This window comes from Rhinolophus hipposideros (assembly GCF_964194185.1).
Source record: "Rhinolophus hipposideros genome assembly, chromosome: 21".
Classification (NCBI taxonomy): domain Eukaryota; kingdom Metazoa; phylum Chordata; class Mammalia; order Chiroptera; family Rhinolophidae; genus Rhinolophus; species Rhinolophus hipposideros.
Genome location: NC_138067.1, coordinates 32,833,253 through 32,977,431, shown reverse-complemented (window position 1 = coordinate 32,977,431; position 144,179 = coordinate 32,833,253).

Here is a 144,179-nt window from a genome sequence, read left to right as displayed (position 1 = left end):
TTAAGATGCACTTCAGCATAAATGACAGTAAATATGGAAGTCCACGGAACCTGAGAGCTCTCTAGGAACGGGTAACCTGGTCCATCCGAGCTAATTATTTGTGCACTGGCCGCTGCTTTCTAGAAAGTGGCTCCAGGGAACTCACATGAGGAACAGAATGAACGTCAGCAGAACTCACCAATTAGTCCATGAACTCAGGAAGCCTGGCACAGGCAGGCTTGGCCTCAGTTCCCCACTGTGCTCTACCAGCTGTGTGTCCTTGGGCAAGTCAGCAAGTCTCTGAGTTCCTCTGGGAGGTGGCAGTAGGGATGTCCACTACTCAGGGAGGATCTGAGAGGCTGAAGGGCAGAGCTCGCCCCTGAGGCATGGCTGGGCAGTCCCAGCTCCTCCTGAGAGTGGCTGGGACCTCTGGGGGCCTTGGAGCTGTGGGACATACAGACACAAGGATCAGTGGCCTCACAGACACAAGGGACCTTGATGCCCAGGGCCTGCCCCTGCAGCAGACCCTCTCTGTCCCTAATACTCTCCTGTGCCCCTCCGGCACTCAGGCCAGGGCCGAGGGCACCAGAAAAAGAAAAACAAAAACTGAAACAAAAATGACAGGCTCTGGAGTACAGAAAGTACAAAATGGAACCGAATAACTCTTCATCTACAAGGCATGGCATTAGCTTTACTGTTCAGCTGCCACTCAGCTCCTCAGTGGTTCTGGGTAACACCTGTGGGTACATTTACAGTGTCCGCTGTGATGGCGGTGGGGCTCACCCAGGAAAGGGAGACAAATGGGGAGAGGGGAGAAAGGAGTGAGGAGAGTCAGGAGGGAAAAAGAAAGAGAGGAGGGCATCTTGGAGAAGAGGCAGGAGGGAGGGGGAAGCCTGAGAGTGGCCCAGCCGCTGGGGCTGGAACCTGGGCGCCTCTTTCGAAGGAGACATTCCAGACTGGTGGTGGCACATGACTCAGCTGCCCTAAGTGAAGTTGTCTCTGCCCCTGTCTTCCTGTCTTCTGAACAGCCCCATTTGTGAGCAAATGTCCCAAAGAGGCACTCACACAAAGACTCAGGCACGCCCTCCTACCACATGCCATGATTTCACATGGTGAGCCAGGCTTGGCTACAGGACCCATAGCCTGGCTGAAGGTCTGGGTGTGCAGAACTTCCAGAGGCAGACCTTTCCCAGGACTAATAGCCCACCTCCTCTCATCCTCCCAGCATCAGCTCCTCCACCTCCAGGAAGCCCTCCCTGCCTGCACAGTGGCTCAGGTCTCCCGTGTTTCCTGAGTGCCTCCCAGCACAGCCAGCGGGCAGCTGGTGGCCCAGGTCCAAACCCCAACAGCCATGTGTCCTGAGCCTCAGTTTCCCCATCTGCCGTGGTAAATCAGACTCCTTCATGAGTGGCTGGAGCCCATGAGTGGCTGTTCTCCTGCTCATACTCTCAGAAGAGCATCCCGGACTCAGCCCCTCACAGGCCTTCAATATGGGAATCCTTCTAATGAAAAGAAAACAGAGGCGGCGGAGACTGGCCTGGCCATGGTAACCCAAGCCAGTGGCCTGCTGCATGAATGGGCCCTTTCATGGGACAGCCGCAGAATGAGGGCCTGGGGTGGAGATATCTGTGCTGGGCCCAAGGAATGGCAGTGCCCAGGGCAGGGAGGAGAGGGAACTTGGCCTTCAGCTCCAGCCTCCAGCATCAGGGCCTCCGAGTCCAGCCTCCTCTTCCTCTGTGACCCGGACACCCCCTTCTACCAAGCCTGGCTGCAGGAAAGGAGCCAGCCATCCCCTCTCCAAATGCCACTGTCCTTGTTTTTTTCCTATAATTATGTCTCTGAGGGATAACTACAAATTTACATTTTGCTCAGCTTGGTCATTTATTCGGAGCCTGCGCGGAAGGCCAGGCTGTAAAAGGCGCATTGATGTGTGTTTTCGCGTTGCTGGGGTGACCGGCTGAGGCGCGTGGACACAACCGGCCCTTTTAGCCAGGGCGGCTCTGCGAACAGCGGCGCCCTCACCACCTGGGCCTGTGCAAACGCCTCCGCTCCACTCGCCATGAATGACTTCAGTGTACAGAGGTTTTCTTTTTCCATACCTGGCCACCAAAACTTCCAACATTCTTCTAGAAAAAAATGTGGCAAGCTTCCCTGGGATCATTTTCTCTCTGAATGGCTTATCCATCCCGGTCCCACCCAAACATAAGGCAGCCCTTCTTCCATGTAGCGACATTAAAGAAAAATTGTGCTTCCGTTTCTGCCACCTGCTGCTGTGGCCCTAACAATAGTTCCCTTCTGACTTCCTGGGGGACAAAGGCTAGCGGTCAGACATTTCTCTGAGTCTTTGAAGAGACGTTGACAGATTGACTATGTGGCTCTGTGTTTAGCCTGCCCTGGGTGTGTCCTGCTGACAGAGGCGATGAGGGCCCAGGCTGGGTGCAGAGCTGGCGGGTCTGGGTCTAGAGCCAGCCCAGGGAGCCCAGTCCCACTCTGGACATCGGCAGATATTCACGTGGCCCCTAGCCTGGGCACAGGCTTTCCTTGATGTCCCCACCCATCCCTGCCAGGTACTGTCAGGATGCCACGTCTTCTGCTCAGCCGGTGCCCGTCAGAAGGACACCTCCTCCAAGGAGAATGCCAGGGTCAGGAGGAAGGGACAATGATGGGCAGGTGGGTAGGAGGCCCGACCTTCACTCTGTGTGCATGTGTGTATGTGTGTGGGAGCGTGTGCATGTATGTGAGTGCATTTGCGTATGAGTTGGAGGATGTGTAGGTGTGCATGAGTGATTACATGTATGTGAGAGACTATGTACAAGTGTGAATGTGCATTTGAGTGTGTACGTACATGTATTCAGGAAGATGTGTGTACACATACGTGTGAGTGCATGTGTCTGTGTGTGTTTGTGAGTGAATGTGCATATATGCATGTGTGAGAAAGCATACGTGTGAATGCGAGTGTGGGTACATGTGAAGGAAGGGGTGTGCATGCTTGAATGTGTGGATGTGCACATATGTATGTGTGTGTGTGTTCACACCTATTTCTTCTGGAATGCAGGACCCTTGAGCCAGAGGGCAGGAACTGTCTCGCTCATGCTGTACGCTCAGTGCCTGCAACAGGGCCTGGCATACAGAAAAGCTCCTATTTGCTGAATACGAAGAACAAAGAGCTTACAGACATCCGGAAGGGAACCTGTGCAAGATGGTTAGGATGATACATACAGGTGTGTCACTGATGACACCTTGTATGGTTAAAGTAGCCGCAGGACCAGCAGTCCCCATGGGGTGTGCCCTTTGAGGACTTCACCCAGTTAATTTATTTAGTTCTCAGAACTCACCCAAGCTGGGAAGGGGTCCAGAGCTTGTCTGAGCAGCAGCGTGGCAGCGTTCCGGGTTCACATCCCAGCTCTGCCTCTTACAGCAGGCCTTGGCAAGTGGCCTACTGCTCTGGGCCTCGGTTTCCCCATCCCAAGAGGGTTGTTGGGTTATTGACAGCCAGCACCAAGCACTTAGAAGCTAATGGATGTGAACTCTTAGTATTATTATCAGTGCCTTTCTCCGTTGACTTATGTTCCCCTTTACACGTCCCCAAATGTCCCCAGTAGTCATGACTTACAGTTCATAATCCTAACAGCCCAACTGTGATCACCACTGTTCCTCATCTCGTGTTTGCTGCCTGCGTCTGGGCCTGTCTTTCCCGGAACTTGTACTGATTGAGTGTTCTGGCTGGGACTCTGCCTTGGGCATCTCTGTTCCCCCCACAGGTGGTCAGTGCGGGGTGACGTGCGGACCCCCGGGCCCCGACCCCACAGACACCTGTCACAAGAGTCAGGGAAGATCAATTCATCTCCTGCCTCACCCGCAGCCCTTTCCGTTTGTCCACGCCTCAGTCACCCAGCGTCCGTGGAGGGACACGCTCCTATGAGGGCTGGGAACTCTTCTGGCTGTCTACCTGACCACAGTGGCCTGGATGGTGGACTTTGTGGCCTGATGCTGGCCCGGGCACCTTGGGCTGGCGAAGAGGTCTTCTCAGAGCTCTCCCATAAACTCTGGAGACCACAGGCCCCGTCCTGATGTCTGGGCTGGACTTCGGGTGGGAGCAAGGAGGAGGCAGTTGGTTTATGGCCCAGTGATTATGCCCTGACCTTCCAGAGGCCTCTTGTCCTGGCTCCTTGCTACTCCCAGGCCCTCCCAAGTCCTGGGCCTCACACACTAGCATGACCGCACCTCCTGGTTCTTGCACTCATTTCTCTGCTATAGCCTGCCCACTGGTCTCCTGCCTCACCTGCATGCCCTGCTTTTCTCCCAGCAGCCCCAAGCCTGCCCCCGCCTCCACATCGGGATGCTGATTCCCTGCTTGTCATTCCACCCTCTCCCTGGGCTAGCCTGCGAAGGGAGAGGACTTCACCCAGTGCCATCTGTACCCTCTTCCCCAGGCTAGCTCCTTCCTCACGGAAGCCGGTGGAGGCTCTAGCAATAAGAGCAAACCATGTGAACAGGGGCCTTGCTCTGGCCTCCTCTGTTGCCAGGGGAGTCCCTGGCCCAACCCCTCCTCTCAAGCTGTGCTGCGCAATACTGCGGCCAGTAGCCACAGGCAGCTGTTTACATTCAAACTAAATAAAAGTAAAAATTCAGGGCCTGCTTGTACTCGTCACATTTCAAGTGCTCAGTGGCCACATGTGGTTCGTGGTTCAGTGCTGGACGGCGCAGATAGAACACGTTCCCATCGTCACAGCAAGTGCTATTGAACCCGCTGTCCGGAAAGGGCACCAGGTGCTGCAGTTGTAACCGGTACTAGAACATTTTGAGTATCAAACCCAACTCAATAGGGCCATTTCCTGTTCCCAGTTTATTTTGCATTGTTAGCAAAAACTACAACCCCCCCCCCCAAAAAAAAACCCCTAAAACACTAGACATGCGCTTACAAAACCTCTATACTTCACCAAAGGAACATGCCCTTGTCCATTTAGGCTCCATCCCTTCCATCTGATGCAGCATCACTTGGAAAGGCGAATGAGCGTCACCCCAGCACCCAGGGCAGATATCACCAATCGGCCGGGTGCTCGCCCTTCGTATCTCCCAGTCCTTCTCAGCCGTGCCTCCCAGACAGCCCTTCCATGGACAGGAGTGAGTACCTGATACCTGTTCACACCTGTCAGAGCTGAGCCTGCCACCTGATCAAGGACTTCAGAAGAACTGCAAAGACCCTCAGGCTTTAGTCGGGAACGCAGAGCACTTGGCAGTTGCCTGGGCACACGGGGCCTGGCCCTTTTGCACATGCAAGGTTTGTGTGAATGCCGCCAGTTCTTGTGCTTTTGGGGCCCTGTGCTGTCTCGGCATTTCACTGCCAGGTGTTTACTTAGAGCAAACAAAATGTTTATGTATCATGTACGCTCTGGAACACACAGGGCACCCTGCCACTGCTAGGCCTGAAGCACAGCCAGCACACTTCCAGGGCACCAATGCAGCCTCTCAGAACTCAGTAGCACTCCAAATCCCAGCACAATCACATACATACTTGTGTGTTAATGAAATTCTAGTTGTGTAGCGATGGCAAAAGGAGGTTAGAACAACGTCCTACCCATTGCAAAAATATCCACGAGCACCTGGCGGTGACTTTTCTCAAACACACACTTTGTCATGTCCTGCCCCTGCTCACAAGCCTCTCATGGCTGCCCTAGTCCCTTAGGACAACATGTACACTCAGTTGAAGACTCAAACCCTTTCCCCACCAGGCCCCAGGATATGTTCTCAATCTCAGTGCCTGTCCCTCTTCTTCCTGATGATGAAGATGATAGTGATGATGGTGATGGTGATGTGATGGTGAAGACGGTGCAGTGATGTGATGGTGATGGTGACGGTGATGATGGTGATGATGGTGGTGATGATGATGATGGTGATGATGGTGGTGATGATGGTGATGGTGGTGATGATGATGATGGTGATGATGATGATGGTGATGACGATGGTGATGATGGTGATGGCGATGGAGATGGTAATGATGATGGTGATGGTGACAGTGATGATGGTGATGGTCATGGTGATGATGATGATGGTGATGATGGTGATGGTGGTGATGGTGATGGTGGTGGTGATGGTGACAGTGATGATGGTGATGGTGATGGTGATGATGATGATGATGATGATGGTGATGATGGTGATGGTGGTGATGGTGATGGTGGTGATGGTGGTGGTGATGATGGTGGTGATGGTGGTGATGGTGGTGATGGTGATGGTGGTGATGGTGAGGATGATGGTGGTGATGGTGGTGATGGTGGTGGTGGTGATGGTGGTGATGGTGGTGATGGTGATGGTGGTGATGGTGATGGTGGTGGTGATGGTGACAGTGATGATGGTGATGGTGATGGTGATGATGATGATGATGATGGTGATGATGGTGATGGTGGTGATGGTGATGGTGGTGATGGTGGTGGTGATGGTGACAGTGATGATGGTGATGGTGACGGTGATGATGGTGATGATGGTGGTGATGATGATGATGGTGATGATGGTGGTGATGATGGTGATGGTGGTGATGATGATGATGGTGATGATGGTGGTGATGGTGGTGATGATGGTGATGGTGATGATGATGATGGTGATGATGGTGATGGTGATGTGATGGTGAAGACGGTGCAGTGATGTGATGGTGATGATGGTGATGGTGACGGTGATGATGGTGATGATGGTGGTGATGATGGTGATGGTGGTGATGATGATGGTGATGATGGTGATGGTGGTGATGGTGATGATGGTGATGATGATGATGGTGATGACGATGGTGATGATGGTGATGGCGATGGAGATGGTAATGATGATGGTGATGGTGGTGGTGGTGATGGTGATGGTGATGGTGACAGTGATGATGGTGATGGTCATGGTGATGATGATGATGATGGTGATGGTGGTGGTGGTGATGGTGATGGTGGTGGTGACAGTGATGATGATGATGGTGATGGTGATGGTGGTGATGGTGATGGTGGTGGTGACAGTGATGATGGTGATGGTGATGGTGATGATGATGATGGTGATGGTGATGATGATGGTGATGATGGTGATGGTGGTGATGGTGATGGTGGTGATGGTGATGGTAATGATGGTGATGATGGTGATGGCGATGGAGATGGTAATGCTGATGGTGATGGTGACAGTGATGATGATGATGATGATGATGATGGTGATGATGGTCATGGTGATGGTGATGATGATGATGGTGATGGTGATGGTGATGATGGTGATGGTGATGGTGATGGCGATGGAGATGGTAATGATAATGGTGATGGTGACAGTGATGATGGTGATGATGATGATGGTGATGATGGTGATGATGATGGTGATGGTGATGATAGTGATGGTGATGATAGTGATGATGATGGTGATGATGATGATGATGGTGATGGTGATGATGATGGTGATGATGGTGATGGTGGTGATGGTGATGGTGATGATGATGATGGTGATGACGGTGATGGTGATGATGTTTCCATTACTACCAAATTCCCCCCTTCAAAGAATGCTCCTGTTTCCTGCCTTTCTTGCTTGTGACATAGAACTTCACAGGGGTGCTGAGTTCTGTGTGAGTGGCAGATACGGGAGTGTGTGTGAGAGGAGAGATCTGAACAGCAGAAACAGACTGGGCATCTGTGTTCTGAGTGACATCGGCTCCCTTGCCTCCCTTCTCTGGGCTCTGGTTTCCCCATCTGTGAAACAATAGGGTTGAACTGGGTGACACCAAAAGGGTCCTTCTGGGTTTAAGGTTTCCTGACTATTTTTGTATTACATAAGTGGTTTTGCAGCAACCCTCCTTATTCCTTGAGATATCTGTATTTCCCCGGGCACGGCACTCCCTCTCTAGGGATAGGAACAAGCAGGGTACAAGAGGACTGGGGTGGCGTGTCCTGTGGAGCCTACCGCTCTAACTTTGGGTGACCTTGGGCATGAACTGAACTCTGCACATCTAGTCTCCTCTTCGGAGTGACTACACCTCTCAAGGAGGGCTGAAGACACATGGGATGAGGCAGGGAAGGTGTGGGCTCGGAGCCTGTGGCTCTGGACACTTGGGGACACCCATCCTCTGCCCAGCACTGTACCAGGGGCTGGGGGGCAGATACCATCCCTGTCCTCATGGGCTGTACTCCCCAGTGTTCATTCCCTTCTCTCCTGGAGGAAGGTGGAGCCCGGGTAGGGGTGGTCCCTGAGGTCCTTAGCTAGTCACCTGAGAGCTAGTCTCTGAGTCCCTTTTAGACTGGACAGAGCTCGGCATGGAGAGCACCTCAGGAGATCTCTGTCATTTCTGTGTGGAGACGTCTATCCACCACGAGACAAGCATAGTGTAGCGGGTTGAGTTGTGTCCTCCTAAAAGATGTGTTCAAGTCCTAGCCTCCAGCACTTGTGAATGTGGCTTTATTGGGAAATAGGATCTTTATAGATGTCATCAAGTTGAGGTCATGCTGAACTAGGCTGGCCCCTGATCCAATGACTGGGGTCCTTATGAGAACAGGGGAATTTGGATACGGCCTCAAGGGGAATGGCCATCTGTATGCTCATGGAGGCAAAGAATGGAGCTGAGGTATGGCTGGAGTCCCCAGGAGCTGGAAGAGGTAGGAAAGATCCCCTCTAGAGCCTTTGAAGGGAATGTGGCCCTGCTGACACCTCGATTTTGGACTGCTGGTCTCTAGATTGTGAGAGGATAAATTTCTGTTGTTTTAACTCACCCATTTTGTGGTAATTTGCACCAGAAGCCCCAGGACAGTAAGGCACCCAGGAACTGAGGAATGGGCCCATGACACAAACAGGTGACATAAGCAAGAAACATCAGTGGCCAGTGCACATAAATGCCCAGTCCCAGAAAGTGACATGATATGGCATTGTTTTCTTTAGCAAATTGTCAAAGGTTTGAAACACATAGATTTCCCAAGGCTGGACAATGGGAACTCCTACACTGCTATTCTGGAATATTCCTCCATTTTGTGAAGTCATCCTGAGTAAAAATCCGAGTCAAGGTGAGGTGGTGTCCCCATTACACTTGCTGATGTCAAAAGTGGGCAGTCTGCATAAACGCCCACAATGGAAGACACGCTGAGACCAGGAAGCACCAGAAAGTCACACTTTTACTGACCCTGGAAATTGCTCCTGATCTGCAAAATGCCAGATTGATAGAAGAGATAGCTGTGCTAATTTTGTAAAAAAGTCACCCAAAGAAACTCTCAATTCCAGGGCAGGGAGCCTGTGGGAGCGTCTACAGTGGGTATCTCTGGAATCAAGGGTCATTTTGAAATTTCCCTGTTTGGGTTTTGCTGTAGTTTCCAAACTTTGTGTAAAGAAGAGGTATTATTTTTGAAACAGGAAAACAATGCAGTTAAAAGAAGTGGCCTCAGCCCAAGTGCTTGAAGCCACCACTTCTCCGGGCCAGCTGGCATATGGAGAGGTGGGTCTCCGGGTGGGACAGAGCAGACAGCTGCGGTTTCTGAGGGCTCTTCTGGTGAGAGCAGGTTGTTGGGACAGTGCAGTCATCCCTGGGAACTGAGGCCGAGGGTCAGGTGCTTCTGTGACTGAGCTTCACTTGGCTTCTCCTCATCTGGTCTCTGCCCAGCCCTCTGACAGCTTGTTCTGTCACCTGAGAGATGGGTGGTGGGACAGAATCACCCCACAGGATTTCTGTGAGAATGTCCACATGCTTGAGGAGTGCTATGTGAACATAAGTGGTGAGCAGTGACATGAGCATCCCAGTGCAAGATGAGGGGCTCAGCTCAGAAAGGCCAAGCAACTTGCCTAAGGTCACACAGCAATGGGCTGTGGACTGACATTAAACTTTGTTGTGTCCAACTTCAGTTCTTCTGTTCTTCTCACATGGCTTATTGCCTCTTACATGGAGAAGCTGGGGTCCCCCACTGGGCCTCTTGGGTTGGCCATGTGTTGATTTGGAGCACCAGAAGGAACACACTTGGCTCAGCCTACATGCCCAGGAGAGCCAAGGAGTGTGGAGGCACCCAGGAAAGAAACAATGGGCCTCAATCCAAAGGGGTGGATTTGCATGTCCCTTGCATGCCAGGCTGGGATGTGGTTCCCTGATGTGTGGGTACAGGCATGGCCTGAGAGATGGGCTCTGGTGCGATGCGTCTAGGGAGGGATCTTTGAGGTCACTCATGGGCGGCCAGAGCCATGGGTGGGATGCATGTCACAGGCTCAGTATTTGCCCTTGGAGCCTCGCCACAAGCTGGGGGATAGCAAGGACTAGGTCCTCTTGGAAGTGCCACCAAGACTCAGAGGGCTGGGTGACCTGTCAGAGGGCTCCAGCACAGTCGCCTGTACTAGACCTCTGGTTTACCTGGGGGAGGACTTCCTCCCAGCTAGAGGGAGTGGGCCCCTGGACAGAGATTTCCCTGGAGGTCAGCAGTTCACTCCCCACTCTCCCCAGAGGAGGAGAATGGTGGGGACATGCTGCTTGGATCTGAGGAGAGGACAACAGCAAGCTGACAGCCACTGCAGAGGCCACACTTCCCTGGGTCACGTTCTCCCCAGGCCACACTGTCCGGGCCATGCTCTCCCTGGGCGGCTCCCAGCCAATGACTGTGCTCCATCCCTGAGAAGGAGAGCCCAGAGGCATCAGAAAGCTGCAAGGAGGAAGGACAGAGCTCCCACCTCACAGAGCCCTATGGGGAGCTCTGTCTTCTGTCTGCTGCTGGGCCAGGGCCACGTCCGTCCCCATGAGAACCCTCTATAAACTCCCCTTCTCCCTCCCCTCTCCTCGGTTCCATCCAGGCTGTGACCCAGAGGCTCAGCCATCTGTCCAGAAAGGCCAGGCCCTGATGCCAAATCCCCTTCCTGGGGCAGAGGCAGGGTGAGCGAGCAGGCTTGTTTGTGTTTGATATAAGTGCTGGATTGTTCTCTCTGCCCTCGTCGGCTATTATGCGGAGGCAAGTCCTAAAATAATATTGCACTTCCTCTTTCATAATTTGGAGGGAGGATACTCATCCGGAATCGAGCTGGATGGGGACGCTTTCATGTGCGGGCACCGGGGACTGTGCATTGCCTCCCAGCGTGGTGGATAAGAATGCTGGGCTCTGTGCTGGCCACGTTCTCCACGTCTGCCAGTGTGGGGGGCTGCCCTGGGAGAGGGCTGCTTTTGTTTTTTAATGAATATGTCTCTTGGAAAGTTGGTCCCCTCATCGGATTGTTCAGCATTCCGGACGGGGCCGTGAGCCCTGGACCCCAGAGACCGGAGCCAGTGACTGGCTGGCGACCAACTGTGAGTCTGGCTCACGAAGGCACCCCTGGGAGATGGTGGTGCCTGGCGCATAGTGGGTGGTCAGCACGTACTCGAGTTGACTCCAGCACAAAGAGCACTCACACAGCAGACTTCTCTCTGCAGCCATGGATTGCTTTGCTTTGATTTCTAAATGCTGCTTTAGTTTATGACAGTGGCTGGGATGCACGTTTCCTTCCAAAGTCCTCAAAGCCCTTCTGTATTTGTTATCGAGGCAAGTATTCTGGTGCCCTAAGAATTCAGGGAAGAGGGCAGTTGTTCTTTATGGGCTTCCTGGTGGAAGTGAAGCATAGACTTCTGTGCCGTGTCGGCCCGTGTTCAAATCCCAGCTCCACCCCTAGTGCTGGGACCTTGAGCTTCACTTCTCCTGTGCCTTGATTTCCTCACCTGTAAAATGGGCTGAAAAATACTGACCTGAAAGCATTGCTGTGAGGACTGATGTAAGAAAACATAGGGCCCAAATCGAAGTCAACACATGATGCTACTATTATTAAAATAAAGAACATGGCATGTAGTTGGAGCTTAATAGCCAATTTCTTTCATTTACTCAACAGACATTTGTTGAGCACCCACCAGAAGTCAGACCCTATGGTAGGCTCCAAGGGCACACAGATGGAGATGATATGGATCTTGTCCTCAAGATGATGATGGTAATGACGATAAAGGTGAGGACGGTGATGTTAACAGTGATGATAATGATGGTGATGATGGTGATGGTGAGGATGATGGTGGTGATGGTGATAGTGGTGATGGTGGTGATGGTGATGGTGGTGATGGTGGTGGTGATGATGGTGGTGATGGTGGTGATGGTGGTGATGGTGATGGTGGTGATGGTGAGGATGATGGTGGTGATGGTGGTGATGGTGGTGGTGGTGATGGTGGTGATGGTGGTGATGGTGATGGTGGTGATGGTGGTGATGGTGAGGATGATGGTTGTGATGGTGATGGTGGTGATGGTGGTGATGGTGGTGATGGTGATGGTGGTGATGGTGATGGTGGTGATGGTGGTGATGATGGTGAATTGTGTCCCCTTTGCCCCTCCCCCTGCCAAGATACATCCACCTGGAAACTGTGGATGTAACTTTATTTGGAAATAGGATCTTTGCAGATATAATCAAGTAAAGGATCTCCAGCTGAGATAACCCTGGGTTATCTGGGTAGGCCCTAAACCCCATGACTAGTAAAGACAGGCAGAGAGATTTGAGACTCACACACAGGGGAGGAGGCCACGTGAAGACTGAAGTGATGCGGTCACAAGCCGAGGGATGTCTGGAGCCACCAGAAGCTGGAAGAGGCAGGAAGACTCTTTCCCTGGAGCCTTTGGATGGAGTGAGGTCCTGTGACACCTTGATTTCAGACTCTGGCCTCCAGAACTGGGAGACATTACATTTCTGTTGTTTTAAGCCAGTTTGTGATAATTTGTTACAGTAGTCGCAGGAAACTAAGAGGCTTGGAAAAATCCAGATTTCCAGGCTGCCCCAGACCAGTTAAAACCAGAGTCTCTGAGGGTGGGGATGGGCATTAGTGTTTCCTAACACTTGCTGGGGCACAGAACTCAGTCCTTGAGGCTTGGCTCAGGGCTAAGGGGGACCTGGCGGAGGGCAGTCACTGGGAGTCACGAGTCCCGGGTTCTCACTTACACCTGCTGCCAACCTGCTGGGTAACTTTGGGAAAATTGCCCCTTGCCTGGGCCTCTGCTTCTCCCTCGCATTCTGGTTTTCTGAGGCATTCTGCCAGCATCAGAGGCATTCAGAGGGTCCCCTCTTTTAGAGCCTATAGACCACAGGTCATGCTGAGTCAGCCCTTGACCCCTTTCCTGGGCTAATCAACAGGGACTTGCATGGAAAAGGGACAGTTAGGAAAACTCCTGCCAGCCAAGAACAAAGGGAGTTCGACCAGCCCCATGGCTCCCACCCAAGGCCCTTCCCCACTTGTTTATAATAACAAGTATATTCACGATCCTAGAATAAAAGTAAAGATCCTTTAACGCATACAAGTTCAAAGGCATTATCCAGTGCAATCAACAGGACCCATGATGGAGACCCAGCTGTTTGCTCTGGTAGAATTACAGGGAACGGGGCAAATGTGCCTGCAGGATGAACGGGGCTTTAGTGTCTGGGATGGTATTGCCAATGAGATGCCCCAAGAGAACAAAAAACTCCTGCTAAACCTCTAAAAAGCCAAAGTACCACCTTCTTTAGATATAATCAGCAGTTGCCATCCTAGAAAAGTCAGTGTGTGTTAAAATCGTGCATAACCATGATGGGACAAAAACAGGAGCCCAACAAAGGTTATTGTAAAGAGACTTGACCTGCTTGGATGTCCTGCAGAATGCCCCGACGGCAGGTGAGTGGTGTGATACTTCCTTACTGTGCAGGCTGGTTTGTGCATGGCGGGGTATTGAAAAGCTGCTGCCACAGGCCAGCAGCACCCTCCAGGCTTTGGCCTCCTGAGCAGGCTGCTGCCCGTCCCAGTGGGTGTTCAAGACACACCTCCACTTGCCAACCTCTTGCCAGTGTCTGAAACCCCTCCATTAGGACACTGTTCCTTCAGCTGATGCTAAACTAGAGTCTGTTCCCAATGGGAAACAAGCACATCCCCATAGCTGAGATTGTGGTCAGGCCGCTGGAGGCCATGGGGACCTCTGCAAGGATGATTAGCAAAGATGAAGGTCCCCCAAATGCCTTTCCTGGAATGTGAAAAGGCTGCTGGGAGAAATGGGCGAGGATACCAGGCTTTGGGAAACTCCCAAACCCAACTGAAACACAGAAACGTGAGGGTTGGTTTTGGTGGATTGTGGTCTACGGAGAAGACACATTTCTGTTTTGAAAAATGACAGCAGCTCCCATAATTTGGCGGACCCCCAAGTGGTGTGTCCAGAGCCACCTCCTCACAAATGTCCCTTGAGAACTGAACACTGTCACTGAGGAGTGGGCCGTCCTGTGTGTCTTTTCAAATTGTAACAAAGTGGTGCCTCTGGGGTGTCAGGGCCCCAGGCACAGACACAATGGGGCATGTTCCCTTGGCGGAGACAGTCCTGACAAGGTCTGCAGGGACTGTTTAGCTTCCTGCCCCCACGAAAAGAGAGTATGTTTTCACTTTGAGCAGCATAGAGAAGCTGCTCTGATAGTTCCAGTTCAAGTGCGAAAAGGCCAGACAAGTCTGGGACAATTTAAGCAACAAAATTAATAATGATAGTAATGGGTGATAACCAATAGAATAAAATAAATGGCTCCAAGTCCACAATGGTGTACATAATTGCTTTCGCCAGTACATAAATGGGGGACACAGACAACTCCTTTACAGCACACGCCAAGCATAACTGTAGATGGAATGATGCACAACAGGGAATCGTTATTCGTCCAACGTCGCGGTAACTGTTGTTGGTGGCAAGAACCATTAGCATGTTAAAATTAGCTAGCCAAAATACAATGAAAATTAGAACACTGACATGGTTGCGAAGTATCTCCCCACAAGATACTTCTTAATTACAGAGAAGAAGAGTCGTTTATAGCCCAGAAACGTGGCACCACTTAACCAAATGATCAAAGTTGCCACAGCCTGGAAAGGAACCCACAGGGACATCCTGTGCTCCTGGCTCCTGCCCTGAGAAGGACGCCCATCACTTCTGTGGGATTCCTGCCACAATGTACAACCAGTTTTATTGGGAAAAACGTCAAACGAGCACAAATGGAGGGACATTCTCAAATTAACTGGCCAATCCTCACTTCTTACAAGTGTCAAGTTCATGAAAGACTGAGGAACGGGTTCGGATTGGAAGAGACTAAGGGACATGACTAGCAAAAGCATGTGGGACCCTGCCTGGGGTCTTCAACCAGAGAAAGGACATTGATGGGTCCACCCGTGAAGTTCTACTAAGGGCTGGAGGATAGTGAATTGTAGCGTATTGACATTAATTATCCCATGGTTATGTCCCATGTGAATACGGGGGGATGCTGTATCACAACTCTCTGTGTTATTTGTGCAATTCAAATTATGTCTAGAGCCGGCCCAGTGGCTCAGGTGGTTGGAGCGCTGTGCTCCTAATGCCGAGGTCGCCGGTTCGATTCCCACATGGGCCTGTGAGCTGCACCCTCTGCAGCTAAGATTGTGAACAATGGCTCTCCCTGGAGCTGGGCTGCTGTGAGCAGTCGGACGTCAGTGTGGGCTGCTGTGCTGCCGTGGGCTACCGTGTGCTGCCAGGAGTGGCTGGCGGCCAGCATAAGTGTCCGCAGCGTGAGTGGCTGGCAGCCGGTGAGAGCTGCTGTGAGCTGCTGTGAGCAGCCGACTGACGACCAGTGACCGACTGCCTCAGCCAGGAGGGAGGGGGTCGGAGCGCAAGGCTCATAACACCAGCAAGGGCCAGGGAGCTGTGTCCTACACAACTAGACTGAGAAACAACGGCTTGAATCGGAGTGGGGGGGAGGCGGAAGAAGGGGGGAAGAATTTATGTGTAAAGAAAGAAATAAATAAGAAGTCCAGGGTCAAACACCTCACTATTGCTAGTTGGAACCTTCCAGAGGTTTTAGGCCTTGGCACTTGGAGCGCCTTCTCCTTTTCCTAAGGCAGAGTGTGGACGCCTCTACTATCCTGGTTATGCTCCTCTAAATGGGCACTAGTTGGCCAAGATCTTCTTCAAGACAGTGTAGGCACGGTGGGGACTGAGGCCAGGGGTGGAGAGCTGACAGGGTCCTCCCTCCATCTCTCTGGGGTTCCATCACCTGAGCAGCTCACGGCGCACTCACAGCTCTGGTAAAGACTTGTAAATCAGATGAGTCCCATCCTTAGCCTTAGCCCCCAGGACCAACCCCTCTCTGCTTTAGGGCCCCTTTGGGGATATAATGTTGGTTACAAAAAAAAAAAAAAAAGAAAAAGCCAGACACAAAAGAGTACATTCTGAATGATGTCATGTATACAAAATTCAAAACCGTGGGCCTGACCTCTGGTGATGGATGGTGGCTGCTGGCTACTAGTGGGCATCTTCGGGGAAGGTGCTGGCTGGGAGGGTTCCAGGGTACTGGAGTGTCTGGATCTTGGTAATCGTTACATGGGTGGGTGGGTTAACTTTGTAAACATGCGAGTTATGCGGTTTTCTGTATATAAACGATTCTGCAGTATTCCTACAGGACACACACCCTCACTTCATGGCACTCTGCCCGGAGGCAGCCCGGGGGGCCGGGTGGGAAGGCCAGTCCTACCCCGGTGCAGGAACCTTCCAGCTGTTGAGGTCTTGGGGGTCAGAGGTCCGAGTCCCTGGGCACTGGGGAATCCAGGCTGCGTCTGTTTACTTAGCTGGGCCTCCTCACAATGTCCCTTCTGTTCTTCCTGGGCTGACATCATGCACTACAGGCTGGGGAGGGCTACAGTTGTGGGAGGAGGTGGCCCCTCCAGCAGCCCATTGGGAATGGGACCCACCTTGCAAGGAGCCAGGAGGAGGCAGACCTCAGCCAGCCCTAACGCCCCATGTGTACACACAAGCCCTCCTTCCTTCCCTATCTTTGTGCTTCAGTCTCCTCCTGGGCCAAATGAACGTTTGGGGCAAAATTTGCAACCCTGAGCAGGCCCAAGGGGGTGATGAAGGAGACTTGGAGGATGAGTGGCTTCTTGTTTCCGCCCATCTGCTCTGGCCCTCTCTGGATCCTCACCACTCGCTTCCTCCTGCTTCCCTTGTCTACACCTCCTGGCCTGAGTCACTCCCTTAATAACTAACACAGTTTGGGAAACATTTAAAGCATGCTGCACATTTTTTTCATTGCACGAGCAACAAAAGCATTAATTGAATCATGATCTCCCATAAATGTGGATGGGAAATAACTCTGCACAGCCTTGAAATAGACTTGGCTGCTTTTAAGCTGAGCTGTAGCTAACTCAAACCAAATACACCCGTTTCTTTACCGTGTCGGCTACTGCCCCGAGCCCAGCTCCACCCTGAGCTCCAAGTGGAGCCAGCTGCCCGCAAACACAGGGGCTAAGAGAGGCTTAAGGGTCCATCTCGACCTCCCCGTAATGCCACTGAGGCCCTGGGACAGGAAGGAGCTCCAGGCTCAGGACTGGGCTGAGACTAGAACCTAAATCTCCTAGTGTCCTTTGTGAGGGCATTTTCCAGGGCTCAAAGACTGGGTGTCCACCTGCAGGTGAGTGAGGTGCAGAGGTTGGCATTCAGGCAGCAGGTCCTGCCTCTGGTGGCTCTGAAACTCCTTATGCTTCTTGGTCTTCACAACCTTTGAGGTGGAGTTGTTATGCCCATCTTACAGGTGAGAAAACTAGGCCTGCAGAGTCTGCCTGAGGGGATAGCAAGTGGGAAGGGAGGGAGGTACAAACCCAGGTCTCTGCTGTCCCATGGCCCTGGGCTGCATTCTTTGTCCCAGGAGCATAGAGCTGTCCCCTGGTGCCCTCATCCCGCCCCAGGGACACACCACAACCTCCCCACCCACCATCTGCCAGGAGAGGGCAGCCTGGGCAGCTTCTGTCCACCAGGAGCAGCCCAGCCTGAGGCTTCTCAAGGCTCTGCAGAGGACACTGGCTGGGTGCTCACAACTCCTCCCCAAGCGGAACCTGGGTCCCCACCACATGCTGGGGGTGTGCTGCTGAGAACAACTACAACTCCATGCCCATTTTACAGCAGAGTAACCTGAGCTTCCAGGAGGTTCCCTGTGCTTGCCCAAGCTTGCAGAGCAGTTAGCAAGAGAAAGGGATTCAGTACAAATTCACTGAGCCTGGCCTCGTGCATCTCACCCCATCTCCACCAAGCTGGACGTGGCTCCTGCCCTGAGGAGCTCTGAGGCCGACAGTGGAAATGGGAGGTCTGCCTGGCTGCCCAGGACCGGCCGCTGCACATGGGGCTGGGGCAAGGCCAAATTCTTTCCCTAAGCTCCCGCTGTGCCAGCCTTTGTGTGGGACTCAGGAGGCACAGGCTGAGGGTGCCTGCCCCAGAGTCCGGCCCGCCAAGAAGCGGTGGGTGAGCGCATGCCTGTAGTCCAAAGCCGCCTTCTTGCCCTCCCTGGGGAATTCCACATGCCCTGTGGTCTGGCCCTGGTACCTCCTCTGGCATCCTTCCTGGGAGTCCCTACAGCACCTGGTCATGGCTCTGTTGAGAGATGACCCCACAGCAGTGAGCGGGTGGCCTTGGAGGCTTCTCTTCTCCACATGACTCCAGGCCCTTTGAGTGCAGGCCTGTCTGGGTCCTCCTCAGGTCTCCCATGGGTTCTGGAAAGCCCTGCCCACTCCTACCTGGGATGACCGAAGGGCCACTTCTGTGACTGGGGCCTGGCCTTGGGTCCCCCATCTGTGAAGTGGGTTTCCTGGTACACCCCCTCAGTGGCTGGGCGCAGGCCAGGCAGGCTACATGTGAAGGATCAGCGGCAGCTATCATTGAGGGGGTGGCAGCCAAAGTCACTGTTTCCTCATGTTCCTCAGCGCAGTCCCTCAGGCCAGGTAGAGAACCAATGAGAAAATGAACAAGAGGCTGCTTAGTCCATGAGAATGGCTGGACACAGGGAGGGACCCATGCTGCAGAGGTCAGAGGTGGAGACTACAGTAAGGAACCCGTATTTCAGTTTCAGTGTTGTGCAGCAGAGGAAACCAAGGCCCCTGAAGGTTAGGGGGTTACTCAGGGTCACATTGCTGGAACCAGAATGAGAACCCAGGTTGCCCAGCTCTCAAGAGCTATGGGCCGTGGTTATTCAGCGGTTTGCACCATGGATTCCTTGAAGGAGGTGTGATGGCCCTATTTTAGAGCCGAGAAACTGAGGCTTGGTGGGGCTGAGAGGTCAGCAGCTCCCCAGATGGGCCCAAGTAGACCCAGCATCTAGTTCTGTCCAGCATGCTGTGCCCCCAACTGCCCTCTGCTCACCTGAGATCTGTGGGAACAGAGCTGCGGGTCCACATTCCCCACATATCAGCGGGAGGAGATATGAGCGCAGACCTGATAAGCAGGCCTGGAACTGAAGACGGGAAAGTCTTTCCAGCTCGGGTGCCTTCCACTCGGGACCACCTGAACTTGACTCATCTCCAGCTCTTCCCTGGCAACATCCCACTTTGATCTCAGCTGCTCATCAAATCCTGGAACATTAGAACTAAGAGGCCCCCTTTGAAGCCGACAGAGGTGGTTCTAGGACACATAAAAGGAAGCACTGTTTAATGGGCTGTGAGGAAGCTTGGGGAACCTGGTCCCCTTGGGAGGCCGTTTAGGCTGAAAATAGAAATTAAATTCAAGGAGGGTTGAGATAAATTAGTGCATGATAATAAACAGCTGCTATTTCATTTGTGCCAATGAGCCAGGCACGGCGCAAAGCCCTTTCACATACATCCTCTTACTTAATCCTCAAAATATTGCTCTCAAGGGTTCATTGACCCTACGCGACGAGGCAAACTGAGGTGTAGATGGCTTGTGTGGCTTCCCTGAGGTCACACAGCTGGTAAGTAGCAAAAGAAGGATTTGATCTCAGCTCCTTCCTATGCCAGAGATGGAGCTTGTAACCACTGTGCAGACTGCTAGTGCCCCCCAAGTCTGTGTTCACACCAACCTCTCCACTTCAGACTGCATCCTGAGCTCCAGAGGACATCTAGAGAGCTGCTGGGAAGTCAGAACATAGCGCTTGCCCCCAGTACATGAAGCGTCTCTCCTCATTTGTCCCTTGCCCCCTAGGAGAGCTGTGTCCTCGTGCTGAGCTCCAGGTTTCCACTGCCCCTCCCCAAGGGCTGACTTTCTTCCCATAGAAGAGAACTCTTTGGGTCAAGGTGAGACATGACAGGGAGCTGCCTTGGTTTTGATTCATTCACTCAGTTCATTCATTCAACAATTGAATCCACAAATATTTACTGAGTGCCTCCAATGTGCTACGTACTGTTCTAGAAGTGCTCAGAAGTGTTGAGAAGGAAGGAAATAAAAAAGAACAGAGCAGAAATGAATAAAATAGAGACGAGAAAGACAACAGAAAAGATCAACAAATCTAAGAGTTGGTTTTTAGAAGAGATAAACAAAATTGACCAACTTTAGCTAGACTAAGAAAAAAGAGAGAAGACTCAAGTAAATAAAATCAGAAACGAAAGAGAACACATTACAAATGATATCACAGAAATACAAAGGGTCATAAGTGATGACCATGAATAATTACATGCCTACAAATTGGACAACATAGAAGAAACAGATAAATTTCTAGAAACATACAACCCACCAAGACTGGATCATGAAGAAATATAAAATCTGAACAGACCAATAATGAGTAGGAGATTAAACATTAATCGAAAACCTCCCAATACAGAAAAGGCCAAGACCAGATGACTTCACTGGTGAATTCTACCAAATAGTTAAAGAATTTAATACCAACACTTTTCAACTATTCTACAAGATTAAATAGGAGGCAACACTCTCAAATGCATTTTTACGAGGCTGATATTACCCGCCTACCAAAACCAGACAAGGACACTACAAGAAGAGAAAACTATAGACCAATATCTCTGATGAATATAAAAAATAGCAAACCAAATTTAAAAGGATTATACACCATGAGCAAGTGGGATTCATCCCTGGAATGCAAGGATGGTTCAACATACTCAAGTCAATCAACATGATACACCCCACTAACAGAATGAAGTATAAAAATCATAGCTCAGTAGATGCAGAAAAAGCATCTGAAAAAATTTAACATCCTTTCATGATAAAAATACTCAACAAATTAGGTAGAGAAGGATTGTACCTCCAATATAATAAAGCCCAGCTAGGACAAGCCCACAGCTAAATTATTATACTCCATGGTGAAAAGGTGATTTCCCCGTAACACAAGGAACAAGACAATGGCACCCACTCTTGTCACTTTTATTCAACACAGTACTGGAAATTCTAGCCAGAGCAATTAGGCAAGAAAAAGAAATAAAAACCATTAAAATTGGAAAGGGAGAAGTAAAATGGTCTCGGTGTACATATGATATGATCTTATGCATAGGAAATGCTAACGACTCCACCAAAAAAAAACTGTTAGAATGAATAAATTAATTCAGTAAAATTTCAGGATACAAGTCAACATGTAAATATGTTACATTTCTATACACTAACAACCAACTATATGAACAAAAATTATGAAAACAATACCATTTATAACAGCATCAGAAAGAATGAAATGCTTAGGAATAAATTTAACCAAGGTGGTGAAAGATCTATAAACTAAAAACTATAAAACACTGATGAAAGAAATTCAAGAAGATGGCTGGCAGGGTAGCTCAGGTGGTTGGAGCACTGTGCTCCTAACGCTGAGGTCACCGGTTCGATTCCCACATGGGCCAGTGAGCTACGCCCTCTATAGCTAAGATTGTGAACAACAGCTCTCCTTGGAGCTGGGCAGCTGTGAGCAGCCAGAGGTCGGCGTGAGCTGCCGCGGGCTACTGTGTACTGCCACGAGCGGCTGGTGGCCAGCGTGAGCAGCCGGCAGCCAGGGTGAGTGGCCAACAGCTGGCAAGAGCTGCCGACCGACTGCCTCAGCTGGGGGGAGTGCAAGGCTCATAACTCCAGCGTGGGCCAGGGAGCGGTGTCCTACACAACTAGACTGAGAAACACAGCTTGAACCGGAATCGGGGGTGAGGGTGGAAGAAAAGGGAGAAAAAAAAAGAAATTCAAGAAGACACAGATAATTGGAGAGATAGCCTGTGTATATGGATTGGAAAAATTAATATTGTTAAAATGTCTATACTACACTAAGAAATCTATAGTTCAATGTAATCCCTAGCAAAATTCCAATAGCATTTTTCATAGAAATATTAAAAAAAAATCCTAAAATTTGTATGGAACCACAAAAGACCTCAAATCCAAAGCCAACTAGAGAAAGAACGAAGCTGGTGGCATCACACATCCTGATTTCAAACTATATTACAAAGCTTTAGTAATCAAAACAGTATGATACCGGCATACAAACAGATGCAGGTATCAATGGAATAGAATAGAAAGTCTAGACATAAGGGGTCTGGTAGATGAAGTAAAGCCTAGTACATAGGGTCAACTAATATTTGACAAAGATGCCAAGAATGCACAATGGAGAAAGGACAACCTCTTCAATAAATAGTGTTGGGAAAACTGAATAGCCACATGCAAAAGAATGAAACTGGAGCCTCATCTTACACTGTATACAAAAATCAACTCAAAATGAAGGAAAGACTTACGTAGATGTAAGACACAACCCCCTAAAAATCCTAGAAGAAAACGTAGGGGAAGAGCTTCTTGACATTAGTCTTGGCAATGACTTTTGGATATGATCAAAAGCACAGGCAACAAACCAAAACAAATAAGTGGTATTACATCCAACTAAAAAGTTTTGCACAGCAAATGAAACAATTAACAAAATAAAAAGGCAAACTACAGAATAGGAGAGAATATTTGAAAATCATATATCTGATAGGAGGCTAACATCCAGAGTATATAAGGAACTCAAACAACTCAATAGCGAAAAAATAAATAACCTCATTAAAATATGGGCAAACAACCTGAATAAATATATTCCCAAAGAAGACATATATGTGGCCAACAGGCATGTGAAAAGATGTCCAACATCACTAATCATCAGGGAAATGCAAATCAAAACCAAAATGAGCTATCAGCACATACCTGTTAGAATGGCTGTCAATCAAGAAGACAAGAAATAAGTATTCACGAGGATGTGGAGAAAAAGTAACTTTGGTACATTGTTGGTGGCAATGTCAATTTGTGCAGCTATCGTGGAAAACAGTATGGAGGTTCCTCAAAAATTTAAAAATAGAACTACCATATGTATGATCTAGCAATCTCACTTCTAGGTATATATTCAAGGGAAATGAAATCAGGATCTTGAAGAGATATCTGCATCCCCATGTTGACTGCAGCATTATTCACAACTGCCAAGACATGGAAACAACATAAGTGTCCATGGATGGGTTAATAGATAAAGAAGATTATATATATATATATTACATGCACACACACACACACACGAATATTATTCAGCCATAAAAAGAAGGAATTCCTGCCATTTGCTCTCCTCATACCTGGATGAACCTGGAGGGCGTTATGCTAAGTGAAATAACTCAGACAAAGAAGGACAAGTACTGCACGATCTCATTTATATGTGGAATCTAAAAAGGTCAAACTCACAGAAACAGTTAAATGGAGGTTGCAGGGTGAAGGGTGTAAGTGGGGGGAGGAGGGGCAAATGGGGAGATGTTGGTCAAAAGGTATAAACTTCCAGTTATAAGAGGAGTAAGTTCTGGGTGACGTCCAGCCTGGTGACGAGGGTTAACAACACTGTATTATATGAGGTCGTACAATTAAGTTTGCGAACTCATCCTAAACAACATGCTACACACCTCATTGCTGAATATCACTACGGTCACCTTCAAAGTCCTCCGCTTGGGAAGCTATGATGCACCGACACCAGCACCTAGTCCACCCTTCAAAGCCATTTTGGAACTCTTTTTCTTGAATGGCCATCAGAGCTGTCATGGTATCAACCTTGATGTCCTGAATGTCATCAAAATGTCTTCCTTTCAATAGTTCCTTTATCTTTGGGTAAAGACAGAAGTCACTGGGGGCCAGATCAGGTGAGTAGGGAGGGTGTTCCCAATACAGTTATTTGTTTACTGGCTCAAAACTCCCTCACGGACAGAGCCGTGTGAGCTGGTGCATTGTCGCGATGCGAGAGCCATGAATTGTTGGCGAAAAGTTCAGGTCGTCTAACTTTTTCACGCAGCCTTTTCAGCACTTCCAAATAGTAAACCTGCTTCACTGTTTGTCCGGTTGGTACAAATTCATAACGAATAAGCCCTCTGATATCAAAAAAAAATGTTAGCAACATCGTTGCAACAAGTTCGTGCACTTAATTGTCAGACCTCGTTACCTGAAGGTGGCTGAGAGAATAGATCTTAAATGCTCTCACCACACACACAGTAAATATGTGAGGTGATAGGTTAACTAGCTAGATTGAGGGCATCATTTCACAATGTATACATACGTCCAAACAACCTGTTACATACCTTAAATATATACAATGATGATTCATCAATCATACCTTAATAAAGATGGGGGGGGATGCTGAGAATACAGCCAGCCATAGCCCAATGGACAATGTCCCTGATCTCATGTCCTTATATTCTAGAAGGGAGCGGACCGTGGGCAGGTGGACATAACATGTCTCATCCATTCTCTGTGCTGCTGTAACGAAGTACCACAAACTGCGGAATTGAAAACAACAGAAATTTATTCTGTATAGCTCCGGAAGCCCCAAATCCACAATCCAGATGTGGGAAGGACCTCACTCTCTCCAAGGCTCTAGGGGAGGGTCCTTCCTGGCTCCTCCAGCTCTAGGTGTTCCTTGGCTGCTGGTTGCGTCACTCCCTGGCCATCTTTCCTGAGTGTCTGTGTCCTCTCCTCTTCTCATAAGGACAGGAGTCATTGGATTTAGGGCCATCCTAATCCAATAAGCTCTCATTTAGATCCTTAACTAATTTCATCTGCAAAAACTCTATTTCCAAATAAGGTCACCTTCACAGATTATGGGTGGACATGAATTTTTGGAGGACATGGTCCAACCCATTATAGGTGATATCTTGTTTCCCCGAAAATAAGACCCAGCCAGACCATCAGATCAGCTCTAATGTGTCTTTTGGAGCAAAAATTAATATAAAACCCAGCCTTATATTAATTTTTGCTCCAAAAGACATATTAGAGCTGATGATCCAGCTAGGTCTTATTTTCAGGAAAACACAGTAAGTGCTTCAAAGCAAGATGAAGTAGAGAAGGGGCAAAGCGACTGGGGATGGGGGACTGCGTTAGACAGGGTGGAAAGGGAAGGCCTCACTGAGAAGGCAACATAGTGCTAAGTCCTGAATGAAAGGAAAGTGTGAGCCTTGTGGGGGGGGCACAGCTCGTGCAAAGGCCCTGAGGCAGGAACCCACTAGTGGCTTTGAGCAACATGAAGGAGACCAGTGTGGGGACTGAAAGAGATGGATGGGGCTGATTCACTGACTCCTTGGTCATGGGCCTCCTTGGGCATGGTCATAGAAAGAACTGCATTGGCCTGTACTCTGAATGAGGACGAGAAAAGCCATCCCTGGTCTCTTGGAAGTCAGCCAACTTGGGTTTTAAAAGGTCAGGATCCCTCTGGCTGTCTGTGGCGTTACTGGGAGTATGGTATCCTGAACGAGGACACCAGAGGCCCTGGACAGCTCTCTCTCCATGAGATTTGGGACCTTGAGCATGTATGCTGTCAGCCTGACTATTATTAGGGGACCTGGCATTTCCCGGCCATTCCCATTCTCTCCCAAAGCTCACTGGAGTTCCAGCCTGCTTGGCAGAATGCCCTCCCACCCTGTGCTGTGTCAGGTTGCCTGGCCCGAAGCCTGGTCTCTCCTTCACCAGCTTCTTCAACCTTGTCAGAGGGCTGCTGGGCAGGGCAGCCCTCGGCTCCTGAGGCCTGAGAACCAGCATCAGTCTAACTTTCCTAGGTGGGGCAGGCCCTTGGCCCTTCACCTTGATGGGAACCTGCTGTGGGTAAGAGGCCAGAGGAGCTGATGCACTGGTGGGCTGGGAGGCAGTGCCCATGGGTCAGCTCCATGCCGTGGGACTGAGGGGTCCTTAGAGCTGGGAGTCCAGGGGCAGCCAGATTGGATGTCTTCCCATGACATGGAGCTACCCACGGAAAAGGAGGAGGGGGCCCAGACCCTGGGGAATGTGACTGCTGCAGTCAGGGAGGTGATGGGCTCATTCCCATGGTGGGAATGAGTTTGCATGAGTTTTGCTATTGCCGTAAAATATATGTACACAAAATTTCCTATTATGACCATTTTAAAGCACACAATTCATGCCAATCACCTAATCACCTGAAGCACACAAAACATGCCAATCACCTAATCCTCCCAACGACCCTGTGAAATCGGCCCTATGCTCGTCCCTATGGTACACACGAAGAGAGGCTGAATGCCTACGGAGCTTGACTGACAGCCTGGCACACGCTTGGCCCCACTGTGTGTGTTTGTATGGGGTACACCATGCCTGACACGCAGTCGGTGCTCAGAACATGTCTCTGCTTCTGTGGTACCTCCAAAAGTTGAGAACCTAGTTATTTTGTTAATTAAAACTAGGTTTTTTTTTAAAGAGTGGGTGCTAGAGCTGTATGATTTTGTCATTTCTCTAGGTTTGCATGAGTTTTGCTATTGCCGTAAAATATATGTACACAAAATTTCCTATTGTGACCATTTTAAAGCACACACTTCAGTACATTCACAAGGGTAATCATTACCTTGATCTAGGTCCAAAACGTTTTGTATTACTTCAAGAGCAAACCTTGACCCCATTAGCAGTCACCCCTGACCTATGCCTCCCCACAGCCCTTGGCAACCACCAATTTACTCTCTGTCTCTGAATTTGCCTGTTCTGGACATTTTGTACAAGTGGAATCACAATATGTGGCCTTTTGTGACTGGCTTCCTGTGCTTTGCACGCGATTTTGGGGGCCCATCCATGTTGCAGCCTGTGGCAGAGATTCACGCCTTGTTCTGGCTGAGTGACATTCCACTGGATGGATGTGCCACATTCTGTTTTGCCATCCTCTCTTGGATGCCCCAGGTTTGATCCCCACTTGTGGACAGCAAACTAGGACATTGGAGCCAGAGTCAATTCACCCACACAGACAAGCATGTGAAGTGAGAGTGGGCGGTGAGCTGGGGCAGAGCGTGGCCTAGATCCAAGCCCTTGAGCGGTAGGCTGGGACCTCTGGGCTGGGTGGCCCCTCAGTTCCCTAGTGGAAGGACCTCCAACAGCCCCCCTCATCTCTGGCTAGCCAGGCACTGTGTGTGGGGCTGGCTCCCACCCGAGGGCTGTCTTCAGTACAGAGACAGCTGCTGGGCTCTGTAAATGGTGACCTGGCATCAGCATGGGCCTTCCATCTTTCTCAGGGGGAGCCAGAACATCCCAGTCACCACCTGTGACATGCGACCCCAAGGGGTCAGGGCCCTCCTGAGGCTTTGTTCTTTCATTTAAGTGTTCTTGATGACAAATCCCTAAGCCTGGGGAGGAAGCCAAGTGAGCCTGACGGGTAGAGAAAGAGCTGGGAAAGTCACCATCTTCTTCACCCTGTTTTATGGATGGGGCAACTGAGGCCCAGAGCAGCACGGTGATGTGCTGATAGATTCCAGGGGCCATCGGCAGGGAGACACGGTAGTCTAGGCCTTTGGTGCCCCCTTTATGTTGTGCTGTGTTGTCTGCCCCCCCATCCTCAGACGCCCAAATGTGAGCGAGGCCCAGGAGAAGCTACACTGACACGCATTTGTCCCCTCTCCTCTGAGTGTCAGAGTAATGGCCTTGCTGAATCCCCCCACTACGAGGGATGGTAGGATCTGTCTTTTCCAGGTTCCAGAGCTGCCGCAGTCCTTGGCTGGTGGCCTTACATCACTCTGACCTCCGCTTCATCTCGTCTCTTTCTCTCTGACCGTCCTGCCTCCCCTCATAAGGACACTGTGATGACATTGGGTCCACCTGGATCACCCAGGATCATTGCCCTTAATTACAGCTGCAAAGTCCCTTTGCCATGGGAGGTCACACATCGACAGGCTTCAGAGTTAGGACATGGATGTCCTTGGGGCTGTTATTCTGCCAACCATGGGGAACCTGGGCTTGAACTTAGGCTGCTCGGCTTCCCAAGTGGGCAGCTCACCGAAGGGGAAACTGAGGCCCAGAGAGGCGAGCTGTTCAGGTGAGCGGGTGAGTGCTTCAGCTGAAGGCTGAGGGTGGAGTGGTGGTAGGCTGCCTTGTATCCCCAAGAGCGCTCTGGGCTGAGGGGGGCTGGCTGCCCTGGGGTACGTGAGTGTGTGCTGGGTCTGGCCCAGATCCTCACAAGCTGAGAAAAGGAGCAACAGAAGGAAATCTGGGGAGGCGGGCAGGGCTGGGCCACCCTCGGGACAGGAGAAGGGGAGCTGGCAGGGAGACTCTGCTGGGCGGGAATATCTGCAGAATCAGATTTAGAGGGGCTGTTGCTGCTGTCTTCTCTTTAAATGTGGAAAGTATTTTTCCTTCAGTAACTAGAGCACCTCTGTGTTTATAACATCAGCCCCTAAGGTGGGGGCAATGGGAGGGAACCATCTGGAATGCAGGATTTGATATGGAGACGCTGGCTGCTGAGAAAGAGCCCTGAGGACTTTTGTGATGGGGATGCCGCTGGGGTTTGAAAAGTTGGGGTGTGTGAGTGGAGCATGTGTCTGGCGTGTGCATGTAGTGTGTGTGCACGCAGCACGTGAGCATGGTGTGTAACGTACGTGTGTGTGTGTATGTGCTGTTACGCGGAGGTACTCACAGAGCCCCGCAGGCCTTTGTGCAGGTGTTTCACTGTGAAACTTGGGGCCTGTTTTTCTCAGCCTCAGTTTCCTTATCTGTCCAATGGGGACGCATACTGCTGACTGTATGTGTATCTGGAATCAGGATGTTGGCAAGAGGAAGGTGAGTGGCTGCCCTGCTTCTTTTTCCAGATTGCTGGACGCTCCCTCCGCCTTCTGGCCGGGGCTGTGCTGGCCTGCAGCCCCTCAGCACCTTCAGATCTTTCCGAGTGAAGTGATGGAAACTGGGGTCAGAGAGGCTGATGGTCTGCCTGGTGCCCACAGCTGGGAGGCAGGAGATGAGGGCCTTTGGGATCAGGGCGCAGTAGCTGGCAGATCTCTCTGGGAAGTGCATGGGTGTCCGAGGGCTTCCACCCAATGGCCTCCTTCTCTTCAGGGGCCAGACCTGCATGGCTGGAGGCTGTCCCCTCTCCTGGCCCCTCTTCCCATAAACCTCTGGCAGGACTAGCCCCATCTTTTCCTGGGGGACCTGAACAAATCCACTGGTCCCAGAGGCTGTGGTGGAGGGCAGTGTGTCCGGGACACTGGAGAAGGCCCTTGGGGTGGCGGGGATTCAAGCAGAGACTGGAAGGACAGAGAGAGGAAGGAACAGTGCATGCAGGGCCCAGAGGTTGGAGCAACATGGGCAAGGTATCATTTCTTCCTAAAAGTAAGGATTCTGATCCCTGCCTCCAGGGTTCGTTTTGTGGCTTTGAGGTGACACTGTGTGAAGGGCCCAGGCCAGCGATGGGTAAAGGAGCTCTTGGCAAGTGGATGCAGTTTCCCAGGGAACCCTGTGTGGGCCAGCAGCCTCTGCTTTGGAAACCAGCAGATAAGGGTAGCTGATTCCTCAGCCCATTTGGTCCCCTGTCTCACCAGAGGCTCCCGTGAAGTGAACAGACCACAGAGGTCAGCTTCTCCCTGCCCAGCTCCTCAGTTGGCTGGACCAGGGGTGGGGAGAGCCATCTGGAGAAATGTGCCTGGGACAGAGCCAGAGTTCCCATCCCCAGAGATGTCAGCTGGGCACCAACAAAGAAAGAGTAGAAATGGAATAAAAATTCTTTTTTAATGCTCTCGGCTGCTAAGTTCAGCACATTAGCCAGAAATCTGAGCGAAGCGCTCGCACTGTGGCCTGTTCCAAAACTTTGCCTTTCACGCTCCTGCCTGGTCCAAGAATCATGGGAAGGGAAGGAGCCATTTTCCTCTGGTCCTTCCAGGGCCCTGTGTTGCCAGGTCATTACAGGGAGATCGGATTAGGGAGCAGAGCAAGATCATCCATGATTAAGAAAGACAGGCCAGGTGAACAAAGACGAAGTCAGGAGAAGCACTGTCAGGTCAGCTCTGGGGCCCACAGAGGCAGGAGTGCGTGAACTTGACACCAGGCCCCAGGTGGGCGTGCTGGCCTAGCGTTCCCTGCTAGAAAGCTCTCTCACAAAATCTGCCTTCCTTCCAGGCCTCGGGAGTTTCACGAGCCTGTGAAGAACACGGGCCAACGCTCCAGTGAAGCCTCTTGTTAAATGACTCTCAGCTGCACAGCAGTCCTGAGATTCTTGGTGACTGTGTATGAAACTGGCTCTGAAGAGGTCCCCATGTGGACGAGAGAGGGCAGGTACAGCCTACTCAGAACTGAACTTGAATCCGGAAATGTTGGCCTGGAGGGTTCCTAAGAGCACTGTCTGAGCTACCCTCTCATTTTACAAGGGGAGGTGGGGAGGGCTGAGGCCCCACCTCTTAGGGGAGTCATGTGCCCAAGTCGTGGTTAGTGACTACCGAGGACTGCTAACTCCTTACTCCTAGGCTCCCATTGCCCCCAAACTAGCCCTAACTTTATAATGAAAAAAAAAAAAAAAGGAACCTATGATTTCTAGCAACATAAGCTTGACTAGAAGATTCGATTTTTCAGCAAAGATCCACTCTTTCCTCCCCAACCTCTGTGGTAGGATTAGATTTTTCTGTCCCGTGGAAGCTAGCCCTGGCTAGTAGAATGTGGGTGGATGAGATAATGTATGAGTTCTGAGCTTAGGATTTAAGAAGCAGCTGTGTTTCCACTCGCCACTGGGAGCTTCTGCTTGGCCATGAGAGGAACAAGCCCTGGGTATCCCACTGAACCAAGAAGAGTGTGAGGCAGCCCTAAAATGAACCCATGGCCTGGAGCCAAGTTCAGCTGAGCACAGACTAGCCTAGACGTAGCCAAGAGACATGCAGATGAGTGAGCGAGAAAAACATGTCTATTGCTGTATGCCACAGAGATTTTGTGGTTACTTGTTACACAGCCATAGCTGACTGCTACAGCTTGAAATCTGGTAAAGATAGAGAAAAGATAGGAGGGGTTCCTAATATCTACAGAGTGCTTTCTATGTACCAGATTCTTACAGGGATGATCTTATTTTATTTTCTTAATAATGCTATGAGGTTGGTATGGCTATTTCCCCCATTTTGAGACAAGGAAACAGGCTCAGATTGGTGAAGTGACCTCCTTAAGGCAACACAGACAGAAAGTGATGGAGCTGGGGTCTGAACCCATGTCTGTGACCCCAAAGTGCTTGTGTTTAGCCATTATACCTGCACTGTTCAGTAGGGTAGCTACTAGCTACCTGTGGCTATTTTAAATTTAATGAATTAAATTAGATAATGAATTCAGTTCTTCACACTAGTCACCTTTCAAGTGCTCAGAATCCACGTGGTGGCTGCTGTATGGGACAGCACAGATATAGAGTGTTCCTAGTGTCCCATGGAGTTCTGGTGGACAGGGCCATGTGGCGGTGGTAGACTCATGCCCCTGGTCTCACTGCCTGGCAAATGGTTCACTGGCCACTTCAGGCTCTTCCACCAGTTTGCTTTGTGACCCTGGCATCAGTTCACCCCCCACCTCAGTCTTGTCACCTATAGGACAGGTGATGAGGAAGATGGATGTTCTCAGGTCCTTCGACAGCCTCATTGCAGGACTCTGGGGCCAGGCTGCTTGAACCCGAAGTCAGGGCAACTGTGCTGACAGAGAGCTGCGCTCTCAGGAATGCAGTGACCAGGTATGCAAAATCTGGGCCTCTCCAGGGAGTCCCAAATGCTGGATAAGAGAGGCAGGGTGACCAAAGAAGGTGGTACCTGGGAAACCAAGCCAGCCTGGGTTTCCAGGGCTGAGGTGTGGGTTCCAGGGGACGTGGTTTGGGAGGAAGCCCCCAGTATGGCCCAGCCTCACCACTAGGATGGAGGGGGCACATCCACAAAGGCCAGCCTTGAGGCCTCAGGCAGCCCCTTCCCAGAACCCAGACACTTTGAGGGGTCCTTCTGGATGCATTCTATATCCATCATGGCCTTGCGGAGAGCTGATCCCATGTTCTTTACATGCTGTGGTCACACGGGCCCAGAGAGGGTGTGGGCACTGCATGAGGGCACCCAGTGGCAAGAGGCAGAGCCTGTGCACAGATAGCTGTCCAGCTCCCCGTCCTAACATAACACTCTACGCACTGATCCCACCCTGAGCCCAGGAGGCCCACCTTGGCCTGTGTGCTGGACACTCTGACCAAGGCCCTGCCTCTTAAATAAGTGTTACGTTTCAGAACAGTTTGGGATTTACTGAAAGTTGCAAGGTTCGTATGGAGAGTTCCCGAATGCCCCTCATGCCATTTCCTGGATGGTTCACAGCTTACAATAGTGTGGTACAGTCGTCACAACGAGGGCGCCACTACTTTATTCAGATTTCCTCAGTTTGTCCCTAATGTCCTTTCTCTGTCCCAGGATCCCATCCAAGATCCCACGTATGAGTTGTCACGTCTCCCAGGCTCCTCTGGGTTGTGACAGTTTCTCAAACTTGCTGTTATTTTTCTGATGGCCTTGACAGTTCTGTCCTACCACTGGACAGCGAGGAGCCGGGAGAGCTGTCTGCTGGTCTCCCAGGGCTGGGGGTGGGATGGGGACTCAGACCCCAGCCTGTCTGCCTCCCCGACCCTCTGACCTCTCCAGGTGAGCGGGGATGACTCCTGCCAGCGTCTCCTACCCAGCCTACGTGTGCTGGGCAAGTCCATAGCATCGTGGAGGCCGCCATCGTTACATAGTGGCATCGACACTCTTCTTACATTAGAAGAAACACACGCGCAGGGAGCGGCTGGAGGCGCAGGACCCCCCCTTCCTCCTGTGCCCCTTCTAGCCCTGCCCTCCTTCACCCCCATTCCTCCTTTTCCTCCTGTTTTGGGTCTTTTCCTTCACCTGCCTCTCAAATGTTGCTGTTCAAGTGCCCCTCAACCCAGGACTCTGAGGGCAAGCCCGTGTGATATCAGGGCGAGCCCCTCCCCCCCAGAGTCTGAGCCGCTGTCTCTATGACCTTCCCAGCCCCCCTACCTCCCACCTTACTTCTCTAGCTGCACGTCCCCACCATCTCCATGTCCACATGCCAGTGCTGCGTTGAGCCCACCCCGGCCCATCCCACTCCTTCCCTGTTATTCCTAGGTTGCCAGGAGCCCCTTGGGTCACCCTTGCCGCTGGTGCCATCATGTCCTTGGTCCCCAAGTCCCCCACCTGCACCCAGTCAATTCTCACCTAGCAGCCGTCCATCCCGAGCACCTCATGCCCCCACGTGCAGACCCCTCCCGCATTGCAGGTTGGTTGTGTCCCTCCCCCAATACCGCATCTGCTGCTGTGCTGCCCACAGATCCTGCCACCGTCGTGGCCCTGTCTCTCAGCTCTGATCCTGTAGTATCTGCTGACAGAAGCTAAGAATGCTCTGGAACACAGGTTTCTGCTCCCTGGGCAGGGCCATGAGTCAGTGCGAAAGGAAACTGAGATTAGGTCAGACCCTGGAGGGTGGCTTGATTTGAGGAAACCTGGAGGTGGCCCAGGATAACCCCCCAAAGAGAACAGATCAGAAAAGCAACTGCTCGTGCCCGGTGCTGGCCCTTCTAAGTCTGTTAGGAAGAAATAATATTTTCCTCCTTAAATGCATTAACCTCCCAGCTTTGGGTCACCTGCTTTCTCTTTCCTTGTTCGAGGCAGCAGGAAACACAGAGGAAGGAAAAATGCTTTTCTGGCCAGCTTAGTTCTTTGGTGTATCCCTCTGGGGTCCAGCTGCCAGAGACGGCGGAGCTGGCAAAGGCTGGCTCAAGCATGACCAAGACAGTGAGAGGTGTGCCCGTTTCCCCGCTCCCTCTGAACCAGAGGCCCCAATGGTGACCTGGAAATGGGCCCATCATGAGGTTCAAGGGAGAGCCTGGCTGCCAAGGAACCCAGACCCCAGAATCCTAGCTCTAGCCCTGCTGGTGACCTTCTATGAGGCCCAGGTGAGTCAGGGTCCCAGGGACTCCATGGTGGTCAGTAGATGCCTAGAACTTTCTGCGGACAGGCCCTAGAAACGAAGGACTCATGGGGGTGAGTTAGAGTCTCCAAGTCCTGCCTAAAGTGAACCCTTTGGTGAAACGGAGGAGGAGCAGTGAAGTCGGGCTCTATTTGCCATTTCTCATCCACTCATTCCTCCCTCCAGGAAGCCTTCCTGGGCCCCCCTCTGGTTGTTCGGGCCGCCCACCCTCTCCCACCGCTTTGCGCAGGCACCAGGCTGGCTCGAGGGTTTGCACAGACATGTCTATCTCCAGAGCCAGGCAGGCACGCGGCCTGCTGCACGTCCACTGAGCGAACGAGTGACCCTGGATGGTTGTCAGACGGATGGCGCATCCACACCAGTCTGCACAGCAAAGCTAACCACACTGTGGCATGCAACCCCACGGTTTCCCTCCCTCGGCCCTGTAAGATTTATGAGGGCCTGGGGGTGGCAACCTGCCCATGACTTTCTGCTCACTCTCGGGAGGAAGGTCTTAGGTCTTTCGTCACTGCCCTGTGGTTGAGTCTGAGACAGGAAGGGCTCATTTAACCATTGGTGACTTCGCCTCTTGTGATCAGGTCTTGGGTCCATGGTGGCCCAGGTCTAGTCCCTACCAGGGGCTTGGATCTGGAGGCCAGTGGGGTAAGGGGGTGTGCCAGTGCTGTGCAGGGATTAGACAGGTCCCCGAGGTGGTGACACTGTGAGAGGGCGACTTCAGGTCTTGAATTCCCACAAGCACGTGTGCTCCTCTGCTCCAGCTGTGCCAGCAGGGAGACACCTCTAGCCACAGCCATGAGCAGGACTCTGTCTACTGTCTTCCCACCAGAGGCTGCCGGGTGTAGGCTCGCCTTTCCTGAGAATGAGCCGCTGGGACGAGGGATGGAGATAAGGGGTATGGGCCCTCACCTGTACCAGCGGGCAGGAAGCACTCCATAGACTGCGTGAAGATAACCAAGGGGGACAGCCACAGCCTGTTTGTATGGCCCGGAGCTACGACTGGTCCTTACATTTTTAAAGGGTTGTGGAGAAGGAGAAGGAGAAGAGGAAGAAGTGATAGAGACCATATGTGGCCCGCAAAGCCTAAAAGATTTACTATTTGGCCCTTTACAGGGAAAGTTTGCAACCTCTGGATGGAGGAAAGGGCAGGGCACTCAGGCTGCTCGGGAGGGGGCTTGGGCGGTGGCCAGGAACCCTGCAGCTGGGCTCCCTCCTGGACACCAGCCCCCACCCCTGGTCGCCCTGGAGGGCCCCACCTCCCTCTCTCCCCAGTCCAGGCCTGTCTCTCTGGAGGGCCCCGCTTCCCTTGCCCTCTCCATGGCCCCTCAGAGCCGGTCCTGCCAGCAAACACGTGTTCTATAGACGAGCTCCTCAGCCAGCGTTCCCCCCCTGGCCCCGGCTGGGCCGGCAGATTCTGTTCCAGGGCTTCTCCCAGCACAGCCCCCACCCCCATGCTCAGGCCATGGAGCTGTGTGGCCCTGAGCCAGACGTTCCTTCCTCTGGGCCTCGGTTTCTTCATGTGCTTGGTGAGTGGGTCTGACTCCCCTTCTCTAGGGGCCTTTCCAGCTCCAAGTGCCCATAATCTCCAATCCCCTCAAGCTCAAGAACCACCCCGAGCTTCATGAACAGGAAGAGCACCATGGGACCTCATGGGCTGGCTCTGACACCTGGCCTGTGACAGCTGGCTGGTGACACCTGTGAGGTGCTCTGGCCAGAACAACATGAGCCATCTGCATGCCAGCTCCATCCTCGGCCTTGTGGGCCTGGATTGCTGCAGTGGGAAGGGGCCTCCATGACAGATGAGCCATGTCTGCTGGGCATGGAGGAGGTGGTGATAACAGTGCGGGCTGTTTGCTGACCTCACTTTACAGTGTGGGCTGCTTTCCTTAGCTCAGGCCCTAGCATTTTTCCTCCCTCAGAATAGAATCCAAACTTGTAATCTCAGTTAGGAGGGCTGTCCGCTGGCTTCCTCTGTCTTGGTGGCTCCAGCCCCACCACACGGCCGGGGCTTGGTGACGTGCAGCTCCCGGCTCTGCCTGACGTGCTGCTCACCCCATCCTTCTGCAGACGTGTTCACTGTCAGGGCTATTCGGTCCAGGGGGCTGATGGCTTGGCCTCCTTGCCCCGTGATTAGTAACCGTCATGCTTTTCCCAAGTTGTCCCCCTTGGTCTCGGCATCTGCGTCTTATGGAGGCCCCGCCCTGGCTGGCACATCAGCCTCTCACCCTTTTGGGAAACTGGGGTGGGCTCAGGGTTTCACAGTAGGGTGCTCAGTCATCGCTGTGTGCCTTGGAACAAAATGGGGTCCCCTAGCTGCCCTCCACAGCTCTCTGGTGGCTGCATTTCCAAGGGGGCGTCCCTGTGAGGGCCAAGCCCTGGACTCCTGCTGAGATAACAGCCGGGTCTGAGGTCACTACAGGGCAGTCTCAAGAGGTCCTGCGTCGTCTCCAGGCTCCTGGAATCTGGGGAGCCATCTGTACACAGGTCTGCCTCCTTATGGAGATGGGAACATCACACACTGTCTGTCCTGTTGTGTTTCCTGAGCTGGGTGGGGTGTGTGGGTGGAGTTATCTCATTCTTGACACCTTTCGTCATCACGAAAATATTCCAGAATAATAAAAAGAGAGCGGAATGAGTGAAAGGGAAGCATTTCCTCATGCCTGTGGGAAGGAGATAAAAGAAGGCGCATACCATTTCCCATAAATTTGGCTGTTTCGAACAAATCTGTGTCCCCTCTGTGGTGCCTGGAAGCTGACACTGCGTGTTCACACAACCCTCATCAAGGAAATGGAGACTGGCCTTCCCCCCACGGGGGCGAAGGGGGAACTCAGGGAGCAAGGCGTGCCCACATGCAGTGTGGCTCAGCGTGCCTGGGACTACATCCCCAGGGGCTTACCACTCAGGTAAAGCTTAAGCTTACCACTTAAGCTTTCCCTCCTTAGGGTGCAGTACCCGGGGGGAAGTCAGCTCATGATACCCCCAATGCTCTGGGGACATGCCTGGTATCAGGTGCTGTGTTAGGTTCAGGGGCTGCCATCACAGTGCCACAAACTGGTTGGCTTCAAATAACAGACATTTCTTCTCTCCCAGTTCTGGAGGCCAGAAGTCTGGAATCAAGAAGTGAGCAGGGCCAGGCTCCGTTTGGAGGCTCCAGGGAAGGATCCTTCCTGCCTCTTCCAGCTCCTGGGGGCTGCCGGCACTCCCTGACATTCCTTGGCTTGTGGCCGCATCACTCTGATCCTTGCCTCTGTTGTCACATGGCCTTTCCTCTGTGTGTGTCTGTGTCCAGATTCCTCCCCCCTCGCCCCCTGCAAGGGCACCGGTATGACATCATCTTAACTAATTATATCATAAAGTCCCTATTTCCTAAGAAGGTCACACTCACAGGTTCTGGTGGGGTGGATTTAGGGGGAAGGTTTTCACCCAGCACAGAAGCCATTCCCTAGCTCTGATTTTCCTCGCCTGGGCCTCTGTGCCTTCCACACTAACAACTGTAAGAGAGCGTGGGTGCTTAGGTTCTTAGAGGAAGAAAATCAGGGAAGATAGTCCAGTACCTAGGAGGCATAGAAAATATCCTGGGGGAATGGAGCCATAGTGACAGTCTTTCCTAATCAAATGGCCACGGTGTCACAAGAGGCACAAGCAAGTAGGTGGCACTCAGGTTGTCAGGGTTCATTTCGTGCCAGGACAGACATTATTAATGAATCACAGAGCACTTTTCCATGGGCCTGGACGTAGCTTAGTCCTGCCTCAGCCCTGCAGGCAGCAGTCACCACCACTTGGGACCCTCTTTCCTGGAGCCAGGGGTCTCTCCCCAGTTAATCAGAGGAACTGGATGGGTTCCTCAGAGCAGTTTGCTTGTGGCCTGTGGAATGTCCTGGATGCAACGGAAACTCAAAGCAGAACCACAGGTCACATTACTGTCATTTTTCTGAGATATGTCACCTAAAACCCAGGTAACCAAAGAAAAGGCAGACAAACTGGATTACATCGAAATTAAAAGTGTTGGTGCTTTAAAGGACACCAATCGAGAAAATGAAAAGACAACCCTCAGATTGGATGAAAATATTTACCAGTCGTATATCTGATAAAAGTCTAGTATCTAGAATATCTATCTATAGAACTCTTACAACTCAACCACAAAAAGGGCAAAAGATCTGAATAGACATGTCTCCACAGAAGGTGCGCGTGGCCAACAAGCACATGAAAAGATAGGCAACCTTATTTGCCCTCGGGGAAACGAAAATCAAAACCACAAGAAGATGCCACTCGCCCCCACTAAGATGGCTAGAAGCAAAAGTAAGACAGACGATAACATGTGTTGACAAGAATGTGGAGAAAGCAGAGCCCCCATACACAGCTGGTGGGAATGTAAAACAGCGCAGCTGCCTTGGGTAAGCATGGCAGTTCCTCGAAACACAGGGTGACTACGGGGTTTGGCGCTTCCACTCCTAGGTGCAGACCCAAGAGACATGAAAACATACATCCTCGCAAACACTTGTACGTGAATGTTTGTAGCATCACTATTCACAATAGCTATGAAACAACCCAGATGTTCACCAGTGAGCAATGGATAAAAACAACGTGGTCTGTCCCTACAATGGAATATTATTCAACCATAAAAAGGAATGAAGTCCTAATAACACACACTGCAAATGTGGATGAACCTTGAAAACCTGATGCTAAGTGAAATAAGCCAGCTACAAAAGGACAAATGTTATGTGAAACTGTCCAAAACAGAAAAATCCATAGAAATAAAAAAGTATTTTCTATTCACGGTTGCGAGGGGCTGGGAGGAGAGGAAAACGGTGACTCCGAATGGTATGGATGGGGTTTGTTGTGGGGATGATGAAAATGGAGAATTAGATGGTGGTGATGGTTGTACAACTTTGTGAATATACCAAAGCCATTGGATTGTACACTTGAAAAGGATGGATTTTATGATGTGTGAATATATCTCAATTTTAATTTTCCTTCATGCATTCATTCACCCATTTATCCAGCACTCGCTGATACCCACTCTGGAGAGCTATTAGGTTGGTTCTGAGTGAGCCAGAGATGAGTGGATGAGATCTGACCCCCATGGAGCTTCTAGTCTGGGAGATTTAAGGTCAAGTTCTTGTTCACATTCCCCTATCCACCCGATCACTCTTTTGGTAAACCAGGACATCCCCTCTGGTGAGCTTTGTTAAATCAGGTGAAGGAAGACAACAGCTCTGAGCCCACCTCTGGGCCCACAAAGTTCAAAGGTGGATGGAGATGGATATGAATTCTCTGTTCTTCCTGCGGTCTAACTCTTCTCCCTGAGTCAATGTGCTTAACCAACGGGATGCCGTGGAAGTGAAGGGCAGGAAGGGAGGTTCCAGGACTGGGCCCTCAGCAGGCCCCCGGGGATGCTCACTGCTGGGGTCCTGAGCTGACGTGGAAGAATTCTGACCATGTGAGACTGCCGTGCTGGGTGGGGGGGCCTGTGTCCAGCTCGCGGTCCCAGGGGCCTAGCTTTCCAGCTGTTCCCGGAAGCCCACTGGGAAAAGGAAGCCATCTTGGACCCTTCTAGACCAGCCTGTCCATCCGCTGACCACCACTGAGCTTTCTTGACACTACATGGCCCAGCCTGTCCTGCTAAGCTCCTCACCCACAGGGTCAGGAGATGCAAGAACATGACTGCTGGGAGTTACGTGTTGGAGTGGTTTTTTAGGCAATAGCAGAGCACTCAGCCTCCACCTGACACCCCCTCACCCCCCACCTTCCCACTTTCCTTCCGTGCTCATGGAGGCAGGGAACGTACCACACAGAAGAACTAACAAGGCAGATATACCTGCCCCCAACATTGACCAGAAACCAGACCATGTCCCATGGACTGTTGAAGCTGTGGCTGCTCCAGCAAGGGCTCCAAGGCCACCAATTTCCAATAGGTAGAGAGAGAAGTGGCTGCATCACCAGAGGGCCCAGAATACCTGCCGACCCCCGACCCCCCACCCCCCTCGCCCAATGCCCTTGGCCCCTGCTTGGAGGGCGCCTCTGTTCTAACCTGGTTGTATGGCTCTGCCAGTTCAGTCCTTTTGGGTTTCCCTAAGAAAATGAAGGGCTCCACCTGGGGGCTGGGTTTATCGACCTCCTCCATTAAGGGGGGTGGGGGGCTGGGTGTGCCTGGGCAAAGAGGGAACATTGGAGAGGCTGAGACGGAGCAGGTAGGGCTGGGAAAGCGCTTTGTAAAGGGATCCTCTGTGTCAGGCGTCATCATTAGCAGTGGTGGTGGAACCCCTGCTAATGACTTTGCCAGGACGGCCCTGAGTGCAGCCCCAGACGGGCCAGCGAGGCCCAGAGCCTGGGAAGGGGCAGGGAGGCTGATGGCCAGCACGTGTCTGCTTCCACAGCAGGATGTGTCCCGCACACACACAAGCGCAGAAGCCGCCGGAGCCCCTGCACTGTCGCCTCTGGGCCAGCCGGGGATGAGCTGGGAGGTGTGGGGCTCGGGAGGGCCGGAGAGTGCTGGGCCCGGGGGCCCGAGTCCTGGGTTCTGGTCTCGTCTGGTCTAGTCTCGCTTGATTTGCTGAGCGACATTCAGGCCTCAGGACAGGTAGATTATCCTGCAGAGCTTGTCTGCACCTATAGTGACCCCTAGAATTGGCACCCACCTGGAACCTGTGAGGATGATGTCATTTTAAAGTAAGGTCTTTGCCGAGGCAATGGAGTTGAGGAGAAGGCTAGGCCCAGAGTCAAGGTGTCCTTATGAGAAGAGGGGACACATAGAGGAGAGGCCGCAGGAAGGCAGGGACAGAGACTGGCTGCCAGCCAAAGCAGTTCAAGGACCGTGGCAACACCCGGAGGAGAAGAGGCGCAGGAAGGCTCTAGTACAAAATCCTCCCCTAGAGCCTGCGGGGGGAGTGTGGCCCCGCCCACACCTTGATTTCAGACTTCCCACCTCTAGGACGTGAGACAACAAAACACATGTGAATTATCTGTATTCCAGGACAGAGAGAAATGGGCAGGGCTTGGCCGCAGAGACCCCACCGTGCAGGAGGGGTAAGGCCATGCTCTTGGCTGCTCCATCTTGCTGAGGAAGGAAGTGCCACCCGATAACCTTAGGAAGACGTTGCTGGCCACCTGGTGGAGGCCATGGTGCCGGGTGGCCACCTGGAGCGAGTCTAAGGCCGTACAATTACCGTGTTTCCCCGAAAATCAGACCTAACCAGAAAATCAGCCCTAGCATGATTTCTCACGAGGACTCCCCTGAACATAAACTGTCGTGTGTCTTTTGGAGCAAAACTTAATATAAGAGCCAGTCTTATTTTCGGGGCCACACGGTTACATGGAACAAGCGAGTCAGAGGCTGGCTTCTGCCTTCTGGACCATGGGCCCTCCCCGCAGCTTGTTTGCTGCAGCCCAGCACCAAGGGAGCCCGCTGTGGGGAGCCTGACACCCGGAGCTATCAGCCGCTCCAAAGAGCTCAGAAAATCGTGACACTTTATCACGGACTTTGGATCGAAACCCCTGCCAGCCAGCTGAAGAGGGAGACTTACAAAATGGAGCAAACAGACCCAGAAACATCTCATCCTCTAGACTGGGCTTCCAGGCGGTGAGGAGGGGCAGACAGCCTGACACAGGAGACTCAGCCCGGAGGCAACAACAAGACACCAGGGACATGATTAAAGGAGAGGAGGAAAAGTTAAATAAATACCACGAGGCCGTCCATAGGCCTGCAGCCTTGGCGAGGAGCCAGGGCCTGTTGGAGGGAGACCCAAAGGGAAGCAAAAGCCTCAGAACCCGGCGACGTGAGCCATGTCGGGGGTTTCAGGCCAAGAGTGGGGCCTCCACATGCTGTGGGTGTGGTTGCCTCCTGGCAAATTCAGTTGGTTTTCCTGGTCTGAGGACTTATTTGGGGTGAGTGCACCCCCCAGCTTGCTCTGGTTGTAGGAGAAGCCCTGAGAACTGGCCTCGGCCATTTGCCCTCCAGCTGACCCCCTGCAAGGATCCTGGGGCTGCCAGAGTAAAGGACCACAGACTCAGCAGCTTAAACACAGAAATTCATTCTCTCTCAGTTCTGGAGACCACAAGTCTGAAGTCAAGGTACCTGCAGGTGACATTCCCTCTGAAGGCTCCAGGGGAGGGGGCTTCCCGCCTCTCCCAGCTCCTGGGGGCCTCAGGTGTCCCTTGGCTTGTGCCCGCATCCCTCCGGTCTCTGCCTGTCTTCACATGGCCATCTCCATGTGTCTGTGTCTTCAATTTCCCTCTCTCCTCTACGTATCTCCTAAAAGGACACTTGTCATTGGATTGAGGGCTTACCATAATCCAGGAGGATCTGATCTCAAGATTCTTACCTTAATTACATCTACAAAGACCCTTACTCCAAATAAAGGCACATTCTGAGGTTCCAGGTGGGCATAAATTCAGGGGCCGCAAGTGAACCCACTACCCCTCCCCGACAGGTTAACCCCTCCCAGCTCTACAAGCCACGCCGACTAGATTCTCACACTGGGGGTGTCGTGCGGGGTACCCTGCTCGCTGCACCATTTGTCGTGCAGGGTCTCAGCTCCCACTCCCCGCCCAAGAACGCAGGACACGGTAAGGCCAAAAAGGAACACCCATGGAGCCATAAGTAGGGGAGTCAAACCAATATATTCTCGCTGGCGGCTGGGCTAGAGACACAGGAAGCAGGATCTACATAATCTGCCTAACAGCAGTCCGCGCTTGCCAGCCACCATCTTCTTGCTAGCCCCCATTCCTTTCTGCTAGCGTAGCCACAGCCGTTATATTAGTGGCCAATGGCCTACGGGTTACAGCTGACGGCCAACTAGCCACAGCTGCTGGCCATCTGATCACAGTTGATGGCCATTTACTACCCGAGCCAGCACCTTTCTATTGTGAGGCCGAGAGCCTGGAAACTGTTTTTGGGGGCTTTGTCCCCACACTCCACCCCTACAGGGTCTCGCCTCACAATCTACGCGACAAGCGTCTTCTGCAAGGGGCCCTGTGCAAGGAGCCTGGAGGTGAATGCACTATCCTGAACACAGCCAGGCTCTCTGGGCACAGCCAGGGTTTCTCAGGGCACCACCAGTACTTCTGGGCACAGCCAGACTTCCTGGGCTTCTTAGGGTACCACCGGTCTCCCCGGGCACAGCCAGGGTTTCTCAGGGCACCACCACAGTACTTCTGGGCACAGCCAGACTTCCTGGGCTTCTTAGGGTACCACCTGTCTCCCCGGGCACAGCCAGGTTTTCTCAGGGCACCACCACAGTACTTCTGGGCACAGCCAGACTTCCTGGGCTTCTTAGGGTACCACCTGTCTCCCCGGGCACAGCCAGAGTTTCTCAGGGCACTGCCACTCTCTCTGGACACAGCCAGACTTCCTGGACTCAGCCAGGGCCTCTCAGGGCATTGCCACTCTCTCTGGACACAGCCAGACTTCCTGGACACAGCCAGGGCCTCAGGGCACTGCCACTCTCTCTGGGCCTCTCGGGGTACTGTGCTGGAACAACAGCGGCTCACATCAAGGTGCTTACATATTATCAATGGCGGCCAGTCAAGACACAAAAGCAAACATTCTCGCCAGTCCTACTACATGGTGGTATGTTCCCAAACAGTCAAGCGTCCAATAAATTAGGGATAGAAGGCAATTCCCCATAGTCCATAGTCATTCGCCAGGGCTGTCCTGGGGGTGAGGGATGACCTTGACCTCACCCTCATCTCCCACGGAGGACTCAGCAAGCGTTTCCTCCTGGGACTAAAAGTCCTGTATCCGGGCTGCCTCAGCAAGCACTTCCCAGCCCACAGGGCGGCAACAACCTTCGCTTTCTCCGCTTTCTCTGGCCTCTGCTGGTTGGGGAACCATCCACATCGTTCCACCCCTCCATGGGAATCGAGCTCTCCAGCAGCTGCTCCTCCTGGTCTTCCTCAGACTGAGCTTTCATACGCACAAACTGCTCCACTGCCCTTCGGAAAGCTTTGGCCAGCACCGTATCCTGCCGACTACGCCATGTGTCGCGCAGGGGACCCTGCTCGCTGCGCCATTTGTCGTGCAGGGTCTCAACTCCCGCTCCCCGCCCAAGAACGCAGGACACGGTAAGGCCAAAAAGGAACACCCATGGAGCCATAAGTAGGGGAGTCAAACCAATATATTCTCGCTGGCGGCTGGGCTGGAGACACAGGAAGCAGGATCTACATAATCTGCCTAACAGCAGTCCGCGCTTGCCAGCCACCATCTTCTTGCTAGCCCCCATTCCTTTCTGCTAGCGTAGCCACAGCCGTTATATTAGTGGCCAATGGCCTACGGGTTACAGCTGACGGCCAACTAGCCACAGCTGCTGGCCATCTGATCACAGTTGATGGCCATTTACTACCCGAGCCAGCACCTTTCTATTGTGAGGCCGAGAGCCTGGAAACTGTTTTTGGGGGCTTTGTCCCCACAGGGGGGCTGTGGGCTTTGTGAGTAGGTGGCTTCGTCAGCAGGCCCTCACTCCCGTAGGCTGCTTTGTTTACCGTTACATATCCCCAGAACTGATCGCAGAGCCTGGCACCGAGGGGTACGAGGTAAGATGTGATGAACTGAGTGGATGCCTTCATTCCCTCCTCCCATGCTCAGTGTGGGTCGACTCTCAGCATCCCTGTTTATTTTCATCTTCCTCGTGATCTTTAGGAACAGACCAAACCTTCCTGACCCATATCCATTGGAAGAATACAACACAACAAAGGCACCAACGGGCAGCAGCATAGACGACCACAGCCCACGCTGGTGGGGGCATCACTCTCTGGGAGCACAGCTCAGTGGCTCTGAGGGGGTGGGAAAGGCTCCAGGCTGGGAGGCAGGCAGGACTCCTGATTGAAGGGGCAACCCAGGGCCTTAGTCTTCTCATCTGTGGAATGGGGTAATAACCCCCCTTAGAGGTGTTAATATAGGTGGGAAGATCTTTGTAAACTGTGAAATGACAGTCCTGGGCAGTGGGTACCAAAGGGGACCTTGCCAGGTTCCCTGGTATCCCTCCCTTCAACCTGCCCATTCTCAACTTGTGTTGCGGGGTTCAGCAGGGAGGCCTTGCTTCACTCACTGAAGTGCTGCCTTCCTGCTCACTACATCACTACATCTCACTACAGCACTTGCCTGGTGGCTGCACAGAAAGGGTTTGCTCTATAAATGGCCCCCTGCCCACCACTCGGATTCAGAACCAGATCAACACCAGCCTCAGCCATGTTCACGAGGACCCCTTGCTGATGACTGCTGCCAGTTCTGAGGTTGTGCCCAGCAGGGAGGTGCTTGCACAGCCGCAGCTGTGAGAGCTGGTGGGGGGACGGGCAAAGAGCATGCACCGACGGCCGCATCCAGGGTTCCCACGGGTGTTTCCAGGCCCCAGGCGCTCCTGCCGCTCCCCACACAGACAGCGTCATTCTCTTGCAATAAGCCACAACATTCTTGGACGCCACACCAAACCCTGACCCACTTAATACCTAAGGGGATGGCACACTCGGAATGCTATTTCTTGTGAGTCATTTTCCATTCTCCATCTATCAAAAATGCAATTTTGGTTTTTTCTGAAAGATTCCCTCAGTGGCTTTACTGATGACAACCAAAGACAAGGGAAGGGGTGGCAGGAGCTCCCTGTCCCACTGTTGTCAAGTCCATGAGGGGCGTGTCTGCTGAAGGAGACGCTGGAGCTCCAGGCCCGTTTTGAGGGAGACGGCTTGGAGGTGGTAGCGGTGGTGGCGGTGATGGTGATGGAGCTGCCCAGTGTTTAGTTATCACATACTATATGCAGATGTTTTTCCCCCCAATATGCTCTCTTGTTCAGTCTGTGTGACCTGTTTGTAAGGTAAGGAACGCTGCGTCCTCCTTGTGGATGAGGCTTCTATGAGTTAAAGGGCAAGCCCAAGGTCACAGGGCAGCAAGCAGGTAAGTGTGAGGTATGGCCAGTCTGCCTGCCACTCCGTGGGCAACTCTCACATAGGAGGCTTTAGGAGTGGAGGTCAGGGGAGGGCAAGGAGAGAAGTGGCCCCTTTCCTGAGGGTACAAGCCCCTCTCCCCCTTCCCAGTCGGGAACAGAGGCTCAAGCTGTGTCTCCACCTCTGGAGGCAGCAAATCAGATGGGAGCTTTTCCCTCTGCCTCATTCTCCACCAAGTGGAGGCCCATGGGAACCGAAGAAAGGCAGAGTGAAACTAGGAGATGATGCTTTGGTGTTCGGTTTTTGTTCAAACGTGGGATCTATTAGAAACATGCAGAGCTAATGAAGGCGTGGTGAAGCAGCCCTCTCGACTCTGGGGTCGTGGCCTAATTGGCCAGAGATTTGGGAGGCTTGGTGGTAGACATGGACACTTCACACCGTAGTGACGTGGCCCAGCAGTCCCTCAGCTAGCAAGCGATCCTACAGAAATGCCACACGAGCATTCACAGCGATGTGTAGAAAGGGTGCTCTCAGTGGACAGTGTGTGATGGGAAGAAAGTGCAAAGACCTGCCTGTCCATCACCGAGGGACTTGGTAAGTGAATTCTCAGATGTCCCCACGGTGAAAAGTTCCTGACAGTAGAGTCGATTGGCTAGACTGATGTACAGTGCCGTGGGGGAATGTGCTCTGGTGTAGGAAATGAAAGACATGCTTTCGGATTCCATTAAAAAAGACACTATACATCTATCAAGGCATAGAAAGTTCCAGAAGGTCACCTAGCAGTGTTCACAGTAATTCTCCACAGAAGGGGAGTGGCTGGGTCTCCCTCAGAGCGAGGCTCATTTGGGCAGGAACTGAGTCTTACCTGTGTCTATATGTCCCTAGCCCTGAGCATCGTGTCTGGCGGGGCAGGTGGGGGTGTCAGGCATGGAATGAGTGGATACAGAATGGATAAGCTGAATTTAGTGGGACTAAGTGGACTGCTGAGCAGACAGAGCAAGCACAGGGCTTACAGCTTGAGACCTTGGTCAATTTGCTTGCCCTCAGCGTCAAAATGGGCTGTGAAAAGCCTCTATGTCCTCGGATTACTGTGAGTGTGGAGGCAGAGGGTGGGTGAGAAGGGCTGAGCACCAGACTCCGTACATGGTATCGCTGCCGTTCTCCTGTTCCTCCCTGGTTTTGCCTAATCTTTTTAATTGGGGGGAGGGGGGTTGAGGGGAGAAATTATGGTTGAAAAAAGATGGAGAATGGCCACAAATAAAGGCAAAGGCTTGAGGACTTTCCCGCAGGCCAGGCCTTGTCGCATGCCCCTCTCTGGAGCCAGCAGGAAAATTCCTGAGCAGAAACATCAGCCCCCTGTCCAGCACCCCCATTCCCAGCTAGCAGGGGGCCAGGAGCAGGGAGAGGATTCAGAAAGAACCACGGAGAGGCAGCAGTTAGGGGAGGGGAGGCTGGGTTTCCGTGCCACAGAGCAAGCAGGTAATAACAGTCTTGAAGGGCATGGCGGCGGGAGCAGTGGGTGAAGGAGCAGGGGGCCTTGCTGGTAGTGGCGGAGTCTGGAAATCGGGGTGTAGGTTGACCACCAGTCCCAGTTTGCCCAGGTTCCAGGATGTGGGAATTTCAATGTTTAACCCAGGAAGCTGGGTCACCTGAGGTTGCGGTCCAGGATTGTCAGGTACTTTTGGGCATCTGACACCCTCCGGCGGCCGCCTGTTGGCTGAATGGAGAGGATCAGACCTCAGATGGCTCGTCCCAGCCCTGTGGTTGGCTTAGCTGCCTGGGGTCCTGGGCAAGGAGGACCCTCAGCTGCAGCCCAGGTCCAGCCGCTTGACAGGGGTCTGGGGAGCCCCTGGTCTGTGCTCCTACAGGTGACTGGGGGAGGATCATGAGGAGGGAGAGGTGACTCTGCTAGACAAGGTCTGGCCCTGTGAGAGATGGACACAGAGGCCCTAAACAAGGCAGGTCAGCAGGAGCCAGGGAGCCATTGGGACGGGGGGCAGGGGTGCAGGTACCAATCAGAGGAGGGCAGAGCTGGGTGCACAGCCTCAGACACAGAACCAGGAGGGGCTGCACCTGCGATTAGGTAGCTGCTAACATTCCATCTGGTTCCGAGAATTATTCTCCATACGCTTCTCAGGAGAACCTGAAAGCCTGTGTCGTTGATGGGATGGTGGTGTTTTGCTGGAGACACGCGGAGGCCTCACTGGACACCCTCTTGGTGTTGCTGCTCCTACTCCCCTGGGCCCCGCAGCGGAAGCACTGCTGGCATCTCAGAAGGTCTAGTGAGCTCTGAGCTCGCGTGTGCTCCTTCCCCGCCCCACCCCCTGACTGCCAGTGCCCGCTGCCCACACTAACAGCTGGGACAGCCTAGAGATCTCAGAGATGCCGAAAGACCCCCCTGCTCCTTGGATGCTGGCCTCAAGTTGACCTTGCACATGTGTTTCCACGTCCTGTGGCCACAGGGGCCAGCACTGCATCCGGCCTGCCTCCTGGGTCTTGGAATTTCCTTGTCAGTTTATACCCAAACCAGCCATGGTCCCTTTAAAAAGAAAAGGACCACTGGTCATCCCAAATAACAGCTGATCCTGGGACAAGTCACAAGCCAGGAGATGTCATCTCAGAGATGTCATCACTTGTGGAGCTGGGTCCGGGTTCCCTCTAGCTCACAAGCCTGGAAGAGCGGGCTGTCCTGTTAGAGCAGTTGCAGTCTACGGAGGGCTGCCCGGGCGACCGTCCTGGGCGAGGAGAAAGGAAGGGAAGGCAGGCTGCCGGGACCACAGTGTGGAACCAGCCATCCCAGCCACCTGACTACCTGCTTTGGGGAAACAGCTGCGGGACGCTGCTTAGAGGGGAAGAGGCCTGGGCTCGGCCTGGGAAGTGTCAGTGCCCCTCACTGAGCTGGTCTGAGCAACCTGGCCATGGCTCTGGTCAGCATACATAGTGCTGGGCCGGAGCCGAATGCTTGCTGGTTGAAGAAAGAGAAAAGACAGGAAGAGACAGACCCGGCACGTGGCCTTATAGGAATGGGGCACCTAGAGGCAAATTCTGTCCTGAGTCTCAGGGGGCAGAGTCCCTTTCGCTTTCCCCATGGGACCTTCCCTTTAGTGGGCACTTGGGGTCTTGTTCTTCAGGCCTCGGGTAGGGTGCCATGCCCTGGTTATGGGAGCGATGTCCAAACAGCCCTTTGTGTGGGCTTCCACACTTTGAAGACCTGGTCGCACAGACCTGGGCCCAGCTGGCCTCCCAGGGCCTTGAGGGGGACACAGGGACAGACCAGCCTCGGCCCCTTGCCCTCCTGGAACTTAGAGCTGTAGCCGACCCCTCAGAGAATACCCCGCAGGCTGCCCAGGACACGCCATCTACTCAGGAAAACGAAAGTTTGCTGTGAAGGGGGATCAAATCTATGGTGATGGAAGGAGAACTGACTCTGGGTGGTGAACACACAATGGGATTTATAGATGATGTCATCCAGAATTGTACACCTGAAATCCATGTAATTTTACTAACAATTGTCACCCCAATAAATTAAAAAAACAAAAAAGTTTGCTGTGGATTGGAGATCCCTAAATTCTTTGAATTCCCTCCTTCCAAAAAAACAAAGAGTCAAAGGAGGGCATGACCTCCTCACTCTGCCTACAGGTGCTTGGCTGGAGGTCTCCCAACCACCACTCCGCTCACTCCTGGGGCCACAGCAGCCTGTCAGTTCCTGCTGTGATGGAAGCCAGAGCGACAGCCTATTCCTTTGCTCTGATTTTCACACTTTCGTTGGTAATTTAAAGATCACCAAAGTCATACTTAGCATGGAAAAGAGGCAAACATGCAGAGAAGGAGGTTTCCCTCCCACCAGATGGAATCACTGTCAGCTCCCAGCCAGAGTGACAAGTCCCGGCTTGTCCAGGACTGAGGGGCTCCCGGGTGCGGGTTCAGGTGGGGGCCCCATTCTGGGACACGTGAGCTGAGGAGTATGGGTTAGGTCCCATGTTGTCCCATCCCTCAAAGCACTTTCGTTCCATCTTCTGACCTGGCCCATTTCGCCTAGCGGCTCAGTGCCCATGCCCATGCCCCACAGCCCACTGGGATCCAGGTCTGCCAGGCTCAGGCTACCTGAGGGAGCCTCCCACGGGGCCGTGACGAGTAGTTAGTGGAAGGAATTAAATCACATCCCGCTCATCCTGTCTTATCTGCCACCTGGTTCCACGTCTGGACGGATGCTAACCCAGACCTTTCCCTCTGGCAGCATTTCTGATTTCTCAACGATGAGAAAGAAGAGCCCCGCAGGAAGTGAAGCTCTGTGGTGCCCCTCCTCCCCCCGGTCCACAGGCCCTCCCCATCCCAAGAGAACAGCAGTGATTGTGCTACTCCCAGCTCGTGAACCTTCAATGGCTCCCTACTGTTGACAGTAATGGTTAACACGCAGACCCCTGGACCCCATCACCAAGGTTTCTAATCAGTGGGTCAAAGACAGGGCCCAGGAAATTGCATTTTAACAAAAACCGTAGGAAATTTGGAGGCAGGTGGTCTCTGAACTCCAGCTACAGGCAAAAGTCAGAACCCTGTGGTGTGGTATCAAAGACCTTGTAGGACCAGGCCCGACCCTCCTTTCAGCTCTATTTGCCTCTACCCTCTTTTCTGCCCCTGCTGCTTTGGCCAAACTGCATTTCCTCTGCCTCTATTGCATTGTATGCACTGTTCTCTCGCTCTCTGGAAACCTTGACTTTCCTCTGCCTAAGTTCCAGCCAAAATGCACAATTGCTCACCCTCACTGGCAGCAAACCCTCCCTGGACCGTACTCCACCATCACTCACAACGCTTATTCCTTCCCCCTTCACTCAGCTATCAGTCCCAGCTCCCGGGAGTTATATAGCCGGTTTACCTTTGTTTTCCTCATCTGGTGCCCACCCCGTGGTGGTTGCTGTAGGAGTAATTGCAGTGCAGTGTGGTGCAATTGCTGCTTGTGCTCTCCGTTGAGAACTGTGCATGTGCATTTGGATGCAGAGGAAGGCTCTATTTCCCAGTTTTTCTAGCAACCCGATGTGGCATGAGCCTAGTTCTGGCCTAGTGTGTGGAAGGGATATATGCACAACACCAAGTGGCACCCTCCTCTGCCTGCATCCCAGCTTTTGAGGAGTGGAGACAAGCTGTGATGGCAGGAGCTGAGGCAGTTATATTAGGCCATGAGGTAAAGCCGAGGGTTAAAGAAATAAGAGCATCAGGGAGAAGGACCTGGGTCCTGGACACGTTGGAGATACTGTGTCAGTTCTAGCCTGCATCGGCTCAGACTCCTTGGCAGAAAAAGTCAACCGCTTTTGTGTTGGGGGCGTGGCAATGTTTATTTCAGCTGCAGAAACTTTGCCATGGCCAGGCCTTGGGCTGAGAGGTTCCAATGACATTTTCATAGGGGACCTTCTCAAGAATGCTGTGAAAAAGGCTCTGTGATTTTTCCGATGTCACAGGTAAGGATATGGGTTCAGAGAACTTCCTGGCTTAGATCAAGATCAAGCACGGCAGTCCACGGCAGAGTGAGAATTCTGTTTTTTGAAGAACATTCAAAATCAGCTTTAAATTCAAAATACAGTACAGGTACGAAGAGGGGTACACTCCTTCCAGTGTAAGACTCAGCTCAGTGGACCGAGTGAGAAGCAGATAGTGCTGGGTCCCAGGATACCCAGGCCGCCTTTCCCCTCAGGGGCCCTACCTCCCCCGGACCTCGCCCTGGCTTCTTCACTCACTTTTCAACGTTAGGGCCATGAAGCCACACTGCCCACAAGTAGATTCTCTGTGGGTGCTGTAGCTTGCCTCCAGTGAGGTACAGTGCCCCACGGCACACTCCTGCTCTGCGGTGGATGGCCGGCGGGCAGCTGAGGCTTGGGGCCACGACCTAACAACGTCGTGGGCATGCCACGTGGAGTGTGGTGGATATGACTGGTCTAAAATGCTGTTCCAAGCTACACTCCCACTGCCAGGTAGGTAAGCTCCAGCTGTTTCCAGAAGGAGGACCTGAACCCAGGACAGACCACACAGCCAGCCTCCTTGTTGGTCTCCAGAATGTGTGCAAGGAAGGCGGGTGGGAAGGAAGAACACAAGAACAGGGAGAAAGAAGGAAGGAACAGGCTTCGTGTGATTGCTTGTCCCCCTCTGAGTCACGGAGGACGTACCTCATTCTGTTGTGGGGTGGACCACAGAGCCAAATGTCAGCACAGCCCCTCTCACCCAGCCGTCCTGTTTAGAAAAGGGCAGACGGTGGCCCCACTGGCCCGAAATGTCAGATGTGAACATTCTGATCCCACAAGGCCCAGCCTTGCCCCTCACAAATTCTACTCAAGTAATGAAGAACGATGCCCGTTCTCACCTCCACCTCACAGACCAGAGGGAGTGAAATCGCCTGGATCGTCCTGGTGGGAGGGAGGAACAAGGTGGGGGCCTGCTAACAGCTCTGGCCCAGTCAGCCCGGCACTACCTGGCACCCCTGCTGCCCCCGGCTCTCCCCCAGTGGATGGAATCCCCGTTTTTGTCCAGGGGTCAAACCTCCACTCAGCGGACTGCTCTGGGAAGGGCCCAGCCCCACTGGGGACAAATCTTGATGACTCCAGTCCAGGCATAGTTTGAGAAGGGGTAAGTAATATCTGATTGACCCTTGTCAATTGGCCAGCCGTTGATGAAGGGAAAACCCAGTCAGAACAATTCTGTGCTCCATGAACGAATCCTGGGAACCTTCAACCGCCTATTTCAAATGTCCTGCTATGTGGACAATAGCCTCCCTTAGGATATAGGCCCCTGTGCCCTAGACATACCACTCATGGTCTGTCTCAGCTGGGGCCCTGAAGAGCCTCACACCAGTGAGCAGAATGGATCCCACTCTTGGGGTACGAGTGACATTTCTCCTGGAGATCCCACAGGGAGGGTGCTGGGGATGCAGGGAGGATGTCCTGGGGGTAAGCCTCACAGCAAACACCGCTGCTCTTATGGGGTGGGAGGGGCTCGACACAAGCTGATGGCACAAGAGGGCTGGGTCGGGGAGGGGCACAGAGTCAGAGAAAGGGACAGAGACAGAGAGGGATGGAGGACATTGGCCAGCGCCCCTGGGTGTCCGTGTGGGTGGTAGGAGTGAGTCAGGCAAGTGTGAGTGGTTAGAACGCAGCCTGCCTGGTGGGGGGAGGCCTGGGAGCTCCCTGCCCAGACCCGGGGCTGTTCTGGAAGGTCTATAACGCACTTTCCTGGCTGGAATCTGAGTCAGAGAAGTCAATGCAAACACCCAGAGGCCTCGAGGTCCAGGCTCCCAGGTCTTGGAGCAAGGTAGCTGGAGGGTAGCCCCCAGCAAAACACCCCTGTGTCCTAACCCAGCAGCTCTGTCTTCCTGGAAAGGGACCTTAGGGCTTTTCCCAAAAACATAGGGACAGACCCCCAGCCCAGAGACAGCAAGAGGCCCAGGACAAGGGGAGGCTGCATCCTCTAGAAAATTCTCTGGTGTAGAGGGTTTCCGGCCCTTTCTTTGATTGGCAGAGTGTCCTGGGGGCTTGTGGGCAGCCCGAGGCCTGTAGGCCAGGTGCCCCTCACTGATGGCCCAGCCCGCTGTCCACAGACACGGTGGGCATTTACCTGGATGGTGGTAGTGAGGCGCAGGGGTCATCCACTGATTTCCCCACCTGGCCTTGGATGACAGTGAAGGGCGAGCTTTCAACCTTCCAACAGGTCCTCTGGGATTCTCTGTCGTCTCACCCAGCTGGGATCCTGACGGATACTCAGTACCCACGAACCGTCAGTGACAATAGGATGCAGGGAAGACCCCGGAGCTGGAGGCCCCGGGCTCAAATGCTGTGCCTCCCAGCCCTGTCTTTGTGGACGTACGTAATGTGGGGGTGCTGCCTGCCATTCCCAGGACAGCTGTGAGCTTGGGAACATTGTAGTGCTCAATACACGCTTGCCCTTTGTCTTTCTCTATAGGCATTTCTGGATGTTCAGTGATTCCGAAGGGCCACCCTCGGGGAACAGACTCTTAGCACACTGGGCTGGCGTCGGGGGCTGGGGATGGCACATCCTTCTGGGGGAGAGCACGGGAGGGGACAGGGATCTGGGCCCCCCCTTTCCTCTGTGAGAGGTCCTCTCACCCTCCTGTCACTGGAACCCCAGCAAACCCAGAGCTCTGCCTTCAGCAGGTTCTCAGCTCCTGGGGAAGCCTCCCGGGGACGTGGGGGCTGGAAGGATTGCTGGCAGTTGACAGGCATGTGGCCCAGTCATGTCTAGCAGTTCTGGGCGATTTCTGACCCCTCCTGCTTCTATCACCTCCTCCTAACTGATCACATTTCATCAGACCAACTTTGGCCAGCTTGTGAGTGACGAATGACCAAGACAGTGGTGGCGATGGCATCCGGGAGAGGACTCCCTGTGTGCCATGTACCATGCGAACTGCTGGGGACCCAGCACCTCCTAAGTTCTCCGCGATAATGCTCAGGCAGGTGCCATTACAGAAGGGGACGGGGTTCAAGATGACACACTTGTGAGGGCCGGGCTGTGCACCCCACAGGTCCAAGCTTCTCAAATGTTTCTGCCAGACTCACCCCACTGGCCTTGGAGCCACCCCATCTAGGGACCAAGGCTCAGGGGCCTGACTGCTGCAAACTTGGGACTTAGGTCAAGTTCCATCGTCTCACAATAAAAATCCACACTGAATCCATTTCAGGTGGAGGAGAGGGGAGGTTTTCACTTATTTCCTTTTAGTCACCAAGTAGAGGAAAACTGATGCTCTGAGTAGAGGGGTTCCCCAGCATCATTTTGGGGGCACATGTGCCCAGTTTGGAAGGCACAGCCCCTGCTACAGCGGCCTACCAACAGCATCTCCACTTTGGGCCCCTTGGAGGAGGGAACCCAGGTGCCCTCTCAAGTAGGTTCTCGAACTCGTTGAGTCAGCTCTGAGCACTCTGAGCCCCAAGGTGGCCATGGCAGCCTGCACCTGGTGTCCCATCGAATGAAGCCTATCAGCCGGAGCAGCAATGAATTAGCAGGAACATGGGGAAGTGAGAGGGTGAGGGGCTTCAATTCCATGCAGACCCACCTGTGGCTCTGGGGGTGGGATCAAGAATGCAGGACGCTTGGGCATTGGCCACAGAAATCAGAGGCCATCGGCTTGCTCTATCCATCCCCCCATTCATCCATCCATCCATTCATTCATTCATTCATTCATTCATGCCTTCGTTCACATGTTTATCTATGTGTGAGCCAATCTGGGCCAGGCCCTTTGGGTGTGGGCATCAGTGGGCCTCGGGACGCGGCAAAAAATGACGCATGTCAGTTACAACTGTGCTTTCCGACCGTAGAAGGTACAGGGCAGCTTTGGCCTTTTAAATGTCCATCCACCGTGAGCTGACCTTTTGGGTCGCGTCTACTGATCACATGCCAGGATGTCATAGCCATGTGGAGAAAGCTGCTGGGGAAAGACCTAGATGTGGGCTCTGAATTTCCATGTTGGGCTCGTCAGGAATGGGAACCAGCTGTTCACAGGCTGGGGCACTTGGGCCTATCAGGGGCTGATAAACTCAGCCGGGGACGTGAGAGCCGCGTGGGTCACGCTATAGCAGAGGCGGGTGGAACTTTCTGGAAGCAGGAAGACTAGCAGAACTGAGGACAAACATCCCCCCTTCCTCACACGTTGTCCACACATGAACAGATGCTCCCCTCACTAGTATCAGGGAAACGCAGCTCAACGCCACATGAGATACCGCCTGCCGCCCACTAGGATGGCTGTTAGAAGACAAACACAAAAAAGGGAACGAGTGCTGGAGAGGACGTGGAGAGACTGGAACCCTTGAGCACGGCTGGTGGGAACGTGAACTGGTGCAGCCAGCTGTGGAAAACAGTACGGCGGCTCCTCAACAAGAGAAACACAGAATTACCACACGCGCCAGCAATTCCGCTCCTAGATACACACCCAAGAAAACGGAAAACAGGGACCTCAGCGGATTCTGGTACATCCGTGTTCCCAGCGGCACAATGGCGAAAAGGTGGAAACACACCAAGTAGCTACTGAGGGATAAAGTCCGCGTGGACCATGCCTACCGTGGAATACTGCTGAGCCATGAAAGGGAAGGGCCTTCTGACACCTGCTGCAACGTGGATGGACGTGGAGGGCAATAGGCTAAGTGAGGTAAGCCAGTCACAGAGGGACAAATGCTGCGTGCTTCCACTCATACCAGGTCCCTAGAGGAGCCAAAGCCATGGAGACTGACAGAAGAATGGTGGTCACCAGGGGCTGGGGCAGGGTGCTGGGGAGTTAGTGTTTAACAGGATGGAGCTTCAGTTTGGGAAGATGAGAAAGTCCTGGAGATGGATGGTTGCACAACAGTGTGAATGTACTTGATGCCATAGACTATACACTTAAAAATGGTTAAAATAGTATATTTCATAAAAAACCTACAACACCTCCAAAAAATGTTCATTTTTCAGCCTTCTCAAGCGAACCACAATTCTAGCCGTTGAGAGTGTACACTGCCTTTGGAGTGAGACTCAGTGTGTCACGAAGGGGGTGGCCACAAGGAGGTGGGTCTTTTCCTCTGGAGCCCAGGCTCAGGACACGGAGTCCCCAAACCACCCGGCTAGCGCTGGCATGGAGCATGGGTGCACAGGGAGCAGGGAAGCATGGGAAGCGAGGAAACTGGCTGCGGGGGAAACGGGGCCAACCAAGGGAAGCTGCCTGGTGGTATCAGAGCTAGGTCTTTAAAAATAGGTGGGCGGAAAGGAGGACGAGGCAGAGAGAGGTGGGAGCAGTGGCAGAAGCAGAAGTAAGGTGCTTGGGTGGGACTCGCACCTTCCCACTGCTTGAGGAGGACCCTGTGACTCATCCAGACTGAGATACCCGGAGACGGGGGCAGGGAAGGAATGTAATGGCAGGAGCGGCAGCCGCTGCTGGGCAGAGTGCTCGGTGCTGAGACTTGAATTGTTTATTCAGTTTTCATAACCAGTTGACGGCAAGGACACCGAGCACAGAAATGAAGTGGAGACCTTACATCTAGGAGGAGAGAGAGTGGATCCTCTGTAGCCCTGCCTGGGAGTGCGACATCTGGTATACATGGAAAGAAGGAAGAAGGGAAGGGTGGAAGGAAGGAAGGAAGGAAAGAAGGAAGGAAAGAAGGAAAGAAGGAAAGAAGGAAAGAGGTCAGAAGGAGGGAAGGGGGAAGCCAAGGGCATTGCCACCTCTCAGCAGGAGGGGCGTGGATGAGCCCTCAGACCAGGCTGGTCCTGGCTCTGCTGGGGATTTGTGGGGCGGCCTTGGGGAAGGAAGCGCGCTCTCTCTCTCTCTGGCCTCTTGGCGGTGGTTGTATCAGTCCCATTAGCCCTAGAGGCCCCTTCAGCTCTAGCACCTGAGACCCAGGTCACTTCTGGCAGCTCCCCTGCCCGTAGTGCCCCCTGGTGGCAGGCAGTGGGGCTGCGCCTTCCCCTGGCCCCTGGGCTCCTAGGTGCGGCAGCCTGACTAGGAAAGGCTGACATTTGGGCATAAATTGAGAATCAAGATGCTTTGAGAGGAAGCCCTGCATCTCCAGATGTGGCATCAACAGTTGCCTCCAGGTGGGCACTGACCCATGTGGCCTGGCGGGTTCATCCTGGGTCTGAACCCCAGCGCTCCTGCTTCCAGGAGATGTGAGCAGGGGTGGCCACGGGCCTCAGTCTCCCCTTCTTAGAATGGGGGTGTGGTACCCACCTGAAGCTGATGTGTGAAAACTGAGGTCATGAACGTGACGCAGTGAGTGGACGTGGGAGGAACACGTAGCTGTGGGAAGGGCCTTTCCCAGGGTTGGGGTAGGGTTCCAGTGACAGATGGAGAGAGGTAGGAGGCAGGGCACTGCTTCTGTCCTCACTGAGCACAAATAATGTGACGTCCTTGGTGATAAAGAGAGGACGTGGGGCCGTGCTGCCCGTAGCACTTTGTGAGATGATGGAATGTTTTAGTTCTGCACTGGCCAATACAGCTGCCACCAGCCAACTGTGTCTTTTAGGGCACTTGGAATGCAGCTATTGTGACTGAGGCACTAAATCTTCTATTTTATCAAGTTTCAGTGCATTGCAGTTTAAGGAGCCCCGTGTAGCTGGTGGTGACAGAGGGCTCAGAGTTAGTGAATGGCTGGGGAGCGGGGAGGCCACATGCACAAACTGACAGGCAAGTGATGGATATGATGCCTCACTCGTTAACAGACAGTGCCTTTAGATGAGTCACTTAATCGTTCTGAAACTCAGTTTCCTATCTGAGAAATGGGGCTGCACCCTGACCCTGACCGACGCCCACAGTCCTGAACAAACACGTGAGGTCACAGAGGTTGGCGGTCAGGGAGATGGGCAATGTGTGTTTTTGTGTCCAGTGCTGCCCAGGGCTGGGAGGGCCTGAACTCTGGGACAGCCGGAATGGAGCTGGCGAGGGAGGCCGTGGCTGTCAGGGCATGCGACGCCTTCATGCAATTTCATGTTTAAATTGTGACCAGTGACTTGATGGGAAGCAGGAACTGACACTGGGCCCAGCAGCAGCCCGTGTCCCAGGCGATCAATGTCACCAGGGGGCTGGGGCTTGCCCAGACCCGGCTGGAGAGCAGGGCTGCTTTGGGAATGTAGCAGATGATATGGCGGCTGGGAGTCCAAGCCCAGGATAACCCCGAGATCCTCTGTGCCCTCAACCCCTCCTGGCATCCTAAGCTGCGGCCCTGTGGTGGAGACAAATCTGAAAACATCCTGATTCAACGACAGACCCGGTGCTCCCTCCTGAATCATAAAAGGGGGGGTTATTCACACAGACTCCGCAGAAAATTCAGGGCTAGAGTCACACCGTGAACGAACTTCAGGAAGCTCTGCCACCAAGTTTGACACACTTGTATCACACGAGGTGGCCACCCCCGAGCAGGCTTCCTGTGGCTGCTTCTGTCCCTTACCAGCTCCTCACACCATCCAGCTCACAGGGGTTTCAGGGCAGGAGTGGCAGCCGCTGCTGGGCAGAGTGCTCGGTGCTGAGACTTGAATTGTTTATTCAGTTTTCATAACCAGTTGACGGCAAGGACACCGAGCACAGAAATGAAGTGGAGACCTTACATCTAGGAGGAGAGAGAGTGGATCCTCTGTAGCCCTGCCTGGGAGTGCGACATCTGGTATACATGGAAAGAAGGAAGAAGGGAAGGGTGGAAGGAAGGAAGGAAGGAAGGAAGGGAAGAAGGAAGGAAAGAGGTCAGAAGGAGAGAAGGGGGAAGCCAAGGGCATTGCCACCTCTCAGCAGGAGGGGCGTGGATGAGCCCTCAGACCAGGCTGGTCCTGGCTCTGCTGGGGATTTGTGGGGCGGCCTTGGGGAAGGAAGCGCGCTCTCTCTCTGGCCTCTTGGCGGTGGTTGTATCAGTCCCATTAGCCCTAGAGGCCCCTTCAGCTCTAGCACCTGAGACCCAGGTCACTTCTGGCAGCTCCCCTGCCCGTAGTGCCCCCTGGTTTCAGGGTTCCCCCTCCCCATAATGTCAACTGGATGCCTGCAAGCTCATCTTGTGTGGGGCCAGACAGGGTAGGAAAAGGGCCTCTATCCCAGATGGAGGGTCCCTGATGGAAGGTCCCCCCGATGGAGGTGCTTCGGGGAAGTGAGACCTATTGACACATCAACTATTCTTGACTGTTTCTCAAAGCATGTGGCAATTTGCTTGGCTGAGACCCAAAGTTCTCATGGCTGCAGGAGAGACACATGGGCAAATACAAAGCGGCATTTCCTGGGAGGGGGCTAGAGGCAGGGAGGGAGGACACAGAGACATGACCACTATGGGACACCAGGTCCAGAGACGACTTGGGAATGGCTGGTCCAGTCTTTCAGTTGTCATTTTACAGATGAGGGAACTGAGCCTCAGGGAGGGAAAGTGGTGCTGGCACAGTCATATTCTGAGTTACGGCTGAGGATGGACAGGACGAAAGACTTCAAGCTCTCCTCTGGCTATATTCAGAGAGCTCTGGGCGGGTCAGTGTGTCAGATGACGCAGCCCTTTCTCACTCTCCCCATTAAGGGGTACATGGGGTCTATGTCCCCTTCCCTTCAATCTGGACTTCTTGATCCAATGGAGTGTGGCAGGTGACACTGAGAAAGCTTCCAGGCTGAGGCCTAAAGAAGCTGGCAGCCCCCATGCTCTGAGGAAGCCCAAGCACCCCGGGCAGGTGCACACGGAGAGGCACCAACAGCCAGCACCACCTTCCCTCCCTACCATGTGGGAGCGACACCTTGCAAGTGGACCCTTAACCCCTATCCAACCACCCCAGTGGATACTCCCAGGCACAGAGAAGTGTTGTCACCCCTGAATCCTGTCCAAACTGCAGATCTGTGAGTAGAATGAAGAACTGTTGTTATCAGCCACTGGTTTTGGAGTGGCTGGTTATGCAGCATAAAGAACCAGAACAGATGAAAGGGTGGACACCCACTGATGTCAAGACCACAGGGTCAATCTGGGCTCTATCGTGCTAGCTGTGTGACCTGGGACAAGTTGCTTGCCCTCTCTGAGCTTTGCCCTCTCTGTCCTCTGTAGGATGGAAATAATACCTTTTGCAGAATGGTGGGGGGATTGAGTGGAGGAATGTGGGCAGGTGTCTGGCGTGTGCCTGGGGAGAGCAGTCCCCTAGTCCATACGCATGACCATTACCCGCCATGGGCAGCGCCTGGCCCAGGGAGCTCTCCCATTCACTCCTACCTCTCACTGTGGGTCCTCCCACCCCTCCACACCATCCACAGGTCAGTGAGGGCTTGTGGAGACCTGAACTTCTCTAAAAGGGTGCTCAGCTGTGGGACCTCTCACCAGGTCCTGGGAGCTCCTGGCACCAGTTTCCCATTTTCTGAAGGCTGGGTGTGATGGCAGTGCCCTCCTGCCCACAATGGCCTCATACTGCTGTGAGACTTCGGAAGTTCCCCAAACACAAATGCAGCAGGGGAGCAGCAAGGAGGGAGGTGGCTGTTAACATTTCAAGTTCATTAGTAAAACAGCCTCCATTTAAGGCCCTATCGTGATGGGATCCTACTCACCCACTGAAAGGCCTGGGAGGGTGTCAGGGGCGGGGGCATGGGGCTGATTAGTGTGAGTGGCAGTGGGTGTGGAAAGACAGCACGGCTGTGGCAACAACGGAGAAGATGGCCTCAGCCCCCCAGTGGCTTGTCTCTACAGTTTACAAAGAACGTAGGAGATGTGGCTCTTTACAGCTTGCAAGGACTTAGGGCACTGTCTCCGCTGAGCCCCACAGAGAGCCGGGGGGGCAGGCTGCATAGAATAAAAGACAGCGGGCGATCACCTAGCCTGGCACCAGCCTAACAGGGTGAAAACCCAAGAAAGGCAGCTCTAAGCAATTATTGTGTCTATTTTACAAACGAGGAAAACTGAGGCCCTGACTTGGTCCAGATGATAAAAGCAGCTAACAGCTAGATGGCTGTGGCTGGGAGGCGCTTCCTGTTTTCCTGTCCTCAGAGGGACACTAGCCGTGAGAGCTATGACTTGCTCCTCTGTATGGAGTGGGTCTCTCAGGCTCTGAAGGGTTATACAACTTGGATCTGGGCAGGTTTGAACCTGGCCTCTCTGTCCTGGGCCAGCGTGCTTCCCTGTCACCCCTGTCACACGCTGTCTCCTGAGGAGTGGGGGCAGCGATTGCTCGGGTGGGAGGTGGTGCAGGGAGGGCGTGACTTATGTCCCCTCAGGCTCCAGAGCCCCTCTCTAGGGGTGCTGACCTCTGCCCACTCTGCACAAACCCTCCTTGTGAACGCACCCTCCCCAGCACAACTGGATTCGCCGGCTGCTGATCCTGCCATCTGGGGCCAGAGCCACGACGTACTGCCCGATACTGAGAAAATTGCAATTGGCATTCCCTGTTAATGAGGGCAGCTGCGGGCAGTGCCTGCCAAGAAGCTGTCAGGATTAATGTGCCCAGAATAATTATGTGAGAGAGGGAGAGGGTGGGGGACTGGAAATGCCACGAAAACCAGCGAATGATCAATGGCTCCCCAGGCTGGTCTCACGTGTCGCCTCTTGTGTGACATGGGACGGTCACAGCAGATGCTGGCCTGGGCCTACCCCTAAACTGGCCGTGGGGCCTGGGGCAAATTCTCCTCCTCGGGGCCTTGGTTTTCTTGGGTAAAATGGGCAGGGGACTAAAAAGCCAGCTCTGCAGTTCTGTGGCCCTATCTATGCAGGGAGATGCCAATTGGAAGCTGGGAAGGAAAGACCTAGGGTGTGGGGAGGATCAGAGTGCCCCTCATCCTGCGACGCCATGACTGGCAGGCCTGTTGGTTCCATGGTGGCTCGCAGGGTGTGATGACAGGGTTTATGGGTCCATTTGACCAGGCTGTGGTCCCCGGTGATTCAATCCACTACTCATTCGGTTGTTGCTGTGAAGTACTTGGGAGACGTAGATAACCTCTACAATCGGTTCATCTTACATAAAAGACATGACCCTCCATCGTGTGGGTGGGCCTCATGCAATCAGGCGAAGGCTGCAAGAACAAACACTGAGGCTTCTCTGAGATGAAGAAATTCCGCCTCAGGACTGCAGCGTCAGTTCCTGCTGGAGGCTCCAGCCTGCCCTACGGATCTTGGACTTGCAAGGACATAAACCTGGTCCCTGTGTTTTCCCAAGGGGCTGGCTTTACCCTCAGGCTGCTTACTATCAGCCCACCTCTTTCCCTGACCACGTCTTGTATTAGATCAGGTTTGTTAGATACGTGTGAAGTTGGAAGGTCAGGACGAGTTTTCCTTTCTCGCCAGTGGATGTTTCTAGCTCCTTCAGTAGGTCAACATGGGGCATGCCAGCAGCCCCACTGTCCTCCTGGGGTTCTCCTCTCCCCACAGACCATGCTCCTGTCTTCCCAGGTCCCTGGGAAGCACAGCTGAGAGGCGGGCCCTGCTCTGCGGCCTGGTCAGTCAAGGACAGAGTCAGGAAGATCCTACAGTCCCTGGTCCTGACCCCCCAATATTTCATAACCACAGGGAAGCCTCTGACGGCAGTCACAGCATCATCATTCATTCATTCATTCATTCATTCATTCATTCATTCATTCAGAGTCTCCTCCCATTTGCAAGGCCCCCAGGGCTAGTCATGCCCTCTGTTGACTCATGTTGGGCTTAACGACCCCTGAAATCAAAGACCAGTAGGGCAAGCTCCCTCAGGTGACACCCAAGGCTATTAGGCAACATTCCCCACACTGAGTGTTGGTCGGTTCACTGTTTGACGAGCTGGTTCACCATTTTATTGTTATTTTGTGGTTTTTCTAAGAATACCAGAGGTAGGACTAGCACCCCCCATCACTTTCTTCCCATCAGGTGGTTGCCAGCCAACCTGAGGGATGTCTGTTCAGTAAACACGGACATAAGTGCATGCAGCCCTGGGGGCTCAAGACAACGTATCGAATTCAACACCAGCACTTCACTGTGGAACATTTCATGGTCATCACTGAAAACTTATGGCATTACTATTAACAACAATCATTCTTGTTAAATGTATGATATCCATCAGGAGGGCAATATAATCCCAGCAGAAGCATTTGGAAGATGACATTTTAAGCCCTTATTTCCTTTGGCGTTCACTTGGTAAACATGTATTGCCCACCCTCAGCTTTTCAAATTCACTGCATCACAAGCATTTATTTCCCATCATGCAGCATACACCTCTGAATTTGCCTTTGAATGTAAAATATTCCATGGATGGCGACACACCAATGTGGATTAAGGGGTGGGCCTGCCCAGATGCCCCACTGGAGTGAGGAACAGTGAGCGCATCTTTCCGAGTCATCCCTGAAGGTTCGGGACCACCTGGTCCCATGAAGCGGAGGCTCTCAGCCTGTAGGAAGGGGTATCCCCATGCTCACCTGGCCTGGACGCCTCATATCCTCCATCCTTGTGTCTCCAAAGAGCCTAACCCCCTAATTCAGCATCGCAGTACCCAAGGCAGGAGACGGTAAAGTGGCCCTCAAAGAACCCTGGAGGCCAGGACTCCCAACCCCTCCACCCCAATGCGTCTGGCACCAACAGAACAACTAAAAGCCCCAGGCCAGCCTGCCCAGTTCTGGCCCACACGTACTACACGTCTGACGTTCTCCATAAACCTGACTCCCTACAACAACGAGCTGTCCCTGGGGTTCCTCAGCTGGTATCTGAAGATACGTTGCAACCTCAGGAGGACAACACCCATGTGAGCGAGTGGCTATTTCCTGCAAATTTGTATACCCGGCCATGGGGGATCTTTCCCTTCAACACGAGTCCTTCTGCAGGTCCACGCACACGCTTTCTTTCCCTTTCTAAATGCTGTGATCTCACACACTTCCTTTGGCAGAATAAGAACTAAACTCTGAAAGACGGGTCTCCTGTCCATTAGAGAGATGGGGAAAGTAAGTCCAGGTGGCCGTGAGAGGGGCCCGAGTGTCCTTATTTGTGACAACAGAGCACAAAGGGGCCCACTTCCTGGACTCCCCTGGCTCTGCCAACAGAAGCCATTGCTTCTCAACTTTCTAAAGGGCAGAGGAGGTGAGGGGAGGGAAGGAATCACCTGATCCTATGATGTCATTTCTAGTCCCCAAGCCAGTGAGAGGGCCTGCCGCCCAGCCCCAGCGGGGCTCATTCCTATCTGCCTGGGTACTCAAAGAGTGTTGGGTAGAGGAGATGGTGGTGAGTCCCTGAGAGGAGAGGAGGCAGCTGGATGTGCTGATCCTCAAAGGGGCAGCTGTAATTCCGTGGAATGTCCTCCCACAGCCCTTCCCTCCTGTCTCAGGCTCAGCCCAGCTGCTCCGGGAGCAAAAGGAACCTGCTAAGATGGAAGTAGCTGCCGCTCAGCCATCCAGACCTACAATGGCTGGAGCCAAGAGTCCAGGGATCAAGGTCCCTCTCATCACGTGTGGGACATGTCTCTGATGCTGGAATCTCTGGCCATAAATAACTCGTGATGAAAGGACTGCAGATGGGGGCAGGGCTGGGACGGCAACTGGTCCAGCTGGGGAAGGAAAAGTCTTGCCTGTGAGCCACTGAGGCAGCCCCACCACACATGCAGACATGGGGAGTCTCCCCACTGCCCCCCAAACGCAGCTCACAAAGTCTGGGCTCATCACCACCCCGAGAGGAAGACGGCTGAGCTCGGAGACAGGCCGGTTCACTGGCTCTGAAAACAGGAGGAAATGTGGGGAATCCTTAAACAGAACCAGATGGACGTTGGGAGATAAAGAGAGATTTCTGGAAGGTTCCTGTGAGTTCCTGGGGACTGGAGTAATGGTCAATGAGAACCAGTTGGGAAAATCTTTGCATGGACTTGCTGAGGTTGAAAAGACTTGTGGCTGGAAATCAGAGTGGGAAAAATAAAACATTCTGCACAGGGCAGGGAACAAGACAGCATGACGGACACACCACAGAGACTGGAGAGGTCGCCTGAAAAGGACGGGAACAGAAGGGCGACTGTTGACAAAGGAGCGGCTCCATAAGCCCCTCATTTCTGCACCCCTACTTGGTCCCATATGACGTCAACTGAGGGCAATATCCACATTAGGCCGGGGGGGGGGGCGATGTTCAGAGGAGACACCCTGGAAGGGTTTCTGCAGACCACACTCCCTATTCCTTCCTCTGCTTTATGGGGATGCAAAAAAGTCTTCCAACAATTCACCAGCATGCCTCTCCTGAGGGTCCCCCACTCTCATCGGCAGGGTGTGCAAAGGTTCAGACATACTTGGGTGGGGGGGACACGAAAACAAACAGACCCTCCAATACGATGTTTCACACACGGGAAGAATGGAACATGCTGTGGGAGCTCTGCCTTGGGGTGAAGGAAGAAGAAGGCTCCACTGAGAAGGTGATGCCTGACTTGGGCTTTGACATATGAGTAGGAGTTCATCGGGTTGGAAGAGCAGTTGGGGAACTACTTCTTGCCTCTCTGCTCTTGCTGACCAAGAGGTGAAACTCTGTTGATGTCTCCTGCCCGAGTGGGAAGGTGACAGGTCAGCCTGTGAGTAAAAGGGCTTTAGTCCTGTGTTGGATTTGGTTTTATCAAACTGGGAGTAAGGGGCTTGCTCATGTGTACTGAGCAAGGGGCTGCCAATGTGGCCACTCCCCTAAAGTCTCTATCCCACTAGGCCCTTGCTCTGCCCTAAATCCCACCATTCGGTTAATGTCTTTGGAGTTCAGCATTCCCCCTCCCAGCCTGGCTGGGTAGGAAAAGGCTCAGACCAGAGGTTCTGAGGTCGGGGCTTGGAACCACGAGGGATCTGTAACTTGATGAGCATGTACATTTTTCGTGGAGAGGGTCTAGCTTTTAGCAACTTCCCAACACAATGGGGAATGGGGCATTGTGATAACGTGTATGTCTGTACTTGCTGGTTTTGTCCCCGGTATGCTGAGCAACAGAGTGCTCAGGCTTGTTCTTGGGGCGTTCGTATCTCCACTCACGGTCCCCTCACGAACAATCCCTGAAATAGCATTCTGCCTGGTTTCCTGGATGAGGAAAGATGGCTGTAGAGAATGGAAGGACTGTACCAAGGAGATCTGGGGCAGAGCTGCTGGCGCCCCATGATAGCGGTACTCCGTCCCATCCCAAAGGTATTCACCCCAGGGGTGCCAAAGCTGGCCAGACTGGCGCTGATGGCTGGCATTACTCCTTCAAGGTGCAAAGATTCCTGCAGCTTCTTGGGTCCACTCCTGCCTGCTCTGATTCCGGATGGCAGGGAGTTAAAGCCACAAAACAATACAACTGCCCTGGAGATTCTGGTGAGAAGGACAGATCTATGGAGATTGCCATCCATGTTTCAGATTGGGGGCCCGTGGCAGGGGTGGGAGGGCGATCCTCTCTGCCATCTCTGCCCACTGTGCCAGACTGGATTAGGGAGAGTGGCTGCCCTGGCCCCAGTAGCCTGGTGGCTGGGAGCCTCACGGGGCTGGGCTCAGCTTCCCGGGGCCATACCTGTGTAGCACACAGACCTCTTCTCATATGTGGGACCGCAAAGGCTCTGCAGGTACACCATCTGCCCAGTGGCATAGCCTTGTCAGTTCAGCTCTCTGTACACGTGGAGGTTTTCTCTGCAATGTCTGGAGCAGGCAGCTGGGGCAGTGGAGGCCCTGTGGAGGCTCCCTCACTCTCAGGAGACCCTTGCCTGCCCCCTGGGTGGTCAGGAAGAGGCAGAGGGCCAGGAGAACCAGAGGGCCAGCAGGCTCTTCCTGACAACCCCCAGCTCTACTCCTCCCAGGACCCCACTGGGGCCAGCCTCTTGCCTTGGCTTGGCATCTGACTCCCAGGTGAGAGGCAGGAAAGGTGTCCTTTAGATCCCTGGAGTTAAAGGGCTGAGCTGCCAGGAGAGGGTCTTTTCTCTCCCTCCTCCTACACAGGTAGACATATAGTTGAGCATTTCAGTGTGGAAGCTGGCAGTACTGGGAACATTCCCACTCTGGGAAGGCTGCTGCAGCCTTCTGTGGCCACAGGAAAGCCTAAGAGCTTCCTGGGCCTGGCTTCCTCACTTGTAAAGTCACTTGGTTACTCTCTTGGTCACAGTGGTGATAAAAATGAGCCAGCAGGGGTGAGTGGGCAAAGAACAAATGGAGGCTTCCATCTTCCCTAGTTGAGGGGTAAGCACCACACAGCAGAATCTAGCTGGATGTCAGGCACACATGTGGCCGAGATGATGGAAATGGTACTGGTCACCGCTTGCTGGGTCTTTGGCTTAGACATCTAACTGTCCCCAATGGTCCCCCTTCACCTTGCACCTGTAGGCCATAGAACCTGACTTGACCCCTTGGGGCCTCAGTTTTCCCTGCATTGAGATGGGAAAGCAGCACCCACCCCATGGGGTTGTGAGGATTCAATGAGGGGTTGAATTTTGGGAAATGGGAAGAACGGACCTTTTAATATTAACTCATCATAGGGAAAGGTTCTCTATGTCACCCCCCAAATCACCCAAAGACTCATATGGTTTTAAAGCCCCATTTTGATTCGATGCAATCCCTATCACAATCCTGCTGTCTTTTTTTGCCGAAATTGCCGAGTTGATCCTAAAATTCATGTGGAGATGCAAGGGACCCAGAATAGTCAAAACAAAGAGAAGAACGAAGTTGAAAGACTCACAGGCCCTGATTTTAAAACTTACTACAGAGCTACAATAACCTAGACTGTGTGGCGTTAGAATAAGAATAGACATACGGGTTAATAAAGGGGATAGAATTGAGAGGCCAGAAATAAACCCTCAAATTTATAGTCAACTGATTTTTAACGAAGGGGCTAGGACAACTTAATGGGAAAAAAATAATCTTTACAACAAATGGCGTGGGGACAACTGGAAATCCACATGCCAAAGAATGAAGCTGGATCCCTAGCTCACACCATCTACAAAATTAACTCAAAAAGGGTTAACAAGCTAAATATAAGTGCTAAAACTGTATGACTCTTAGAAGAAAACAGAAACAAATCTTTGTGACCTTGAGATAGGCAATGCTTTCTTAGCTCTGACACCAAAAGCACGAACAACAATAAAAAAAAATAGATAAACAGCTAGTCATCAAAATGAAAACTTTTGTGCTACAAATGACATCATCAATAAAGTGAAAAGGCAACCCACAAAATAGGAGGAAATTTTTGCAAATCATATACCTGATAAGGGACTTGGATGTAGAATATATATATATATATATATATATATATATATATATATATATACACACACACACACACACACACACTCTTGCAACTCAATAATAAGAAGGTAAAAAATCGAATTAAATACGGGGCAAAAGATCTGAATAGATATTTCTCCAAAAAAGGTATGCAAATGGACAATCAACGCACGAAAAAAATGCTCAACATCATTAGTCAGCAGGGAAATGCAAACCAAAACCACAGTGAGCGATACCACTTTATTCCCACTAGGACGGCTATCATCAAAATAACAGAAAACAATACATGTTGGCAAGAATGTGGAAAAACTGGAACTCTCAGATTGCTGGCGGGAACGTAAAATGACGCAGCCATTTTGGAAAACAGTCTGGCGGTTCCTCAAAATATGAAACAGAGTCATCATGTGAGGCAGCAATTCTGCTCCTAGGTATTGACCCAAGCAAAAGGAAGACCTGTTACACATAAGGATTGTACCTAAACGTTCATGGCAGCGGTAGTCACAATAGCCAAGAAGTAGAAACAACTCAGATAGCTATCAATGGGCAAAGGGACAAATGCACTGTGGCACATCCAGACCATGACGTATTCAGCTTAAATGCAGCACTGACAGACTACAACTGGATGAACCTTGAAAACATTATGCTGACTAAAAGAAGCTTATTACAAAAGGCCACGTATTCTCCATTTCCATTTATGTGAACTGTCGAAACCCATGGAAACAGAAGTAGATAAGAGGTTGTCTTATCTACCACTCCAGGAGCTGGAGAGGGGGTGGAGGGAAGGAACGGGGGGGGGATTATGGCTAAAGGGTACAGGGTGTCTTTTGGGAGTGATGAAAATGTTCTGGAATTAGATAGTAGTGATGGTTGCACAACTCTGAATATACTAAGGGCCACTGAACTGTACATTTCAAAGGATGAATTCATGGTATATGAATTATATCTTTTCCCGTCTCCCTACCCTCTGGTTGCAGCAGAGACAGTGAAGATGGAATAAAGCCAAAGCCCCTTAAGACCTGTTCCTGGAACAAAGAAAGACGGCTCCTCCCACACGAAGTTTGCAGACGCTCATGAAACACGCATGTGCAGCACTTAGCAGCCACCCACAGTACAGCGCCCGGCATCCTGTGAGGGCCTTTTAGAGCCAGTGACCGTGGACGGGAGGCCTCCGGGTCTGCCTGACGTTCACAGCAGGTCTGGTAGGAGCTTCTAACTGCAGCAGCTCCAGGTCCATCCACATGTCAGTCGAAGCCAAGGTGCGTCTAACCTTCATATTCATGGATGCAGGTGTGTGGGGTGTGACAATGTGTGCACATGTGTGGGCATGTGTGTGACTGCGTGTGCATGCACATCTCCTGGACAGGCAGAAATCCCTGGGGCTTGACCTGCCCCATGCCAGGCGTGGACACCAGAGGCCTCCAGAGGGACTATGAAGTTTTCCAGCGGGACATCACACCTGTGACAGTCACCACTCTGAGTTCCCTTGGTGTGGCGGTCGGAGACCAACCTGTCCCCAGCTTGGCCCATGCTGCTTTGGCATCCAGGGGGTCTCTAAACAATCCAGAATCTAGGGAGTGGAGTGGGGGGCTCCTAGATGGAGCGTGGAATAAAGGTGTGACTTTAAGAGACCAAAATTCAGACTCTCAGTGAGGGGAACCAGCCTTAACACCCAGACCCTTGCAGGAGGAGCCAGTCCATCGGCAAGCCCAGGCCACGTCCCCCCTTCATTGACAGCACGTAGTACCATTTCCTTCTTAGCCAGATGAGACAAAGCAAATTCCTCAAAGAGTCAGTCCAAAGTCATAAACTGCATTTGCAACATCCAGGAGCAGCCGCTCTTTGGGAGGAATAAAACGCTAATAAGATGGGAAAGAATGCACTGGGCTGGTGTTTGCTTTTTATGCTTCTTGGCTTCCAACCCCTGAGGGTGAGTACACCATGGAGATCAGAGCAGCTGGGCCCAATCGGATACACAAGTTCCTTAAGCTGAGTCTAGTAAACACGGGGACACACATGCCCTGCCATTCACCGTGGCGAGTGGTGCCTCAGCCACCATCAGTCAAACACCCTCCCTGCCTGTTTGGAAAGGGTGCTCTGGATGGGGGCCAGGCCTTCCGCTTCCTCTGTCTTGTCTCGTCTCAGTTTCCCATTATCAGATGGCTCCACACTGCTGTACAAATCATGCGCAGCGGTGGGGGGATGTGTGTGGGCTCCATCGTCCCTGCTTACCTGTGTGGGGCCTGGTCCATGGTGCGGGGCTCTTGGGGCATCAGCCACCTCCAGTTAAGTGGGACAATCATCTCACCCCTTCCCAGCCTGTCCCACACTTTCAAGATAGGCTTTACGGAAGAGTCCTACGTAAGGGTCCCCACCTGCTCTCAAAGGCTCTCCAAGACTATTTCCATGACAAGCCTCCTCGCGGCTCACTCTGGCCTAATTAGCTCCGGAACTCAGAGGTACCCAATTACCTCTGGAAAGCTACCCCACTGGCCAGCAGCTCCTTGCAAAGTCATCTCTCCAAGGAGAACAGGGGCAGCATTCAGATGTCATCAGCAACTTTCGACAAGAGCGGACGACACCAGGTGCTGGCCACATGGCGGCCTGTGGTCTGTGCTTAGCCATTGTCCACACTCCCACGCAATGAGGCTGTTTTGTTCCCATTCTCCAGAGGGAGATTGGGGCTTTGACAAGAGAATCTAAGCTCTTAACGAAAGGAATCCCACATCTGCCTGCAAGAGGCTTGTGATCTGGCCTGGAGAATGAGTGGGACAGAAAGCAACCCAAGGCAAACTGGGAACGTGGATCCTTCTGGAAGACCTCGTTTGGGAAGATGGAGCTGAGCCCGACGCCCTTGGGAGGTCCTTTCCATCTCTGCAGCTCTGAGACTTTTGTCGGAGATACTTCAAACAAGCATGAGGAGGACGTTCTGGCAGTTACGCTCTGTGAGGCAAGCAAGGGGAGCTGCTGCCGGCTGCGGATGGGACTCTGGGAGCTGGGCACAGGGAGGCAGGCAGAGGTGTGGGGAAGGGCCCAGGGGAGCAGACAGAGCTCCCCAAGGTACAGACCAGGAAAGCACACGTCTCCAAGCCCTCAGCGGCGCTGCCCAGTAGAACTCAGGCAATGACGCTCTTAGAGGGTAGCTAGTGGGACTGAAGACATGACTTGTTAACTGTATTTCATTGTAATTCATGTAGACGTCAGTAGCCACACGTGGCTAGTGGCCGCCACATTTAGAGTGCAGCCTCAACGTCATTTGTCCTTCAGGGGACAGCTCCCTTAGGTTTCATCTGGAACCAGCTGGTCAAAAGATGAATTTCCTTTCTTCCTTGGTCTCTGTCTGTCAAGCCAAAATGTCAATACCCCCGTGAGCTCTGGGCCCAATAATAAAGCGTGAAATTGTGTCCGAGGATTTTGTGTTCACAGGCTGTCACCTTCTTACCCACTGCCAAAGGCACGACCGTTTCTGTACCATGGTGGAAGAGCTTCCAGGAGACCCATCAGCTCTTGGAGTAGAATCACCCTTGTTGAAATCAAAGTGACCCCAGGCCAAGGGAAGTCAATCCAATGGCAGAAAGCAGAAAAATTCCGGTTTCTTTTTCCCGGTTAATCAATCAAGGTCAAATGATGTAAGCCCGACTGCCTGGAGCTGGGCCTTCCTCGCTGGGCTCTGAGGCATCCAGGACCCACCTAGTTCCTTCCTCCTCTGTGGAAGCCCTGGCCCCGCCCAGCTGCTGCCTCATGACATCAAGTTACAACAAGAGAAGTTTGACAAGGGACTGTGTAAACACTGCCACATAAAGATATGATCCTGCTCAAACAAATAGCTCGTAACACTGCAACCCACCCTGGGCAGTGCTGGCTTATAAACAAGAAACGGAAACTCCAGACAGGGCACTCAGGCCCCTGGTGAAAACATCTGCACAGCATACAGCTGGGCATCTTGCTGGCACGAGTTCCCCACAGAGGGAAAGACCTGGGGCTGCCAGCTTGTTTCTCCATCTCATCCATGGGAAGCATCATGAGAGCTGGCAGGACCTCATGGGGCTTGGGCAAAGCTCACCCGAAGCCCCAAGAACCGCCTAGCACATCTGGAGGGTTTGGCACCCAGCTGGGTGGGCTCCCGCTGGATCTAACCGTCTCCCACCATCCAGGAAGAGAGATCCTCCTGCTCTGCCTCTAGGACCCTCCGCTCAGACTTCTACTATCTAAAAACCTCATGGCAAATTTTCACTGGGTTCAGCCTGTGGCCCCAGAAAACTGCAGCCTCAAGACGAGCCCCCATCAGATCATCCAAGACATAGTCCTTCCGAACGTTCATGGCATCGAGAGCTACATGATCCAGTCTCTGCTCTCCGGCTCCTTCCTCCAGGGCAATCTCTTACCGCCATGAAGCAGCACACACTCTAGCCTGTCTGGACACCACATACTCCAGGCCACCTCTTTCCTGACACCTCCTGTGACACCCAGCCCCCCACTCACAGGGCTCTCCCACCTCAACTCTGGGACCATCTGCCTGTTGCTTTGTACACTGGGGACACCTGGAAGGTGGGAGGGTGGGCTGGGTTCTCCCCACTCAGCAGACGTCCGCTGTACTCGTATGTCCGCATCTCCCAGCTGCACATTTTTCTCTGGGGAAGCTCGTGGTCAAAGGTCAATGTCGGAAGAACGGCTGTGTTGCAGAAGTGGGGGATTGCCCCTCAAAGGGGAGAACAGGGCCAGGTGGTGGACCCTAAAGGAATGTAGGGTGTGGCCTCAACGGTGGAAGGAATTTCCAGAAGACCTGTCTATTTAAAGACGGAATATTCTTGTGCCTGCAGTTGTGAGTTCCGCCTCAGTAGGAATTCCCACACATCGGGAGAACCACTCAGGAGATAGGATAGAGGGGTTCTAACTATGAGGAGAGTGACATTTAGCGAGTGACAGACGCTGTGACCTTTTGGGGGCTGCCTCCCTCAGGAACCCAGGGCCAATACTCAGAATGTACGTGTAAATCTCAAATAATAACAGCCGTAACTCCTTCCATTCTCTGTGCGCTTCATTACATTTTCCTAACACGAAAAGTTAAAAACAACAGGAGTCATTTCTGGGTTCCGCCTTCCAGGGGCCGCCTTGACCTGTGGCTGCCGCCTGCCAGCCTTGCTCCAAACAGAACTTCCCGTGTGGGCGACGCCACGAGGGGATGGGCTCCTCTCAGAGCACGGTGGCTGGATCTGGTGACACATGGCTCTGAGTGCTGGATCCCGCCCGTCTCCCCAGATGTGCCTCTGTGTGGAAACACAGGAGCAGGGAGGAGCCCCGGAGAAAATTCTCTGTCTGGGGTGCCCCTGATTGTCCACGACAGGAGAAACGTGGCTGCCGTCTTCAGGAGTGGACAGCCACACTTCCAGAGGCCCCTTCCCCAAAGCCTCTGTGGAAATGGGGACAGGTCTAAGGGAGAGAACTCAAGTGTTTGGGACCTGGTGCCCCCCTGTGACCCCCACACTGTGGGCTGTGGAGGGGGTGGGGGATGGTTAGAAAATGGTAGAGCCATGCCTGCAACTGTGGTATTAAAGGACTTGGACCATTGATGAATCTGAAAAGACAGAGAAGGACTTGATTTCGGGTGGCAGGGTCCGTATCCTGGGGGTCCCCATTCCACCCTGATTCCATCCTCCTACCCGCCTTCGCCTCGATTCAGAGCCTCAGTTTCCTTCCCAGCCCTTGGTGCATTTCTAATCAGGGGGTGTCACGGCTCCAAGGAGAGGTGTAAACGGTCACGCATGACAAGGGGCGACTCATACAAACATCTCCTACTGCCAGGCAGGCCTGTGACCTCCAGCCACGCGTGGAGGCACACACTGGTGCCCTACATGTAAGTGTGATGATAGAGCACCCAAAAAAGCGAGAGAAGAAGTAGGGAAAGGTGGGTGTGGTGCAGCAGGCCTGTCACACAGGTGGGGTCACTCCCTAAGGCACTGAAGCATGTCTTGACGGGACCCTGAACACGCACCAGCAGCATGCGGGCTGTTAATGTGAGCAGGTGACCCACCTATCCACCGCCTGCCCCTGGCCCGACCTCTGCTCCGTCACTGACCCCATGTGCACCAGCTGGCCTCCATACTTCTGGAGCAGACTGCGTGCAGGTTGCGAGGCTCGTGCCAAGTGCAGTCCCTGTGTAACGAGATGGGATCTGCGGCTGTGACCGCTGGCGGGAAGACAGATGGCTGCTTGCTGGGCATCTGCTCCAGATCTTTAACAGCGAAATGGTTTTTTGGGAGTGTGGGAGACATGCTGATTGAACACATCACATGGTTCTACGACCGTTGTTTTCACTTCCGACCCAACCGGCACCAATGTCCCCACCGAGGAGCCACCGCAGATCCATCATTCTGCCCGGGACAGCGCGGCCCTCCCACTCTGCCCCCCCACCTCCAATCCAGCCCCCGTGCGGCCGGAGCCTGAGCGCTCTGAGGATGAGCATGCCGGTGCCAAGCCAGAGCGAGGGATCGGGGAGCAGGGAGCGGAGGCCCTGCTCCGTGGGCTCGAGGCTGTAACAACACGTCAGTGTTTGCAGGGCTGCTTTGAAGGAGAAAGTGCCGGAAAGAAGGATCTGCAGAGGCAGGGGAGGTTCCACAGGCACTGCCAGCAGGTCACTGGCACCCCGTAGAGCAGAGCCCAGGGGAGGCGAGGCTCATCACACCAGGCAGCCCGCGGGAGTGGCGCCACAATAGTCAAACACTGCCCGTGAGCAGAGGGCACGGTGGGTGCTGCCTCCCTCTGTCTGAGGCTGACTGCAGGTTGCGGGACTCACGCATGCCTTCCTTCCTTCCTTCCTTCCTTCCTTCCTTCCTTCCTTCCTTCCTTTCCTTTCCTTCCTTCCTTCCTTCCTTCCTTCCTTCCTTCCTTCCTTCCTTCCTTCCTTCCTTCCTTCTTTCCTTCCTCCCTTTCCTTCTTTTGTTCCTTCCTTCCTTCCTTCTTTTTTCCCTCCCTCCCTCTTCCTTCCTTCCTTCCTTCCTCCCTTCTTTCCTTTCTTCCTTCCTTCTCTTCCTTCCTTTATTCCTTCCTTCCTTTTTCCCTCCCTCCCTCCCTCTGCCTTCCTTCCTACCTTCTTTGCTTCCTTCCCCCCTTCTTTCCTTTCTTCCTTCTTCCCTTCCTTCCTTCTGCCCTTCCTCCCTCCTCCTTCCTTACTCCTTCCCTTCTTTGCTTCCTTCCTTCCTTCCTCCTTTCCTTCCTTCTTTCTTTCTTTCCTTCTTTCCTTCCTTCCTTCCTTCTTCTCTTTCTCTTTCCCTCCCTCCCCCCTTCCTTCCTTCAGCAGATATATATTGAAAACCCAGTGTGCAAAGCCCTGCGATGACAGCAAAGCTGTGGGAGACCAGACCCAGAGAGCTTCTATTGTAGTTTAGTTTGGGTGTGGGGGTGGGGGTGGCTAGAAAAGAACCAATATCAACAGTTCTACTTAACACAGAATGCTCAGAGGGTTGTCTAGGTCCTCAAAATTTATAATGTACAATTGTATATAACAGGAGGGAGCCCTAGAATTGTTAGGCATCCCTTAGGAAGGGAATGACTTGCATCTCGAATGGGACGTGATGTTGGTTGGGGCTCATTGAACTGAATCACACTAGCTCATTTCATGAAATTGAACGTGGCCCTGACGTGTCATGGCCCTGATGCTGCAGAGGTAACAAGTCTATTGAGGAAGGGGCCTCACCTACTGTGCTGGAAGCAGGCTGTTCAAAGAACGTCCAACAGCCACCCCTTTTCTGCAAAAAAATGTATCTTTATCTCCCCTGTACCGGCACAGTTTAAGAGGAAGTGAGAAGTATCCAAGAGACAACTTTGAGATCAAGGGCACAGGGAATTTTGCCTTTCATCTGAAAATCCATCAGCTGCAGAGGAAATGCATAGCCAGGCAGATGCCTGGGCAGTGGCTCAGAGCACATATTAGATCCTGCTGGTGTGAATAAGCTCGAGGCGACGGCTCCCGACAGTGTAAGTGCCTCATCTATCTGGGATGGAGCCCATCCGCAGTGTCCCCGGCTGCTGTTTGTACTCCACGGGTGTGCATTGCGGTTGTGACTTGGGAATAAGCAGTTTTCCCAAGCAGTCCCCAGACACAGTCCGTCTCCCTTGTATTCAGACAGAGCCCTAAGCTCTGGGCACTTAGGAACGTCCATCGCTCGAACTGACAGCATGAGGTTTTTTTGACCAGAGAAAGCTATTTCCCAGTTAGGCAATGGTGCAGGGATTCCCTCCCTCCAAAACATGCAGCAGCCACGTGCTTTGGAAGGGTGCATATTTGGTCCGTAAATCCTAATGGGAAGTCTGCTGGTTTGTGCATTTCTAATGTCTGTTATGAGGGACCTTGAGGCACATGGTCCAAGAGAGAGCTCAGCACACACTTGCCTGTCTGTGCCTCTCTTTGGAGTCCGACTGCCTGGGGCGAGATCTTAGCTCCATCCTTCAGAAGCCACTTTGCTTCTTTCTGTCTCAGTCTCTTCATTTGTAAACAACTGACATTATACTCACCCCCATGGCACAAGGCTGGGGTTTTTAGGTGTATTCGTCACCTCTTTTATTAGAGTTCCTTAGTTCCTAGATAGTTGTTATCATAGGAAGCACAAGAGTCTGGAAGCCAGGAGATCTGGGTTGCGTTCTTGCTGGGCAAGAAAGTCCCATAATTCTCTGGGTCTCAGTCCACCTGACAGGGGCTTACATGGGATGGTATTGGGGGTCCCTTCTAGCTCCAATATTCTAGGATGCTTTTTGATTGCCGGGCTGGTTTGTGATTTCTTGTGAAGTCCCCACACACATAATAGGTGCTCAAGATAATGTGTGCTGAATTAATGAATAACTATAATGAGTATAAATGCCAAAGAAATAATGCAGATAATAAGCAACATAAGGGTTAGAAGAAAGAAGCCATCACTCAGGACTGAGGAGGTCAGGAGGGCTTCCTGAAGGAGGTGGCAGTTGAATTTAGCCTTAAAGATTGAAAAAGATTTAGATGGGTGAAAGAGGAGGAGATAAGATTTTAGGCAAGAGAAGCGGAGTGAACAAAGTTGCACATGATGAATCAAAAACAGGCCCTGCCACCAGGGGACCTGAGTGACAGAGTAGAACAAATACAGTTGAAGACATGCAAGTTTTCAACAAATGTACCTCCTTAGCCCCCTTTCTGAGGAAGCTACTAAGGGATGTGCTCCAGGAAAACAAGGGAGTAAACCAAGAAAGTGAACGATCTGGATCTCAGAAGCAGGGATCCAACACAAGAGCATGGCGGAAATACTTCCCAGGAATATAGAGAAAGAAGATTCTCAGACCATCTGTTGGGCCCCAGTCACCAAGAACATCCAGCCCAGACTGGAGCAGCAGAAGCCTCCAGAAAAGCTGTTTTCACAGAGATGAGATGAATAGATGGTCTAATACGTTTGAAAGTATTGGGAAGAGAGTCACATGACTGGGAATGAGTTTGGGGTTGAATTAGTGATAAGTGCACTGAAACGTAAGCCACCCAACCACAACCAACCAACCCAAACCACAAGACACTTTCAATAAAATGCTCAATAAAGAAAAGGAAGTTACGGTACGTAGCAAAACTTGACTGTGAATCCTGGCTATGGGATCATCACGCAGTCAGCATTGACCATGGAGCTAGCCAGGCAGGGTGCAGGCCGTCTAGTGTGGAGAGTGGACACATAATGTCTAAAGCCGAGCATCAAGGGGTACTCATATACAAACATTCATCGCGACACGGAGGCAAAGGCCTCAAGAACGAGCTCCATGCCCTGAGCATAAATACTCACGGACAGGAAATGGTGTCAAGGGGAAGGAGGACCTGGGAGGGACGTTATTTCTCATACAAGCCTACAGAACTGTTTGACCTTCTCAATGAGCTGTATTTATAATTGTGATAAAGCGAGACACTCAATAAAAAGTGAGAGGCAATTTGCCATCATTCAATTGATGAAGAAAGGAGGAAATGTAATGATCACAAGCACTGCTGTGGGGGTGCCTGGAGTCCGGGCTGCCTTCTGGCCGGCGTGGACAGTGGTGCAGTCCCTTTGGAAATGCCTGGTCACTTGTGCCACGCACACCTTCCACGTGCAGGACCCACGGGCATACTTACACCCGGAGAAAGCTCTGCTCATCAGGGGGCTTAGGATATTCACAGTGGCTTTATTGGTGATGGTGAAACACAGGAAGGGGATCATCAAATGGTGCATCCGCACAAGGAAATAGTACCCAGCAGTGAAAACGAAAGCCCTTCCGCTATGGCTGCACCTCAGATGCACCTTAGAAACAGAAGAGTCGGTGGAAGCAAGTCACAGAATGAAATACACCCTGGATGACAGCATGGTAATGCAATTCAAAAACAAGCAAGACAAATTGCAGGGTTTAGGGACACTCTATATATGGTAAAACCATAAAGAAAAGCAAGGGAATAAAAAAAGTATGGAGTGTGGCTGTCTCTGGGGGCAGAGCCAGGGGTGGGTCAGGCAATTCCCAAAAAGGCACGAGGGGGGGATGGTTTGTATCTCCGTTGGGAGGTGGGCTCGCAGGGTAGATTTTGCCCATGAGCTCACAGCTCTTCTGTGCCTTGTGTATATTCACCGGAATGCATTAAACATACCATTGCAAGGATGGGTAAAAAAAGCCCAGTCCACGGGCCTTCCAGGAGCCCTGTGCTGGGGGTCACGTGCACTGGAGTGTACCTCCCTGCGTCCTGAGCTCCCAGCCACTGATCTGTGTGTCAGGCACCTCTTCGTTTCATCCCAGCTGAGAAATGGCATTTTGTTGGCACTGACATTGTGTTCCTTCTCACATCTACTCAAGACAAAGCCCTGGCAGGGGCCCAGGCCAGGTGAGAGCAAGAAGGCGGGAAATGAGAGGATAGCCGTCTGCAGCCCAGATCAGCGGCCCCCACGTGCTGGGCAGTGGGAACTGGCTCCTGTGGACAGGTGTGATGGGCAGAGGAAAGGGAAGGGAGAGGAATGGGCTGAGAGCGCTCAGAGCAAACAGGCAGGTGCAGAAGGCTCCGACCACCACTGGGAACTGAGCGTTCCAATGACGGCCGACATCAGCAACCAGGACGGCTTCCCCTGGGCTCCAAGTAGCATGAAGATGCTGCCACCAGGGGAAGAGTGGCTGAATCCTGAGTCCTAGGCTGTAGAGCGTTCTGTGGGAAGGACAGGGGACTCTCAGGGGAGGACAGCATTGTGGGCTGTCCTCCCATACCCGTCTGCCTCTGTCCACCACTGCTTGGCTCTCCTTAGAAGGGGCCCCAATTCTGGGACGGTCAATGGTCGAGTTTCTGCTCATTTGCTCTGGAGCCTATTTTTCGATTTAGCCGGGGGCTCTGCCTGCTTATGGAGCTGCAAGACCACTGAAGCAACATCATCAAACATCAAGGTGACCGGCATGCCTGGGCACACCTGGGCTTCACCTTGCCTTAGCGTTCACAGCTAACCTGGGGGCTGCACTCCCTTGGTCAGCGATCAGCAAAGGTACTTGCCTGAGAACCCACACCAACTCCACGAACCCCTGGGGATCATAAGATATTTCAAAAGTACAGAAAGGCCTAGAAAAATAATATAACAAGTACCATGACACACCCCAGCCCCTGGCCAAAATTTTTGGCCAACGTTAGGAAATCTTTCAAACACAGAAAGGCTGAAAGAATGGTGCAGCAAACACTCATAGATTTGCCACCTTGGTTCACAATTTTCCACAGTTCACTACGTCTTATTACAAATTTGTCCACCTCTCCCTCTCACTATTGGCCCATCAATCTATCTTACTTTTCATGCATTTCAAAGGACATGGCAGACATCCACACACACCATCCCTGAACACTTCAGCATGAATTGCGTTAACTAGAGTTTGACATTTTTTTAAGGGAAATTACCGACGGTAAAAAGCACACATTGTAAATGTACCAGTCAGTGGGTTTTGACGGAGGCCTCCCCCCGTGTGACTCAAACCCTGTCAAGGTATAGACAATTTCCATCACTCTAGAAAGTTTCCTCGTACCCCCTCCCTGCCAATCCCCCAGCCCCTCACACAGCCAACTGCTTACCACCTAGCGTTTGCTCCAATAAATGTCAAAGGCTACAATAAACAATTTAAGTAGCAATAGCTTGAGTCATTAGAAATGGGAAAATGGGTGGCAGGTCTCATGACATAAAGCATTAGCCACCATTGGTGGACTTGCACGGGCTCTACTGTCCCCTAAAAGCTCAGCGTCGAGATGCTTCAAATTCTGCGTGCCTGTGCATGGAGCTCAAGGGCTGCTGGGAAGTGGTGTACTCCCTGAACGCCTGCAAATCTTATCAGAAATAGCCCAGAGGAAACCACCTTGGGGGTAGGAGGGGCTTACAGATGTAGTCTACAGCCTCCCCCATCTCACTGGGGACACGAGATGTGGCTGCTTCTCGTAACCAGGATTACCGTCGAGCCCAGGACAAACTTACAAGCTCACGGTCAGGTTCTTTCTTGCAGTGCTCTGCCACAGCCCCCAGATAAGGTCTAGGGTCGACATCTGGACAAGCGGCGCGCTCTGCACAGACCTGGCAACGTTCTGCACCTCTGCCACATGCTCCCACCGCACACGTTGGCTCCAGATGTTTTCACAGCATCTTCACAGGGTGGACCTCAGAAGATCATTTCCTTCCCAAGGAAAACGGAAAGGCGGGGCCAAGGGCCAGGGTACAACAGGTGACAGTCGCACACTCTGCACGCAGACCTCCTCCCCATGGCCACTGGGGGCTCCCCCCCCAAGCCCAGAAACGGCCCCAGGTGCTTCTCAACACAGCAGCAGGAGGCTGATCCCCAGCGCCCAGGTCCAGCTTTAGATGTGACCTCACTGTTCAGCCTAAAGCGCAGGGTGATGAGGGAGACCCAGAAGCACTATTTCGAACCACCTCTAAACATGCAGCTCCCCCAGGGCTGCCTTCTGTCCTGCTGTGACACAATCAGCCCTGCCCTCGAAGCCACTTCCATCAATGGCCTTGGACTTGGCTGAAGACGATTTTCCTGTCCTTGGTCCATTCTGAGAACCACTCAAATACCTGGGTCACAACTCTTGTCCCTGAACACCCCAAACCATGCACCAATGTCAGCTCAGTATCGACATGGATGGAGTAGAAACCCACGTCCTGACATCAGCACAACGCTCACCTACCAACGTCCACACAAAACTGACCAACATCAGCTCCATACTAACCATGCGACACTAACACGTGCTTATCATCAGCTCACTCCTAACCCACGCACAGTATAACCCATATCAATAAGCATGGCGCCAAATCAAACTCCAAAGACAAGAGAAAGCTGTCCCTTACCTTTGCAATATCTGGTCACAGGCTGATATTTCCACGCCGAGGAATGTGCCAGTCTGCCCGTGGGTGCACAGCTCTTCCCTTGCAATCACCGGCAGACTCTGCGAATTACAAATGAGCATTTAGACTGAAATACAAGCAGCACTGCTTTGCACGTCTCAGGAAACCACCATAATCCAGCCCCACAGGGAGGGGTGGCTGCTGGGCCACCAGGAAGCCAGGGGCCCTGCCTGTTGGCTCTCCTCCCACCCCCACTGTGCCCCCTCCCCAGAGCCACACCCATCCTCCAGCATGTGTGTCTTCATTTTTGTCCCTGTTCCCATCGTGACAAACGTGCACTGCCACAGTCACCTATAGGCACAGCTCTGGAGGTTGCTGTCGCAGTTTCCTTGACACCTTCCTGATTTTACTCATCCTCTGTGCCTCCTTCAAAGTCAATGGATAGAATTCTAATGTGTTCTTGTGGGTCACTGCGTGGTGTCCCTCGGAGGAGAGGTGTCACTTGAGGGAGGGGGTGACCTTGTTTGTCCCCTCACTATGGGCATCCCTTGCTGCCCTGTGCACTGCCACAGGAAGGATGCTGAGAGGTACCAGGTGGGGCAGGGTAGGTCTCTTCCCCAGGCTCCCAGGAGGGGACTTTTGTCTTGATGGGTCTTCATTGCTGCTTTCCCCAGCACCTCTTGTCCTCAGCTTCCAGCCTTCTGTGTCTCGCTTTGGAATTTTTAGTCAGCAACTTGTGGTCTGGTACCCACCCGTGCCCTCCTGGTGTCCCCCGTCTAGCCTCTTGGTTGTTTCTTAACTTGCTTGACTTCTCCCTTCACTGGACAAAGTGGCAAGAAGCCAGATGCCCACCGGGACACTTCCGTTCCCACCCACAAGCTTTCGGGGAAGGGAAGAGTCAACACTTGTGCCCAACATCTGTTTAGAAACTGCTGAATTCTGAGCCAACAGAGCGGGTCCTGCCCCGCTCGCTGGGCTTGCTTCCGATGGAGCCTAGGCATTCACCAGGTCTTTCGAAGCCTCAGTTGGTCTCTTTAGAAACAGACCTGTGCCTCCCTCTCAGGACGGTCACAAAGATGGAATGAAACTGTGGGGACTCGAGAAGTTGTAAGCGTGAACGGCTTTGGAGGTGTCCTTCCACCCCCAGCTGCCAACGCCACGCCAGCAACGCCGCGCCAGGAATGCCAATGGCTACAGGAATGACAGGTGATGGCTTCGATTCTCTGTCCTTACTGGCATCCATTATCCGAACGAACGCTCACGAATCGCAGGTGGTTCCCCCAAGGACGTGTGTTCCTACCCTCCGGTGATACCTCCTAGTTAAAAAGGGTCACTGCGGCGGCTCGGTTTGCAGAGCCCCAGCTGTGTGCTCATGCAGTCGGTGAGGCTTATCCTCCCCAGGTGCTCGCTGGCTACTTCCACCCTCTGGTTTATGTCGCACCGTTTGGACTGTCAGCAAAACATAAAACATAGCTGCCTTCAGAGGCCAACTACACCACAGGCTCCTATCTCATCCGCCGTCTAATGAATAGTTTCCAGGTCGCCGTGGCCTGGTGGGGACATCTGGCCTCCATCTCTCCAGCCCACAGATGTTGAGGGACAGACAGGCTTTCCGCTCTCTCATGCTCACGCTCTTTTTAAGGAGCATTAAAAGAAAAATCTTGAAATTGGAGAATGCTGGTGTGTGTGTGTGTGTGTGTGTGTGTGTGTACGCGTGTTTGTAAAATAGCCTGGCTGTTTGCAGGGGCCTGGTGGTACCCTTTAACCCAACCTTCTCCGTCACAGGGCTTTAGACACATCACAGCTCTTCTGATCCTTGGTGACAAGGGACGATTAAGGACCACAGTCAGTCCTCCAAGGAGCTCTGGTCCTTTATTCCAAGACAGCCCTTTGTATGATTACAACTGTTCCCCACATAGAACAGACACACAGAAAAGTGAACACATAGCATACAGCTCCCTACACTGCCACGTACTGAGCACACCCGGTAACCGGAGCCCCACTGAGAATCAGAATACGGCCCCCCTTCCTCGGATCTGTCCACCCGTGGCCTGGCTCCGACAGCCCAGAGGGCTGGTCCACGGGGTAACTTTTGTTGGTAGAATCATAGGGTGTGGCTTCCTTCATTCAACTCTATGTTTAGGAGATTCATCATATTTTCATTTTTAATTGTTGCTCATATATATATATATGTATATATATATATATATATGGTAAAATTTACCATCTTAACCATTTTTAGGTGTAGATTTCATGGCGTCAAATGCATTCACATTGTCATACAACCATCACCACCATCCATCCCCACAGGTCTTTTCATCTCATAAAACTGAAACTCTGTCTCCATTGGACAATAAGTCCCCATCCCTCCCCCTCCCAGCCCCCATCCTGCTTTCTGTCTCTATGAATCTGACTACCCTAGGTCTCTCAACTAAGTGGGATCATACAGTATTTGTCTGTGTGACTGGCTTATCTCACTTAGTATAATGTTTTTAAGGTTCATACATGTAGCATGTGTCAGTTTCCTTCCTTTTTAAGGTTGAATAATATTCCATGGTAGATATACAGACCCCTGTTTATCCATTCATCCATCAATGGACACTTGGGTTATTTCCACCCAAGTGGGTGTACAAATATCTTTTCGAGACTCTGCTTTCACTTCCTTTGGGTATGTAGCCCAAAGGAAGGATTGCTAGGTCCTATCATAATTCTACTTTTAGTTTTTCTGAGGAACTGCAGTACTGCTTTCCGCAGAGGCTGCACCATTTTACATTCCCACCAACAGCGCACAAGTGTTCCAATTTCTCCAAATCCTTACCAACATTTATCTTCTTTTGATGTAGCCATCCTTTAGGGTGTGAGGTGGTCTTTTATTATGGTTTTGATGTGTATTTCCCTGATTAGTGACGTTGAGCATCTTTTCATGGGTAAGAGTTGTCCATATTTTTGTGTAAATCCTATTATGTGAACACAGTTTATCCAAGTAGTCTCCTACTGATGAGCATGCAGGTAATTTCCAGCTGGGGCTGCTAAGACTGTTCCAGTACACATCTTCTGTGAACACACCTGAGCATTCCCACCCAGGTGTGGAATAACTGGGCTGTGAGTAGAGAGGGCGGAATGGTTTCCCAGTTTACATGCACCCGACCGTGCACACACCTCTGGGAGCTTCACGTTCTCTGGACACTAGGTGTGGCCCAGGGGGTCTCACTTTAGAGCTTCTGCCAAATGGACGGCTGTATCTCAGGGGGGTTTTAGTTACACTTCCTTGATGGCTAATAAAACTAAGCACATTTTCCTGTCCACTTGGATTTCTTCTTTGTGAAATGTATGTTTAAGACTTTTGCCCACTTTTATGTTGGGGTGTTTGTCTTTTTCCTATTGGTTTGTAGGAGTTTTTAAAAAATGCATTCTGCATAAAGGTCCTTTGTTGGATGAATATGGATTGAGAAAATGCTGTAAGGGACAGAGCCATGACTGTCTTTCTCCAAAGATCATTCTTTCCCTAAGACGCCATCATGCCAATTGTAGCCAAATGGCTTCCACGAGCAATTTCCTTCCCTCCCTCCCTTTTTCCCTCCCTCTCTTTCTTCCTCCCTGCCTTCCTTCCTTCCTTCTTTCGTGAATGAGAACATCTGCCCCATCTAGAGCCTTACACAACCCCCTACCCCACCGCTCTTGTCTTAAACACAGCCCAGACGAAGCAGTGCCAGCCTCCCTGCCAGGTGGCTTCCCTTCTATACACTATACAAGCCTTTCTCCCAGGGCATCCGAGGCCCTCACAGGTCAGCCCCACTGTGAACTCACATCCCTGCCCAGGTGCTGGGAGCACGCTGGCCTCACACACCTGCCTGTGCTGGTCCCAGCTGGCCCTCCTTCCTAGGGACTCACGTTCCACAGCCCCTGAGCTGTGCGAGCCCCTCGCTTGCCCCCTCCCTGGTGATGATGAGCCATGCCTGTTCCTGTGTTCCCATGTGCTCTGTCAAACCTGTCCCAGCAGCTTTTCCATGGAGTCCATTATTAATGAATATGTCATGTCGGGTCTCAGCTCCCGTTCCCCGTACCAGAACATGGGACAGGGTGAAGCCAAAAAGGAACACTCACGGAACCATAGATAGGGGAGTCATACCACTTTAGTCTCGCTGGTGGCTGGGTTGGAGACACAGGAAGCAGGAGCCACACTATCCACAACCTGCCGTCTACCTCTCTGCAACCAACCCTTTGCTAACTGCAATCCGTGCCTGTTAGCTCAGGCACGGTCGTTATATCAGCCAATGGCTAACTGGTTACAGCTGATGGCCATTTACTACCCAAGCCAGCACCTTTCGCGTGAGGCTGAGAGCCTGGAAACTGCTCTCTGGGACTCTGTCCCCACAGAAGACAAAGATTATAGTGGCTGAGGTTGCTGAGCTCTGCCGGAGGTCAGGCCTGGACCAGAACATTCCACACAATATCCCACTGACTCCTCCTAACAACCCCGGAAAACCCGTTCATCTTATAGATGAGGACCCTGAGGCTCAGAGAGGGAGAGCAACTTGCCCCAAGCCACCCAGCGAGTAAGTGATGATCTGACTCCACGATTCCAGAGTGGCTGCCAGTGCTGCATGGGGGACCATGCCTCAATGGCCTGTATGCTCCAGGGCCGAAAATCAGAATAAATGAGTGAAGGTTCAAGCAAACAGCATAGGTCTCAAAGCCTAGGGCTCTGTCGTTAACCATTAACTGGGGACCTTCCAACACGACCCAGGCCTGCCCAGTAACACAGACTTTCCTTCCCATACAGGAACAATAAGAAGAAGGGAAAAGCCAAGAGAAAAATAATAAGCAGAGAAAAATAGTCTTGGAAATTTTCCCCTGAAGCAAGCGTAATTGCTTTGGATATCTGGAATTTGGGCGCAGTTGGAGCAACATCAGGTCGTGATCAGCGTTTTATTTCACTTGCTGCAGGCAGATGGAATAACGGCCGTCTGGAGCGGCTCAGTTGCTGCTCAGAAGCATGCCACGTGAAGGCCCAGAGAAGTCGTCCTGATAAATAGGCCCTGGCGCCCTTGGCGGTTCCCACTTTCCACTCACTTTGCAGGCTTGGGATGCTCACATTTGAGGGGCTCAAGTTGCTGGCTGTCGTCCACGACATCACTAAGCCATCAGCACACATTTCCTGCAGGGCCGGGCCTTGCCCAGGGCCCACAGGGTCCCGGGTTGTGAGCCTTCGTGGAGCTCATACACTGTGTATTTCAATTACAGAACTATCTGCCCTTGGGAAGCGGCTGAGGCCAGGGCCAGGGTGGGGAGGTCAGGAGGTCGGGGCAAGCCCCAGGGTCTGCGGTCTTCACCAGTGTAGACGATCACACTGGGCCCGAGGGCTCTGGGGCTGCTCCAGCTCAGGGCACTGGGTAGTATCATGAACAGGGCGTGCGTCCCTTTGTCTTCATGAGGTGAGGTGGGTGCAACGTTGAGTGCAACGGGAGAAGCCGCCTAATCCAGTGTGGGGTTCCTAGCACTTTTCTCAGGAAAACTGGCTGACGTGTGTCCCAGGCAGGAGAACAAAAGGGCTGGGGCTGTGAAGAGTGTGAGTCTAATCTGAGGATGAGGATGGGGGAGCGGGGGCACACCTGTGCACTCTCTCTGGCCTCCCTCCCTCCCTGCTCTGCTGGGCAGCTTTCCTCCAGCACCCAATGGCCCTGGGTTTTCAGATGTGGATAAAACACCATCCTGGGCTTGGACTAGGCTCTTTTGAGCTGCCCTGGCGGATGAGCAGGGTGTGCACACCCGCGGGGCCCAGTGCGCCAGTGGAAAGGCGAGAGCAGGTGCTGAGCAGATGCCAGCCCTCCTTTCTCTGCTGCAGCTGCTCCAGGGGCAGTTCCTGTGCCGGCTGCGTCCCCACCTGGCTCTTGAGCTCCTGGAGCGGAGGTCCTAGCCAGGAGATGCATCTGTAGCCTGTCAGCATCCCCTTTCCAAATAAAAGTGGGAGCCTGCAAGCTGTACCTCAGCTCTGCTTTCTGGAGCACCTGGCTGAGGTGGCCAGAGCCACAGATCTCACCCTAACGGTACGGGGGATGGGCCCGACAGGCCCAGGGCAGATGGCTGAAGGGGAAGGAAGGGAGGGGCGAACCCAGAGGAGGACACAGGCCTGTAGATGGCTTCCAAGAGTCGGCGAGAGCCTGACAGACAGCTCTCGTGCACGGAGACCTGGGACGAGTCAACACGTCTCCTCTTAACCGGGCCCTTCATTTTCACACGTGTAAACTGGGCGGACAGACGTGTCAAATGAATAAAGTGAAGATTAAGGAAATGCAGGATTTGGAAAGCAGAGCGGGCTCCTCAGAGCACCACTGTCACAGGTATTAATTCAAGGCAAGATCGGGCCCTTTGGGGAAAGCCTAGCCCCCGAGGCCTCTGATCCCCGGAGGGTCTGCTTTGCCGCAGAAGCAAAGATCTGCACTGCAGCACTTTAAGTTACCTGGGGAAGCGTGCTCAGACTCGGAGGTGGGGTTTCGGGGGAGCTTTGTTCCTGGGAATCCAATGAAACCTGGGACCACCCGAGCCTGGGGACAATTGTCAAACCTCACCAGGCTGAGAGAACTCAGCATATACCCTTGGAGAGTCACGGCATCCTCCTCCTTGGGGGGAGGGCTGTTTGGGGAGCATAAGAAACACACCAGAGCCATAAAGATTAGCTAATGAAAACGGCAGCCTTTCAAAGAGTCAAGACATGAAACTGAAGTTAAAAAGTACTGCAAGGCCCAGCCAGACAAACCACAACAGAGGCCAAGCAGGGTCTTTTTTTGGGAAGATAATATCAAGAAAAGCAAAAACAACAAGAGCAAAAGCAAAAACAACTGGAGTCAGAATCTGGGCGGGAGATTGCCAAGGTCGGAGACCCCAGACAGAGGCCTCGCAGTTCAAGGCCTTGAGACTCAGAAAATTCAAACAAGTCTGAATTTTGGAGCGAAGCACTGACTCTGCTCGACAGAAGGCGAGTTGGCTGGCCAGGCAGCAGGTGGCCGATGGCTGCCCTTTCGTAGAACAGTCTCATACTCTCTCCTGAGACTCCCAAGGACCCCACCTTCCTAGGAGTTGCGACCCCAGTTCCCGCTTGGACTCTGCCAGACCACCCCACTGTGTCCCAAACATGGTCACGCCCATGTGCCTTCCCCCAGCAGGGTCCCAGGGCTTCCTCCCCAAAGGCAGAGCTACCCAGCACCAGCCCCCACCTTCTGTTTGAGAGAGATGGACTGGGAAACCCTGGCAGCTGAGGCACAGGGCCACCAGTGAGCATGTAAGACCTGGGCAAGAGAGGTACTTCCAAGTCTTGGTGCCATTTATTTTTTCCCCTCCTCTTTTGCACCTTAGCCGAGCTGGCCTAAAGAGCAGCAGTCAATTTGGTTAAAAAATTAGTACAATAATTATTTGCCACTTCCTCCTCTGGCTTTCTCTAATTAGCCTGGAGAGTGTGAGGGCCCCACAGAGCTAGTATGACTGCTCCAGAATGCCAGCAAGGGTGAGCATGGTAGGGACAAAGTCCCAGAAGCAGACAGGTGGCCTCGTGGCAGGGGTTATGTGGATGCAGTGGGCACCTGGGCAGGATGTAGAACAGGGCACCGCCAGCTCCCAGGCCTCGCTCGGCTTTTTTTTTTTTTTTTAGCAGTAAAGCCCCACTGCTAGAGAATTGAGCTGGTGTGAACGATGCATGTCACACCTCTCCCTGACACAACTGAGTCTTTGAGAAAACATGTCTGTCATGCTGCCATCACCTGACCAATACCTCCAATGGCCACAGCCATACGAGCTCTGCTGAAGCCAAAAGTGAGATGCCCCTTGCTTCCTGTGGGTCCCTCCCTCTGTCAGCTTTGGCACCAGGCCCCCAGCTGCATTCGGCCTGGGATCGACAGCGGTATTTCCCCTGCTTCTCTGCCCAACTCGTGCTCAGGCATCTGTTATTTGGCCCTACAGCATCTTGGCAGAGGGTGGAGAGGGCAGACTTGGCAGCAGCGACGGTTTTCCCATGGTGGCACAACAGCCATAGCATTCATGTTTAGGTGCTCTGGCCAGCTTTTCTAAACAAAACGCTATGATTAAAAGCTTTTGGCTGGAGAGATCAGGTCAGCAAACCCTATGAGTTCTTTGCAAAGTGAGACCCCCATCCATCCTATATCCTGCACCTGCTAGGTGAGCAAACACTTGACATTGAGTTACTGTGATTTTACTGTGGAGGGTATGGGGCCTCATAAATGGCTGTTGAATTGACCTCAATCTAAAGATAACAGCTATTCCTTTAATATATATATAGATAAAATCTCCTAGAATCAAGAAAAACACCATGAAAGATGGCAGAGTTGATAATCACTCTGCCTGCGACTTTCTGCGAACACATTAAAATTACAACTAAATTATAAAACAATCAACCTGGAAAACCATCTGAAGTCTAGCTGAACAGAAGTTTTATAACTAAGGATATAAAGAAGAAGCCACATGGAAACTTGTAAGAGGGGCGGAGACCTGAAACAGGGCTGGCCCCAAACCTCTGTGTGGCAGACGAAAATTGGGAGAGACATCTCAGCCACAGTGGTTCCCCACAGAAGAGCAAGGGACCCCAGCCTCACACCAGGCTCCCCAGCCAGGAGTACTTAGTGCCAGGAAGAGGAGCCCCCACAACTTCTGGCTGTGAAAATCAGTGGGGATTCCGACTGTCTGTGTGGAACGAAAGGCAGTGGGAAACCCAGCTGTCCTCTTAAAGGGCCTGTGCACAGATTCACTTGCTTGCAGGTATTCACCCTGGGCTCTGGTGGAGGGATGATGATTTGGGGGCATCGTGACATATGGGGGGCAGACTGAGGTATGTGGCTTCGGGGTATGAGCTGGAAGATAGTCACCATTTTCCCTGTGTGGGGAACTCCTTCTGTACAGCCAGAAGGTGGGCACCATCTTCCTTGTGTTGAGCCCGCCCCCTACGCTTACGGCCAAATCTGAATCTGATTGGTCTGGTGAGCTCCACAGCTCCATCCTGCTGACTCACTGGGACCCCGCCCCACCAACTCCCACAGCAGGAGGCTTTGTCAGCAGCTGAACCTTATCAGAGCCAGCAGGCAGCAGAGGGCCTCGATGTGTCCTGGCTTTTTGTGGAGCTACCATAGGCCCAGGATTGGTGGCAGCCCTCCTCATTTCACAGCGTGGCCTCTTCCACATGCCTCCAGGTGCAGCACACAGGCAGTGACCAACCACGGATCACTTTGTAGCTTCTATGAGGTAGTCCCTAGCTGGTCACAGGCAGTGGGTGATATGGGCCTGTACTGGAGCTCCTCCCAAAAGGCCCCAGAACGAACATACTTGGAAATTGGCTTCAGACCACAGCAGAGCACCACCCAATCAGCCCCACAAGCAGCACACCCAAAGGGTGGTCTTCATAGGCCCACTGAACGAGTGAATCCCACTCGTTGGGGTAAGCCCCCCACACAGCAGACTATAAGCTGTGGACATGGCCAAAGCCCATCGCCAATCAGTGTGAGGGTCAGTCCCACCCACTGATGTGCCAAGAGCAACCAAGGCTCAACTCTAACAGGAGGGCACACACAACCCACACAAGGGACACTCCTGGAGCACCCAGAGCAGGTGACCAGGGAGACTGTGCCAGGGCCCTACAGGGCACCTCCTACTACATAAGGCCACCTGGCGAGTGATGTAGCAGATCTACCTAATACATGGAAATAAACACAGAGAGGCAGCCAAAATGAGGAAACAAAGAAATACATCCCCAATGAAAGAACAGGAGAAAACTCCAGAAAAAGAGCTAAACGAAATGAAAAAAAGAGCTAAAAGGCAAGCAACCTACCAGATACAGAGTTCAAAACACTGGTTATAAGGATGCTCAAGGAACTTAATGGAACTTCAACAAAGAAATAACAAGCACTAAAAAGGACAGAGAAACCATAGAAAAGAACCAGTCATCAGTGAAGACTACAATAACCAAAATGAAAAATGCACTAAAAGGAATCACCAGCCGACTAGATGAAGCAGATGATCAAATTAATGATTTGGAAGACCGGGTAGCAAAAAAACACCCAAACAGAACAGCAAAAGGACAAAAGAATTTAAAAAAATGGGGTACCAGAAGGAGAAGAGAGAAAGCAAGGGGTTGAGAACCTATTTGAAGAAATAATAACTGAAAATTTTCCTAATCTGGCAAAGGAAATAGACATACAAGCCCAAGAAGCACAGAGAGACCCAAACAAGGTGAGCCCAAACAGACCCACACCAAGACACATCATAATTAAAATGGCAAAGGTTAAAGACAAAAATAGAATCCTAAAAGCAGCAAGAGAAAGGCAATTAGTAACTTATAAGGGAGCTCCTTTAAGATTGTTAGTTGATTTCTCAACAGAAACTTTGCAGGCCAGAAGGGATGGGCAGAAAATATTCAAAATGATGAAAAGCAAGGACCTACAATCAAGACTACTGTACCCAGTAAGGCTATCACTTAAAATTGAAGGACAGATAAAGAGCTTCCCAGACAAGAAAAAGCTAATGGAGTTCATCACCACCAAACAGGTATTACAAGGAATGTTAGAGGGACTTCTTTAAGACCAAAAATAGAAGAAGATCAAAAGCATAAACAATAAAATGGCAATAGTTACATATCTACTAACAAGTACTTTCAATGTAAATGGATTAAATGCTTCAATCAAAAACATAGGGTAGCTGAATGGATAAGAAAACAAAAGCCTTACATACTTGTATGCTACAAGAGACTCACTTCAGATTGAAAGACACACACAGACTGAAAGTAAAGGAATGGAAAAAGATATTTCATGAAAGTGGAAAGAAACAAAGAAAGCTGGGGTAGTAATACTTATACCAGACAAAATAGACTTTAAAACAAAGGTTATAACAAGAAACACAGAAGGACCCAGTAATCCCACTTCTGGGTATTTATCTGAAGAAACCCAAAATACCACTTCAAGGGGATGTGTGCATATGTTCATTGCAGCATTGTTTACAATGACCAAGATGTGGAGGTAGCCTGGGTGTCTGTGGATGGATGAATGGATAAAGAGGAGGTGGTACATGAATACAATGGAATATTGTTCGGGCATGGAAGGGAATAGCTTCTTGCCATCTACAGTGGCCTGGATGGACCTGGAGGTTATTGTGCCAAGTAGAATATGTCAGACAGAGAAAGACAGATGCAATGTGATTTCCCTTATATGTAAAATCTGAAGAACGAAATAAACAAAACAGAAACAGACTCATGGATACAAAGAACATTTTGTTGGTTGGCTGATGGGAAAGGGGTTGAGGGGGTGGGTGAAAAATGGGAAGGGATCAAGAAGTACAAGTTGGTTGTTACAAAGTAGTCATGGGGATGTGAGGTATAGCAGAAGGAATATAATCAATAATATTGTAATAACTACATATGGTGTCAGATGGATACTAGATATATTGGGGTGATAAATGGGAGGGGGTTGGGGGACAGGGTGAAAAAGGTGAAGGGATTAAGAAGTACAAATTGGTATTTACAAAATAATCATGGGGATGTAAAGTACAGCACAGGGAATATAGTCAATAATATGGTAGTAGCTAGGTATAGTGCCAAATGAGTACTAGACTAGTTAGGGGCATTATTACTTAAATTATACAAAAGCTAACCACTATGCTGTACTCCTGAAATTAATACAAAATAATATTGAATGTTAACTGTAATTGAAACATTAAGAAAGGGGAGGGGAGGTGAAAGGGAATAAGAGGTTTAAATTTCCAGGTATAAAACAAATAAGTCATGGGGATGTAACATACAGCATAGGGAATATAGTCAATAATATTGTGATAGCGTGTTATGGTGTCAGACGGTTGCTGGATTTATCATGGTGATCACTTCTTTAGGTATACAAATATTAAACAACTGTGGTGTACGCCTGAAACTGATATAACATTGTATGTTAGCTGTATTTTTTAATAAAAAGTTAAAAAAAGAAAAAAGAAAAGGAAAACACCATGAATGGAAAAATGGGTAAAGGACATGATGGTTCAGAGAAATGGCTCCCAGCCATGTAAAGAGACATTCACCCTCACTCCTAAGAAAAGAAACGGAAGTTAACCTATACTGAGCTATAGCTCTGCAGTGATTGAAACAGCATGGCATTAGCAAAGGGATAGATACAAAGGTCAATGGAACAGAACAGAGAGGTCAGAAATAGAGCCATAAAATATATAGTCAACCGATGTTTGGCAAAGGTGATTTAAAATGGGTCATATACCTAAATGTATAATGCAAAGTAGAAACTTCTAGAAGAAAACAAGGGAGAAATTCTGCTTAAACATAAGGTTGACAGTGAGTTTTAGATATGATACCAAAAGCATGATCCATGAAAATAAACTGATATACTGGAGTTTGTAAAAGTGTTAAAAATTTGCTCTGTGAAAGACTCTTAAGAGAATGAAAAGTCATAGACCAAGGAAAAATATTTGCAAATCATAGTTCTGATAAAGGACTCATATTTAGAATATATAAATAACACTTAAAACACAACAATAAGAAAATAAACAAGCCAATTAAAAAATTGTCAAAAGATTTGAACATTTTACCAAAGAAGATATACAGATGGCAACTAGGCAAATGAAAAGATGCTCGCCAGTAGGGAAATGCAAACTGAAGCATGGAGATACATCGGAATGACCGATAACACCAGATGTTGGTGAGAATCTGAGAAACAGGCACTTTCTCTCATTGCTGGTGGGAATACAAGATGGTGCAGCCCCTTGGGAAGACACATTGGCAGTTTCTTACAAAGATAAACATAGACATGCCATACAACCCTGCAGTTGCACTGCTAAGTATTTAATCAAATGAACTGAAAACTTACGTTCACACAAAAACTTGTGTGTGAATGTTTATAGCAGCTTTGTGCACACTCAGCCCAAACTACAAGTAACCAAGACGTCCTTTAATAGGTTTATGGAGAAACAAGCTTGGTTATAGTATACAGTGATAAAAAGGAACAAGCTATTGATTCACAACATGGATGAATCTTAAATGCAATTTGCTAAGTGAAACACACCAGACCCAAAATGCTACGTAATCTATGATTCCATTCCTATAACATCTGGAAAAGGCAAAACTATAGGGACAGAAACCAGGTTAGCCGGGGCTGGGGGAGAGGACAGTGGTTGATTATAAGACAGGTTCCGGAGGAGGGTTAGGTGGAAACAACGGTACTGAGCTGATGGATATATGACTCTAGGTATTTATCTCCCAGAGATAACTTTGTGCCGCAAAGAGTGAACTTTAATGTATGCTAATTAAAAATAAATCAGTCAGGATGGCGGGAGACCCCAGAACCAAACTGTATTACAAATGTTGACACAACCTCCCTGAGGCGAGTGGGGAAGAGTGGGGAAGCTGACCTACCGTGTTTCCCCCAAAATAAACCCCAGTTAAGATTGTCAGCCAGATGGACACATTTAGTACGTTATGACGATGTTCCAGAAGAAGATGACATGACTGTATTTGAATAAATGTAGATTGTTGTACATGAAAAAATAAGACACCCCCTGAAAATACACCCCAATGCATCTTTTGGAGCAAAAACGAATATGAGACCCGGTCCTATTTTCGAGGAAACACGGCAAATAACTTTGGAAAATGGCGTTTAGGCTGGACACGAATGCTACAGACAGAAGAACTAACTGCACATCAAGACTAGTTGGCGGAGTTGCTTCTCCTGGGGAGACAGGTTAGTTTTCAAACTCTTTTACATGGAGATGTGTGTCGAGCAAATAAACAAATGGATGGTGGATGGTGGGAGCCATGTGTCTCACTGTTAGCGTGGGAGGTTGCTGAGGAGCAAGGAGGAAAGGCCAGAGTGATGCATGTGGCACTGGATTAGTCAGGGACATGAGCATGAGTTAATTTTTAGCTTGACAGATGATAGATAGATAGATAGATAGATAGATAGATAGATAGATAGATAGATAGATATAGATACAGGAGTACTCATTGATCCGTGTGAACAAATGGGTTAGTACACACATATATATTCTATAAGCTCCCTGGCTCCATCTGCTTAGGGGGCCTAGAAAGAGTGACATACCCAGGCAATAAGCATACCTGGTGCCTAGATCTTGGTTTCTAACGCCTTCTCCAATAAAGGGATCCAGAGTTTCTTGGAGAAACAGCCGACTCTAGGGCTGTGTCAGGGAATACAGGAGATGAGTCTGAGCCAGCGTGCCGTGCCAGAAAGTAAGGAATGCTCAGAGTAAAAGGATGGGTGTGCCACAAGGACACAGGAGCCAACCTGAAAGAATGCCCTCTAGCCAAAGTTGGAAAAACGAAGCAACCAAATGGAGGACATGAGTATAGTGCCCAATGTACAAAGGAAACATCCATGGATTCACACTGAGAGAAATAAATGACTGAAGACATAAATATACAGGGGAGAAGAGACATACCTCCTATACAAAAAAAATTCCAAATAATGTATGTAGGTACCTCCCCTCTAGGAGGTGGAGCTTATTCTCCCCTTCCTATCCTCAAAATTGAGGGTGGCCTGGATTTAGTGATTTGCTTCTAAAAATAGAGCAATTTAGAGCGGAGGGAACTGGCAACACAACCAGTTGCCAGTTGTTCAAGGTCAACATCAAGAGTGAGAGTCACGGTGACGGTGTGTACCCCCCTCGGGTATGACAGACCACTTGGCTTCTGTGTGTCCTTTCTCCAGAACGCACAATCTCAGTCTAACAGAGAAAAAAACATCAGAAAATCTCAAACTGAGGGGAATTCTATAAAATACCTGACCAGCACTCCTCAAAACTGTCAAGGTCATCAAAAACAAGGAAAGTCTGAGAAACTGTCACAGCCCAGAAGAGGCTGAGGAGAATGAATATCATATTATCCTGGATGGGATCCTGGAACAGAAAAAAAAACACATTAGTGGGAAACCTACTGAAATCTGAATAAAGTCTGGCATTCAGTTCATCGTAAATGCACCAACGCTGGTTCTCTGCATTTTGACGAATGGACGGGCCATGGTGATGTGAGATGTTAACGACCGTGAATACGGAGTGAGAGGTATGCATGAATTCTCCGTCCCACTGTTTCAACTGTTCTATAAATCTTTAAATCTTTGGAAATAGAAACGCTGATTTTTAAAAGATGGGCAAAAGACTTGAACAGATATTTCGCCAAGAAGACACATGAATGGCAAATAAGCACACGGAAAGGGGCTCCTCATTAATGCTCAGGGAAATGCAAATCAAATCATGGAGAGAATGCAGCTCACAACCCCTAGAAGAGTCCTCATCACAGAGTGGCGTCACTGCACCGGATGGCAGGTAAGATGGGACAGTGCTTTGCAAACAATCAGGTACTTTGTTAAAGGGTAAACACAGACTTACCTAGGACCTGGTCGTTCCCCTCCACCCAAGTGAGGTGAAACACATCCACCATAGAAATCTCTATGCAAATGTTCATGGCACCATTACTCATGGTAGCCTTACACTGATTGCAACCCAAGTGTCCCCTGCCTGAGGAATAGATTAACAAAATGTGGTGTACCCATACCCTGGGAGGGATACAACTCACGGTTAAAAAGAACAAGCTTCTGATGCATGCTACAGAGTGGATGGATCGCAAAAATATTATGCTAAGTGAAAGAGGCTAACTGCAAAAACAAAACAAAACAAACCCCTGCATCCTCTAATTCCATGTCTACGAAATTTTCAGAAAAGGCAGCTCTGTAGAAACAGAAAACAGACCCTAAGGCTGGGCTGGGACCTGGGACTGACTGCAAATGAGTGGGAGGGAACTTTCTCGGGGTGAGGGAGACGTTTTAGGACAGTCTTGGGACAATGGTGACTTAACTCTCCAGATGTACTAAACAGTGGATTGCACACTGACGGGGAGTGAATCTTGTAGTATGTGAATTCTACCTCAACAAAACTGCTAAAAAGAAAACAAGGGAGTGGGACATTTTCACCTTCAGTAACTTCTCAGATGGGTCTAGTGTGGAAATGCATCTTTAATTCTTGAGAATTCCTTGGAAGAAAGGAAGCAAGCTACAACACAACTGCAAAGACCGCAGACTCGGAAGAAAACCCACACCATAGACAAACCAAACTATGTGCCAGGAGTCAAAAGGACAGCTTATTGGCTTCCCTGTACCCAAAATGGCCCCAAGCACAACCATCTTCACAGACTTGGGTAAATCACCCCCCTGACAAACACCCTCCCCACACCTGGTCCCTGCTCTCCTGTGCGGGTCACCCCTGGGCCGCTCACCCCACAGTGAGGAGCTCCCTATGCAGGCATCCCCCCCACACCAGCACGCCCACAGACAGAGGAGTTACGAATTCCATCTGAACCCGGAACGTGAATGGGTAAGTCTGTGCATTCTTTATTTCTAGCTCCATCTCCACCTTTCACAAATATTGACCACGTGCCATTCTGCACCCATGGCGGGCCAGACCCTGACAGGAAGTCCCCGATTCCTCTCGAAGAGTGAGCCAGGGCATCTGGAATCCAGTTCCAGGCTCCAGAACTTATGGCTGCCACTCTGTAACTCCTGTGCTTGAATTCCAAGACAGCCGGCCCCTCACTGCCACGCAGACTCTGGCAACACCCACTCCACCCCATCCACTTCCTGCTTCTCTTTTCTTGACCTCACCACCCAGAGTCCATCTGTCCACCAGCCCGTGAGGCCAGGGCTGCTCCTCATACACTGCACAGCCCCGGCACCCACTGGCTGACGTGCAGTCGATGTGTATGGATGGAATGGTGCACTGTCTCTGAGGGGTCCCAGAGGGGAAGGTGGAAGAACACATCCATCACCGAGTTCAAGCCAGCTGGTGTCCTTGGGGAGAAATCAGTGTGCTTCTCTGAGCCTAGGCTCCTCCTGTGCACGTAGGAGGATGCCATTCTCCAAGAGCAGACGACCCCTTGGCACAGGGCCCGATGGATGGAGCGCTTGGCCCCTGGAAACTGCTGGTGTTCTTTGCTCCTAGGGCTTCCTGGTTGCACAGCACCAGGGATCCCAGTCGCTTGTGGTCGGTGTAAATGGTGGCCCTCACCAGTGGCCACTATATCCCCATCATGTGCATTGGTTCCGGCTGACACACGGGCTTCAAACACCGCCGAGGAGTCGTGAGTGGCCAATTCCGCCCGGGCTGGGGCTCATAAAGGGTACCTGAGTCGTCAGTGGGTGCGGGCCATCATCCTGACAGGACTCAGAGGTAGCCGGTGACTTGTCATAGAAAAGACAGCCTGGACACGGCGACACACTGAGACCTGGCTGCCTGGGTAAAGTGGCAGATCCGTCCTGGGGGAGGGACACTGACCAGGCAGTCAGGACCCTACAGGAGTGACTTTGGGCAAATCACTGTTGGTCAGATGAGCTCGTTGGACTTTGTCCAAACCAAAGAATGCGAAGGTGCCTCTGGAAGCTTGGACGCAGCTCTGGAGTAGAGAAGGCAGGAGGTGCTCCCAGCTGGGCTGCAGTCACACCTGGAAAGCTCATCTCTCCTCCAATCCTGTGATGGCAGGATTGCCCCACTTCATAGATGGGAATACTGAGGGTTAGAGGAGTTGAGCTCAAGCAGTGCTTCCACGGCCCTTGGGCGTGTCCTGGGGCTGGTCTGCTGGCAGGTGGGCAGGCATTGGGGGCACCTCCCTAGAGCACCAGGGTTGTGCGAGGGTCCTGGGCTGCCCCTGGTATGCTCCCCAATTGCTTGGTTCCTCTTCCTCTTTCTCGGGAGGATGTTTGGTTCCAGAGTCAAAACGGGTGAAGTCACGTGGTGCTTGTTGGAGGACAGACTCAGCTACACAAGAGAGAGACCAGGGTGCTTCCAGACCGAGGAGGTGGGAGAGACAGTCCATGAGGAGGGCAGTTCCACATTGCTCCACTGGAATCCAAGACAGAGTCATAGCCTGGGGTGTCCCATGCAGGGATGGAGGCGACGTAGTGGCTGCTGAAATGTGCACCTATCCCTCCCTTGAACTTCTGACCATCAGTGTTGGAGGAAAGCCTCACAGGGGAGTGAAGTTTGGTCTGGGCTACCCAGAAAGGTCTACTCTGCCTCTGTCCCTGATGTAGAAGGGAAGAAGGGAAAGGCCATGGCTCACGTCACCTGGGCTAGGCCTGCCTGCCCCTCGAAGGCTTGTGAGGTACTCACTTCCCATAACCCACCAGACATGCAACTCAGCGAGCATCTTAGAAGCACCACTGTGGGGTGTCAGGATACAAGGCTGAGAGCTGGCTTGGTTAGGTGACCCAAGGCCAAGGCAAAGCTGAGCACCAAGTTTCAGAAGGGGCAGGGGGAGCAGAGCTTGGAGATGGAGATGTAGGGACATGCTCTACCTCGGGAACAAAGGGACCCAGGGGTGCCCTGGGCAATGGGACCACCACAGGCAGTGCTACCCAGTGAGATGTCCCAATGTGGCTGAACCAGAGCTGGAGAAGCCCCAGGTCGGCAAAGCCTCCACCGTCAGGGCCTGAGCTTTGTGACATCGACCCCAAGGCCCTCATTGAATGGGAGGGTGGCAGGGACTGGCAGCTCCCTGGGGACTGGGTGGCACCGGATGGGTCAGGCCTCCCCCCATACACACCTCTCAGGGCCCTTTGGTCCTCAAGCCATGGTGCACGTTCACCCAGTGCCACTCCCCCTGCACCATCCATCACTCCTCCTCCCACGGGAACAGCAGCCTCCCTAATCGTGGTGGTCCCACTTCATTGAAAAAGACAGGGAATTACGGAGGGCAAAGGTCACTCATAGGGAAAAACATAGCTCCGTATGTTGACAAACCAACAAAACACTCCAGAGTGAAACATGTTCAGAAGAACTTTGGAGGAAGCCGCTGAGTGTGGCCTGGCTTCCCATTTGACTAAGGTCCCAAATCTTCCCCAAGCACACCCACCCCACCCCCACGTCCCATGGCCATGAGTTATGGGTCCAGGTTCCCTAAGTAGGAAGAGTGTTGGGGTCCTGCCAGAGGCAACAGGTCTGCCTATCTGAGCTCCACTGAGCTCCCTGAAGAAGACACTATTCTGTGGCCAGGAGCCCTGGGACCTGCTCTTGGGGCCCCCCCCTTCTTCCCTCCCTCCTTGTTTCAGCCTCCTCTAGGAAGGATGACAATTCGTGTCAGTCTGCTAACCCTGCTGGGTGGGGTGCAGGCTGTCTGATGGATTCCAGGCCTGCTCCTGGGAGGTAATTTATAAGCTGTCCACTTCTCTCCCTGACTCTTAAGTAAGTCTCAGCTGCCGACACCACGAGACCTGAGCTCCTTAGGAGCGCGGGGACTTTTCCGCTCTGTGCTCACAGCTGTGCTCTCATCCGCCCACCATGCCCACCCCGCCCCCCACCAACTTGTCATCCTCCATGCAATGGCCCAAAAGGTCCCTCTGCTCAGGCAACTCTTCCTGAGCAGGACCCAAGCCCACTGCCACCCTTCTGGGATGATACATGAGCAGTTATTCTTAATTCTGTAGGACTTTTCACGTCATTGCAGGGATCTAGCAGATTCTCATCCATGCCAGGGGTGTAATACCTGTGATTAAGCCAGTGAATCCTGAATCACCTCCTATTCCACAGTCCAAAGGTTAGGAAAGTCCTGTCCTGCTCGATGCAGTGGAGATACACTGAGGACCCCAAAAATCTCTGTAAATTCAGGGGAAAACAGAGCCGTCTGCTCCCTCACTCAGAGGAACTCTCAACACAAATCCTCGAGAAGATGTAGCCCTTAGACAATCCTGATGCGATTTTTTTTTCCATTTTGGAAGATGGGATTTTCACAGGTCTGATTCTCTTAGGGGGCCACATCTACGTTTCCGGGGAGAGCGATACTCCAGCTGTCTCTCATGAAACTTGCTCATGACTAAGAGATCCAGCTCCTTTATGTGAGTCAGAGCTTGGCCACACAGGGCTCTTTGTGCCGGTCATGCCACCACACAACGCAAATTGCGTTTGCCAGAAGTCTGTTTTATGGCGCTTTGAATGATTTCCCAAGATAAACCCTCAAGAGTTTCCTTGTAAGCACTTAGGCTTTTGTTTATAAGAATCTTTGATCCACTAAGAGTGTTTAGAACTCATAGAAGCTTCTTCCCTGCCTTCCATCACCACTCGGGAGCTCAGCTGGGCAGTGATTTCATCAGCCTGTCCTCTGTCTGGGGATCCAGGGCCCAAGAGAGAGTCCCTAACCTGGGGCCTGTCCCCAGGGATCCCCAGGGTCCCTACAGGCTCGTGGCCACCTTTTCCAAAATAAAAGTTCCATACTGAGCCCTGGACAGCTACTGAGAGGGGGCCCATGTCCCTTGATCCTGTATGAGGGGTTTAGCCTTCAAACTGCAGCTCAGGATGGGGTGTGTTCTTCCCATGAAAGCCCAGCCACCTACCCAGCTACTTGAGTTGGAGGCAACACCCCACTGCAGACCCCTAAAATGTATGACCATCTCCCAAACGCCCAGCCCTTTGGCCCTTCTGAGTGGCCACCCCTTTCTCACTTTGTGCAATGTTTTCTCCAAAAGCCTTTGCAGCATGCCCAGTCCTTTTGTTATTTCAGGTTGTTTTACTTCCAGCCCAGATTTCCATTCTGTTACCACCAGGATGGAAAAGGCCTCCTCCATCTGATTCCCGCAACCCCAAGATTCCGACTCCTTAAATAAAGCCGAGTGTGGTTTGGGGTAGAAGCAGCCTATAGGATCCAAGAGAATACGAGGGTGGGCGGCCGTGTGTGGTTGGAAATACTAGCACAGCGCTGAGGTCGCCCAGCCTGGTGGCTACAAGGAGCCTGTGGAGCCGACAGACGAGCCTGGCGACTCTGGAAGCTGGTTCAGACGAGGGACCATCCCACATGCGTTTCAGGCCAGGGCCCCAGTCTTGGCTTCTGTTCTGCGGTTCTCTTGGGTGTGAGGCCTTCCCCTGGCTCAGAGAGTGACAGCCCCCAAGTCCTTGTGCATTAACCGACTCCAGGGACCCCCCACAAAAGCCTCCTTCTGGCCAGCAGGGAACCTCCAAAAAAGACCTGCCATACTGGAGATCCGATGGAATTCCCTCCTTGTGTTCCCTGCTCCCTTCCGCAGCCCGTGGGAATGCCACGAAATCTGGGGCAGCCCCTACTTCAAACAGATTTGCTCCCTAAGAGAGACCGTCAGTGCGCGGGACACATGGAGGGTTAGGAGAGGGACGGTCTGCGGATGGTGGACTGGCTGGTTAATTTGACTCCTCTGTGCTTTCAATCCTGTCAAAATCAGTTTCAAGGCCAGGATTGTGGTCTGGACTTGGGAGGCTCCGGGCCTCCATCCCATACGGTAGATTCATAATTCCACAGGTTCAAGGACTTGCAATGACCTGCAGCAGTCTGTTGGTGGGAGGGACAGGGGCTCCCCAATTGTTTATAACTCACGTGAGGGGAGGGGTCAAGCTCTGGGACCTCAGACAAACGCTGTGGCCTCCAGCAACCTTGTCCCTCACCTGGGCTTTGTGACAAAGGCCTCCTGTCAGGGTGGGGGCCATGCGCTCACTCTCTAACCATGTGTCACGAGCCTCTCCCACCCCAAACAGAGCGTGTGGAGTAGGCCACATGCTGACTGGGGTCGGGGTGAAGGCTGACACAGGGGGAGTGGGAAGGATGCCGGGGGTGGGAAGTGGGAGGCAGGGCTAAGGCGGCCGTGACCTTTTGGACTCTCTGCTCCCTGGAGTGAGGCTCCCTTCATCCCCCACCCCATCAACTTGCCTCTGTTTTCATGGCCCTCTGTACCCCCACCTTGCTCACTCCACCTGAGAACTCTGATTGCCCCCTGGGTCACAGCATGCTCAAACCTCCCCAGACCCCCTCCCAGCTTACAGAACCAGGAAGCCCCCATGGACAGGAGACCCTCCATATGCTGGCCCAAGACCCCCATTTTCAGCTGAATCCCAACAGAGATTGCCTCTTCCAGCATGTGGTTTGTGACCGAATCACTCCAACTTGCCTCTGTTTTCAGGGCCTTCTCCTCTCCATGTGTCTCAAATCTCTGTCTCCTTTTAAGGGTCCCCCTCACCCATCTCAAGATCCTTAACCACATCTGTAAGATGCTTTTTTCTTACTAGGTCACGTTCACAGTTCCAGGGATAGGATCTGATATCCTTGGGGGCCATCGTACGTGGGTTTGACAATAGAGGAAAGAAATAATGGCATTCAGCTCAGTATCATTGTGAACAGGGGCCACTACTCATTATTGAGAGGAAAAATGTCAAAACTCAAGCAGTTTTGTGAAAGACTATAGTCTCTCTGCTCTATTTCCATTCCAGCCAGTTTTTCAAAAAGCAGGGACGGCTCCTCTGAGCAGCAGGGCACTGGTTTTCTAGGAAGGGTCAAGGGATGGAGAGAGGCCCATGATTGCCATCACCCTAAATAAGGGTAGGGGTGGAAGTATGGGTTCCAGACTCCCATGTACATCTGCTGAGAGCTGTGACCCCTGAATGCAGAAAAGCTGACTCCTTCCTTCCTCTTTTCCTCCTTCCCGCAATGTCCCCCACTGTGAGAGGTGCCATTCCAGCCACATACATGATGGTCCTGTGTATACACTCAGGCTGGTGTGTGCCATCTTAGACAGTCCCCAGTATGAGGTTCAGAACTGGCTGCACAGCAGGAGAGATGGCTCGAACCCCGACGCTTTAGTCGAACGTGCTTCCTAGACAGCAGGCCACTGAGCCTGGGTCTTGCTAAAAACCATAGAGCGTCAGAGTGGGAGGGGTCACAGGGTCCATCTGTAGCTGAGCGTGGGTGGCCAGCCCAGGCCATGCAGGGGCAGCTCCTCACCCAGACCTGGCCCTGAGCCCTCCCCACTCCACCTGCTCTGTGGTCCCGTGGTCAGGGGTGATGGGAGACAGGAAACGTTGGAGATGCTGACTGTGGAATTGGCCAGCAGAGGAGCTAGGTAAGTGAGAACGCAATAGGGCCAATGATCAGAATCTAATTATGACCAGGTAGCAAGAACAAATGCTTATTGAAAACTTTCTGTGTGCAAGGCTATTGGCAAAGCTGATATGGATTATGTCATATAAATGGTCAATCCTTCATTAAGCCATTTAAATAAACTTTAAATTCTACAACAGTTTTAGAGTCACACAAAAATTGTAAGATAGTGTAGTGTTACCATATGCCCAACACCTAGTTTCCCTATTGTTACCATCTTGGATTAGCGTGGTATGTTTATTACAACTAATGAACTAATACTGACACATTATGATTGGCTAAAGTCCATTCTTACTCTAATTTCCTTAGTTGTCCCCTAATATCCTTTTCAGTTCAGGGACACCGTGTTACATTTAGATGTCATGAATCCTTAGGCTCTCCTGGGCCAGGAGAGACAGTTGCTCAGACTTGCCTCGTCTTTGATGACCTTGGCAATTTTGAGCAGTGCCAGTCAGGTATTTTATAGAATGACCCTCAATTGGGATTTGTCTGATATTTTCCTTATGATTGGCACTGGTTGTGGGCTTGGAGAAGAAGACCGCAGAGGTACAGTGCCCCATTCATTGCATTCTTATCAAGGGTGTGCGCTGTCACCATGACTTCTCGTTGCTGATACTGACCTTGATCACCTGGCTGAGGTCACATTGGTCAGGTCTCTCCACTGTCAAGTTACTGTTTGTATCCCCTTCTGCCCCCTGCTCTTTGGAGGGATGTCACAGCTCAGCCCACCCTTGGGGGTTGGGAGTCATGCTCTACCTCCTGTGGGGGTAACGCCTACATCCGTTTTTCTGGAATTCTTCTGTATGTGAGGTTGGTCTCTCCTCCCCCATGTGTTTGTTTATTCAATTACTTATTTATAGTAGTATGGTCTCCAGGATATTTGTGTTATACTTTGGGTGGCCAAATATTTTTGAGCAAGGCAGCAGTCGCTGCGCCTATGGGTATGATCTAGGAGGAGGAGACAGTTACCATAGCATCCTCACCACAGTGAGGAGTCACCTTTCCTACGTTGCTCAGCGTGGCCACCGAGGCCCATGGGGTTCAGGCTATTGGACACACATCTCTATTACCCGAGGGGGAGGCATCTGAGAAGGAGGAGTTTGGGAGGGCGCTGCCTGTAGGAGGAGTGTGCTGGGGACCCTCGGGAGCTGGGCGTGAGCAGAAAGTGAGCAGAGGTGAACGAGGGATGGGAGACAGGATGAAAGAGATGGAGATGGGGGGCATGGTCCAAGTGTGTGGCCGTCATCTGGGGGGGTCTGGGGAATGGGGATCCTGGGGTCATCCTGGAGGGTTCTGGGGAACAAGGCTGTTTGGAGGCAGGAGGGTCCCCAGCTACTGTGGTCCTGGGACAGTTTTGAGTCCAGGCCTCCAGAGTCCTATATTTCCTCACTAAATGAACAAAGACCACAACTTTTTACGTGTGGAGGAGAAAGTATGCAGTGTACCTAAATCTATAAAGCCTCCAAAGTGGAAAAACCTGTTGTTTTTCCTAAAAGCAGTGCCTGGAAACAATGGTGGCCTTGTTTCAGACTTTTCCCTGGCTGGCTTCCTGGTGGGAGAAGGGGTGCAGGGTGCTAAGTGGGAAGTGTGGGGAGAGGTGGAGATGCCAGTCAGTGGTCCTGGCATCCTGCCCACCAAGGCCACCTCTGCAGCCACCCCCCTCTGGGGAGGCCTGCTTGCTGCTGTCTGCAGGGAAATCTCAGAAGTTCCTCTTCAAAGGCTGGTGGGTAGCCATGAGACATGAACTCCAACAGCTTTATTCCCAAGACTTTCTTAGGCTTGTGGGCATGCGTTTTTGTTTTTTAAAGAATAGTTTGCTTAAAGAGAAAGAAACAAATGTACCATTCTCAGGTCTTTCTAAAGGTTGAGCTAAGCTGGGTCAAAAAACATGGCTCAATCACTCCTGGACAACAAGTTCCCACAGAATTCAGCAAGGCAGCTGTATGTTCTCAGCCTGTACCTCTGCTCACCCCCCAGACGGTGCCTGCAAATTCCACTCAACCATTATATGCTGTGTGAATTGGGAAAATTCTGGACATCTCTAAGGCCCAGTTCCTTGAGTGTAAAATAGGTATAAGCATAACACCTGTGTTGTAGGACTATTGTGAGAACTGTTACTTGTACATCTCCCTCTGCTAGAACACAGAGACATAACTCCGTGATGCTGGAATTGTCTTTCTCATTCATTGCTGCAATCTCTCTGAAACGTCAGCTACCATAATGACTATTATTATTGTTGTTGTTGTTTTATTATTATTCTTAACCCAAATTCTCCGATCTCCAACTTTCTGAAAGAAACAGTGGGTTCATGCCAAATGCTACAATGCTACGCATCCCAAAACTAGATCTAAGTCTGCCCTCTGCTATTCCTGCCTGAAATTTCAAGCCCAGACCTTGAGTGAACTCGTATTCCTTCTGGGCTGGACCTCCTCCAGCCAATGGCTCCAGAGCCCCAGCCATGACAGTGAAACTCACCAGCGATGTGGGATAGAGCTCTGAGTTGTCATGGTGGGGCGGTCTGCCCTGTTCAGCTGTGCTGTCAGATGGGAGCAATCCCTTCCCTTCTATGAAAACTTCCTTGAACAAAATTATTAGACATCATTCAAGTGATCTTGAAGCCCCTTCCCCTCTGGGACACAATAATTCAGAGATCCTGACGATGTTCCCCTAAAGGTAGAACTTAGTGACTGCTCCCTAATTCACATGCACAAATTAACTTGGTCCGTTATGTCTGTCTTCCATAACTTTTGCTTTAAGCTCTCCATGTCTATGTCCATTGGTCTGTACTAGATTCTGGTTGGGACAAAATGGCCCAGTTAGTTTATTTTATGAGTGTTTCCTTATATTCCATAGAAGGCACCAGAGCCCTTGTGGCCCTTGAGAACAGTGGTCAGAGAATGCAGAATGAAAAGGAAGTTTTCAAGCTATCATTCTGTTCTTCTCATTCTGGGTCAAAGAACAGAGGATGATAAAAAGGGAAGGGATACTAGAGCCTTCCCTGGCATCTTACATATAGCTCAGTTTCCACAAAGCTATGCCATAGCTTCGCCCTCTGGATAGGAGCAGGGTTTTGGGTACCTTTGCTGATCAGCTGGGGGAACTATGTCCAAGTTATTTAACCTCTCCAAAACTCATCTGTAAAATGAGCCTAAAAATAGCACTTGATTTGCGGTATTGTGGAGATTAAATGAGGGAACATGGGGAAAGCATGTACCGTGTTTCCCTGAAAATAAGACCTAGCCAGGCCATCAGCTCTAATGCGTCTTTTGGAGTAAAAATTAATATAAGACCCGGTCTTATAGTAAAATAAGTAAAATAAGTCTTATAGTAAAATAAGACCCGGTCTTATATAATGTAATGTAATATAATATAACATAACATAACATAACATAACATAACATAACATAACATAATATAATATAATATAATAATATAATACCGAGTCTTATATTAATTTTTGCTCCAAAAGACACATTACAGCTGATTGTCTGGCTAGGTCTTATTTTCGGGGAAACACGGTAGGAAATCCTGGCATGTGTGGAGTGCCAGATTATTTAATTATCATTATTATTGTATTTAATTATCATTATTATTGCATTTCCTTCCCCATCAGGGTGCTCCTGGTTTAGCACTATATTCTTAAATTTGGACACATAATTGATGCTTGATAAATGTTGGAAGAATGAATGCATTTAGACATTGGTAAGAACAACCCACAAATTGGCTGTGAATGACAACCTGTCTTGGGGTTGATGTCTACATTTTGGGTTTCTCTCTGCTACCAGACCCCCACAACCTGAGAACAGGGTGCATATCTTATACGTCTATGTTTTAAGGAGTTGCTGAAGAATTCCATATCGAACCTACAAAACATTATTGAGAGAAATTAAAGATCTAAATAAATGGAAATATACCATGTTCATGGATTCAAACACTCAATGCCCTCATGATGTCAATCTTATCCCAGATTTAACTATAGATTCAAAGCAGTCCCAATCAAAAATCACAGAAGACTTTCCTTTTTTTGGTAGCAATTGACAAATGGATTCTAAAAGTTATATGGAAACACAAAGGCTCTACAACAGCCAAACAATCTTTAAAAAGACCAAATTGGAGGAATTACACTATGTGACTTTAGGTCTTACTATAAATCTACAGTAATCAACAAAGTATTGTACTGGAGTATAGACAGGCAGATAAAAAACCAGAGTAAAGAGGGCTGGCCCGGTGGCTTAGATGGTGGGAGCTCCGTGCTCCTAACTCCAAAGGCTGCCGGTTCGATTCCCACATGAGTCAGTGGGCTCTCAACCACAAGGTTGTCAGTTCAACTCCTCGACTCCTGCAAGGGATGGTGGGGAGCGCCCCCTGCAACTAGCAATGGCAACTAGACCTGGAACTGAACTGCGCCCTCCACAACTACAATTGAAAGGACAGCAACTTGACTTGGAAAAAATCCTGGAAGTACACATGGTTCCCTAAGAAAGTCCTGTTCCCCTTCCCCAATAAAATCTTGAAAAAAACACACAAACCAGCGTAAAGAATCCAGAAATAAAACACCAAGATATAAGTAATTGATTTTAAAAAAAGATGTCATAGCAGCTTAGTGAGAAAGGAACGTCTTTTCAACAAATAGTTATGGGACACTTGGATATACAAGCGGAAGAAAATGAACCTCTCCTCAGTCTGCATACAAATAGTAATTTGCAATGTATTGAAGACCAGAGAAAGAGAAAGAAAGAGACTAGGGACTAACACACACACATACATACACACACACACACAGAAATAGGGCTAGGCTTAGGTGGACCCCTGGCAAGATTGTGGGGGTGGGAACAAAATAAACCAACTCAAGACACCATAATGTGGAGCAAGGGGCACTTCCTCAGCCCACAACCCCTGTTCTACTCCGAGCTCCACCAGAGCTCAGCTGTTTTGCTTGCAGAGGTAGCTGTACCTCTAGGCCCTTGAGTTTCCTGTCTGTACCATGCAGGAGTTGAGATAAATGATCACAAAAGTTCCCAGCCCCAAAATTCCATTTACTGAGCTCATAAACATGTGACAGAAACACCCTCTCTTTTGTTTGATTTCACAATTAGCCTATTCCCCCCTGCATCAAATGGGGGGCATGGAGGGCACTATCCTCACATACGCTCAATTTTATAAATCCTACATAAATTAAAATTAATTGAGAGGAAATTTTCAATGGTACTGCAACTCTCTGAGAGAGAAATTGGAGCAATATTAGGAATATTGCAAAATCCAAGTATGTCTATCCAAAGCTTTTATCAGACAGATCCCAGCTGACCCACTTTTCCACATTTGGCAATATCTGGCCTGATTCATCCACGAACTTTTTCTCGATAATCTCCAAAGTGGCTTTTAAATGCCTCTTCATGTCTAAGTGAAGTTCCCCAGTCAGGGACTGGGCTTCATGCGGATTTGGGCCTGGCTGTTGAATGATCTAGTTTGCTCCATCTGGGCAGTGCAAGTGGTCAGATTGGAGGGCTATGGCAGCCTCCGGCCCCCATGACTTCCCAGCCTAGAACCTGCACTGTATGATGCTCACGGATGTTGGGGGTGAGGAGGGTGCAGGTCTAGGGCAAGCTGGGAAGTCTGGGAGGCTGGAGATGGCTCACCTATGAGGGTGGAATTATCAGGGAGGGGGCTCTTTCTCTGGGTCTGGAGCTAGGCTGGGACAATCCGCCCCCAAGACTAGAGCAGCTGATGGGGGCACCCATCCTTCCCCACACAGCCTCTCCTTACAGCGTGGCTTCCTCCAGCTTGGAGGCCCCAGGGTACTCAGGCTTCTCATGGGGACGCCCAGGCCTCAGCACGAGAGTTCCAGTGGAGAAGGAGAGAGCCAGTCTTTTACACCCAGCCTCCAAAATCTGACTGCATCTTCTGCCATACTCAGTTGAAGAAGACACACACCTTTCCAGTTTCAGGGGAAAGGATCCAGATAGAGAGTAGACCCATCTCTTGAAGGTACGATGGGTTTTAAACCTCCACTCCCTTGGTCGCTACTCAGCGACAAGAGGGAGTGATGTCCCATGAACATCGGTTTGCTGCTGCCCTAATTAAAACCTTCTCATGGATGCCCTCCTCTTAGGTAAACCCTCACCCTTCCCTCTGGCCCTCAGGCAGACTGCCCAGCACATAGCTACCCACACTTCTTTGCTAGTAGTGCCCTGATTTAGCTTGGGTGTCATCCACCCTCCAGGCTTAGTTCTGGTTTTGTAAATCCTGATAATGTAAACGTCAGCCCCAGCCCCTGGCTAGCACCGGTTTATTTAGTACAGATGCCACAAAATCGGCCAGTGGGAAGTGATGCAATCTGCTGGGGACATGGGAGAAAGGTTTCCTCCCCGATTGAGAGGGTGGGGTCTGGAGCTGCACCTGCAATGCCCACCGTGGGTCAAGAGGAGCCGGCCTGAATTCAAGGCTGGCAGGCCTGGAGCATGAGTAGAAAGCTATGTAGAGCTGGACCCTTGCAGCTGCACAAGCCAAGCCCGGGGGAAGCATTTGTGCTGTGTAAGGCAGTTGAGTCAAGGCTTTCTCTTACTTGCTCCTGAAAGTGTCCTGAGTAATTGCCCCCAATCACACATTGCCTCTCCACTGAGCTCCAAAACCACTTGTCTCATACCACGTGCCAAGCTTTGCGGGGTGCTGCCCACCCCCTGCTCTCTCTACTTTCCATACACGCCTACTTCCCCTCCAGGTCTCAGCTTAAATATTGAGACCCTTTATTTACCCTGGCAACCTAAAGTAGGCCCCATTCACATTTCATGGTCCTCAGAATAATTGCTACGGTTGACAATTGGTGTGATTCTTTCAGGCTCTGTTCCTCACTAGCCTGTGGGTGAAGGGGGTATGTAAGGGCAGAAATGTGTCCAATCTTGCATTCCCAGCACCTGGCACAGCGCCTGGCGGACAGCAAGCACTCAACAAATCTCTGTTACCTCTGTGTACCATCCAGATCTGGCGGCATCCAGAGTGACAAGAATTCCTCCCCCAGTTAGTGGGAACCCCTTTGGTTCTGGGAAACTTCAGAGTCAAATAAACCTGGAAGACAACAAAGGCCCCAGCGGCAGCAGCTCTGAGCTGACCTTCCAGTAGTTGAGGAAGCTGGGGTGGTGTTGGGCCTTCCCCAGCCCTGCCTGCCCCTTTCCACCTTTTCCAGCTTTGTGGCTCCCTACGCTGACAATGGCCAACGACCAACATGGCAGCTCTGTCGTTCTAGGGAGACAAGTGGGTAGTACCCCTAACATAGATATTTTCAAAAAATTCTGGCAAATATTTCTGTCTTAGATTTTGCCAAATGAGCATTTATTTTAGGCCAATACAGATTTTACCATTGGAAATGCAGCTTAATCTCCATTTTTGTTAGTGGTTCGTTGAGGAATTTGTGAAACTCAATATAGTGAAACTGTTTCAATATACCATGTTTCCCCGAAAATAAGCTGGACAATCAGCTCTAATGTTTAATATAAGACCCGGTCTTATTTTACTATAAAACTGGGTATAATATATGATGGGATGGGATGGGATGGGATGGGATGGGATGGGATGGGATGGGATGGGATGGGATGGGATGGGATGGCATGGGATGGGATGGGATGGGATGGGATGGGATGGGATGGGATGGGATGGCATGGGATGGGATGGGATGGGATGGGATGGGATGGGATGGGATGGGATGGAATACCAGGTCTTATATGAGATCAGGTCTTATATTAATTTTTACTCCAAAAGACGCATTAGAGCTGATGGTCTGGCTAGGTCTTGTTTCAGGGGAAACAGGGTAGAAGTAGTAACATTGTTTAGGAATTTAGATAATAGCCAACAGACTGTTCCCTGGAGCTCTTGGGTTACCTACAATTGACTCACCTAGAGGCTGCGGGTGGGGAGCCTTCCCACCTTCAACAGCTTCTGTCTTGGGCTGAGGGGCCTCTGGTTTCTTTGTGAAGCAACAATGGCCCTCCTGCTGTGAGGAAACTGGAGCAACAATGTTTCCAAAAGGTTCTACAAGGTCACTAGTAACAACGTTTCCTGAATCTGGTCCTGAAAGTCACCCGCACAGGGAGGGGTGGTGTTGGATGAACAATATAGACTTAGGCTGAAGGAGACGCGGGCTGAGGCGCCATGTGTGAAGGTCACCCTCACGAGGTCCTCTGTAGGCCTGTCACAGTCACACTGGCGTATCTCCTCGTCCCTTGCTGGGGCACTTGCCCTGGGCCTTAGCGATAGTGTTAGGAGACGCAGCCAAGGCTGCCCTTCCGGTTGTGGAACAGGGTCATCAGCCTTAGACCCTGTAATCATCATGACCTTGTCTGTTGGATACAAGAGAGAAGCTTAATCCTCCTACACCCCATTCCACCAGCATGGGAAAAGCAACTCCAAGCTCATTCATTCCTTCATTCATTGGTCCATTCACACTGCCACCTCTATCCTTCAAACACGTTGCTCCCTCGGCCCAGAACAGTGGTCCTCAAAGTGAGATCCCTGGACCTGCAGCCTCAGCTTCACTGCCACTTGTTAGGAATGTAAATGCTTGGGCTTCCCCTTGACCTGGGAATCAGAAGCGAGGGGGTGGGGCCTGGGCCATCTGGGCTTCAACAAGCCCTCTGGCAGGCGCTGCGGCAGGCTCGAGGGTGGGAACCACTGTGCCAGTACGTCCTCTCCCAACCCCGCTCCGCTCAGCGGATGCCACTCACCTGTGACACTCCCCTCCTCCCCTCAGCCTTCTGTGACTACCTGCCCCCAGCCACTCATACTCCCCCCGCCATATTACACGCCACTCCTGTTTCCACTTGTCTCGGGTTAGATTTCTTGAGGATGGAGCGCCTTCCTCCCACAGCAGTTGCTCCACAAATGTTAAATGGATGGATGAATGAATGAGTGAATGAACACAGTCTTTATCAAGCCTTATGTGGTGGCAGACTTGGGGTTGTGAATGTGAACAAGGTGGGGTTCCTACTCTCGGACTGCTCTCCGCCCATCATGGGAGGCAGAGAAGAAACGGATAGGGCCCTCGGGGGCCACGGGCCAGGGCTGACGGCCGCAGGGTGGATGCTCTGTGATCACTAGCTGACCCTTACGTGTCCCGTGATCTTTGCACAGCGCCCGGACGGGCGTTTCCTAGCTGCTTTCGTTGGGTGAGCCAAAGCAACCATTCTGGCTATGGTCCAGGTTGGAGGATGTCCAGGTGTCATGTGGCTACTCCAGCCCCAGCCCCTGTGGTCTGGTCAGGCTGCCATTGTCACCAGGGCACACGGCAGTCGTCCTTCCTCCCTGCTCTTTGTTTTGGAGCCCGTGGTGGGATGGAGAGTTCCCAGAGCAGCTCCCATCCAGGGTAAACAAGCCTTGCCTGCCTGGACATTCTGGAGAAATGGCCTAAAAATAGGCGGGGAGGCTTGACTCATGGGAGAGACACTTGGAGATGAGAATTCCCCTCTTTTGGGATGATTTGTTTGGGTCTGTGGAGGATGAGGAAGGTGACTGTCATGTGGTGAGTCATCTGGGACATCTCAGAGGTGACCACTGAGCTCTGGCCTTTGATTTCTCCCAGGCTGCTGACCTCCTAGCCTCGGGATGGACACACCACCGAGACCTACAGAGGAGATGACAGCAGGGAGCGGTGGGAGGACAAGATCCAGGGTGGGAAAAGCCAGCAGCTGACACATCCTCTCCTGAACCATGAGCAATGGGCCCGCTCTGCAGCCTGCTGGGGCCGGTCATGGTCTCCCCACTGCTCAGTGCTCCTCGCATCCTGAAGTGCTGACTTGGGTCTGCCCTGAGTTCCTCGTGCTGCAGTGAGCCCGTGTCTCTGCTGATCCCGAGGAACATCCTCAGCGGGCAGGATGCCGTCCCCACACAATAGGCTCCTCTCCCTTGCTCCCCGTGTAGCAGCAGGACTCTCAAAGAAGCCGTCAGTATCACACAAAAACCAAATGCCCGGGACCGGAGGGCAAAGTCTCATCTTCCAGAAAGTCCTTGGATTGGTTCATGATCTTCCCTTAGTGTGATGTATTGCTGGGGGTCTCTTCTTATCACTGGCAGTAAATTCCAGGTCTTCTGGGGACGGTCAGTGTCTCTGCTTTCCCAGATGATGGGCTTTCTGAGCCACACCACTGGGCAGATAACATGGCCTGGTTGTCACAATTAGGTGACTGCATTATGTCCATCCATCCATCCATCCATCCGTCCTCCCACCCATTCATCCAAAAAGCACATGCGAAGCAGCTACTCTGTGCCACTCCCTGTACACATGGAGCACAGAGCTGAATGAGAAGCTCCATTCCCTATGCTCACCTGGGAATACAGGGTGGATGAGATGTGTCTCTCTCCTCAAGAAGTACAGTCTTTGGGCAGTCCATGAGCAGACAGCTGCAGAGCAGGGGACAAGTGCCAAGTGTAAACACAACTGACAGGCACCCACTCTGCCTAGTGGGACTGAAGGAAACTCCCAGAAGGGGTTGTGTATGTCTTGCATCTGAGGTCAGAAGCAGACAGGGCCTGGATTCTGTCTGTGTGAGAGCAGGACTGCTCAGGAGACGGGCAGCAATGAATGGACAGGCTCACAAACGAGCATTTGCAGGCTGGGAAAGACCCGCCCAGCCCCCGTGTCCACGGCACCAACAGACAGCGCTCCAGGTGGGTGCCCTGGGACAGAGCTTCCGTGTGGAGCCAGTGAGTCAGCTGCTGGCCAAGGACACTTCGCTGTTTTTCCAGCCTCTGACATCTTGTGCCATTATAAGCAGTGACTTAAGCATCTGGATAGCGGATACAGGGGAATGCAGACAACCAGGGCCGCCGGGGCAGGGCAAGGAGCTGGGAGCCTCGAGGACGGTAAACATTCCCAGTCCGCGTCTCCCCACAGGGGGCTCCGTGAGTGAGTCAAACGGCTTTTGTTCCTTTTGTTTTTGCTCATTCCATCAAGGATTTCACTTGACTCATGATTTCCCAACCAGCTCCTTCTGCAGCTTAAGAAAGCAAGAGTGAATAATTGCTCTGGGTTTTTGCTTCTTGGGGTTCCCCCCCCCTTCATTACAGGAATGTGTAAACACCCGGGGTTTTTGAAGATGGGCTGCCAAACCTCGTGTGCTGGCATCCACGCTGGGGGGAACCAGCCGACCCTTTCGGTGAGGTCTGCCAGTTACCAAGCCGTTGAGGACCTGGCCTGGGAAAGGAGCCAAGGTCATGCTGGAAGTTCTTATCCATCTGTCATGAGCTGAATCATATCCCCCAAAATGCATATGTTGAAGTCCCAACCCCGAGGACCTCAGAATGTGACTGCATTTGGAGAGGGAAATTTGGCCAGACACACACAGAGGAGAGGCCATATGATGACGGCAGAGGTTGCGGTAACCAGGCCATAAGCCCAGGAAGTGTGAAGCCCCCAGGAACTGGAAAAGCCAGGAAATCTCCCCTGGAGCCCCTGGAAGGAGCGTGGACCTGCCCACACCTTGATCTCAGACTTCTGGCCTCTAGACGGGGAGAGAGCAGATTCTGTGGTTTTGAGCACCCCATCCCCCACCCCCACCCACTTTGTAGTCATTTGTTATGGCAGCTACAGGAAACTAATAAAGGGCTGTATAATTTTTTGGGGGGGGTCGGCGGCAGGGGCCGGTGGATATTGAGTAGCTACCTGTCCCCCACCCACTAGATGCCAGTAGCACTGCCGGCCTCACCAATTGTGACCAACATGCCTCCAGACACTGCCAGTGTCCCCCCAGGGCAAAGCCTTCTCTGGTTGGGAACCGTGGGGACAGAGAAGGAAAGCCGCCTGTAAGCACATGGCCCTTTTTCAAGGCCTGGCCCAGCTTGTGTCCTTGGGGACCGGCTAAGCTCCAGTCCTGGGACCCATCCACCCAGACTTTGCCCCAGACAGTCTGCCTCTGCTTTGTGTTCTGTGTAGAGCCCACCTGTTTCAGGACGGCCGTGGGGGTGGGTCTGGATGCCTGGACTGTGGGTTCCCTGAGGACAGACATCCTGTTTCCGGAACCTTCAAAAAGAGCCTGCCCCTCGGGGTTCCGGCCACCTCTGTAGAGTAGATGGGTCATTCCTACTGTGTTGACTCCCTGATTTTTCATGTGGCCTGCCGGACGTGGATACAGACCTCAGGGGACTTGGCACACCACGTCTCGTGCCAGCCTCATATCATTACTCTCCTCCCACTCTTACCTCCTCACAACCCATGCCAACGTGTCTCATAGTGTGGCTAGGGGACCACCTGTATCACAATAGCTCGGGGGTACTTGCAAACTGTGCTGAACCTTGGGCCCCAGCCCAGACACCCCAGTATGTCAGAGAAGTGATCTTGAATCAGCATTTCAACAAGCTCCCCAGGCACCCTTGTGCATAGCCCAAGCACCAACAGACTAAGCTGCTCACATGCCCGACACGTGGCCTTCCTACTCTCTCTGCCCAGCAAATTCCTACTCAACCTTCAAAACCCAGGTGAACTGTCACCTCCTGTGAACCTTAGAGGCTCTGCCAGGCATGCATATTGAATTTTTCCTCTGTGCCCACCTAACACTTTGCTAACAGCTCTCTTAAAGCTCTTACACTCTGGCGTAGGGTCTGTATGTGTGGTTGGAGCGTATAGTGTGTATGTGAGTATGGTTGTGTGTATGTGTGCGTGACACTGTGCGTGCATGTGAGTATGTGTGTGTGTATTGTGAATGTATGTAAGTGCCAGGGTGTCTGTGTGTGCCGTTTCAGTAGAGCTCCAGCTCCACAAGGGCGATGGCCTTCCATGTATCCCTGTGTGCAACTCCAGGGCATGTCTCAGCCTGTGGTGTAGAGAAACGAGGTGTGGGAAGCAGGAGCCAATGGGTGCATTACAATCGAGGGCCTGGTGGGCTGTCCCAGGGCCTGGAAGGGCAGGGCCTGTCCTTCTAGTCTCTATTTCCGGCTAGGGGCAGCTCTACTCTGCATCCAGAGATGGAAGGACAAGGGGAGGAGACTGCTGGGGTTTAGAGCAGCGACCGTCTAACGTCATGATGATGCTTTGAAGGAAAGGCCTGGCACAGGCCAGAGTGAAATCTGGGCACAGCTTCAGGCACATTCACACAGTTTTACACTTTCCATGGCCATGCCAGGGGATGGTGGTGACTGGCTGGTTCTCACCAGCCGGCCTTGAAGGTGCCATGTCTTGGGGAAGGTGCCCATAGTCCAGCTTGCACAAATGCCTGCTGAGTGCCCCAGGGCTCCCCAGGTGTCACAACAGAAAGCTGCCCTGTACTTTGAGGGCAGGCTGGAAGGGCTTCATTGCATCAGCTCTGGAGTGCGGTTGTGCAAAGGATGGTATTTGGGAACCTCTGTCCCAAAGCAAATGGCTTCAGGAATGGCCTCACTATCCCACTCTTGCCCCACCCCTCTGCCCCCACCTGGTCCCCTCAGAAACGGAGCAGGACACCAGCAAGTAAAGGACAAGCATGCCCTGTGCTTGGCCTGCGCCCACACCTCCCAGGTGCTCCACCTGAATGCAGAGCATGATTGCACCTCTGAGAACACGTGCCTGAATGGCTCCTGGAGCCTTTAGGTGGCGGACGGTCCATCCCTTCCAAACGTGTGAGCGACAAGGGCCTGACCATCAGAGAGGTGCTCGTGCCCCATGTTGCTGGCGGTCAGGGAGCGGGCAGTGGGCCCGGCCACTGGCCTCCCCGTCTGGGCTGCAGCAATGGGACTTAGGCTCGAGACCCACGCCTGCAGAATCAAAGCCACATTCCCTTGGCGTCCCTATGGGAGCTGTGGGCTGAGAGATGAGGAGGAAAACTGATTTCATCCCTCCCGCCTGCCGGGTACAAACGGTCATGGACTTTTGGGGAAACGTGGGGATGCTTGCGGAATGTCACCGAGGGCCTCCAGATGAACCCCTTCTCTGTGAAGAAGGCACCACAGAGCCCCAGAACGGGGTTGTTGCTGAACCTTCCATGCCCCAGGGATCTGCTGCAGGCTCCTGGCCCTTGACTGCCCAGAGCCGCTTTGCAGACGGCCTGGCTTGGCACGGTCATTCTTGACAGCAGGCCCGCTGGAGGGCTGTCACGTCTGTGCTCTCTGGGACAAGGCCCTCCCAGCTTCAAGTCCAGCTTTGCTTCCTTCGGAGGCCCACGCTGGCTCCGTCCAACGTGACTATACCCCTGCGACGGGCCTTCCTTACAGAAGGTCCTCAGTTATCTCCCCTGCGCCCAACTCTGGTGGCTGCGCTCACTTCCTTCTGTCTTGTTAACAGCAGTGGCAGGAATAGCTCCTCCCATCTCCTGTGCGTCCTACACTTCCGGGCATTTCTAAAACATCCAGTCAACCTCAATCCTCTCCTCCCTGGCCTCCCTGCCTCTCCCGGCAGCCTCGTCTTCCAGCAGTGTCCTGGCAGCTTTGCTCGGAGCCCTTGCCGACACCTCTCAACCTTCCTCAGTGAGGCGGGGCGTGGGACTCAGGTCCCTAACCTGCCTGCCTCACGAGGTATGGATAGGGGCAGACTGGGTCCCTGTTCAGTCACTTATGTGCCAGAGTATGTGCTCCTTGCCACCGCCTCGCCACCTCAGGAGCGGCCTCTGTCACTCCAGTTCCAGGTCTGCAGGTGGAGAGCTTGTGCAGGGTCGTGGCAGGACATGGTGGAGACATCAGTCCCCATGTCAGGAGGATGCCTGGAGACCTGGTGCCACCTCTCCTGCCCTCGGGGCTTGGGCACGTACCTGCCATGAACTTCAGTCTGCCAGTGTGTAACAGAGAGAAATCACCATCATAGCAGGACTGTCCCTTTTGAGGCCATGTCCCTGTCCTCACCTGGCCCTGGTGGTGGTGTCTGGGCCCATTCTCCTGAGCCTCTCAGGTTCCAGATAAATAATCTATTCATAAAGCAACGAAAGCCTTTTAACCCACGCCACTGCCCGGTGAATGAATGAAGGTTCACTAGTCGAGCATGGGAGCTAACATGTGGTATGCAGACGTGTGTGTGAGCAGATGAGCATGTGTGAGACATGTGTGAGCAGACGTGCCTGCGAGCGCATATATGACTTGTGCATGAGGGGAAGGATTTGGGTGAGCTGTGTACAGGTGTGTGCATGAGCAGATGTGTGTGAGAGGTGCAGACATGCACGTGAGCAGCTGCTCCAGGTCCTCTAGGAGGCCGGTGCAGGCCTGGGTCTGTAGGAGGAGAGGATTTGCACCACCCCCTGGGTGGATCTCTGGTACATCTCTCACTGCCACGCCACTGAGAGAGGGTTGGCAGCTGTACCTGGGACACACTGAGGGTCCCTGGGGAAAACTGGGAAGGAGCCCAGGACGGGAGAACATGGCGGTGGGGGTGGGGTAAGTGGGGAGGCTTTTCACATCACAAGTATCTTCTCTTTGCAATAGCCTCCGAACCAGCTAGAGGGAGCCACATGGCTACAGAGAACAGCTGGATGATGTGCCCCATCTCCCAAATGTCCCCAAGTCATGTCCCCACCAAGAGGGGCTCACTGCCTCCTCCTTGTGGCTCTGGACTCTCTAGAGACCCTCTGCGCTGCCCACGTTTCACGTGCCCCAGTCTCAGCTTTGAAAATGCTTCTCCATGTTTCTGGTGGCGGCATCGACATCCCCACGGACCCCAAGCCCCAGCTCCGAGCTGTTTATCACTACATTTGCCTTTCAGTCCTGGCACATGGCAGCATGTAGAGAGTGCTGAGGTTGAGTGGTTGGCGCGCGCACGACAGCTGACCTACGGAAGGAACTCAGAACTCTCACCCCGGCCACTGCTGGCTGCTGGCTATACCTTCCTTCCCCTCCCTGTCCCTGTCTACCCCTAGTCGGTCCTTCCTCCCCTTCTCCTGCTCCCTCATCATTACATGGTCATTAGAAGAATGACTTGAATCTATCCTAATATTCCTCAAGAGAGTCATTTCTAAATGACAGGAATAGCCATGATGGGGAACAGATTACCTGCAACACCTCCCGCAGCAGATTGGGACAGGCTGGGGTAGACCACGCACTGAGAATCACCTCTTACACCATCACAGGGAGCCAGCATCACCACTGAGGGCTGGCAGAGCATGGCTCCAGTGCATGGGGGGCAGACGGCTCGAAGGAGGGGGCAGAAGACCCTGCTGCTCCAGGACAAGCGCCTCTTCCCAGCCTGTCCACCTGAACTGTCTTTTCTACACCAGGGCAACCTAATATCTCCCTGCTGGCAACCTGAATCCTGGAATACACAAAGGTGGGAGCACCCTGGACCTCCAAAGGGCCATTGAGAACATGTGGAAATTCACAAGCAAACCCAACTCTGATACCAGCCATTACATTGTGCATTCCAAGTTTTATCTAAAGGCAAAGCAGCCTATCAAAAAATCCCGAAGTTCCCTGGAAGCCCCTCCCCCCATTATTATTACAAGTCAGTGTTAAAAACGTAAAGAATCTTCTTTCTTTTCTTCTTTTTCCCACATAAGGGGAAAAAATGAAATCAACTTAACCACTTTTCAATTTTTTCCTGGCCTACCCCACCAACTCATAATTCTGGATTGTAAAATAAACAAATATCAGGAGGACCTGTAGAAAAATCCCCTAGAGTGTAGAGTGCCCGATGGTAGAGTCTTGAGCCTGGACCCAATTCCTCACTCCTGCACCAGAACAGACATGTCTAATCCACCACGGAGCATGGACCCAGCACTGTAGGCAGCCATTACCAATCAATCTTAGCCGACTTGCAAGATGAAACCTGTCACACATTCCTCATTTGATCCCAATGAACGAAATGCAGAAAAGGGAAAAGCCCATTGAGGCTGGACCTGCGCCCAGCAGAGGGTGATATCCCCAGAAAGAGTGGTTCCGGGGGCTATGGAAGAATAAGAACAGGAATCTTCAGCTGCTTATTTTTTTTATTCAATGATTCTGCTACATAGTATTATACTTTCCTCAACAAAGGACAATGGACTTTTGGAGGCTCTGGTGAGTGAGAAACAGTGAAGACTACTCCCTTGGTCATGGCTGTGCCCCCTAATTCTGCCCCCTCTTCCTCGAGAAGATTGGGATTCAGTGGTCCTAAGGGGACCAATAGGAAAATAGTGACTTCATTCAATTGCCCTTTGGTCCTGATGATTCTGATATGTGCTTTTTAAAGAGTTTAAGCGGCAAGTTGCAAACCCCAGTCTCCAACTCCAAGAGACCTGAAAGGAGACCTTGAGCTGCCTGAAATGAGCTTAGACAAACCAGCGTCTCTTCACGGTCTGCCCCTCCTCTTGGGATGCCCTCCTTCTGCCCACCCCGTTCCCTGTGAATGTCACTCATGTGGCTCTCCATTCCTCCACAGGGACATAAGGGCAAATTCCTCTCTCCCTTCTCAGTCAGAATCTGCCTTCTCTTCTATTCCCTACCATCCAGTTCAACAAATATTGATGGAGCAGTGGTTACGTCTCTCAGTCTGAGTGGGTGCTGCTGGGCATACGGACACAAATGGGCTGAAATCCCTCCCGCCCCGGAACTCACAGCCTGATGTGGGCCACAGAGAGGCAAACAGATGAAAATTAGAAGATGGCTTCATTCAAAATTTCCAAAACCTGGAAGATGGCCTTCAGTAGGTGAGTGGATAAATAAACTGTGGTCCATCCAGACCATGAAATATTATTTGCACTAAAAAGCAATAAATAAACCAAGTCATGAAAAGACATGGAAAAACCTTAAAGGCATATTGCTAAGTGAAAGGAGTCAATCTGAGAAGGCTACACACTGCATGATTCCATCTCTATGACCTTCTGGAAAAGGCAACACTATAGAGACAGTAGAAAGATCAGTGGTTTCCGGGGCTTGGGGCGAGAAGGAGGGGTGAATACACGGAGCACGGAGGATTCTTCGGGCAGTGAAACTGCTCTGTGTAACACTATAATGGAGGATTCATGTCATTACACATTTGTCCAAACCCTTAGAATGAACACCAAGAGTGGGCCCTAATGTAGACTACGGACTCTAGTAATAATGCATCAATACTAGCTCATTGATTGTAACAAGTGCACTCACACTAATACAAGATTTTAATCATAGAGGAAACAGGATGGGAGAGTGGCGAAGGGGAAAGCAGAGTACATCGTAACTCTCTGTATTTCCTACTCAATTTTCTAGAAAGTTAAAACTGCTCTAAAAAAAAAGAAAGTCTAGTAAGTAAGGAGGAAAATGAAGGGATGGTGGCTTGTGCCACAGTCCACTAATCTCGTAAGACCTAATGGGAAATAAAGGTTTGATGTTTTTTTCTTCTTTTTAGATATCGAGTTCATTTGAAATGTTGATCTTCAAAATGCTACCTCAGGAGGCAGAGATTAAAGACAAGACAGAGCGTCCTCTGGAGGTCCTGTCTCTCTTTTACTGAAAATCCCTTGATACAGATAAAGGGAAGATAGCGTTGGAGTCCAACAGGGCTGGTTTCAAACCCAGCTCTGCAGTCTGGTCTGAGGTAAACAGATTTTACTCTTGGAAGAACTAGGAGACACAGAGGCTCCAACTCAAACCCTAGGGTAGGGAGGGGACATCCAGGAGGGGAGAAGGCTGGGACGGCCGGAGTGTGCTGATGCTCCTTGTTCTGGGCTCCAGCGTGTGCTTGGGAGGTGGGGATGGACAATCACACGGGGGTGTCTGTGAAAAAGGAGGGAACTGGGGTTACCAGGCCCTGCCCTGACGCTGCCACTCTTTACAGGAGACCACCCAAAGAAATAAGCCATTAAAAATGGAAAGAAATGGAGGCTCACCCTCCAAATTCTACAGACAGGAAGGGGGAGCATAGAGACAGGAAGGAACTGAGGAGCGACTCCCGGGACTCAAACATGACAAGGCAGGACCGGCGACCTCATTTGTGGAGTAGAATGAACATCTGGGGCCTCTTGCCAGTAATTATTAGGAATTCCAAGATGGCGCAGCAGAACATTACACCAGGCTCGGGGCCCATGTCAGGAAGCCCATGTCCTTGGGGACCTGAGGCCTTGGGTGATGTTTCTTTCCTTTCCCAGAGCTCTGGGCACAGGGCAGGTGTTTTCTCAGATGTACGCTTATGGGTGCCAGGAAGGAGGAGAGAGAAAGGGACAGCGTGAGGCCTTAACTCAGACTTTCCCCCATCAGCCATGTTGTAAACCCCTCACTTACTTCCCAGAGCCCAGGAAAAGTGCAGGGGGGAAAGTATCACAACTTTTGCCCAAATTCCTGTTTGTTGTTTTTTTTGTTGTTTTCTTTTTTTACCTTCTTTGTGAGTCAGGCCGGGATAAATCTGCACTCCGTCCAGACTGTCCTAGCCTTTATCTGATTGGAACGAAGCTTTGCTGACAGCCATGTGGGGTTTGGGAGGGCTTCAGGACACAGAGAGATAAACACCAGTGATAACTTGACTGCACGTTCCATTGGGAAGAGGGCTGCACCCCCTCCCTAGGAAAACAACTGCTAACTAACGCACCCTGGCCATCTGTGAGAGGCGCTTTAGTCCAACCTCCCCAAGACAGTGAGGGCCCCTTGGAGGCTGTTACACCCCAAAAGAGAAGGCCCCAGGCAGCCCTCTGGAACCTTGGTGGGGGACCCAGAGCTGAGCCCTTCCTCAGCTTGCCTCCTTTGCACCGCTGAAGAGGCCTCCCTGCCCCCAAGTAATGCTGTTCCTCAGCTCCTGGGAAGCCTGGTTCTGTGGGATGTTAAACCCCAGCCCATCTTTAATATTTAAATTGATTGCTCTTAAATCCTGTGGCTCACTTGAGAGGGAAGCTGAGATCATTTTCATCTGAATGCTAACCTCTCCTCAGGGGCCTTATTAGAAATCTATAATGATCTCAGAAGGTCACAAAGGTCCCCTTACATCACTGACCCCTTGGGTAGGTGTCCTGGAGAACCAGCAGCCTTTTTGGTCCACAGCCTGTTTTCCTCTGGGTTCAGAAGGACACAGCCCCTCACACGAACCAGCCCCCACCAAAGCCAGTGAGCTCACTCAGATAGGAAAAAAGATAATTTCATATTTCAAAAAAGCACTTAAACAGCAAAAGTTCCTGTGGATACCACATGTGGAAAACCCACTTACAAACGGGCCAAATCCCCAAACCGAGGCTCAAAATTGCAGAGTTCCCATGATGCTGGTTGGGGCGAGGCAAGAGAACAGGGTGAAAAGGCAGAAGGTCCATTAACATGCAGACCACGCCAGACACTCACTGGCTCCCCTTCCACCTCCCCATCGGGGACAGTCCCTAGCACTGACAGGCCAAACGGTTCCCCCAAGGCTGTTTCGTCTCTGAGCATCTCAGCATATCCAGACTGGGGCCACCTCTGCAGGTCACTTTCCCCTCAAGAGGAGGTGGGCCAATCAAAGGCTCCTGTTTGGGCTCCTATTTCATGCCACTGCCAGGTGGAATTCTTTAAAGCTTAATCAAACTCTCTCATCAAAACCAAACTCTTTCAAGTCACCTGTCCCTGGGGAGACTAACTGCTGCTCATTTGGATGCCTGTGTGCACGAGCCCTTCCCTCCTGAGGAAATCTCCAGAACAAGGCATTTAATGTCTCTCCACCACGGCGCAGGGCTCCTCCAAGGTGGCTGTCACTGAGTTTCCAAAAGGAACTCCTGGGATAGCCCATGGCCCACATCAGGAACAGAGTGCAAGGCCCAGGCTCTGAGGGGACCAGGCCAGTCTCGCCTCATGCTGGGCTGCAGGCAGGGAAGAAAAGGGATTTAACAGACCTTTGACCTTGGTGGGGTCACCTGACAAGAAGGTCAGGGCTTTTCTCCCAAGCCACACGATGAAAATAGAACCACTTCCAGGTTTCAGCTGGAAGTGTAAAGACAGTTCTGCTGTCCTCTTCTCCCTGATGTCTCAGTGGAAAAACAGCAAGTGGGACCAGAACCCAAAATTCCAATTCCACTGTGAATAAAATTTAGAAACACCCAGAACTTGGAAACACAAGACACGAGGACCCTGTTCCAAATGGAGGGCAGAGTGGGTTAGGAAGTGGAGAAAGGGTCTGCGCAGGGTTCCCCAAAGTAGAGTGTGCCCCATGAGAAGAGCCAAGCACCCCATTGATCCTCTCAACGACCTACAGGGGGCAGCAGTTCTGAGACGTGTGGGTGGCTGAATGGTCACTGGACGCCTTGGGCACACAGAGTAGCAAGAAGAAACACGCAGATGCCATTGTTGCAGGAAGCAGTGTGTAGGCGAGGTGGGGGCAGGAGAGACTACAGCTCCATCACACATGTGCATATGCTCGCACTCGTGTGCACCCACCACACACGCTCACAGACGCTCATGTACACCACACTCACACACGCACATACTCATGCTATCCCAAGCACAAACTGCATCAAAAGGAGCCCACCCTGGACTCAGGAGAGCACCCACCAGCCCAGGGCCCGTCCGGGCTGCCCCCACTGCATCCCGCAGCTCATGGAGGAAGAGCTCCTTTCATTCAGACAACTGAGCTCAGTCGGGCCCAGCAGCATGTGGGAGCCACGCCAGACGCCCACAGGCACGTGCTGGCGGACGGCGCATCTGCCAGCGGACTCATCTGTTGAGCTGCTGTCCCGTGGACACCCTCCACGTCTAGTCCTGCTGGACACGTGGCCTCACCTAACCTCACGGCTTATCACAGGATGGAAAACAAAGGGCCTCCAACTGCTTCCTGTTTCCTTTCCCTCCAATCACTGCTAATCACTTCTCTCACTGCATGTCCAAGGAGCAGGACAGCTCCTGCCAGAGGGTCATGTGCTTCAGAAGTGATTTATTCCTGACGTCTTACAGGACGGTGGTTTCGGGTAAACTCGGGACTCAAGGCAAACACACTGCTCAGTCCAGGCCTTCAGCAGAGTCTCTCAAGTATTTCTTCTTGAGGAAAAATATTGGAAAACTGGTGAAAATATTTACATTGATTTTTATCTCTTTATCTTGGTTCGGCTTTTTATTTTCCTTTTGGTCGATTCGTTTTAGTGAGATGCAAAATAAATCCGTTTATATTTGAAGTCTCAGAAAAGACTGCAATCCTCAGAGAAATGATTGGTGAAGTGCTGTTTGTTGAACACAGACTGTAGATAGTTCAGCTGTCACCTTGACGAGGACAGCCACCGTGAGGACGGCTCTCCCTCACCAGTCTGTGTACCAATCTGTCCTGAGACGTGAGCTCCAACCCCAACTTCCCAGTACACCAGGACCCACGGCCAAACTTTCATGTCTTGCACTAAAAATAAAGCCCATTTATGATATCTGACCCCGCCAAGCCTCCCGAGGGCTGTGTAAAAATTGCTTTCCGGATCAATCCCAACTATTAAAACAATTCATAGTAAAATAAAAAGTCTGAAAGTAAATACACTAGAACACGAATAAAAGTTGTCTTTGGGTGTCTTCTTGCTCTTTATATCTGCTATTCTGAGATTTCTAAATTTTTTAATGAGAATGTGTTACCAAAAACAGAAGTTACAGGTTTAGAAAGTTCAGGGTCAACCTCCCAAATCTGCTGCAAAAATGTCTTCTCTCAGAGGTCACTTCTCTACTTGAACCAACTCCTAGCAGAGTAAGAATCAAATGGTTGCTGAGCCCCACCCACCCCAGGGATCCCGTGAGGCAGGCACTGTGAGCCCCATTATCACAAGGAACACGAAGGCTAAAGGTGGCCAGGAGGCCCCAGGCGGCTCCTACGCCTGCTGTCCCCGGCTACAGAGGGACGTGCCACCAGCCCAGGACTGCTGGGGCCACCTGAGCTGGAGAGGCAGGAAGGATCCACCCCAGAGACCCTGCGAGGAACCAGCCCTACCAACACCTTGAATTGAGACCTCCAAAACTTCGAGAGAAGTTCATGGGCCTTTGTTAGGGCAGCCCCAGGATACTAACACACTCTCAGTCTATATTGGTCTCGTGATTACGGGGTTAGGGTCCCTGAGAGATGACAATCTAGAGTGAGGAAGGGAACCAGAGTGGGATATTGGGACCTGGGTCAGCCACCAGGGCCAGGAACATGGAAGACATCCGAAGAGTGGGGAGAGCCCAGAGATCAGGCCCAGCTCTGAGGCCACAGATGCCTCGCTCCCTGTTTCCCTCCACAGATGTGCACATAACTCCAGCTGTGTGTCAGGCATGGTCCCAGGCCCTGGGGGTGAACGAGACAAGCCTGGCTTCCACCTCTACGGATCCTCAGGGTCAGCAAGTGGGTTTCAGAAACACCTATAACAAGCTCTTGCTGCCATCCTCTAACCGTAATTACAGTGTGGGGGCTCCAGAGAGGAGGAAGGCGAGGGCATTCCTGGGCGGTGGTGGGGAGAGAATTCCTTTCCCGAGTTTTCTGTGGAGGACTGGAATTTCAACTTGCAACCCTGCAGTGTAATTATTTTCCAAATATCCTTTGCTTTGAAATCCACACTTGTGAACTCTCAGGTGAAGTGAGTTAGGGATGGGCCATAAGAATGTGAAGTGACCAATGGGCAAAAGAAAGAGAAGTAAACAAGAAGGAAACACAGGGACAAAGCAAGGCTCTGAGAGCATTCCCCATGGAGGGCACACAGTGGGCACTTAGGGCCTGACGGGGTGGCTTGAACAACAGCAATCTATTCTCCCACAGTTCTGGAGGCTAGAAACTCAAGGTCAAGGAGTTGGCAAAACTGGTTACGTTCCGGAGATTCTGAGGGAAAAACCATTCCTCGTGTCTCCCAGTGTCTGGTGGCTCCCGGCAATCCTTGGTTGATGAACACATCACCCCAACCTCTGCCTCTCTGTCACACAGCCTCTCTCTGGTATCTCTTCTCCTCGTTTTATAAGGACCCCACCCTAATGATCTAATCTTAACTTGATCACACCTGCAAAGCCCCTATTTCCAAACAAGTCACATAGATAGGCACAGGGGCATTAGGACTGAGCATGTCCTTTGGGAGACATACGTAGTTCAACCCACAACAACAGTCCAAAAAGAGTCAGGTCTTTGAAGAGGTGGAATATGTTTAGACCACACACACACACTCCCCTCCCCCCCACAGGATGTGTGACCAGGGATACAAGCCTCATAGGACTGTTACAACACTGCAGCCTGGCCGCCCTATTATCGGGCTCTGGAGAGAGAATCTCCTGTGTGTGGAGGCCACCAGGTCCAGCAGCCAGAGCGCAGCAGACTTTCCAGGAAGAACACAGCTGCTCATTCTTTACCCGTGTACACTTATCTCCCCTCCAAAAGGCCAACATGCCACTCCCAGCTGGTCTCTGACCTATCCCTGCCCACTGATTCCCTTCTTTCCTTGAAAAGGGGCCCCTTTATCTAAGCCCTCCTGGAAGTGCTGTAGGCTGTAGGAGATTTTAGGATAAGGGTAAAGAATGTGTCTCCAGTTTAGCCCTCGGGAAATCTGAATAGAGAAACTGCAGGCATTCAGTGGGAGTTCAGCCAGCACTGGGAAATCAGAAGCAAAGACTCACCAGGGTGCCATCAAAGGTGATTTTAAAAATATTGAAGGAAACTTGAAGTCTGGGCAAGGGGCCTGAGGAAGCGAGCGGGTAGACACCAGGGAGTGGGGGTGAAGCTGAGAGTCGGGGCTCCTGTGTGGATGCCAAGGCCCCAGGAGAGGGGATGGGTGGGGACCAGCAAGGGGGCCTGAGGGTGGGGGTGGGGGAGACAGCAGGGGGCCTCCCCTCCCAGAGTGAGCACATACCTGTCCCTGCTCAGCTCCTGAGAGACCAGTGCCAAAGCAAGAGACATGCAGGGGGATTCCTGAAAAAGGAGCATGGGCCCTGGTCCACACATGTGCACACACACACACACACACACGCACACCCATGCCAGTCACACTCATGCAGAGCCACACACACACCTTCTCAGACACTCTCCCACACACAGACACCACAGTGACCACTCACCCCTGCTCACAAACTCACTCACACACACGCACATCCTCACACTCACTTACACAGACGCTCTTCTCCATCTTCTCCCCACCCCATCCCATCATTATGATTTTTCCATATAACACTGCACATTTTTTCTGAAATGCCCTTTTTTTCCACTCTACAGCATGGCTGCCGACCAAGTTGCGATCCTGTAACCAGATGCACTTTGGGAACGGCCCGTGGACTGTGGGGTGGGCTGGCAGCACTGGGACCTTTGCCCCCCAACTCCCTGCCCCAGCCCATCACTCAGCTCCTGCCAGGCACCTCTGCACTCTTTCCTCTGCTCCGCAGCACGTGGGAAACACAGCAGGCCCTTTTCAGGTAATGACTGCCCTGTCCCCAGCCTCTGAGCTCCAGCAGTCAGCAGACTGACATCCTGCCTGGACCCCCAAGATCAGCGGGCAGGTCACTGCTGAGTGCATGAGTGAAGGAGGGTGCCCCAGGGGGCGTCGATCCTCCCTTTGTGTCAGGCCTGGGGAAGCACTCTCCAGGAGGCTCCCCCCTCTATTTGAAAGACTGAGGCTTGGCCAGGTGAGACACCTGCCATAACCCACAGCTGACCTCATTGTCCCCATTTCACCCCAAGCCTTGGGGCACCTAGCACCTCAGGGCTCCCCTTCCCACCCAAGTTTGGGAGAAGAGGGAAAGGCAGACAATAGGAGAATGCAGGATAAACCCAGGAGGAAGGGAGCGATGACATGGCTGCCCTGCCATCGCCCAGGAGGTCACCACCCTGCACGGCCTGCCCAGGTGGTGCTGCAAAGACCTGACCGCAGAACCCTGGTTCCAGGTCTCAGCTCAGCCCCTCTGGCTGTGTGACCGCATCCAGCCCTTCAACCTCTCTGACCCTGTCTCCTCACTGCTAACACAGCTGCTGTTTTCCCCGTCGGACAAGGTCAGGACTATACGAACGGAGGAGGTCAGGACGAGAAGTGCCTCGTCCAGGCCAGGGACAGGGTGCACAGACATGCTAATGTCCTCGAGGCAGGCGCTCAGCGAGTGACACACGAGACCTGATTCACACCGTATCTGTGCTGGTGGCAACATTAAAAAGGGAAGAAACGACTCACCACTGTGGAGTCACACGGTCCCCATGTCCAGATTCCGTCCATGTGGTTTGCTAATACTGGGCCTTGATGCTGCAATCGCAGGGTCAGGAAAGAACAGCCCACGTCGTTGGGGACAGACGGCCCAGCCCAGGTGCACAGGGTAGCATTGCAGGGCCATCACTTCACCATGTGGTCTGTGTGTGGAGAGAGCTTTGTCCTTCAGCCTCCTCCTCAGGGTCCCGAGGATGTGCCTCTTGTTCTCCAGAAGGAACTCAGCTCCCTTCTGACACCTGCGTGGGGAAGCAGCAGCTTCTTTAGTTTTATTTGATTTAGTTTCAAACATCGAAAAATAAACAGCAGTCTTGCTATCTGACAGAAAATAATCTACATTACAAATGATCAAGGAAATAGTGAGAACAATAAAAATGCCCAAACCATCATCCATCTGTCACTCCAGGATTGACTGAATGATTCATTCATTCATTCAACAAACATTCATTGGGCCCTGTGTATGGGGCTGTGTGGAGCTCCAGGTTGTGTCACAAGACTGAAGAGCTTCCCAGTCATGCAGCCAGCATTCCAGGGGTGGGGGGGGGGAAGCAGACACCTGAGAAGGTCAGAAAAAGAATAGAACCGGCACAGAGTGGGAGAAGTGCGGAGAATGGAGGAAACGTGGGATTGGAAGCAAATCTTTTCTAGTCGTTTCCCAGAGTACTGTTCACTTATTCACTCAGAAAACACGTACTGTCTTCCCTGCACCAGGTGCCACTCTGGGCACCACGGAGTAGCACTGTACCCACGTCTACCTCATTCTTTAAATTCTTGACTCAGTACTGTGTTGGGAGATTGTCTTCATGTTCCTGACCGATTTCTAACTGTCGTCTTTGGGGCTGCATAATATTCAGTGAGCCCCACCCCCACTGGTGAACACTGACGGTGTCCGCATCCTTCCCTATTATAAAGACCACTGTTGTGAACATCTTTGTGCTTTTAAGGTTTTGACCTGTGTGTGTGAGGCTTTATGCAGCTGGTTTCAACCCTCCTTCACTAATTAATACTATGATTACCTCAGGCGTGACACGGAATGTCAGGTGCCATAGAGCACCTGGTGCTTCACAAAAGAAGCCTTTCATACAGGCTGCAGGCCTTTACCGTGTTTCCCCGAAAATAAGACCTAGCCAGACCATCAGCTCTAACGTGTCTTTTGGAGCAAAAATTAATATAAGATCCGGTCTTATTTTACTATAAAATTAGGTCTTATCTACCATAACGTAAGACCGGGTCTTATATTAATTTTTGCTCCAAAAGACACATTAGAGCTGATGGTCTGGCTAGGTCTTATTTTCAGGGAAACACGGTAGTAGGCCAGGCATCAATTTAGAGACTTTGCAACCTTATGAAAGAAAACGGAGGAGAAATAGAATAGAAAATATTGCCGTGTGTCACACAAAATAGGGATTAGTATCACATGAGATTGTATTTTATTTGTGGATGTGACGGTGTACGTCTTTAGGATCAAGATGAAAACTGTGTTCCTTGCTGTGGATCTCAGTCAAAAAAGTTTGAAAGCGTGACATAGTGTGTTAAAGGTGACAACCCCACCCCACAAAGAAAGAGATATATGCCCATGCCCCAGAACCTGTGAGTATGACCTTATTTGGAAAAAGAGCCTTTGCAGGTTTGATTAAAAGTAAAGGATATTGAGCTGAGGTCATCCTGGCATAGGGTAGGCCCCAAATTCAATGTCCTGAGAAGAGAAAGGAGAAAGGACACACGGAAGCCGAGATTGAAGTGATGCAGCTATAAGCCAACGAATACCTGCAGCCACTAGAAGGTGGGAGACAGGCAAGGAATGCACTCCCCCACAGAATCCCAGGAAGAACAAATTCTACCGAGACCTTGACTTCAGACTCATGGCCTCCAGAACGATGAGAGAATAAATATCCCTTGTTTTAAGCCCCCAGTTTATGGTCAGCCACTCGGGCTCTAGCTGGTCCCAGCTGGGACATGTTGGATACATAGCAGGCTGGACAGTGGTTGCCACCTGGAGCAGAGGGCAGGGCAAGGTCCCTTCTGTGCCATAGCCTGGAGGGAGCATGCAGAAGGCTTTCCTTCTTTCCAGAGACTGCCACATTCTGGCTGTTCTGCAAAACCCTGTACTCTGGCCCTACAGAGTTATTTTGCCCTACAGGGTTATCTCAGGGGATATTTTGCAATCCCCTGAGAGCAAAATATCCAAGTGACCAGTGAGGCCTTCGCTGGACTGCAAAGGAGAAGCAGCAGCAGAGCCTAACAGCCTGCAGAGAGCATTTTACTAGTGACAAAGCATTTTCTCTTACATCATCTCACTTGAGCCCTCACAACTGTGGAAAGCTGGTTTCATAGATTTGGGGATGAGGAAACCAAAGCCAGGAACAGACGGTGTCATGCGGGGTCTCTGGTCTCGCTCCCCGCACAAGAACGCAGGATATGGTGAGGCCAAAAAGGAACAACCACGGAGCCATGGATAGGGGAGTCATACCACTATATTCTCGCCGGCAGCTGGGTTGGAGACACAGGAGGCAGGAGCCACATGATCCTCAATTCACAGTCTGCTTCTCTGCCAACCAACCAACCTCCTAGCGTAGCCACGGCAGTTATATTATTGGCTAATGGCTAACCGGTAACAGCTGATGGCCACCCAGCCACAGGGATGGAAATCTGATTACAGCTGATGGCCATCTAATAACCGAGCCAGCACCTTTCCATGTGAGGCCGAGAGCCTGGAAATTGCTCTCTGGGACTCTGTCCCCACAGACGGTATCCAATGGCAGAGCCAAACCTGGCCTGTCCAGTGCACTTCAGTGGGACAAGAAAATGGCCAGCATTGTTCTCTGGCAGTGGGAAGTCTGGGATTCACTACACTCCCCATTATGAATCTCAGCAGAGCTGAGACCTTCCATTTCCATTTACAAGCAATGCTTCAGGTTTCGCACATGGTAGGAGTGACATCTGGCCCATGTAACAGGCACTTTCCTGGTGTCACTGAAGGGTGCACCATCAGAGGGAGCCACGGAGTTCCTGGTTACAGGATCCCAACAGTGGATTCCAGGTGTGAATGAGAGCCAATATGAGACCATCACTCTTGCTGAGAACAAATCAAAAACTCTATAGGGCATGAAACTGTCTATTGGAAGGTATCAGGAGTGGCAATGAACAGGAAGAAGACTTTGGAGAGGGGCGGACCAGAAGGGTGGGCTAATTCATGCAGCTCCTTTTCTTCTGGGGGAATCTACCAATTGTAGGCACTGGCAGGAGGCTGAGAATCCCTGTGGCTTTGTACCCACTTGGTACAAAGCTTGGGGATGGAGAATCAGTGGACCTCTTGGTGGAGACTTAGGAAGCTTCATGGATATAGCAATTTTTCTCCCTGGGTCATGTGGTGAGTTCTGGGTTTATATGGAAATGGGACATCCTAGAGAAGTAGAGTCACAGCAAAATTTATACTTCAGGACCCACCAAAGAGGTGGGGTGGTAGGTGTCAAAAAGAACACATCAGGCTATTAACTAAAAACCTTAAAGGACCAGAGAGCAGATAAAAGGAGATGGAGCTTGCCAGGGCTTCAACCTGCTTGACTCAGCCGAGTACCTGGATGGATTCAGATCATCTCAGCAGAAAAATCAGTCAATCAACTAGCATAGTCAGCTTTACTTACGAAATAAGAAAATAAAGGCTTATTTCTCTTAAAAAAAAATCATCCCAGCAGAGGGAAGGGTAGAACCTCTTAGAGAAATATAACATCAATGAGAGCCTCTATAATGTATTTTATTCACAATGTCTAACATTCAATAAAAAATTACTTTTCATTACAAAAGACAGGACCACATGACCAAATGCCAAGAGAAAACACAGATATTAGAAACAGACCCAGAAGTGAACCAGATATCAGATTTAGAAAGCAAAGATTTTAACTATAACCTTGCTGAATAAGTTCAAGAAAACAGAGGGAAAGATGGAGAAATTCGTTAGAGGGCATTCTAGAACTGAAGAAAAAATACAATATCAGAAAAGGAAGAACACATTAGACAATGCAGAAGACAGAGGCGGTAAACTGGAATAGAACATAATCAACCGAAGTTAGAGGAAAAAACTAATGAAAAATATAGAAAAAAATCTTGGAGATGAATGGGACATGGGTACAAAAAGGTTAACATGCAGTAAATGGAGATAAAGAACAAAAAAGAAGCAATATTTGAAAAGATAATGAAAGAAGTCAACCCTCCAAAACCCACAAAATCAGAAGCATGATAAATACAAAGAAAGCCACTTCTAGGCAAACCATATTAAGATTTCTTAAAACCAAACACAAAATCTTAGAAGAAGCCTGAAAAAAAGACTTATTACCTTTAAAGAAGCAGCAGTGAGACTGACAGCCAGCTTCTCAATAGAAAGGATGGAAGTGCAGAGGCAATAAAATAACGACTTGTAAATGCTGAAAGACAGTATTCACCAACCTAGAATTCTGTGCCTACTTAAATTATCCTTCAAAAATGAAGGTGAAATATAGATATGTTCAGGCAAGTAAAAGCTGAAACTCTTTTGCCAGAAAACCTGCACCAAAGAAATACTAAAGAGAGTTCTTCAGACACAAGGAAAATGACCCCAAAGAAAAACATGCAATTGTAAGAAGAAGTAGAAAGCAACAGAAAGAGTAAATATATGGATAAACACAAATGAATATTTCCTGGATATTGGCCACACAAAGCAATGGTAAAATAAAATGTGGGATTTAAAATATATGGAGAATTAAAATGCATGACCACAAAAACAAAAAAGCAGTAGGGTTTAAAGAGAGTTAAGTTATTCTAAGTTTATAGTACAACGGAGTGGCAAAGGTAATAATTTGTATTAGACTGTAATAAATAAATGTGCCTGTTTTAATCTCTGGGGTAACCATTAAAAGACTTGTAAAAGTTAATAGATGGAAATGATGGAATAATAAAAAAAATTTAATAATCAAAAAAAGGCAAGACATGGGGAAAAGGGAAACATAAAAGAGATGAGTCAAATAGAAAAAAAATATGATAGCTATAAATCCAAATAGTTCACTAATTCATTAAATGCAAACAGATTACTGCAAATGAATGACTAAGATTATTGGAGACTAGGTGAAAATATAAACACCAAAACCCATCTTTATGCTGATTATAATAAACACACCTTCATTATAAAGCAGAATGTTTGAAAAATAAAAATATGGAATTAAAAAAATCACTCAAACAATAACCAAAAAAAAGCTGGTGTAGGTACACTAATATTATACAAATGAAGCTTTAATGAAGGAAGCATTACCAGTGACACAGAGGGACATTTCCTCATGATAAAATAGTTAATCTGCCAGAAAAACATTGGAATCCTAAGTTTGCATTTATTCAACGAAATGTCAACAGAATTAGAAGAGGTAGAGAAACCTACAATCATAGTGGAGGATGTTAACAACACACATCTCTTTCAGGATACCAGGAGTGAGCCTGGTTCCTTCATGGGGCGACTCTAATATCCAAAAAGGCTAAGCAAAGAGCTAACCTAGCCTTCACAGAGAGCATCCTCTCTGTCTGAAATCTTTGCTATGAGTCAAATGTGGATGGGCCATCACGGAGAAAGCTCTGGGCATGCTCTTGTCAAGAGGTGATCAATGAATCCTTTCTGAGGGAACACAGCCTCTTTATGGAGTAGGTTAGTTTGGAGTGGACACACATCCCCTTGTATTTAATTCCTGTGCCCAAATTCATTACCCTTTTCATTTAAAAGTCACCTCAATAATTCAAGAGATTACTCACTTCAAGGTATAAACAGTTCCCTATTAGAAAGAGGTGGGGGTAGGTGTTAGGGCTTCCTGGAAGCCAAGATAATAGTGGCCGCCTAAACCTGAATCTTCCCAAACATCCTCTAAATATCATGAAGAGAAACAAGAGCAACACCACACATCTCTGCAGGGTGCCTTTCCCCTTTCCCCCAGAATTGTCTTTCTCAGACTGTGCCTCAAAATTCCATGCCTTCAGCAAATCTAAATGACAAAGAATACTGAAAAATTTAAATTACCTGTAGATAGAAAAATAAACACTAATTTCGGACCCAAACTGAGAATCATACCCCTAGACCAACGAGCCAATAAACACTAATTTCAAATAGAGCTATTTCTTGAGCTCCTCCTACAGAAAACTGGGTGAGAGTAGAAAGAGTATGAAACAGTTGCATGGAAAACAGAAGTAGAGACTGAGCTAAGAGCACTCCCAGAAAGAGAAAAAAATCCATCACAAATGTGAAGATACCAGGGAAAAAAAGCTTTGAAAAATCAAAGCACTACAGGAAAGGCTCTCAGAAGTGCACATGAGATTTGAGGCGAGGTCTGAGAAAGACAATTCTGGGGGAAAGAGGGGAGGTGCCCTGCAGAGATGACATGGTGATGGATAAAAGTTAGGACAGAAATTTAGGATCACAGAAGTCATTAAAACGTGGAAGAGCACACAGCCCCTTCTCACCACAAAGGCTCTTTGCTATCCTAATAAAAGAGAGTACTCTTGGACTCAGAATCTTGTAAACCACCCCAACTTGCCAACCGTACCCATAAAATGCAGATACGTAAAAAGACTTCATCTATAAAATAAAGAATTTGACCCCTTTGAAAGGGGTGAAAAAAAAAAAAAGGTTACTCTACAAGTCCAAGTTTCTAGATTTTCCATTTTCATCCTGGCTCAGCTACTTTCAGAGCCATCATAAAGAGATAGAGTCTCTCTCTTTCTTTCTTTTTCTCTCTCCCTCTGTATGTGCACGCATGTGCACATACACACACACATTCACTCTGTGAGAGGGAGGAGCTGAGATTTTGTTAGCAAAAAAAATAAATAAATAAATGAAAAGTCGTTATAGAAAATAAAATATGAGGGTCAAAACATTACAGGTTCAGTTACTGCCCCTCTAATCAAAACGAGGAGAAGAAAAGAGTGACATGACACTCCAAACCCGATATTCTCAAACAAGCACTTGAATATATAAAGCTCACCTTGAGATGTAAATTCAAAAACTAAGAAATGGATGCACACCAAAAAAATAAAACAAAACAAAAAAGATACGACCCCACGGAAAAGGAAGTAAACGTTGATTGAACTCAAGAAAGAAACAGAAGAAACAGACAAAAATCACGTTAAAAATGAAGACTAAATTATAAGGCACCCAAACAACAGATTTGAATGAAAAATGAATGATACCATTGAAGAAAAGCAGAAAATCAACCAAAGGGATGAAAATGAGATGAAAAACAAAAGCGTTAGCGAGAAAGAGGTTAAAATACAAGACCGATAAGGAGAGTCAACTATGTAGAACTGGAGTTACTGAAAAGAAAAACTAGAAAGCAATAAAACTTTTCAGAAATAGAAGATCTGAATCTATGTAACTGGACCCACTGGGCACCTGGAAAGATTTGCTTGGAATAATGAACTTTGAGACATATTTCAGTGAGACTATTAGACATTAAAGATAAAGAAAAAGTCTTCAGGTCCTCTTGGCAAAGATATCAAATAACTTTAAAAGGCTAAATAAATAAATATATTAGCACCAACCAATATACAAAGCAACTGAAATACCAGTTATCGCAATGAAGAATTAATTCCTATAAGATTAACTCTTCCATAAATAAAAACTATATATACTAAACAAATATGGAAACTAATACCTGAAGGAACTGGGGAGGATCTGAAAGCGGCAGAAAAATGGAAGTGTGTCTACAAATGGACGAAGGAATGACATTGGGTAAGTTTCCATTTTCATGGTGTTTTGCCTGACGGCAAGCCCCGGTAGACACCACACAAATGGTTAACATTCTAATAGAAGACACACAAACTTACTGGGTTGAAAAAGCAAAGGGCTGCATTTGTACCAATCATAGAGTTGGAAAGTATGGGGGAAATCCAGGAAATGATAAAGAGAGAGAGAGACCAAAATTCTGTGTATAAACTCTACCCAAATCTCTGTGTCGGACACTTGCAATGTGCATGTATCTATTCAGCTAATAGAATTGACCGATACAACTGATAGACACAAAACATTAATACACATCAGAGGAACATTACAGAATCCAAAAGTTATACAGTATATTAGTTGTATTTTAAATACTTAAATTTTTTAAAAATATAGAGTACAATGGAACTAAACTAGAAATCAGTAACAGAAAGATAACTTGAAAATCCCCGAATACATGGAGATTAAACAACACATGGCTCAAAGAAGAAATCTCAAGTGAAATTTTAAAATATTTTGAGCAAAATGGGAACAAAAACACAACTTATCAAAATTTGTAGGATGCAGCAAAAGCAGTACTTAGAGGGAAGTTTATAGTACATGTATTAGAAAAGAAGAAAAATCTAAAACCAATAATCTACATTTCCATCATAGGAAACTAGAAAAATGAGAGCAAATTGAATCTAAAGTAGGCAGAAGACAAGAAATAATAACTACAGCAGAAATCAATGAAATTGAAAACAGAAAACCAATAGAGAAAACCAACAAACCAAAAGCTGACTCTTTGAAAAGATCAATAAAATCAATAAGCCTTGAGCTAACTAAGAAAAAACAAAAACTAATATCAGAAATGAATCACTGAAGATCCCATGGATATTAAAAGCATAATAAAGGAATACTAGGAGCAACTATAATGTAGATGAAATGGACCAATTCCTTAAAAGACATGACGTGCCAAAACTCATACAAGAAGAAACAGATGATCTGAATAGGTCTAGATCTCTACAGAAATTGAATCAATAATTAATAACCCTCAAAAACAGAAAGCACCAGGCCCGGATAGGTTCCCTGGTGAATTCTATCAAGCACTCAAGGACGAAATTATATTAATTCTCTACCATCTCTTTCAGAGGACAGAAACAGAGGGAATACTTCCTAACTCATTCTGAGGCCAGCATGACTATAACACCAAAACCAGACGAAGTACATTACCAATGTCTCTCCTGAACATAGATGCAAAAATCCTTAACAAAATATTAGCAAATTGAATCCAACAAAGTATAAAAGAATTATACATCACAATCAAGTGGGATTTATGCCAAATATGCAAGGCTGGTTCAACATTATTAGAAAGCAATTAAAGCAATCCATCACATCAATAGACGATAAAGAAAAATACATGATCATATCAATAAATGCATAAAAAACGTTTGACATAATCCAACATCCATTCGTGATTTAAAAAAAACCAAAACGCTCCGTAAACTGGGAAAAGAGGGGAACTTTTTCGACTTAATAAAGAACATCTACAAAAACCTTCAGCTAACCTCACACTTGATAGTGAGAAGCTCGAAGCTTTCCCACTAAGATCAGGAACAACGCACTCCTTTTCTACATCATCCTGGAAGTTCTACTTAATTCAATCAGACAAAAAAGGAAATTAAAGGTATACAGATTGGGAAGAAAGAAATAAAATTGTTCGTTTACAAATGACATGATTGTCTATGTAGAAAATTTGAAAGAATTAACAACAACAACAACAAAAAAACCCAAACAAAAAATCCCCACAAAATTCCTTGAACTCATAAGTGATTACAACAAGGGTGAGGGTACAAGGTTAATATACAAGAGTGCATGGCTTTCCTATACACCAGCAATGAATAAGTGGAATTTGAAACAAAAAATATAATACCATTTACATTAGCACCCCCAAAATAAAATACTTGAGTATAAATCTAATAAAGTATGTACAAGATCTATAAAGAGAAAAACTACAAAACTCTAGTGAACAAAATCAAAGGACTAAACAAATGAAAAGATATTCCAAATTCATGGATAGGAAGACTTAATATTGTCAAGATGTTAGTTCTTTTCTACTTGATCTATAGATGCAATACAATCCCAATCATAATCCCAGCAAGTAATCTTGTGGATTTTGACAAACTGATTCTAAAGTTTACACAGAGAAGCAGAAGACCCAGAATAGCCAACTCAACATTGAAGGGGAGGAACAAAGTTGAGGAGTGAACATTACTGGACTTCACAACTCATTATACAGTTACAGAAATCAAGACAGTGTGGTATTGGCAAAAGAACAGACAAATATAACAATAGCACAAACTAGAGCCCACAAATACACTTCCACAAATGTAGTCAACTGATTTTTGACAAAGGAGCAAAGGCAATACAAAGGTATAAAGACAGTCTTTTCAACAAATGGTGCTGGAACAACTGGCTATCCACATGCCAAACAATGAGTCTAGACACAAATCTTACACCCTTCACAAAAATTAACTCAAAGTGAATCACAAACCTATTATATAAAATACAAAACTATAAAACTCCTAGAAGATGATATGAGGGAAAACCAAGATAACCTTAGGTTTAGTGATGACTGTTTTAGATACAACAACAAAGGCTTGATCCATGAAAGAAATAATTGAGAAGCTGGACTTCATTAAAATTAAAAAACTTCTGCTTTGAGAACTACAGTGTCAAGAGAATGAGAAGACGAGCTCAGACTGGGAAAATTGTTTGCCAAAGACACATCTGATAAAGGATGGCTATTCCAAATATACAAAGAATCTTTAAAACTAAACAGTAAGGAAACAAACAACCTGATTTAAAAATGGGTCAAAGACAAACACCTCACCAAAGAAGACACACAGGTGGCAAATAAGCACGTGAAACAATGCTCCACATCATGTGTCATCAGGGAAATACAAATTTAAACAACAATGAGAACCCACTACACACCTACTAGAATGACCCAAATCTACAACACTGATAGCATCAAATCCTGACAGGAACTCTCATTCATTGGTGGTGGGAGTGCAACATGGTACAGCCACTTTGGAAGACAGTCTGTCAGTTTCTTCAAAAGCTAAACACATTCTTACCATACTGTTGAGTAACTGTGCTCCTTGGTATTTACCCAAAGGATTTGAAAACTTATGTCCACACAAAAATCTGCACACGGGTGTTTATAGCAGCTTTATTCATAATTGCCAAACCTTGGAAGCAACCAAGTGTCCTTCAGTAGGTGAACGGATACACTGCGGTACGTTTGGACAATGGAATATTAATCAGAGCTAAAAAGAAATGAGCTATCGAGCTATGAAAAGACTCCGAGGAAGCTTAAATGCATATGACTCAGTGAAAGAAACCAACCTGCAAAGGCTACATAGTGTATGATTCCAACTATACGACATTCTGGAAAAGGCAAAACTATGGAGACACTAAAAAGATCCATGGTTGCCAGGGGCTCAGGGAGGGAGGGGATGAATAGATGGAGCACAGAGGATTTTTAGGGCCATGAAACGACTCTATATGACACCATGATAGTGGATACGTGTTATTATACATTTATCCAAATGTCGTGCGGGGCGGCCTGCGGGGTCTTTGCTCCCGCTCCCCACATAAGAACGCAGGATATGGTGAGGCCAAAAAGGAACACCCACGGAGCCATAGATAGGGGAGTCATACCAATATATTCTTGCTGCGGCTGGGCTGGAGACAGAGGAAACAGGATCTACATAATCTGCAACCCACTGTCCTAACAGCAGTCCGCGCTTGCCAGCCACCATCTTCTTGCTAGCCCCCATTCTTCCTGCTAGCATAGCCACAGCAGTTATATTAGTGGCCAATGGCTCACTGGTTATAGCTGATGGCCAACTAGCCACAGCTGATGGCCATCCAATCATAGTTGATGGCCATTTACTACCCGAGCCAGCACCTTTCTATGTGAGACCGAGAGCCTGGAAACTGCTTTTTGGGACTTTGTCCCCACCCCAAATCCACAGAATATATAACACCCAGATTCGCCTTAATGTAAATTACAGACTTTGCATGATGATGGTATGTCACTGGCGGTTCATCATTTGTAACAAACATACTGTTCTAGTGGGAGTTGTTGGTAATGGGGGAGGCTGTGTATATGTGGGGGCAGGGGGTAGATGGAAAATCTCAGTACTTTTCCCTCAACTTTGCTGTGAACTTTGAATTGCTCTAATAAAAAATAAAGTCTCATTTTTTTAAAAAAACTCTATCAACTGGGAGCACAACACAAATAATAATAACTTAAAAAGCAACTCTTCCATGGTTAAAAATAACGTACAATAAGGAAATCCAAAGGGCAAATGAAAAATTCGGAAAAATATAACATATATAAAAAATATAAGGACAAGGGCTGAGAAATCCAAGATGGCAGAGTAAACACTGTACCTCCATCCTTCTTTGAACACATTAAAATTACGACTAAATTATAGAACAATCAACTTGGAGAACCACCTGATGTCTAGTGGAACAGAAGTCCAATAGCTAAAAACATACAGAAGAAGCCACATTGAAACTGGGAGGAGGGGCAGAGACACCTCCCTCCGGCAGTTGAGCATCAGAAGGGATATCTTGGCTGCGGAGTTTCCCCATTGGGGGAGCCATGAACCTCAGCTTTCCACCCTAGGCTCCCCAGCCCAGAGTTCTGGTGTCAGCAAGATGAGCCCCCACAACATCCGGCTGTGAAAAACTGGGGATTCTGAATGTTTGGGTGGGCTTCAGGAAATCCAGACATCCACTTAAATAGCCCATGCCCAGACTCACGCACTCGCAGGCACTCACCCTGGGTTCCAGAGGAGAGATGGTGACTCGTGGGGCTTCAGAGACATATGGGGGGCAGAATGAGGTGTATGGCTTCAGAGGGAGGACTGGAGGACGTTAGCATTTTCCCGGTAAGGTTGTCCTTTTGCCATGCAGCTGGCAGGCGGGCGCCATCTTTCTTGTGTTGAGCCCGCCCCCTACACTTCCGACCAAATCTGAATCTGATTGGCCTGGTGAACTCTGCAGCTCCGCTCTGCTGACTCACCTGGGACTCTGCCCCACCCAACTCGCTTACAGCCGGAGGCACATTTTCTTCGAGCAGCCAGCCCCTCCTGAATTGCACTCTTTTTTGGAGACTATTGCAAACAACCTAAATGCCCAGAGTGGTTGAATGAACTAGGGCCCATCCGCACAATGGAGTACTATGCAGTTGTGAAAAATAATGAGACAGTCCTCTATAAACTCATATGGACTAATTTCCAGGATATGTTGTTAAGTGCAAAAAACAAACAAACAAACAAAAACCCAAAAAACAAAACAGCAAAAGACTGTCTAGAGTATGCCATCTTCTGGGTAAAAGGAAGGGTAGTAAGGAAAAAGTATATGCTTAGTTTTGCAAAGAGAAACATGGGAAGAATAAACCAGAAACGAATGAGACTGTTTATCTGCAGGAAGTGAGTGACAATGAGGTGGAAGAGATGGAGATGGTTATGACCCTTTTCTGAATACACTTATGTGTAGTTTCACAGTGGAACATTTGTTAATATATTACACACTCAAAAAAAAAAAAGATGGGGAGGTGACTCTCAATGGATTATAGATAGAACAAAAGAACCTACGTGTATTTCAAATTAATGAAATTTAGGGAGGGGGAGAAACTCACCCAAGTAATTTTTGAACAGCATTTTGACTAAAGACAAAAAGAAATGTAAGACATATTGAACTCTGGTTAACAGCTCTCTTTCACAGTGGTGCGGATGAGCAATTCTGAAACTATCTTCTGTTTGTTCTAGGACTGAGCAAATAAGTAACTATCTGGAGGATAATGGAAGCCAGGTTTCTCACTGTTGGAGAAGGGAGTTATAAGCACGGA